General features: G+C 35.6%; 1 protein-coding gene across 1 annotated transcript; it reads left to right on the top strand.

Annotated features, from left to right (window-relative positions):
• The first annotated feature begins 25,557 nt into the window (after positions 1-25,557).
• On the top strand, positions 25,558-121,931 carry LOC138712263 (protein sister of odd and bowel-like). Its single transcript, XM_069843841.1, has 2 exons — positions 25,558-26,706; positions 121,454-121,931. The coding sequence occupies exons 1-2, from the start codon at positions 25,943-25,945 to the stop codon at positions 121,824-121,826; spliced, it is 1,137 nt and encodes a 378-aa protein (XP_069699942.1). The 5' UTR covers positions 25,558-25,942; the 3' UTR covers positions 121,827-121,931.
• Positions 121,932-144,179: the final 22,248 nt, after the last annotated feature.

The raw sequence follows: 144,179 nt of genomic DNA, 5'->3' as shown, positions 1-144,179 counted from the left end.
TAAGAAAGTTGCTAGACTGTTTTTTAAATAATATTTATGCTCGACCATGCCGAAATGCAGTAATTATACACCTGGTAGCAGTCCTTTAATGCATGTCATTAAAGTACACCTACTCATTAAAGTACAGGTGTTCAGCCAATGACAACTCAGCTTACAGGTGTTCAGCCAATGACAAGTCAGCTTTGTACCGTTATAAAACCGCAAGTATCGATTATTCTCGGATATGCAATCGAAAGAGAATTAGCGAAAAGTCACGGAGGCTGGAAATCCAATACTGTCGCAGAAGGTTATGTTCTATTACTATAATAATTAGAGTTAACTGTAAATAATATTCAAATAAATTCAATTTGTCGTCTCGTTTTTCAATCTAAATCAATTTTCACGTTATACCAGAGTAATGTTCATCTTATTCTGTGCCAAGGTCAATGAAATTCGGCCTCGGAAAAAATCAATACTTTTGCGTCTGCGCACATCTCACAATTCAGGTCAGTTCGCACATAACCATAATTTTGAATACTTTCAAGTTAGAAATATGGTCGAGCATAAAAAGTCGTATGAAACTTGCCTATAATGGTAATTAAGACGCTCGTATGAAAATTATGAAACTCGCTTGCGCTCGTTTCATAAACAATCATAATTGCGTCTTAATTACTACCATTATAGGCTCGTTGCATAATGTACTATTATATTTTGCTGTTAGACGTGTAGGTGCAATATTTTTCATCGGGTTCATTTTAGAAAAAAAAAATTGTTCGCATACGTAAGCTTACGTGGAGTCAAACATTGCCAGCATCTTAGGCCTAGCTGCGAAATTACGTAAGTTATGAGACTTGTCATTAGGCAATCATTCATACAATTCCTTGAAGGTTTTACCTGACATTTGAAGAAGGTATTGTGTCTATGAGTCGCCTATGTGTTTGAAATGCGATAAATTGATCGGACTGCAGTTTCAACTAACAGTGAATGTGGATTGGCTTTTCTATTAACAAATTATTCTTGTAGATTCCTGAAAGCTTTCTCACTATTTCAACCTGGACAGCAAATTAAATTGAAATAACATATTTCTTTATCTCATGTAAGAACTATTTTGTTAATATAAACTATTTTTAACAATCCTATTTCAAATTTTACCTATAAGTTTATGTTTGGCAAAATGTTCAAGATCGAAGTGCCGTTTGATATTGCAATGTTTTATACAAATTTCAACTGAACAGTTGAGGCATTGGCCTTTATCTTATTCATAATAACAAAATAGTTTTGTTTCCATGTTTCTAGGAAATTAATACGGAACCTAAATTTATTCGCAATATTCACCACTTTACACACCCCTGGTTAGAACGCTATGGTACCGAGTTCAACCTTTTCTTATTGTATGTCACGCAGACAGGTAGAATATTTTTGGAAGAATAAATGAAAGAGTGGTGTATACACTGCCTCTGCGGGAACATAGCCTATTGCCCATGCCTGGTCTATACAATTTAATTCTCTAAATTTTTAGGGGATAAATCTTAGCCTCTAACTACCCGTTGTTATGCCATTGTTCCGACCTCCCTTTTCCAAAAATGTTTGTCTTGTCTGTCTTTTCCTTGCGTTTGGTACACTTTTTTTTTTTAATTGTGGGTAGTCTGTTTCTTGTTATTTTGTCCATAGGTCGCCCTCGGTAGCGTAGTTGGTATAGCGCTGGCCCTCTATGCTCGAGGTTGCGGGTTCGATCCCGACCGAGGTCGATGGCATTTAAAGTGTTTAAATGCGACAGGCTTATGTCAGTAGATTTACTGGCATGTGAAAGATCTTCTGCGGGACAAAATTCCTGCACACCGGCGACGCTGATATAACCTCTACAGTTGCAAGCGTCGTTAAATAAATCATAATTTTTTTGTCTGTAGGTTTACGTTGAAATTATTTTTGTTCATAATCTTCGATTTGCTGGAACTATTTTTAACGATTATTAATTAAATTATATTAAATTTATTTTATTCCGTTATTAAAATGAAAATATTACATAAAACTTAAAAAGACAAATTGTACACCTAACACATAAAAATAGTAATTTTAAAGTTGTATTACGAAAAAAATTAGCTAAGTTACATTACTGATTCATGCTTCATTTGGACTATAGGCTACAGGAAAGGTCTCTGTTCTCATATACCCATCAATTGAACACAAATGATCATATTTAGGCGTCAAAAAGTGTTCAATATCTTATATGTGTACTATAATTAAATATATGACTAAGAAAATCCACCTGAACCTTGCAGATGTGTGGAAGACTGATGTCTGGAATAGGCCACGATTGTGTTTGTGGAGCAGGCTGTAGCGCCACGCTGTGCTTTGTCTTACTCCGCGGTGCTGATGTGGGAGTGACGGGTCAGTTTGTGGTTAAACTTCACCTGAAAGGTTAGAGTTCATCCTACTGGCTCGACCCGCCTGGCGTGCACGGCTGAGGTCTGTTTCCTCTCCAACCGTGTCACCGCGGCCATCATCACGTTCCGTCCACTTTTACTTCCGTGGAGGCAACGTAAAACCAAACATAGTAATGAAACAAGTTCCATAAAATTTAGAGTTTCAGCTTACGAGCTGTAACTTGTTGGTTCCACTTCGAACAATTAAAAGTCTTGTTAAAGCAATGTTTTATTTCTCCGGTCGCATTGTATATAAACATCATAGCGCACAAGTTTTACGTTGAGTTGAAGTTACGATCATAGTTTCGAATCCCGCCTAGGAATGGATATTTCTCTGTTGTCACGTGCTGGCCTGAGTTTTTCAAAGTGATAATCCGACACTGTAGTAACTCTACGCCAGGGAACCCCCACAGTTTGCTTGCATAGTGTAAGGCGAGGAAATCCTGAATCACAAGACAAGAGCAGACCTAAATCTCATTAGTGGTATAACAAAGTTTAAAAAAAAAAAGATTAATTTGTACCTATATCCAAATGCCTAAAACCAACTTGCTACATCTTCATAATTGTTTTTAGAATAAATTGTAGGCCTATATGCTAGTTCAAATGAATATCAGCCAAAGTTAAAAGCCCCACACACGTTGATATCTGTATCGATACAAATAGCGATACATGCACCCGAGATCTGTATCTAGCATCAATGGCCCCCACTGCCCACTCACATTAAACTGTATCGATACAGACAGAAATACATGCATCCGAGATCTGTATCAAGTATCAAGGCCACCATTCACGTTGAGATCTGTATCGATATAGATAGCGATACATGCCTTCGAGTTCTGTATTTAGTATCAAGATTTTCATTCACTTTGAGATCTGTATCGATACAGATAGCGATACATGCATCCGAGATCTGTATCTAGTATCAAGGCCACCATTCACGTTGAGATCTATATCGATACAGATAGCGATACATGCATCCGAGATCTGTATCTAGTATGAAGGCTCCCATTCACGTTGAGATCTGTATCGATATAGGTCTAGATAGCGATACATGTATCCGAGATTTATATATAAGTATATAGTATCAAAGCCCCCATTCTCGTCGAGATCTGTATCGATATAGGTCTAGATAGCGATACATGTATCCGAGATTTGTATCTAAGTATATAGTATCAAAGCCCCCATTCACGTTGAGATCTGTATCGATATAGGTCTAGATAGCGACACATGTATCCGAGATTTGTATCTAAGTATATAGTATTAAAGCTCCCATTCACGTCGAGATCTGTATCGATATAGGACTAGATAGCGATACATGTATCCGAGATTTGTATCTAAGTATATAGTATCAAAGCCCCCATTCACGTCGAGATCTGTATCGATATAGGTCTAGATAGCGATACATGTATCCGAGATTTGTATCTAAGTATATAGTATCAAAGCCCCCATTCACGTTGAGATCTGTATCGATATAGGTCTAGATAGCGATACATGTATCCGAGATTTGTATCTAAGTATATAGTAACAAAGCCCCCATTCACGTCGAGATCTGTATCGATATAGGTCTAGATAGCGATACATGTATCCGAGATTTGTATCTAAGTATATAGTATCAAAGCCCCCATTCACGTCGAGATCTGTATCGATATTGGTCTAGATAGCGATACATGTATCCGAGATTTGTATCTAAGTATATAGTATCAAAGCCCCCATTCACGTTGAGATCTGTAACGATATAGATCTAGATAGCGATACATCTAGCTTATCCGAGATTTGTATCTAAGTATATTGTATCAAAGCCCCCATTCACGTTGAGATCTGTAACGATATAGATCTAGATAGCGATACATCTAGCTTATCCGAGATTTGTATCTAAGTATATAGTATCAAAGCCCCCATTCACGTCGAGATCTGTATCGAAACAAATAGCGATACATGATCCGAGATCTGTAGCCTATAGGAATGGCCCACATTCACGTTGAGATCTGTATCGACACAAATAGCGTTATATGCACCCGAGATCTATATCGAGTATCGAGTATCAAGGCTATCACACCAAATTCAATTCAACATTTTGCTACTCTTGTTCGAGAGAATAGGAGAATAACAATAAGCGAACTTGGTTTATTATTGAATTTCACTCTGAAAAATATCCATAAAATCCTCCAAAAATATCTGCAGTATCGCAGAACTTCCCCCCTCCCCCCAAGAAGAGCGATTTTATCTCATGGCAATGCTCGAGCTAACATCGCCAGATCAACAACGGACGAGTTTCAAAGGTTTCACTGGGAAATACGTCTACCACACTCCCCTTACAGCCCAGAATTATTTCTGTATGATTTCCACATTTTTGGTGATTTGAAGAAAAGTCTGAAAAGGACTACATTTTATCGTACGAAGCGATACAAAATGCTGTTAAACATTGGTTCACCTCCAGGCCACAGCGATTCTATAAAGCCGGTATCCATTAGGTCTACCTGGTGTCACAGTGGGAGAAGTGTGTCAACAACCGTGGTGAGTATTAAGCGGTAAGTTTAATTTCTTGCTTTTAGCGATGGTCAGGTTTCATTTGAACAATTTAATATTTTAAACACAATGGGTGGTATTCACAGACATTTCGCAGCACGCGCTACGAGCGTACTAAGCTAACCCCGGCTATCCACTGGTTACTAGTACAGAATTCAAATCATATCCTATCGCTAACACTAGTTTATGAATACGAAAAACGCTGATAATCCACCGAAAGCCCTCTCTAAAAATGTCTATGAATACGGCCCAATGCGTCTAAGGAAATAAATACTAGGGCCTATCCTTTCAAGAAACTGAAAGGAATGATAAAATGCCTCTATGACGGTCCAATACGAAGGAGGAAGATATTACGAAGGATTACCTGATATTAGCCTTGAAGTTGGGGAAAATCTGGGGAAAACCCCAAGCAGGTAATCATCTCAAGCGGAAAACGAATCCAGGCCCGAGCGTAGCTCCAGATTATCAGGCAAACATACTATCGCCTGAGCTAGACCGGTGGCCTACATTCATTATCATGAAATAAAGGAGAAACATAACATAAAGTAGAATGGAAAGTCGTACTGGCAATGTGACGGTTCTACTGATCTGATTATAATCGACGGACGCAAAAAATTACACATCCAACAGAGATAGAGCCTACCAGTAGGCCTACTCATGGAGTTGGTTCAACGAATCTATGGATAGGGCACATAGTTTACATATTATGTAGGTCTGCAATATAAGTCACAATTATGAACCTTCATGCATTAGATCCCAGTAGATATGAGCCGTTCAGAGCAGAAGTGGTGTAAGTCAAAATTGGGTAATGGGGTTTAAAGTAAAAATTCTGTAAAATACAACGCAAAGTAGCAATTAGGCCTAATATGTCCTTCGTGCTATCCACTGACTACTAATACTTTAAATAAATTAAATATTAATTGCTACACTGCGCTGTATTTTACAGAATGTTTACTTTAATCTTCATTAGGCCTACCCATTTTTGACTTGCACCACTTCTGCTCTGAACGGCTCATATGTTACGATCTCGTGTCTTTTTTTTTTAGGTCGTTCTAAATTTCTTCGTCCTCTTGGGGCATAAGATAAAACTTGTTTAGGCTATCTAGTACGAGCCCGTAACTTGTGTTTAATAATTTTTCCCCCCTGATAACTGAAACAGTTTTTAAGATATTGTAGACTACTATAATGTCGCGTACAACTGTATTTCATATATTTGTGAACAAACCTACCTAGAAGCGAATAAATTCAAGAAGAAAAATTGTTCCGGGGCCGGGTATCTACCCCTGGACCTTTGGCTTGCACACCAACGCTTTATCGATTCAGCTACCCGGGAATTTCACCCGACACTGTTTTTTTATCCACATAACTCGAGTGGGCTGACAAAACGCAGAGACCCACATCGAGTGCACACAAACTCTGTGTGACTTGAAATTGTGGTTTTATGTTAGATTTGCAAAACATATACGTTACTGTAGGTTCGTTAACAGAATTTTACCTGAGAGCTAGATTTGCATAACATATACGTTACTGTAGGAACATCAACAATTTCAAGTCACACAGAGTTTGTGTGCATTCGATGTGGGTCTCTGGCGTCTTGTCAGCCCACTCGAGTTTTGTGGATAAAAAAGGAAAAATTGAGACGGCGTCGGGTGAAGTTCCAAGGTAGCTCAGTCAGTAGAGCATTGGTGCGCTAAGCCCAAGATCTCGGGTTCGATACCTGGGCCCGGAACATTTTTTCTCTTGAATTTATTCAAGTTTGCTTCACAGGGAAGCTTTACCTGAAAGTTAGATTTGCCTATCTAGAAACATTGGTAGGCTATAAGACTTATATTTATTTATTTTTTAAATTTTGACCCAATAAAATAAAAAAATAACTTTAAAACGGAAATTAAAATTAAAATATTTCACGGAAGATAGGTGATGTTCATAAGTTATTCAGAAATACTCGTAAATAGAAAAAAATACTAAAAAATATTGAAATTTGTGGAAATTATCAGGAAAACGGCATTTCAATGCATAAACTGCAGCTGCCATTTTGTATAGCTAATTACCCGTAACGGTAACAGTTTCGCTAAATCTGAAAATAGTATGAAATTGTAGAAATGACGTACACTAAGCATATAAAATTTCAAGGTTACAGATTTATTCATTGCTGAGAAAAAAAAAATATTTTCACATATTTTTCGGTATTCAGAGTTGTATGTTCCCCACTTTCCCTGGAAATTCTGTCGCTATACTGACCCATTTCCACAGGTCCACTCTTGACTAAGCTAAGATACCTACGCAAGGAAGAAAGACAAGAATGAAAGTGAAAATCAAAGAAAGAACTCTACGGTGTCCTGCTGCGAACATGATGGGAAAGAAGTGATGCACTTCACGTGCAGTAAGCAGTAGGTACAAATGCGTCGGACCTCACTTCTTTCTTGGCGGCACGTCCCATACCCCAACCCCAACCCCAGACTCGCTGCAAATGGCTGAGTCCACACAGCAGTGTGAGTTTCACGAGCAAACATCGGAGTTTTGCACAGGAAACACAAGTTTGGTTTCCAACGGTACATAAAACAAGAGAAGGGCGTAGGCTTGTGTTTGCGGTTAGCGATCGGCAACTGTCGTGTCCTCTTAGAGCCGTTGTTTGAGGTTAGACCCATCTGTTTGACGAGGAGGCCGGCGCGGTGCGACCCGGGCCGTGAGACGCAGGTTGACAAGGGAGCGGACCGTTTCCAAATGCCACTTGTTCGTTCCGAGGTGAAAGGGCGAGGAGTCGGTGATAATGACTCGATTTCACTTTTCTCACGATGCAGCACGCGTGACCCGCCGGGAGCGGGTGAGATCGAACCCTGTTTACAGTTCGATAATTGAGGGAAATCGTGCATCCTCATATTCGCTTATCATTATTACTGCTACTACCAGATTGTCCCGGACTGTACGGCAGCTTCATATAAACCAGGCCAGCTGTTCGGTATCGCGACCGCATCACGTGCATTGTTGTTATGCCAATTAATGTGAGAACACTCGCACGACGCGCCTCGAGCCATCCGCGATTCTCCATCACTCTTCGGGCACCGCTCATCTAACAATATATCCACATTCCCTCTCATTTCTTTAATACTATTACAGGTTGTTACCAGAACTGTTTTCTTATTACATGGAATGAGGACTAATATTGCGATGGCACAAATATTAATTTCTATTTTGTAATGGAAATACAGATATATACGTGTATACCATTCTTCATACCCATGGTCCGGTATTTATGGAGGTCGCGAAAATCATGACATAATAGATATACAAAAGATTTTTTCTAATCTTTACGAATTAAGTGATTCTGATTAATAATATGCGGATAAAGCAATCGCAACCACATTCGCGAATTATTACTATTGCGTCATTTTATAGTGAATTTCATATTCTTAGTATTTTTTTTATTTTTTTCTTCACTTGAACTTATTTTATATATTCAAGTAGCCTACATTACATGGTATTCCAGGTGTTCTGATTACATTAGTGAACTCAAAAGATGGAGAATTCAAGAGTTCACTAACAATTTGAAAGCGTTAATTTGAGGGCTACAAATTTTTCTTCGTTTTTAATGAATCTATTAAATAGTCTCAATTCAACGAATATTGTCTATCGACCATACCGCACCTTTACCAGAATCCAACGAACCTTTAATGTTAATTATTTGGAAACTAATATTCATACTGAGTTAATACTATTCAAAAATAATTGTATTTTGCAAAATTTCCATTAATCTCCGCCAAGAGTACAAATCAATCTCCAGCAATCTCCGCCGACACCAATATTAATAAACACAAATGATAAAATTAATCTCAATAAATACCTGCCCCTATTGATACCGAAATAGTTCTTCTTGATAATGTTCAGGTCAGCATTGCCAATCCTACTAGCTGATATCATGCCAGGTACGAAAATAAAAATTATGCCAGATTACAATAAAATATAGTTACTACAATAGATCCTGAGACATGTGATTATTATAATTAGGACTCATTTATTACTACTTGGGCTCGCATTTCTATGACAAGTCATTTTTTTTTATCTTGACCTCTTTTTAAAAACGTAAGTTAAATTAAACAAATGTCTAGTTTTCCAGAACACGATGATACGGTTTTTATTGGCCATATAGCCTACTTACTTATTTTACACATATTTTAGCATTTAGACACAAGTGACCAAAAATGGTTTAAAAGCAAATTTTTGTTCATATCACAATTATTCGTTTTAACAGTTCTCCATGTGATATTCACATGTTTTGTGTCAATAATGGCATGTTATTTTGTTTGAGTTTGGTTATTTATTTTGGATTTCCGTTCCTTAGAAATACTTTGTGGCTAAATGAAGTTTGAAGGTAACTGGATTCGCCAGCCTTAAGTTGCGAAAACACGAAGGACAAAAGAATGTTAGGAATATGACCAAATTATTGCTGGTTGGTCTCGCCTTCATCCCGTTCACCTCCACAAATACGTGACGCTTAAACGGTTCCAACTACCGCTGTTGTCAGGTTGTAATTCATGAACAGTCGGTGAACCTGTCAACATAGTTGTAATAGAATTTTATTAGTAGTCACGGAGAGCACAGACGTTGGACATTTTTCACCCTCTTTTCCCCTTTCTATTTTATAGGGTAAACAGTCCGCTATGGGCAATACAATGAGTTATTATTAAAAAAAACAATTTTGCAGAATAGTAACATTTTTTTAATTAATTTTTTGACAATATTTAATTTGTTTTGCGTCATATTTCCAAATTTTATATCATATTTGGTACTTTTTTTGGGCATAAGTGCATACATATTTCCAGAGTTTCTATGTCATGGAAATCTGAGACCTAATTATTATTATTATTATTATTATTATTATCATTATTATTATTATTATTATTATTATTATTATTATTATTATTATTATTATTATTATTATTATTTACTATTATTGTTGTTAATGTCGGGATCATCATTAATTTACGAAACTGAAGAATCCGTGTCCGGATGTGGAAAATTAATAAATAAGCCTACTGTTATATTAAATACAGAATACACTGCTTATAAGTGTAAATTCATTCAACAATTCGGCAATGAGCAAATTAAATAATGACAAACTCAAATGTATCTATCATAGTTCAAAGTTTCACCAAGATGTTTTGCAGTGTTGTCAACTAAAGCGTACGGAAAACTATAGTAGGAACTTCAAAAGTGGCTAGATCTCTTATTATGAACAGCGAAGGTTTCATTTTTGTTGCTAGAGGATACTGGTATTTATTTATAAGTACAAGCAAAGTATTTGTCACATGATAAAATTCTCTCGCAAACAGAGATATATAGCCTAAATAATTGCATTTCTTAAAAAAGTTGTTTCATTGCAATTACAACGTAATAGGCCTATGAAATTCAGAATTTTTTTCTGTAGGGTGATCACATTTACGATTTTGCTAAAACTAAGCATTACGCCAAAGTAATTAAGCTAGATGCCAGATTAATTAAAATTAAGCTATGGTTAGCAACGCTGCTGCAGCTGCTGGCGAATTCAGATATCATCATAAAGGGGCGCATAGCTGACGACCGGTTTTATTTTTCTTCCTTTGTTTTTGAGGTTCTTTCTCTAACTCTCTCTCCCTCTCTAAATAAACTTTTTTTTTTCTAAGAAAGGAAATAATTTGTTTTCAGCAAAGCTTGTGTTTAAGTTAGCTCTGTGTAGACTGAAGCGTCTTGAGATAAGAAGCAAAATGTCGTCTCGAATTTTTGGTTAAATGGGAGCATATTCACTAACATCTCTCTCCCACTCAGCACTTAATGTAGACCTACCTCTGCCTTCTGCATACAGATTTCTCTACTACCTGACTATTCGCGGTATTTTGTTTGTACTGAGTCCTACGAACCACTTTATAAATATGGAATATAATGAATAATTCTTACTCTAAACGAAATATAAAATTATTTGAAACACTTGGCAGTTGGCAAGACAGCATAATTTATACTAGTTAGTACTGCATATTGTTTATATTCATATAAAATAATTGAAACATAATGAAGTATTTTCTTTTTTTTTTTGTCACATATTTTCCCGATTTATAGCACATAAAAAAGAAATATTTTCCCGATTTTTATCAAGCACTGCTCTACTTAAAGTGACCGAAGACATTCGTGAAGCAATCGACTCTAATAAAGTAACAATACTAACACTTCTTGACCTTAGCAAAGCTTTCAACTCTGTAAATTTCGACCTGCTCACCCATAAATTGAGAAATCTGCATTTGTCAGAGACTGCTGTGAGTTGGTTCGAATCCTACTTACGGGAAAGACAACAATGTGTTGTATCCGGGAATCGAAGCTCTTCCTGGCTTAACATAACATCAGGTATACCACAGGGTTCGGTACTCGGACCATTGTTGTTCACAATATATGTCAGTGATATTACATCTCATGTAAGGCATTGTAACTATCACTTGTATGCTGACGACCTTCAATGCTACATCTCTTCCCGCTTAGATCGAATAAATGACGCTATAGATAAATTGAACGAAGACATTGACTCGATTGTGACATGGACAAAGAAATTCCATCTTAATATCAATCCTGGAAAGACACAAGCAATCATATTAGGACACAAACGGCAAACCGACGCTGTAAAGCACCTCGACATTTCCCCCGTTAAAGTAAGTACAGTGCATATCCCTTTCAGTTCTTCGGTAAAAAATCTTGGCATTCACATGGATAATAATCTCAACTGGGACATGCAAATCACAGAAACCTGCAGAAAAGTATATTCTATTATTCATGTGCTAAAAAGGATAAATGTTCATCTTCCCTCTTGCTTAAAAAAGTCCCTTGTGCAGACCCTTGTATTTCCCTATTTTGACTATGCTGACATTTTACTGACTGACCTTTCCAGCGACAACAAAATGAAACTTCAACGTGCTCATAATTTGTGTGTACGTTTTGTAAGCAATGTTCGTAAATATGATCATATTACCCCATCCCTGGAAGCAATAGGTTGGCTTAAACTAGATAAGAAAAGAAATTTACATTCACTTCTCTTTCTCTTCGAAATCTTGAACTCTTCTATTCCTTCGTACCTGTCGTCTCGCTTCACTTACCTTTCTTCCCACCACAATCTGAACACACGCTCTCGCCATGAAACAATACTAACAATACCATCCCATCGCACCTCTTCATACTCATCCTCTTTCACAATAGCCCTGCCAAGACTCTGGAACTCGCTACCTGCTAGCATCAGGGACTGTCGAAATAAAATTCAATTCAAACGCAAACTTACTAGGCACTTGGTCAGTAATTGAGACTCGTTCAGACATGGTTTCTTGTAAATAGTTCTTTTAATCTACCACAAAATATCTCAATATCCGGTAATTTCATCACTATAGAATTTTGTTATTGTAGGTTTAATTTGTAATTTAGTAAATACAAAAATATTCTTTGTTCTTAACTTCTATGATAAAATGTCTAGCTTTCATTAATCAGGTATTCTTATTTAATTTTTATTGTAATTGTAATTGTAAATTTAATATTAATTGTAATCTTATTGTTCATGTTATAGTTGTAATCCCCTGGTAGAGGGGCAGAGAAGGCCTGACGGCCTTATCTCTACCAGGTTAAATAAATAAATCTAATCTAATCTAATCTAAATCTATCACCTATAAATCCGAGACCTAGTCGTAACAAATGCTTTTTAATGCTAGGATTGCATAAAAATACATTTTGTTTACTTCATATCCCCAAACTGCATTGTAATTAGTCTATTTAAGAAATAACAAAAGACTATGATTAATGTTCTATGCAAAATTATGTTATTAGGCCCATGCATTATTATTATTGTTATTATTATACGTACATACAATAGTCATTGATGTAATAATAATATTATTTCATTATGTAAAATGTTATTGGTGCAAGGAAAAACAAAATTTAATATTTTAAATTAAAATTTCTAAACTGCTATAAATTACCAACAAGTGTAATAAAATACAGTAAATGTCAGTATTTTACACATCTAGTAAGTGGTATGCGTACCCCCAGGGATATATGTATCATAGATTGAATGCCACTGGTCTACAGTGCATGGGGATGATCCATGCCCCGCCCGATAAACATCTCTATATCGCTCGTTCAAGGATTATCTTGTAATAGATAACTATAATCTTTGTTTTCATTTAAATTGTAGATGTAGACTATTAGATCCTGATTATGCTGATAGGAAAGATAGATGGATTGTAAAAATTGTACATGTGATAAAGAGTTGCTTGATCAACTGTCTTAATCCTGGAACTGGAAATGAGTGGAGTAAAGAAATAAATAAGATCGCTGGATCGAAAGCAATGAAAGACAGCATTATTTAAACAGTAAATGGGATATTACACGTGGACTGAAGTAGGCATAGAGAATTCTAGGAGTCTAGGAGTAGCTACCGCTAGATGGTTCTCTGCATATGATGCTGCATCAATCAAACTGACCAGAAAATAAATTGCTCTCGAAGCAATGGATGTTAGTCAGAGTAACAAAAAATCCAGTCTCGACACAGATAAGGACCAATTTTATCAATTATTGTAAACGTGCTAATAACAAAAGTAAAGTATCGCTGGTGGACAATGCTTCATTTTACTTCTAAAGTCGAAACTGGGTGATGACTTCGATGCTTCCACTGTATTTAATCCAAATGCTCTTTCAACAATGTTGTTGAGTCTTTAGTGATTCAAAGCCTAAGCATCTCTAAGAGTGATCATATAGTTGTAGTGGGTGGGCCAGGTAATAGCAAGGATAAAACAATATAATTAATGCAAGGATCATTTTCCTACCACTAGGTTAGCTTGCATTGCTGTAGGCCTATTAGTCACTGTTACCCACATGACAGTATATAAAGTGAAGAAATACCACTGCGTTGTACCGCAATCTTAGACGTCAAAATCGAGTTCCTACTTGAAAGAGGGTCTCTAGATTCTGAGGATAATAGCTGAAGGAAATTCCTGGAATTTGCGACTCCTCCTCAGGCATCATATAGTATAAGACATTAGTAGAACAAGGAACATGATGTAAATCTACGTTTTCTCAGTATATAATAGGCCATATAGAAGGATTATGTTGATTACAAAAAGTGAATCTGCGTCTATAAACTAGGGCATTTTCTCTATTATTGCATGGAAGAGAGACAGGGTTTATGAAAACAAGAGACAAGAGTGAACTACAATATTGGATTACAGATTATAATCTATCCGTAGGCCTATAGGCCTATAAAGAAATACAGACTAAGACTGAGGGTCATGACATACAAAATGCAGATTTAATACATATAAGAAAAATTAGTAAAAAAATATAGACCTACCATAATGCTAATGGCGTTCAGAGATTCTTAAAACGAGTCTTTATATTACTGTACATAAATTAAATAAATATTGTAAAATCCTGCGCAAGAGATTGACACCGTATGTTACTTCGCGAGAAATGGCTGAAGTGTTTCACATGATGATAATTAGGGCTAGGAGTTTGATGACCTATAAATCATGAAAAATTGTCCTAAAAACATTGCATTTATGACCTAAAAATCTTTAAAAAATGCCATTAAAAATGCCCTAAATCTGATTTCACATAATTGGCTTAGTAGGAAAAGAGGTTTTGTAGTACTTAATATTTAGACTAGTAATTAAATTAAATTTTACATAATTTTTTCTAAGTAGTACACTTTAATTATTTTACCTGATGTAGTTTAAATTTTACATAATTTTTTCTAAGTACAGTAGTACACTTTAATTATTTTACCTGATGTAGTTTCCAAGTATGATCGTTCACCTCTGCTTCGGCATTTGCATGTGAGGTCAGCACTCAGCTGGTCGGTCTTGGCCCTTCATGGGGTGTAGCGCCATGGATTTACTTTACTTTTATTTTCCATGTAGTCTACCACAAGGCCACTCTTATCCGGAATTAGCAGGTATAGATGAGTCTATAATGAAGGGGTGGTTGGACTGATCCATTACATGGGGTGTACTACGTTAAATGGCAATATATGTGTAGAAAAACGATTAAAATATTATACAAAATAATGGGTATTAATGGACAAAATATATAAAGAAAATACCAAAGGAAATAAACATTATTTTACACTAATAATGGGGATTTATGGCCAAAATTAAATGAAAATGCCTAAAAAAATGACCGAATAAAACAAAAGATGCTCTTATGAGTTGAAACAGGCAAAAAATGCAAACAAATGCCATACAAATATGTCTTAAAACACTCAGTTTATCACATAACATATAAATACTAAAGCAGCAATGTTTCTGGCTTACTAGAAAAAAGATGCAATTTCATCAAAATCCTAGCCCTAATGATAATGATGATAATGGTGATGGTCATGATGGTGATATATTATTTTTTCTTTTATGGACAAATAGGCCTATTGTGTATTAGCGACATAATGCATTTCTTCATAGCGAACATTACTTAACAAATAGATTTCTAATGTATTCCTTCGTTATATGCATAATGAATCTGTCTGTACAGTCTATGTGCAGAAGGACTCTCGTTCACCCTCTCCGTACATACACATATAGGCCTATACAAATAAAAACACACACACAAATACATACATACACACACACACAAAGCACACACAAAAACACAGAAAAACACACACAAAAAACACAACACACAGACACAACCCCCCCCCCCCGACACAACACACTCACAAATTACATCTACATAAAAACACAGCCCAAAAAAGAGGTATAATACCTAGACTATAGGTCTATGTAATTCAAATTTTCGAGTATACACCAGCACAGTGTTACTTTAATAATCAAATTTTATTCTGAACAAATGGGAAGAATTAATTTTTTTATGTTCTTACATTTATTTATGGGAAGCTGATCCATTTCCATTATATTATTAGACAAATTTTAATCGTCTCTTGGTATGTCCACAGTCTAGTATATACAGTCACGAAGCTCAATACATAGGAAATATGCATCCATATATAGTTGCTAACCACTAGGAACGCTACTAGCGCCTCATCGCATACAATGTGAAACAGTACTGGCACAGTCTATTGTTCCTAGTACCCTCATCAACTCAAGCTTCGTGACTGTATATACTGTGATATGTCTTAGTCCTACATGATTTGTAGCGCCATTTTTTGTGTTAAATGCTTATAGGCCGTAACACTTCAAAGTCTCAAATGCAAGTAAATAGGGAACTTTTAAAAGAACACGTGGCCACTGTCTGTTCTGAAATGAACTCCATATCATCTTAGAATTACATAAACAAGGTGAGCCAATGAAACTGGCGATTTTAAAACTTTAATTATTGCACTGATTACTTTGAAACGAAACTTTCACTTTACATTTAAAGTATACACAATAGCATTTACCTGTACCTCATGAAATTCTTATTTTCTGAACACTACATCCCGCAGGTGGGGTGCATTTCGTTGCACGTATTCTTCAAATCTAAGGTGTCCACAAAATTTCAGCAACTTCATCTTGAATTTTTTCTTTGGGTTCTGCGATGTTCTGTGGAGGTGGATTTTTGAAGACCATAGCTACTCTTCAAATATCCTCATAAGAAAAAATCGTATGCTGTGAGATCTGGAGATCTCGCAGGCCATGAAATGTCCCCATATCTTGAGACAAAATGGTTTGGAAATAAACATCTGACTGCATCCACGGCGCGTCTAGCCGTGTGACTGGTCGCACCACTCTGTTGAAACCACGTGTCTCTATTGATGAGAGGATTGTTGGCAATTTGTGGAGACAAAGATTCTTGAATCATTCGGACATATCTCTGTGATGTTACAGTAACAGATGTCCCATTACACCGAACAACAAATTTTTACTTTTTGTCTTGCTCCGAAATAAAAATAGGTGAATATTACTAATATGTGTATTCTAAATCTGAATTTAAAATCCAAATTGTCCCATTACGTACCATTTTCTGGGGAACATAAATTGAATTTTTTAATGAAGGAACTTATTGTTTTTTAATTTTTCACTGCTACTGGTAAAATTACAACACACTAGGAATTCAAAATGCCTCATAATATTTGAAAAATGTGTACTGGATACAAAAATGATGTTACATAGTTTACAATAGCTACAATAACAATAAGAATATTTCATGCGTATAATGAGAAAAATCTCGGAATTTGAACTTACATTTAAAAAAAAATTCTGGACGACTTCTGTTTGTAACTATACCCGGGACTGTGTTTTACAAGGAACCAACAATAGTCTGCAAGCATTCTAGATGATGATGTTCCTTTATATCGCCTTTCCATTTCAGATATTTCTTGATGAAATTTTTCCCATGCTCGTCGCTTCAAGGTTAGGAGGAAAGAAATCCAAATGAGAATGTAAAAAGTGTATTTCGAGAGACATATTACACCCCATTTTCTCATATACGCTTGACATGGTTTCCACAACAAGTTCTATGTAGTTGTCTGCCCTAGAATTTCCAAGGAAATTTGAGCAAACATCTTTGAAATCGCTCTATGCTATTTGTTCTGTAAAGGAAAGTTTTTCCTCAAACAAAGAGTCAGCTATAACTTTGTGAATTTGTGGACTGATGAAAAAGCCCTCTTTTCATTTACCTTCACTCAAAAAGGTAAACTTTTCTTTTAAATACTGAAAACCACACTCTTGTTTTTTCATTACGCAGATCTCACTTTGAACTATTCTGAAATTTATTGAATAGAAGGGACTAATACCTGTTTATTTATTAGAAGTACAAAAGAACATGACAACAATAATAAGAAACCGGAAGTAAGTCATAAATTCATAAAATACATTAGCTTTTGTTTTGGTTTAGAACCCCCAACCAGAGCCACATGTTTCCTGGGAGAGCGCATATCGAAAAGTGAAATCATAGTATATCTTAAAAACCGTACGCGATACGACGTAAAGAGATGCATTTTCGGATTCAGCGTACACAGAACCATGCGGGCCACAGTGTTTTAAGTCGGAGCAAAATGCTTGTTGTTCAGTGTTATCGTCCTCAAAGAAATAAAGGACCGATGATTCCAAATGACGCTATTGCACACCAAACTGTGTAATGGTTCCTCATGCATTTCATAATGGTTAGATGGTAATCAGTATCGAAAGTTTTGTTTATTGACGTATCCAGAGAGATGAAAATGAGCTTCATCACTCATCAGCATATTTTGGAAAATTTTTTCGTTAACATTTAGATCTAGAATTGTTGGCAAAAAGTCATGCGGTTTACTTTATCAGCATCTTTTAATGTCTGCCGATGTGCAGCAACGAAATTATACCTAATTATTTTTGTAATAAGCCTTACAGTAATAGCAAAAATACGTTGTTCACCCGTCCAACGATCCACTGTAAACAAATGTAATCGAATGAAGGATAGCTTGTTGCATGTAATTAAAATACCCGACAACAGCTGAAAAGACACGAATCTGAAAATCGTCCGTTTCATTGGCTCACCTTGTACAAGATACGCTAGGTCCATCTGCACTTATCAAACCCCGGATCTAGCGTACCATATATATATATATATATATAGGTTATTTTACGACGCTGTATCAACATCTCAGGTTATTTAGCGTCTGAATGAGATGAAGGTGATAATGCCGGTGAAATGAGTCCGGGGTCCAGCACCGGTAGTTATCCAGATTTGCTCATATAATATACTGTATAGGCTATGTATTAAAGTAACTTATGTGGATAACCAATAATATCTATTAATTATCTTAGGATTAGTTAGGGAAGATGGAAAGGAATCATTTGTGCATATGCACTATTAACAGATACGACGTGTAAGAGTTTATAGGGAAATATTCTAGACTGTGGCCAGAAGGTGCGAGACAGTCGTTTAAAAGAATACCAAATACACATTCATTTCTTATGAAAAGAATAAGACACCCATGTCCCTGCCCGTAATGATATCCGGGTCCGCTGGATTTCAAGCTAGAAAATGGGCGGCCCCATTCCTTTCATTATTTTACAACAGCACCGTTGCTGTAGACTCTAATGAGTACCAACACAATGCCCGTCCTCTTCACTTTCTACGCGATTAATGTATAATACATTATGTAGACAAACGATATGCGTACAGAATGGGTCTACCCTAACCTGTTTCATTTGTTTGTAAACACCACAAATCACGCAGACACGTTCGATGAACCTGGACAATATCTCATCCTGTCCTCTTCCTTCACAACTATTACAAAACCATCTAGCCTTCAGAGCTCTTCCCGCACAGTATCCTATCCTCTTTCATTTACTCGGAGCGCCACAAGTCAGGTAGACTCAAGTAGTGTGCTCAAATAACACCCTAACCTTTTTCATTTCTTTGTAAGCAACACAAGTGATGTAGACCGTGCCTCATTCCGTCCCTCCCTTTTCTTGGCATTGTTATTAGTCCTGTAGACTAAAGATTTTCGCACAAAATACCTTACTTATATTAGGCTTATTTCATTTGCTCTAAGCATTAAAACTCAGGTAGATTCAAAGATGTTAGCTGAAATAACTGTATACAATTTCATCTTCTTTTAACATCGCAGGTCGTGTGCTGGATTGTGGAGTCCAAGTTGAAAGCGATTTTGGTTGGAATCGCATTTGGAATCAAAATCGGTGAAAACATACAGACTCCGATATCTACAGTATATAAAATAATATGACCAGATATCCCGGACCTAGAACGGCTAAAACGAACAATAAGGATAAGATGTAATGGAACAATCGAAGAATGCTACTGAAAATATTAAACAAGACAGACTTATGCATAGTTTGGCAGTGAATAAGGGCCATTTTGAACATCTTCTGTGTGGACTGATATCAACATGCGACACAATTAGAACATTGTTACATTTTTATAATTGTTTATCTATCTTAAAATTCTGGCCTTACATTAATGTTGTAGCTATATTTAATGGCACATATCTGTTTTATAAACCATCTATGTTTCTTTTACGGTCTTACTAATAAACCGTGTATAGTTTTTATACGAGACTTATGCAGAGCTGAGACAGAAAACGTTACTAATAAACCATGCATACGCGATGGACGTTTAAACAGTCTATAACTATACAATGGAAATTGACTGTTACCGTCTTACTAATAAAAACTCTATATACAGACTTTAACTGTCTTATACTTATACAATGTGTAGCTTGTTTATAAGTCGTGTGTAAATTACTTACTAATAATCACTACATACGTCGTGAATAGCAGTATAACTGTTACACAGCTACGTCATAGTTTCGTCATTACTTCATTACGAAAGGTAATAGAATATCTGAGTTTCTCTATTGCATCCGGTAGAGCGCTTTAGTGTACCGTGTTAAGTATCGATAATACAACTGGCTCTACCCGAGACGGTCTTGCTCTACCACACTATATTTTGGTCAAAGAGTACAAGCTGCAGCAATATTACTCTAATTACTCTATGCTCTTTGGTTTGTTCTGTTGTTAAAAGGCAGCCATCATCATAAAATGACAATCGATACGAACAGCTGTTAGAGGGGCGGCCATTTTTCTCTATATACAACGCGTGTATGTAACTACTGCAAAGCAATTTCCATTGTATAGTTACAGACTGTTTATACATCCATCGCTTATGCATGGTTTATTAGTAACTTTTTCTGTCCCAACTCTGCATAAGTCTCGCATAAAAACTATGCACGGTTTAATAGTAAGACCGTTAATGTATAAAGCCATGTTATATTTTGTATGTTTTGAGATCTGAAGAATTAAAAAATGGAACAATTTTGCCATTAAAAACAAACTCTTTGGCACATCTTATGTACATAACAAATATTATTTTCTGAAAACACGTTGAAATTATTCCTTTTTTCACGCCTTATAACTTTTGTATAGAGCTAAAGTTTCTTCATAGAATTAAAAACAGGAAAGCCACAAGAGTGTTTCATGCTTTTTACCCAACTTATATACGTAATAATTGTTCATATCCGACGGGTGTCCTCAGTGGCAATCGTGAATCCACTGCTGATAGGTGGGCCACCCTGCGTCAGCCCTAACAGACCAGACAATCTCCAAGGGAGTACCTGATACACCCCAAACCGAGTTCCAAGCCCTTATAACGTCTATCAGTTTAGGAAACCAGAACTAAATATAAGATTTCATCCCAACATGATTATAACTATTGCAAATGATAAACGAAACAAGAAGGAGGTGAAGAGTATTGAAAGACTGAAAGCAGAAAACGAGGATACCTCGAGGGAAACCCTCTCCATCACAAATATAATCACAACCAGACCGGTAATCAAACCCGAGCCACCTGGATGGAAGATCAGCGTGTTAATGATAAACCACAGACTCATCCGCTTGTTTCCTTGATATTGATAGGCTATTAGTTATATAGTTTAGCGATAATCTCACAAGGTACCTACTGCAATTTCAGTTAGCTTACTATTCACATTGAAGTTCAGTTAGACCTATAACAGTGTTATGAAATGGTATCCATTTTCGTAATTTGTAAATAGTTCAAATTTCATTTACAGCAAACACTACAAATTCTGCACCCTATATCCGCCATGTCGATTATAACAATACAGGGTGTAAGAAATAGCCCTAAACCTGCAGATTGAAAAGGACGATAGTGTAGGCCTACACTTAAAGGAATAGAAAACCTATATTACGTTTCGTAATTAAATGCACAGTTAATTAGAAAATTGAGTTGGAAGTTTCAGCAATCTGGCAGCATCGCCTCTAACACAGTAGTCTCTCTTCTCGTAATAAAGATGTAAGAGGTCAACGAACTTAGGCCTGTCTCTGTACGCGAGGCTTATTCTTTCGCTACGACTTTGCAAGCTGCTCGCATCGGTCAGTGGCTTGAAATTAGTGGTTTTTAAATTAACTTTACACGGAAACTTTCCATGCTACTAAAATACGACTGAGGGATAAATTATTCTTTATCATATTTTTATTGATATAGACAATAAATCACGATTCTACTCGCAATAGTTTCTGAATAAACATTTTGGAAAAAATATTTTTTTCTGGGAAAACTATGAACTTTCCACCAATATGGTATTACACCTTTTTTTGTTACATACATCATGAACTACTCACTCCGAAAATCTGCAGGGTTATTTCACTTCCACCCTGCATATGCCATTGTGAGTTACTCATTTGTAAGGTTAAAATCTTGTAGACTCTTTATGATAGCCTACTACTCTTTGAGTAGCCTACCTTTCCATTACTTGTGATAAGTGTAGGCCTACATCATATAAATATTAATGAAGTGAAATCTGGTCTCTAAAACCAAGGATAAATAAAGAATTAGAGCATCTGAAATGAAATGTAGAGAAAAACTTCGAATATACTTGGTCAGATAATAAGAGAAGCAAAGAAATACCAAATTAATAAAAAAATTACCCCAGTTTTAGATAAATTTCATGAATAAAAAACCATCTTAGAAAGCATGATGAAAGATATTTAGGTAGTCAATACAATATGATATAATATAATATTGTTTTATTTGATGTTCAGTCTAATTGACATATCACAATTTAAAAAAATTAATGACAATTACATATGTAAATGATCATTGGTATTATGAAACTTAAGCAAACGTTTTCGCCCTTCGGGCATCATCAGGCATTTTTATACAATATCTTGTACATTTTATGTCTTGTTGTGGAATCTGTACAAACTAATTAAAACACAATCTATAATATAATGTTGAACCAATTATTTGAGATAAACTTGTGATGATTAACGATCTAAAATATAAAATAAAGGTATAAAATTTAATATATAAATAAAATTGTAGCTGACCTGTCTGTCTTATATTTAAATTATGACATATGTATTTTATATTTTAGATCGTTAATCATCACAAGTTTATCTCAAATAGTTGGTTCAACATTATATTATAGGTTGTGTTTTAATTAGTTTGTACCGGTTCCACAACAGGACATAAAATGTACAAGATATTGTATAAAAATGCCTGATGATGCCCGAAGAGCGAAAACGTTTGCTTAAGTTTCATAATAGCAATGATCGTTTACATATGTAAATGTCATTAATTTTTTAAAATTGTGATATGTCAATTAGACTGAACATCAAATAAAACAATATTATAATAAAAAACTAGTTTGCACATGTCCAACGAATGCCGCGAGGAAATCTTCCAAAAATAACGAAATTAAATCACTCAAGATCAGTGCTCGCCAGCACTCGCTGAAATGGGTAGAGTGCATGGAGGGTAAGGAACTCTGCTCCGTCGTGCACGAGGGATAGAGAGACAGCATACCCGCCAACAGCGACGATTGCGCGCTAGGGCTGTGTCTTGTCCGCGGGTAAGAGATGCTAGCCCGAGCGTGCAGTGTTTTGATGACAGCTGATCTAGATGAATAAGACGGCAAGGAAGACCTCTGAAACGGTTTTAATAAAATTTAGACCAGAACAGAACAACCAGTGGTCTAAATTCGTGTGTAGTGATATGATGATGAAAGATAAAATGTTAACGAAATAGCCTATCCTCATGGTGCAATTCACAGTTTCATTTCGTTGGGAGGCAAGGGATGTAGACAATACCTCATTCGGTTTCCCCCCCTCTTCCTTTCTTGCTTTGTTTCTAGTTATGTAAACCAAAAGTATTGCATTTACTAGGACGCATTAAAGGTCAGAGAGATTCAAAAGTATGCACTCAATTCCTTATCTAGCTTCATGTCTTTGCAACATTCAAGCCGTACTTACATATTCTATTGCATTTCAAACTCAGGATAGAAGAAGAAATGTCAGAGGAAAGTGGAATAAGGAGAGAAGAACGAAAAAGATGCGCTTTATCACCTACGCTTTCAATGTCTACTTGGAGTATTTAGTGAAGAACTGTTTCTAGAACATGGAAGGGGTGATAGTAGGTGTGAGAAGAATAAAGTGCATAACGTCATTGTTCCTGCAATAACTCCTATGTGCAAAATATAAAATTTTTCAGTAGGAAGAAAAAACACATTTATTCAGTCTATGGCAGTGGTACATAGGAGATTGTGAATTTTTACATTTTCGAAAGAAGAAAATATAATTACATATAGGAGATTTTATTATTTGCTGTATCACTATTTAAGTTATTTAATAGAGAAAAAATCTTAAATTCGATAAATATTTCACATAGGAGTTATTGCAGGAACAACGACGTGAAATGGCGTTGTTAGCAGAAGAAAAGACGATGCTAAGAGCTAAATGACAGCTGTGAGCAGTATGGGATGAAGATAAACGCAAACAAGACGAAGACCATAGTTGTTGGAAGAAAAATAAAGAAGGTAAACTTGCGAATAGTAAATGAAGCAGTAGAGCAAGTGGACAGCTTCAAATAACCTGGAGTGTACTATAAGCAGTAACATAACAGCTGCCAGGATGTCAAAATGAGGATAACAATGTCAAAGGAAGTTTCTATTAGCAAAAGAGCATTTTCTGCGGCCTCTGGAAAAGAACTAAGGAAGAGAGTGATGTGAAGTATTTTGTTTGGAGTGTGGCATTGTATGTGGCAGAAACATGGACATTACGACGAAGTGAAGAGAGACGACTAGAAGCATTTGAAATGTGGATATGGAGAAGAATGGAACGTGTGAAATTAACAGGTAAAATAAGAAATAAAGCTGTCTAAAAAAAAAAAAAAAGAATAATGCTGCAACTGATCAGGGAGAGAAAAAAAAATGGCTGGGTCACTGGCTGAGAAGAAACAGAATATAGTTTATAGTGAAGAATGCAGTGTAAGGAATGAAATGGAGAAAAGTTCGGGAGAGTAGACCTAATTAATTGGAAGACAGAAAATAGGAAAGATTGAAGAATACTGGGTTTGGAGTGTAAGACCTGCTTTTGGGCAGAAAATCTGAATGAATCCTTAGCAATTGTCACAAATTACTTTAGTTCTATTTTCCTTTTAAAGTTGGTTGTAATAGTGAGTACGCGCAATATCCTATCATGTTCCTTCCCTCTGTGAGATTTTGTGTTGATCCTGTACACTTTTAAGGACGTACCCTCATAATACCCTATTGTCTTTCATTGCCCTCCGAGCATTGTACAAATATAAACACTTATAACGATGTACTTGCTGAGAATAATACCCCTATCATTTTCTTGTAATAGAACAATACGACATCTCCCCTTTTCTTAATACATTTTTTTCTATACCTGCAGGTAACAATATTCACACTATGTTCCCCCCTAATATCGCATTTACTACACACGTTAAAAGTCAAGCACACTCAAAACTGTGTGCTCAAATAACATGGTATACTAAACAGCTCAAGTCGTACTGATTGCGTTGCATTTCTTAGCAATCGTTAGAATCACCTTATTTTTATTTCTCTGTCATGTCGACTGTAACAGCGAGTCCACGCAATATCCTCTCCTTTGTGAGCTTTATAAGTCTTGTAGGCCTACACTCTTAACGACGTACCCTCACAATACACTACCCCTTTCATTGCCTTGTGAGCATATAAAGTTTTAACGACGTACCCGCGCAGTTTCTTCATCCCGATTGACTGCGGAGTCTCACAATATTCCGGGTATCGTAACTAACTGGTGCAATCGCGCTGTGTAAATACCTGTGTTACAGATTGCCTCAAAGTATCGCGTGGAACATAACTCAGCGCGTGTTAGCGGGGCCCGGAGTGAGCGCGATGTTGTAAATCCAGACGGCTGCCTGCAACAAGGGCACAGGGCGCCGCCGCACTCCTCGCGAGCATCCTATCATCGCTCGCGGTCGGGTCCGTGTAAGCGCTGCGGTTCTGTATTCCTGTCCTGTTTCACCACCGCAATTTCCGAATACGCCGACGTTGCGGTCCGGGTTTGAGTCCGAGAGGGTTCGCTGGAGCTCGAACCCGCGACCCCGGGTGCGGCGCGTTGAAGCGGGGTCCGGGCGCCGCCAGATGGCAGCAGCGGCCGCGCGGCCGAGCGGCCAGTCGTGCAGGCAGGCAGCGAGGTGCTGGCCGCAGAACGAGAACAGTTGCGCATCGCGCCGCGTGCACAAAGCAGCATTGTGATGAGTTAGTTAGCCCGGTTTCCATGCCCGCGCAAGTGTCTCGGCCCCTCAGAATGCAAAGTGGCGGCGCCGAGCAGAGCGACAAGCTGCTGCAGCGCTCCCTGCAGAACGTGGCGCTGTCCCTGCAGAACGCCGTGATGTCTTCCCTGCAGCAGGCGGCGCTCCTGCCGCCCAACTCGGCGGCCGCCGCGGCGCTCAACCTGCAGGCCCTAGAGTCCTACCTCACCCTGCAGAGACTGCAGGCTACGAGCGTCGCGACGTCGAGCACCGCCCCCAGGATCGCGACAGCGACGCCTCCGAAGCCCGCCGAGAACAAGCCCTCCCCCGCCAGCTCCCCGGCGTCGCTGGGGGCCCTGGACGGAGACGACGCCTTGGGGCTGCTGGAAGACGACGACGAGGACCAGGACGCTCCCGCTGCCGCCGCCTCCGTCGCGGCGAAACCGCCCGCACAGCAGTTCCCGGCATTCCCGGGCGACGCCACATACCCCTCCCTGCTGATGAACGCCATGTACCACCAGCAGGCGGCGGCTGCCAGCAGTCTGCTGCTGCAGCAGCAACAGCAGCAAGCGGCGTCCACGTCGGGAGCGACGCCCGTCACCTCCACCACTTCGGTGGCAAGAGCGGCGTCGCGCCCCAAGAAGCAGTTCATCTGCAAGTTCTGCAGCCGGCAGTTCACCAAGTCGTACAACCTGCTGATCCACGAGCGCACGCACACGGACGAGCGGCCCTACTCGTGCGACATCTGCGGCAAGGCGTTCAGGCGGCAGGACCACCTCAGGGACCACAGGTACGTACGTTACACAAATTCAAAATCAGCTGTTGGACGCCATCTTGTAATTACATCAGTGCCCCCTGGCGGGAGAAATCCGGTTGATGAATCTCTTCATTAAGCCAAGGCTGATTTATTTGAATTTAATGCATAGATTTGTAGTTCCGTGAGGAAACTGCAGAGTGTGCTGATCGTTGTATGGCACGCAACATAAAAAGTAATTGAACGCGACAGAGAGTGACCATCCATCACGCATACCTTGGCTCCACACTAGGCTGCTTTGTGTCGAGGTTCTCCCGTTGCCTCTGGTTCGGAGCGCCTTCAACACAGTTCGGTATCCTCTCACATGAAATGACTTTCTCTTTCTTCCTTTGCATTCTCGTTTTGGTCCTTACTTTCGTACTTTAATTTCTTTGTCTTCTTTCGATTTACTTCCCTCTTTTTTGCTTTCTTAATTGCATATTATCTTTATCATTCTTTCTGCTTTATATTTTGCCTATTTCTTTCCTTCCTCTTTGATCTCTCTTTCTCATATTCTTTTATTTTATTTTTATCTCTAGCTTCCTTTTTTCTGTTTCCGTTATTTTAGTTCCTCTTGTCCCTCTTTTTGTCTTTTGTTTTCTATCTATCTCTTCCATCCATTCTTTATTTAATGCTGTCATTATCTTTCTTCAATCTTCAATTATTTTTCGTCCCTTCTTTTCTTTTTTCATATTTATTTTCTCCATTCTATCCTTTCTTCCTTCTTCGTTTTTCTTCATTTATGTTTTCATTTTTCTTCTTCCCTATTTCTTAATCCATTATATTCCTAGTTTCATAATTTGTATTTGTTGTTGTTTTCTTTTTCCATTCTTCCCTTCGTTACATTTTCTCTTTTAGCTATATTTTTATTTTCTTCACTTTTATTCTTGTGTTAATGTTTAGGTGAGGGGTTTGGACTCTTTCCATTGCTGGTTGTCACATTCAAAAATTAAGACACAACCTTTCGAAGGGTGGTTCTCCCTTCGTCTTCAGGTGGAAGGAAGGACAGAAGAGAAAAAACCTACTGTTGGGATCGTTACGTACAGCTATTCTGTATGACTGTTCCTTTGTGTTATCTCTCCACTTTCTTAGCTTTTTCTTTGCTTTCACACTAATTGCTATTCATTCTTCTGTGCTTCTTTCTTCCTTTCTTCTTCCATTTTTTTTGTTCATCAGCCTTTCAAATTCACTTTTCACTTATCTTATTCTCTCTCTTTCTTCCTGTTTTGTTTGTTTATTTATGTATATATATTTTTGTCTTGTTTCATCCCTTTATTTTTTCAATTTCCTTTCTTAGCTTTTCATTCGTTTTACATTTGTCTGTTTATTTTTTCAGAATATCTTTCGGTTTGTTTCATTCCGTCTTTATTCCATTATTTACTTTTTAAAAGTTATCTCCATTTCTTTATCTCGCATTGATTTTGTTTAATATTTTCTCATACCATCCTCTATTCTCATACTGTTTTCCTTAATCATATACTCCATTTTGTCTCTAAATTATACAGCTTTCGATTTTGTTTCCAGTTCCTTTCGTCGATCTTTTGCATTTTCTTCTTTATTTAATGTAGGCCTATTCCCTTTGTAATTTCTACATTTGAATCATTCTTTAGATCTCAAATTGTTTGACACTTATGATTAGAAACCTGAAATCAGAACTAATATGTCAAGAAACTGTAACAGCTCTGTCTTGAATACGGTTCAACAATTTTTTTTTTTTAAATTTAGGCATAGTTGGAGAATCTTGTCCATAACTTACTAAGATGATTGTTTATTTACAATATCGTTGTTTGCGTTATTACAAAACTACAGTTTAATATTGAGGATGATTTAATCTGTTTACTTCCACAGAATATATTCGTTTCAGACAATTACTTATTACATGACCTATATATATATATATATATATATATATATATATATATATATATATATATATATACATAATACTACTTACATTCTGTGTATATTTTTTTTTACTAATGTGCGCCAGAGACCATGAATAATTAGGCCTATACCTAGCTGTAATACTAGGTAGGCCTACAACATAGACTGCTCTTCGTAGGTCTATTAAAATGTTACATACATACATACATACAAAACGTATAAGATTTTTATTAATTTTAATATATTCTATTGCCCCCTCCACTCTGTGTAGTTTTGTGGACAATGAAAATTATATTTCTGCCTCGCACAAAACGTTATCGGTTTCTACACATTATAGAAATAGAAAAGAGAAGATTTGTCTAATTTAAATAATAAAAAAAAAATCTATAGTGGATTTGAGTCATTTTTCAGTAACATGAAAGTAAAACAAAATGAAGTTTCCTTAATGCCTCAGTAATGTTAAAAGAAAATAAATAACATTAAATATATACTTAGAATATATAAATTTGAAAATATAAATGCAAACTATTTTCCTATAAAACATTAATTTATGTCACAGAAGTATATAAAACTTCGATGTGGGGATACTTTTAAAAATAATACCACTTTTTCATATAGTCCAGCTAATTGTTTTTCTTATAGGCTGTAGTGATGATATTTCTTAACATCTCGATTTCCAGTAACATTCATCTCAGAATATGCCAAAGTTCTTGACGTACAATTTCCTCCGTTCACCTTTCAATATATCTCTCTCAAGAGCGAATCTTCCCACCCTTCACCTGGTTGTTCTCGACCCTCGATCCTAACTACACGCTATGCTGATACAAATCACATAGCTTAGCTAGTACTTTATGTAGTTATTTCATTCTCTCCTTTCGTGTGCAAGTTTCTCTCTTTTAGTTGTAATGCTTTTGCCAAGCACTTTGTTGCCAAACATTCTAATACTGTATTATCCGATGCAAAGTACATACCAAGGAGCTTTGTATCTTCCATATATTTTACTTTCTCATTTTTAACCATTTTTTTCAATTTAATCTCACTAGGAACATCGCAATCCTAATAATGAAGTTGGTAGAAGGTATTATCTGAATTTGGTATCTCAAGTTTCCATACTGCTTCAACCCCAATGACACAGCCGTCTGTCTCTTTTGCTTTTAGACTTGTTTCTTTTACTGGTTTATTTTCATAACCTCTTCATTTGCATCAGCTTATCTTGCAGACAATTCAAAACAATAATTATTATCGTATGTATGTATGTATGTATGTATGTATGTATGTAGGCCTATGTATGTATGTATGTATGTATGTATTCATGCATACGTTTTTCTCATTCATGCATAGATTAACTTTCGTGTCAAGTAGTGCTAACCCACATCTTTTCTGCGGCAAGGCTGTTCTGAATGAACAGACATCATGTTTGTTCAGTATTACCGTATTCTGTTACCAGAGGCGAAAACGTTTCCTTTATTGAAGGTTTGTTTCCAACATCGTGCGTTTGTAATATTGGCTACTTTCATTCTCAGTATTTGTAGGCCTACATGTTGTAATGAGTATTGCACCATGAACTGTTTCCAAGTACAGTACCTAATTAATTGAGATTTTAGTACACGACAGTAGACGATTACAGGATCGGATCCTAAGGCGTGGGTTGAGCATGATGTATCGGAAGAAGGGAGACAAGTCTGCAACAAAAATATACATCACATAGGATGCGATCTTCGAGTCTTCAGTTCCAGACTCTTGCACTCTTGATGTCTTGTAGCCTACCATGTTTAACATTATCTCGTGAATTATTTAGTAAAGACTGCAAAGATCGTTAAATGTTTTTGGCTCACTTGGCATTTCAAAATGTTTGTCTCGATTATGATTCAAAGATACTGCGAAGCAATTTGGTGCCATGGTACTAGGCCTATAGAAGTTTGTATATTAGTTTTTAATTTCTTACTTGTCCATTGTTATTGTTTAGTCATCTGTCCGAAGACAGGTTTGAAAACTGCAAAAACGACTTGGAACGGAACAAAAAACCTATTGCAGCAAATATGGCCTACGTCAAAACTGAATGACCGGCATCAAACCTTATTGTTAATGGATCCTCCAACAGACAACGCAGTATTTGTAAAAGCTTGGCTTGCAGCAGGTTTTTTGCATTACCAACTCTCGGCTTCATCCCATACAATGGAGGAATTTGTAAAAATACTAACAACAGAACGAAACAATTTTGAGCAAAAGTGCAGCGGCAGATATTCCCAGAATTGTCAAGAACTAAAACTATTGCACCTTTAAAATATGGACATATCTTATGAACTGTTGATTGTGAATGTCATACATTGCTCCTAGTGTAAGTCTATAGGCCTACATGGGGTCATTGAATAAGTAAGGTCTTGTCTGACAAGAAAAGGAAATGATCAAGTAATACTCATTGGGTGATGTCTAGGAATACAGGATTCGATTCGTATCTGTGGTGTTATGGAGAAGTGTTAACATGTATGGTAAAGTTACTTGGTTCAAAGACTTTGGTCTAGAAACAGTGACAAGTCTAGGTGTGAACGTGTATAATAAATATATGTATATTTTCACATACTGACAACAAACTGGTATTTTTTTAACTTATGAGATGACGACTACATTCTCAAAGAGAGGCTGTACCTATTAGGTTAAGAAAGAGTATTTGTTTACCATTGCACTCTAATTTTATCAAAATAGAAGTACAGTATATATGAGTTTATTTTTCACAAAAAGGGTCGATTAAGATGTTAAGAAATTAACAGAGGATACATTTATTTTACAAATTATGATAAAACTGACCAACAGATGTATTAGTTGTGATATTTGTAATACATTTTAAATAATAATAAAAAAAGATCTCGTAGCATAATATATATATAAAAAAATTGTCATTTAACTTATATCTAAAAAAGCTATTGAATAATTTATTTCACTCTCTACTGTAAATATCAGGCTTTCATGTAATTTATTAAACGAGTATACAATTGTAAAAAAAAAAAAAAACCTCATAAGCGATACCAACAAAGTACCACTTATGAGGCAACTAAGCCGACTAGCTATATATTACACTTCAGATGTATTCAAACAAAATTGTTCTTCCTCTGACACATATCGTAGGCATATATTGATCCCTTTCTTGTACAGTCTGCCTACGAAAATATGTTACAAATTATTGAATTATTTGGAATAACTTTCCAACATAAAGTACGGTAAGTAAATAAGTCATTTAGTACGTAGGATCGTGTGATGTATGGTAACAGTTGGCAACACTGACAAGACGGCAATTGTTGCTGTTTAGAAACTGTTCTTGTGTGACCCTCACTACTATAATAGCCACAGCTTCCTGTAAATTGCATTGCCCAACTAAAGAAGATATTTAAAATCTTACAAAACACCGAAGTTAAAAAAATGTTACATTACTTATGAGACGAACTAATATTTTTAGCGAAGACCTAGCACTGTAGAAGTGTTAGCAGTAATTTAAAAGCTTTAGGGTTCGCTGCTGATCATTTAACGTATCACTGGAACGACTGAGAAGAGAAAGGATTGACCAAACAACCGCGAACCTTTATGCCAGGCCGGCCTCTTGTCTTTGCGAAGTTGACTATACCGACTCACTTTTCGCACAGCTGCATGAGAATGTAGTGACATTTGTTTGCACTGTCCAGTCGGCAGGAACTCAACGTGTCATCTAAATTTGTTCTAAGGGGTCCGGAATTTCCTGCACAGTTTGTTTGTGAGTGTTTGTGCAATGTTTGGTTTTTCTGGTTTCACAGGAGCTGTTTCACATTTATTTTTCCTTCATAGTTCTATGTCACAATATTGTTCACATTCCTTTAACAGACTTGGGTTTGTACGTTTTACAACGCGTTTTTATCGGTTTCATCAGCCACTTTAGCCACGAGACAAAAGGAATCTCGGTACAGTACAATGGAACCTTACTAATTCAGACTAATTCGAAGAAAATCCAGTCTGAATTGTACAAAATTTACTGATTGGGATTATTTCGACGACTGAAAATGAATGGTATTCTGTAGTTGTTTAATTACTAACTTAGTGTTCAATCATTCTATTTTACAAACATATGGAACACAAAATATTAATTAAAAAATTATGAGTTTGAAGATCTTTAGTCCAGCTCAATTACTGCACAGGAAGTGCTAGCTTTGGAATGTTCAGTCTGTGGTTTAAGGGGTTAGGTACAGCTTACAGCAGTAAAAGTTTTGGAAACATTCAAAATTTTTCCTCCATTACTGTATCTTGTACAATAAAGAAAATTGGTATGTGTAAAACACTGTTCTTCTGCTATATGAAAAAAATATTTTTACTAGCCTATTTAAAAAAAATATATTTATTTTTTTATCTTTTTTTCCAAAATTCATAATGGTAGTAGTTCACTGTGATGAAGCATTTCCCTCATAACTCATAACCTTCTTAACTTTTTCATGTTCTCTCTCTTTTATTTTATTGCTGAAACTCATGTTTACAATATCGCTCTTTCAACTACATTCCTAAATAAATAATATTTGTTTTTATTTTGTGTTAGAAGAAAATACTGATATCTGACAATTTTTAAATGAATTTATTTTTTATCAGACAATCTATCAAGGGTAGAGAAATGATCTTGCATCATATTGTATATATGACATGCATAAATACATAAAAAATTTCATCACATAATGTTGAATAGTTTTTGAGTTATGTGAGAAACGCTTCATCACTGCACAGTGAAATGAGTTTTGAAAAAAAAGTATAAATTATGCTTCTTTTTAATCGTAAAAATATTTTTTCTTATTGCAGAAGGACAATGTTTTACACATAATAATTTTCATTATCTGTACAAGATACAGTAATGGGGGAAAAAATATTGAATATTTCCAAAATTTTACTGCTGTATGCTGTATCGAATCCCTTAAAGAAAGAGGTAAGTGTCGTCTGCGTCTGTTTGCGCTGCTGTTCTTTATGTACAAATATGGAATTATAATTTGGAGCGAGTCTTGATTGGAGTCCACCTATATGTAGTAAACAATTTCGCACGACTATCCACAAATAGCATATATACAGGGACTCTTATTTACTGCACATGCGCAGTGTGTTGTAAGCAAAAATACAATAGGGAAACTACAAATTTTATTTCCGTATCTGTACATCATGAGTTCATGATGCCTTTCTAAAAAAGAAAAGTAAATCCCAGGCGCGACAAGCCATGAAGGGACATGGCCCACCAGCCGGCTGCTGACCTCACGTCATATGCCTCAACACAGGTGAACGATCATCTAACCAAAATGGAGATATCGTGTGGTTACCACGATATTCCCCCCAGCCGTTATAACTGGCTCGAGGAATCGAATTTTACTACCTATCGTAGCTCCCTAAATTCACCACGATGCTGGGTGGGCACCGGTCCCATACACTGACCGAAATTTCATGAAAAAATTCCTTTCCCATGAGGAATCGAACCAGCACGCATCCGTAATTAGAGTCCTAGGCACAATGCCTTAGATCACGACGCTGCGGCGCGGGACACATTTCTTCTGAGGCAAGATAAAATTTGTGACAGTTCGGATATAGTCCACAAATTCAATTCACGTATCTAAATGAATCTTATTGGTGGATAATTTGAATTTATTGCAACATTTTTTACTCTTTGCATTCACTTCTGCCTTTTCATTTATTCATTTACAGTGTTCTGCTCAAAGGCAGATCTTTCGCTGCAAACTCAGCATTCTTAGTCTTTCCTATTTTCTGTCTTCCTTTTAGTCTCTGCATATGATTCATATATCTTAATGTCGTTTATCATCTGATATTTTCTTCTGCCCCGAACTTTTCTCCCGTTCACCATTCCTTCCAGTGCATCCTTCACAAAGCGTTTCTTCTCAACCAGCGACCCAGCCAATTCCTTTTCCTCCTTCTGATCAGTTTCAGCATCATTTTTTCTTCATCCACTCTTTCCAACACAGTTTCGCTTCTTACTCTGTTTGTCCATTTCATACGCTCCGTTCTTCTCCATAACTTGTCCATATTTCAAATGTTCTCCAACCAGGATATCAACCGTGAAAGGAATATGCTTACTATTGCGTCATCTATTGGAGCGAAGTAATAGTTAATATTATCGTTATAACGTCAGTTTAAAAACCATGTGCTCTCCTGCATATGTTATTTCCTGTATGGAGGGATTATAAAAGACCAGGAGATTAACAGTGATCTAATTTTGTAACTAGGGTAGTATAAATATGTGTGTATTAGTGTTATTGTTTGTGCTGTGAGAGCTAGCCAATAGAGATACGAGTACCCACGTGTGTGACCTTATGACACCTTATGACATCAACATTCATTCACAGCATTACCCCGCTACGTCTCATTCCCCAGAGACTTTCTCGTGGTTGGAGAACAGTAGTCGCTTCTCTTCAATTCGTCATAATGTCCACGTTTCGGCCCCAAATAATGCTACACTCCACACAAAGCACTTCACTAGTCTCTTCCTTAGTTCTTTCTCCAGAGGTCTGCAGAAGATGGTCCTTTTCCTATTAAAAGCTTTCTTTGCCATTGCTATTCTCCTTTTGACTTCTTTGCAGCATCTCATGTTACTGCTTATAGTAGCTACATCCCAAGAATTTGAAGCTGTCCACTTGCTCTACTGCCTCATTTAGAATTCGAAAGTTTACCTTCTTTACTTTTCTTCCGATAACCATGGTCTTCGTCTTGTTTGCATTTATCTTCATTCCATACTGATCATTCCATGTAGCTTCAGTAGCATATCCCTTAGTAGGCCTATGTGTGGAATATTAACCTCGAAGTCACTTGTGCAATAAAAAATAGCTTCGCGAATTATTGCGAAATCCGAATTAGCGGTGTTTCACTGTGCTTTTGGATGTGAGGATTTTATTTTATTTAACGACGCTGTATCAACTATATTTTATTTAGCGTCGATGGGATTGGTGATAGCGAGATGGTGTTTGGCGAGATGAGACCGAGGACTCGCCACAGATTATCCACAGATTACCTGGCATTCATCTTACGGTTGGAGAAAACCTCGGAAAAAACCCAACCAGGTAAACAGCCCAAGCGGAAATCGAACTCGTGCCCGAGCGCAACTCCATATCGGCAGGCAGGCGCCTTAGCCAACTGAGCTACGCCGGTAGGTGAAGAGATGTAATCTCAAAAACTAGTGTGACGGTTTTTATTGTAAAGAAATAGTAATGATTGTGAATAATATTGTAGAAACTTGTTAGGGTCTAGGCGTATCTATTCATTAACAATTTTTATATACGTAAAGAATAATTTTTTGGTCCTACAGAATTTATCTGTTATGGTAACAGTTGTTGTAGATTCTTCGCCCAATAGTGCATATATCTACTGTGGAATCCCGGCCCCCAAGTCACTCAGTTGAGTGCGCTCCTTGTATAATAGTAGTTGACTTAATATAACATGTCAATATATACTGTATGTCGAACATGGAGTAAGGCCACAAAGGGAAAAACACTAGAGGAGAGAGATTCGATCCGGTGCTGTGGATTGAACTTCAGCGTAGCTCAATGGGTAGAGCGCTTGGTGCGTAGAACCAAGGACTCGGGTTCGATCCCCGGCGACGGAGGGAATTTTTCTCCTCTAATAACAATTGTTAGATTTTTATATCCCAATCAAGGGCCATTCTGTCGGTAAATTGGTCTACACAACTGGCTACATATTGGTGAATGACGAGTAGTCAAGTACCCGCCATTAGACAAAAAAACAAAAACTCGATGCAGGAAAAGAAATATTCGACGTTAAAATCAACCAGGTACCGTAATCAGCCCAAGCGGGAATCGACCCACGCCCAAGCGCAGCCTCTGATTAACAGGCAAATACGCTATCGCCTGAGCTATGTCTGTAACTCGCAAATAGTTGGAATCCCTCCTTATGTGGTCAAGATGACGTAAGGACACTGCTCAACAAAAGGGCAGAGAAAAGCAAGATCCAGAAAGCAGATAAAACTTCCCTTCCAACAACCGAACTCGAATCCGTTGGATTTATAGTTTGAAACTCTACCACCTACGTCAAGGTTTTGGTCTGTTTGTGCTTGATTAATTTCCATAAATTGTTTTTTTATTTACTTTTGCATTGCCTTCAATGTTAGTTTTTGCGTGATGTCGATTATGTTTTCTTCCGAGTCATGGGCCACTTTCGTTTGACTATTGCCATTTCTTTAAAGTCATTATCTGGCCAGCTTAGACCTAAAATTAATCTTCAACCCTGGTAGTCGAGGAAAAGAGATATAGCCAAGGGGAATTCAAGCCCTCCGTAATTTAATACTCCATAGGTGGTCAAAGATACTTCAAGGCTTGCGTTCGCGCAGCCATTTAGCCGCTCTTAATTTTTAACGGCGCCCTCAAACCACAGAGAATGATCATGAACTTCATTCTTTGCCGTGATTTTGACAATTATGATGATGATAAAGTGTCGTTAAATACATTGTCACTTATATTCAGTTCTTCGAAATTCCTTAAATCACTTTAAAACAAGTAGGCTATTCCAATCTTAGCTTTTGCTTTAAACTGGAGGAGTTTACAACCTATTCTGTGAACAATAAGACATTTTTTTTCATACAAAACCTCCCAAAATCATCGGGTTGAAAAGTCTCTTGAAAAGTTGTATATGCCTATGGGTATGTTGGTATTGAAAAGGAAATATTAAATAACACTTAATTGTCAATACGAAACGTAAAGCCACAAAATGTAACTTATAAGAACAGCTTAAATCTGCATCTGAGTAATCCTTTGTCAGGCATCGTCTGTGGTTAAGCGCTAGCGCGGTGATCTCTAATGTATGGGGGCAGGACTCGATTCCCGGGTCATCCTCGTGGAGTAGTGATCCTGCATGTCGGACTGCGAAGCTGCGGGCTCGGGTTCAAACTCTTGTTGGAACAAGTTACCTGGTTAAGTTTTTTCCGGGGTTTTTCCTCAACCCAGTAAGAGCAAATGCTGAGTAACTTTCGGCGCTGGACCCTGGACTCATTTCGTTGGCAGCATCATCTTCATTTCAGTCAGACGCTAGATAACCATAGCAGTCGATCAAAAGTCGTAAGGTAACCGAATTAGAAAAAATCGATCCGTGATGAAATCTGTGGTGGACAAAGATGTTAGATGGTTTTTCTCGGAGTAGTTCCATTTCGTTCTACCATTAAAACAATACTCTCCAACTCACCCTTATTTCATCTCAGATAAAATAGAATGGGGTGAAGTCTTTGGGGGAATGTGGGTCACCGATGTTGATATAGAATTAGGACTTGGGGCTCCGAGCCCTGGGACTTATCAGGTACTCTTCTGTTGATGAGTCTGCCTCTTTCAGGGCTGAGGAAAGAAATCCCGCCTGTCCACATCGGATTCACGAATGTTCTCGGACTTGTACAGACCCAGAAACAAAATTTGGGCTACCTAATTTAGTTTCAGATATAGCGCATTGCGCATGTGCAGCAAACAAGAACGGCTAAATATAATATGCTACTTGTGGACAATATTGTGAAGCTTTTTGGCTACATAGAGAAGGGATTTTGCATTAAATTAAATAGTCTATGTTAAACGCATAGTTATTTCACCGTTGCGATGGCCACATTTCCGTCATATTCTCGTCAACGGATTGAATTGCACAAAAGAATTGGTTGGCCTGAGATCCAATCGTGTAGAATTCCATTCGTGCTCTTTCCTTGTAACACTGATTATCCATAAGAATCCTTGAAATTTACCGTCAGCTCGTAAAGTGTACAATGTCAGTGAAAACGTAAAATAATTGACACGTTTATATGAAGTCAGACACCTGCAGTATCGATCCTTTCCCAACTCATGCACCTACACAGGGACAGAGATAGAACAAAGAATGACACACTCTTCAAGGACTATATGAAAACACCTGAATTTCTTGAACGAGGATTAAATTATGAGCGTTGTTATAACACATACTATTTCCATAAGATCAAGATGTGTTAGAGCAAAGTTGCTTTGTTAATTAAAAAGTAAATGCAGTACCTTTATCCTTTTAAATGATCGTTAATAGCATAATTGTATTAAAATATATAATCCTAATTTACGAATTTAATATTTTCCGAAGTTATTAAAAGGAACTGGCTACGGACTGGAAGGTACCGGGTTCAATTCCCGATGGTGGCCGGAGTTTTTCTAGTTATCAAATTTTCAGAACGTCTCCAGGATCCACTCAGCTTCTTGTAAAATTTAGTACCGAGGCTATGCCGGAGAAAAAATTCCACCGAAATGTGCTGCCGACCACACCACCTCATTCTAATGCCGTGGCGACGAAAGCATCAAGTTCTTCCACCTTAATGCTTCCCATGCATTCATATCGTCGTAAGGGAATTACCTTTACCTACCTATCTCGTGATAAAGAGCTTTAACGGGAAAAAAGTGGAATAAATTTTCAACACACTAAGAAAAATGCTCTCTATAGGTCAAGTGGTTGACTTTCCAGCTACAAATCTAGTCGACACGGGTTCAATTTTCAGAAATGGCATGAAGATTTATATACTGTATTTGTAAACGGAGTATTTCCCTTTATTTGTGTTCGTCCTATGTTAATTTCAATGTGTGACTGTACATTGTGTTGAACATATGCTATTCGTGATCACGACACACAAAAGTACTCAGTCCCAAAATTAAATTGTTCCAGGTAAAATTTACTGGTCAATTTTCGACCAAGTAAAATTAACTCTGCTGGGCATCGTCTTCGACTATTATCTCATTATCACTATAATGTATTGCACCATATTTATTATTGTATGAAAAAAATCATATTCGCCAAAGTTCTCTGCCAGAATAGCAGAGCCCATAATTATAACTCGAGGTGTCAAAAAAAAAAACAATCGAATTTGTTGCATATCTTACCTTGTTTACTGCTGCACGTAGGCAAAGTATTTAAAACATTGAATATTTATTTATTTATTTTTATTATTTACTTTTATTATCTATTTACTTACTTATTGATTCACTCACTCATTTATTTATTTATTTACTTACCTACTTACTTACTCATTTACTCATTCACCCATTTATTTATTTATTTACTTAGTTATTTATTCACTTATTTATTTATTTACTTACTTATTTACTTATTTATTTGCTTACTTATTTATTTACTTATTTACTTACTTTACTTTTATTTATTTATTTACTTATTTACTTACTTACTCATTTACTCATTCACCCATTTATTTATTTATTTACTTAGTTATTTATTCACTTATTTATTTATTTACTTACTTATTTACTTATTTATTTGCTTACTTATTTATTTACTTATTTACTTACTTTACTTTTATTTATTTATTTACTTATTTACTTACTTACTTATTTACTTACTTATTTATTTATGTATTTATAACAAGCAATATTTGACAATCAAAAAGCATAACGAATCCAAGTAAACAGCGTAAGTCAATTATTGCAAGAAGAAGAATAGAGGCAATGTTGTTATTCTCATTAACGAATGCTGATTTATTGGCAATGAAGCCATTAACTCTCTGCTCTCAATGTAGGAGAGTGATGCAGCAAAAAAAAAAAAAAAAAAAAAAAAAAAAAAAAACAGTTTTTCTGTACAGAGTGTAACGAAATAACTATTCCAAATTTTCTGATGTGCTAGAGGACATGGAAATTAACATTTTTTCTTAATAAAGTGATGTCCGGAATTCCTTCGTTTTCAACTGATAGTGATATGAACGAAAAAGTGAAAGAATCTCAACTTGGAAAGTTACTTTATTTACTTTCTGTGGTTAGACAGTAGGCCTAATTTTTTTTGTCTAATACCAGATATTAAGAAAATGGTATTGGCAAACTGTAGGAACGGCTCAAAATTGCGATCGCCATTGTTGACACACAAAGCATAACGCCGTATAGTTGAACGACGAATCCTTCGAAATATTTGTGGTCGGTTATGAAGATCGTCAAAAGCAAGAGTAATTCTAGCAACTAATGCTTCTGCTCTGTCGTAAATAATTTATTTAATATGACCCCAAACACAAAAATCAACTGGAGTCATATCTGGGGAACGTGACGGCCAAGCAACTGGCCCTGCTCTTCCTATCCAACGATTCGGAAAATATACATTTAAATAATTTCGACAATTTAAGCCGAAATGTGCGGGTGCACCGTCGTGTTGAAAAATCATGTTTCTCCTAATATTAATCGTGACATCTTCGAATAGCATCGAAAGCATTTCCGCGGAAAAAATACCATAAACATGTTCATTCAATCGCGCAGGCACAGGCTAAGATATGGCCCCACCAGATAGTTATCAACAAATTCAAACCAAATATTTACAGAAAACTTTCATTGATTGCGGAGATTATCCACAGCTTTAGTATTAGTGTCACTCACAGATGTTATTTTGTGACATAAACAACAAACTAACTTCAGTTATTACTTCCATGGTAACAAGAACAGCTGAAACATAAATGCAGCCATAATGTGAGTGATGAGCTCTGTCTTTTATACAAAGCATTTCCGGACACAACTTTATTAAGAAAAAAATGTTTATTTCCATGTACTCTATCACATCAGAATATTATAAATAGTTATTCTGTTATATCATCTACACACAACCCCAACCCCCCAACTGTTTGGAAAATCACACCTTCCATTGATTAGCCGGGAGGATTGTCAGACAACTTCACCGACCGTATCCCCTCTTCATAACGTAGCGGATCCTTATGCATGCCATGAGAGGTTAGCATGCTGAAATGGCATTTTCTCCACCTTTTGATGGAACAGTTATACCACTGTGACTCGGTCCCCAGAGCCTCGTTTGTTAAAACTGGTTGCACCACGGGAAGGTGAGGATGGGATTTGAGTAGGAGAGGTTATGGAATGCACTTCACTACTCCTTGCCACCCGTATAGACACTGTAAATAATTATTTACGTTTCTTGGGGCGAAAGTGGTTTTACTTATGCATTGTAACTGCTCGGCCTGAATTTTGAAACGAATGCGTGAACACTCTCACCCTTATTAAGATGAAGACATTATGCTCAGTTTAGGGCCCGCCATTCAAACAGTCGACATCATACATGACTTAGTCGATACACTCAACAATCAGTCGCTAGATGAAATAATCATGCACAGAGATTTAGATATGAAAATTAATGTTCCACAAGCTATTTTAGATGAATCAAAGGAAGCAGTTGGGAAACTAATCTCCACCAAATCAGAATATGAACAATTCTATTCTTGGAAAACAATGAACAACGTAAAGCAATTTAACAAAGTTGTTATATTGGCCTAAAATATGATGGATTGGGTAAGTGGTGAAACATAATATCTAGGCCTATTTGTAGTTACGTATTCATGCATTCATAGTATTTTGCCCAAGGGCAGGTCTTTCACTGCAAACTCAGCATTCTTCAGTCTTTCCTATTTTCTGTCTTCCTCTTTGTCTCCTCATATGATCCATATATCTTAATGTCGTCTGTCATCTAATATTCTTCTTCTACCCCGAACTCTTCTTCCGTTCACCATTCCTTCCTGTGCATCCTTCAGAAGGTAGTTTCTTCTCAACCAGTGATCCAACCAATTCCTTTTCCTCTTTCTTATTAGTTTCAGCATCATTATTTTTTCTTCAATTGGTTATTTAACGACGCTGTATCAACTACCTGTACGAGGTTATTTAGCGTCGATGAGATTGGTGATAGCAAGATGATATTTAGCGAGATGAGGCAGAGGATTCGCCATAGATTACCTGGCATTCACCTCACGGTTGGGAAAAACCTAGGAAAAAAACCAACCAGGTAATCAGCCCAAGCGGGGATCGCACCCGCGCCCGAGCGCAACTTCAGGCCGGCAGGCAAGCACCTTAACCGACTGAGCCACGGCGGTGGCTAGCATCATTCTTTCTTCACCCACTCTTTCCAACATAGCTTCGTTTCTTATCCTGTCCATTTACACACCATCCTTCTCCATATCCACATTTCAAATGCTTCTAGTGTTTCTCTTCACTTCGTCGTAATGTCCATGTTTCTGACCAATACAATGCTACACTCCACACAAAGCATTTCACTGGTCTCTTCCTTACTTCTTTGTCCAGAGGTCCTCAGAAGATTCTCTTTTTTCTATTGCCATTGCTGTTCTCCTTTTGACTTCCTGGCAGCAGCTCAAGTTACTGTTTATAGTACACCCCAAATATTTGAAGCTGTACACTTGCTCTACTGCCTCATTTAGAATACGCAAGTTTACTCTGTAAATCATCGCTTTTCTTATTATTGCTTCTATGGTCCGTCCCAGGAATCTGTAGAGTAACTTCGCGCATATGGGGGCGGAGTCTATATGTGCCGGAGTGTATTGCGGGCAGCATCAGCTCGAGTCCGCTAAGGGGTAAGATGCTCGTGGTAAAAGGTAGAGTAAGGTTCAGATAGAAATTAACCCCTCCTGCAAGCGATTGCTCGCTTCGTTCAAGAAATGTCTCTCCCCCGGGGCAGTTATTGGCCCTAGTTCTCACACATAGGCCTACCACTTGCGGAGAGGTCTTGTTTCGTCTTTCTACTCCACAGATTCCTGGGACGGACCATAGGTCTATTTGCAGTTACGTATGCATTTCAATAATTACCACCTGCATTTAAACTAGCTAACTAACTAGAGGGAAGTAAGTTTATTACATATTAATAAATGTGTTATTTTGTATATGAAATACTATAGTTGCATTACTATCGTTGCGGGGTCCTGTCAACAATAAAATCACGAGAACACCCTTCAAAGAACTAGATATAAGATTTGTTCTAACAGAATCGATTCTGAACTGCCTGCTCGTGCGCAGTATCTCAATGTGGGTTCCAACAAGACTTGAACTGATTCTGAACCGATCCTGAACTTCCACTTTCCTGTTCCAATGTGCTTTGGAACTCGTTCGAAAAGAGTGAAATTGGTTCTAGATTAAGAGCATGAACTGGGAATTCTAAACTGCTGACGCATGCGCAGGTGGCTTAACCTGAGGATGAGGTTAAAATGCTTCGAGACTGCGCAGGTTAAAATTAAAAAATAGTCGATCATGAGTGATTTATAACGAATTAAGTTCGGAAGGTGAGTAACATTTTAATATGAGAAGAAATTTCGAAGGCCGTGAAAGAACAGTTCAAGAAACATAAAATCCCGAACTAGTTCTGAGAACGTACTCAACTAGCGCCTGCGTCGAAAGATGTTCAGTATTAGTTAGTAACACGTTCTGAATATTGTTTGTTGGAACAAGCCTTTAGTAGACTCGTCCACACGAATCAGTGTAACCATCTGATACGCAACTAAGTATCTGTTTTACATGCATTGAAATGGTTTGTGATGGTATGTTTTTATATGCTTCCAAGACGATACGTACACAGCAGTACGTCCATCTGACAATTTGTCCACTATCTCACGTCCACAGCTATTTTGGCCAGAGAAATTAGTCCAGCAAACATTTCGTCCACCAAAAAATTTGTCCATTAATATTTCGGTCAAGAATTATTGGGTCCATATTTTTTTCCCAATTTTTCTTTATCCACTAGTTTCTGTGCCAACTAAATATTTTGTCCTCGAATATTTCGTTCATTTTTGGGTAACAAGTAGGCCTACTTCCAATATGCAATTTAAAAAATGATTGCTATGGAAATGTATTTAATTATATTGTAACATAATTTTGTTAATTTCTATGGAAATATGTAGTTCATTGGTTCATATTAAATTTTGAAGTGAAAACATTTGAAATGGCTTAGAGGTCGGGACATGCTCGCCCATAACGATTATACTTACCACTTTCATTCACATTATTATTATTATTATTATTATTATTATTATTATTATTATTATTATTATTATTATTGTTATTATTACTTTTAAACCATTTATGCAAATGGACAATCAGGAATATTGGACACAGTGTACTGGACGAGACAATAAAATGGACAACTTAATAAAGAGAACAAAGATAAATGTAGGACATAATAAAATATTGACCAAACTTTCAGAGGACAAAATAGCACAATGGACATTTAAACTGTGGACGAAATAACACAGTGGACATAAAACACCAGAGGACGAAAAAATATAGGACAGAATATCAAAGGGACGTACGAAACAATGGACGAAATATCCGTGAAAAAAGCGTCTGGGAATCTTTTATATTGGTAGAAATGGAGTAGCGTAAGTAGTTATTACAGTAGCGTAAAGTTCCATTTTGCGCCATTTTTTAAAGAACGTAAACACACGATATTTGACATAGTGTGAAATAAAATCATATAGCCTACAAGGAACAAAAATTCTAGCATTCTCCTGAAAGAGACTGATTACGTGCTGAAGGAAGGATTCAATATATAATAAATTTACATAGATAAATTACAATAAAAATACTAAAATTAATACTCTCTAATAGGCCTACTATTACTTCATTAACAATTACTCAACCAGAATAAAGTCATGAATCTGACGTTGCGTTGTTTCTGACAGTTTAATACTTCAAATATATTCTTGACGCTTCATTTATGGTAGTATGCCGTCAAAGAAGTCGGATGCGGCCTGAAATATATACCTTGAATACCCCTGTTTTAGGTACGCTTTGAGATCTTGCCTTTTGATTCCTGCGGAGGGTTGCTCAGTATTGAGTTACTAAGGAAGGAATGAAATTGCTCTCTCGGAAGAGAAGAATGTACTACAGTATCTATAGCCATAAGCAGGTGGGAGCGTCCCGTACCTGAGAGGAAGGGCGAGCGAGCGATGCCTGCGGACCCCTGGTTCTATTTTAAATTAAATATAAACAAACATCAGTGCAGGAAATTATAACTTCCTTTATATGTCAAGGATAAAGACTTAATTGGAACTTGTTAACATATTTGGCATTTATGCGTGGTATGACAGGCCGTAAGAATATCATGTACAGGGCTGGTTCAGATGCAGACTGCTTGAAGAACAGATAAAATGAGTGCCAAAAAGTTGGCACGTACTTCCTCGTTACAAGTTTTATGCAATGACTATTAGAGGAGAAAATTCGCTCCGGCGCCGGGGATCGAACCCGGATCCTTGGTTCTACGTACTAAGTGTTCTAATCACTGAGCTATGCCGAAGTACCGGATCGAATCCCTCTCCTCTAATGTTTTTCCCTTTGAGCCCTGACTCCAAGTTCGACATATATGTTGGCATAAGCTATATTAAGTCAATTGCCATTATACAAGGAGCGCACTCATTTGAGTGACTTAGTGGCCGGGATTTCACAGTAATATACACTATTGGGCGAAGAATCTACGTAAAGATTAATTTTTGATCCTACAGAATATATCTGTTATGGTAACAATGATTATTAGAGGAGAAAAATTCGCTCCGGTGCCGGGGATCGAACGCGGGTTCTTGGTTGTACGTATCAAGTGCTCTAACCACTGAGCTACTGCCATAAGACATATGTACGTAAGTAAAATTATTTAGTATGCATCCTAATAACTGTTATAGGCCTATGCCCACTTTTGTCTTCTGGAGTGCACTAAAAAGGCATTATTTACACATTTAGAAGTAAGATATGTAACTTAATTACACATTTATGGTTTAGAAAAATGTAATTAATTTTATTATGCACAAATTTACGTAAAACAGCTGTAAGTATACTGTAATCATTTATAATGCCGTGCACCTTTTCGAACTTCCCTGATTTCAACTGCCTCTAAAGTCGAGGTAGGCTGTACCGGAGACACAGTCACAAGTTTTATGCATGAATACGCCTCAAGATGAGATATTGAACGTAAGGTATCCGTTGCTTATAAGCCGCTGCCATTTGCGCTGCATAGTTCTCCGTATTGTGAATTTTCACTTCACTCAAATGTACTCTGGTGAATTTTTCCAATTTCATTTGTTAACCGCTGACTACTGCTTAAGTGACATTGTAGCCTGGTTCATTATGAATTATTTGACACCACTGCAAACGTTCTACCTCTTCGCATTCTTGAGTTACACTGCCTTGACAGCCCCTCTTCCCGTCAATTCTTGTCTAAACTTTCGTCCTCTTGCTATCGCTAAATGACGTTACTCGCTCCAACTCAAGGTCATGTTTGATGATCCTTCGTCTGTCGATCGCCATTTATTTATTGGAATGTGTTGCTAAGTTTAGAAATTATAGGCGCAATAAAATTGCCCTGAAAATATGTCGGTTTGAATTTTCAGCTATATAATTGTCACACATGTAAACACAAAATATATTAATTTTTTTAAATTTAAATAGTTCATCAGAAGCTTTATTATTATCTTTAGATCTTACTCAACAGGGAGGGAATATGTCTGTAAAACCTGATCACGGGAGACAACTGACCCATACCCATCTGTATGTGCCCTAGATACAGAGTGAGCCTTAAGTGCAGTCAACTGATGTGGATAGGAATGATCCTAGGTGAAGGTTAGTACATTGGACCAGCAAATGATCTAAGTGTTGGATAATAATAATAATAATAATAATAATAATAATAATAATAATTTATTTATACTGGCAGAGTTAAGGCCATAGCGCCTTCTCTTACACTCTACCAGGTCACAAAGTATACAAGCAGTGAAAATTTAACAAAAAGTTAAAGAACAGAATATTAACATATTACAAAAAATAATAGCATAACAAAATAGGCACTAAACAACATGAAAATAATATCATAATAGAAAAAAGAAAAGAAAATACAGATCTAAAGATTGGAATATAATAAAAGCGACTCAGTTAGTACAAATAGTTAATAGGGAAAACGTAAGAAAGAATACAACAAATGCAACGTAATAAAATAAAAATAAAGAAGAAAAAGAAAATATGAAAGAAAAAATAGTATGAAAGAAGAAAAAAATACGACGTCATAGTGACCTTTTCAAGTTTATACCCACGAATTCGGATGCAATAGCAAATCAGGATAGTATGCAGCATTAAAGCATGATTATAGATTATTGGATTCATTAAGCTTCATCCACCAGTAGGTGATGAGAATAGTGTATTGAGAAACTTCTCAATATTCATCTCACTTTTGCAATATTTTCAGACGAGTACAAACAAAATGATGTCCCGTAACTTTGAAGTTCTATGCAACCCTGCATTTGTTTAATTCCGGTTCCTTCAAAATTATAGGAGACTTCAACGCATGGTTAGAAGTGAAACTTTCTTCCATATTCCTCTCGGGTGAATCTTCTGAGCCTTTCTTACTTAAACTGGGAAACTAATTTTATTTAACGACCAAGGAACTTTAGCGCCAGTTGGATTAGACCATTCCTTCTTTTGTTTGAAAAGTGGTAACAAAGAAAACATCTAGGATAGGTTAGGTTGTACTGATTAATTTTAATAACATATTACTGTACTTTACGTTTTCTCTATTACGGAAGAGTCGCGGTCTAAGGCATGATACCTGAGCTCGCGTTACAGAATGAGCGTTAGGCTCGATTCCTCAGGGGGGAAAATTTTTGACCAGTGTATGGGATCGGTGACCACCCAGCATAGGGAGCTATGATAGGTAGAGAAATCCGGGTTCGAAAACCAGCTATAACTGGTGGGTGGATCATCGTGCTTACCATATGATAATTACCTCGTTCTGGTTGGATGATCGTTCACTTCTGTTAAGGCATGTGGATGTCTGCCGCGTGAAGGATTAGGCTACTATTACATTTATTCATTTATAAATATTTAAGTTGTAAGTGTTTAAAATACACCTATAACCATTCTATGATACGTTCCCAAACTGCTGGCCTCGTTCTGCAATGTATTTACTACACCTCTCCAGTATATTGATCTCTCTGCATTTTAACTTCAATCTAAAATACAGTAGATTCCAATAAAATTGTTAATCAATTGAAAGAAGGACATTTTTGTAGATTTGTTAAAAAATTAATAATAAATTATTAAAGAAAGTTAAGACCTCTGTATCTATATTTAATGGTTTCCTGTGTTTAACACACGAACAAAGTTTTAGCTATCACAATTTTTCACTGTGGTTTCAATCAACACCACTTGTTTTATCAATCTTATACATTTCCCGACATGCCTCAAAATGTCGATCCCAATAGAAATGCAGTCGCCAGTGAATTTTTTTATCTTAAATTTGCATTCTGTCTTGCTTTCTCATAAATCAAAACCATGTCTACACACAGGTATATTTCGTTGCTAAACTGTTTCTGAACTTTGAGTTTAATCTTATCTAACAAGCGCTGAAATTTATAAGAGATACGAAGTTTGAGGAATCGTGTAGAGTGGCGTAGAAAAGACGAAAAAAAGTCAGTGCGATATTACGAGTTTTCCACACTAAAACATTCGAATTAACACAACATGCATGATGTGAAACTTGAACCCACAATCATAGCAATATTATTTCCTGCGCGCTTAACCAATCCAGGTATTATGTCAGGCACATTACAATATATTGCCTACTTACTTACTTCCTGGCTTTTAAAGAACCCGGAGGTTCATTGCTGCTCTCACATAAGCCCTCCATTGGTCCCTATACTGAGCAAGACTTATTTGAAGGATTCATAACAAGCTGTTTTTACGGTGATGGGTTGTTAGCCCTTCGCCCAACCCCTAAGCTGGAGGACCACCCCTCATTGGCTGTCCGCGACTGCTTATTCAATATATTCACAGCTAACCTCCATATCTGGAAGCCGTCTCCTCGATCCGCAACCTGAGGACGCGCCATGCTGTGGTGATAGGGACTCACAATATATATATATTGCCTACTACATTTGAAATGTGATTATGGGTACTGCGTTTAAGAATCGACTAACAAGAAAGCCTAGATTATTATGTACAAATGAGGCGAGCAAAACGACAACGTTGTAAGGTTAGAACTAAAAATTTAGTAAGCCTATCCTTTAATTTTACGGTAATAATTGTATCGTGAGTCGTAAACAATTTTTTCCTTCAAAGGCTTGCACCGAAGCCTGAGCCTTATTGTGCTTACAACTCTGTTTTATAATGATATATGTCGCCAAAAGGTCGGGCTCTTGTAAGAATACATCATACTGAATCGTAAATTTAACTCGGGCAGTGGTAATGATGATAATGATACATGAATAAATATTTCGATATGAATGTGAGGTGTAACATTGAAAGTTAGGGCCTTCCCTGCTTCATTTGGTTGAGGAAAAACCTCGAGAAAACTCCAATTAGGTAACTTGTCCCAAGCAGGATTTGAAACAAGTCCCGCTCGTTTCACGGTCAGACATGTTAACCGTAACTCCACAGTGGTGAACCACCGTAATCATTAATATTCAATTTGTGTAAAAATTAGTATTTAACACATGGATACACCAAGCCAACGATGTCATCCTGTTCTCTTACGTGCTGTGCTCCAATTTCGTTCCAGCAACAGCACGCGTTCAAACCTTACCTCCCCTGTTGCCTCTCCCTGACATGCAATCTTATACTAGACGTGATAGGGGAGTACAAATTTAACACAGTGCATCACTCGTCTTCATTCAAGTAGTCACAATATGCTCAATTACTTCAATTTTTACTTTTTATTTTAAATAATATATTAAAAGTTTGTTTCAGAAATAATATCAATGTTCGGCAATACAAATAAAGAGATAGGTTTGGAAGTAAATCCCGAAAATACAAAGTATATGATTATGTCTCGTGACCAGAATATTGTACGAAATGGAAATATAAAAAATGGGAAATTCATCCTTTGAAGAAATCGAAAAATTCAAATATGTTGGAGCAACAGTAAAAAAATAAATGACACTAGGGAGGAAATTAAACGCAGAATAAATATGGGAAATGCTTCGATTGCGAAGCTTTTATCATCCAGTCTGCTCTCAAAAAATTTGAAAGTTAGAATTTATAAAACAGTTATATTACCGGTTCTTCTGTATGGTTGTGAAACTTAGACTCTTACTTTGAGAGAGGAACAGAGGTTAAGGGTGTTTGAGAACAAGGTGTTTAGGAAAATATTTGGCGCTAAGAGGGATGAAGTTACAGGAGAACGGAGAAAGTTACACAACGCAGAACTGCATGGATTTTATTCTTCACCTGACATAATTAAGGACATTAAATCCAGACGTTTGAGATGGGCAATGCATATAAAGTGTTAGTTGGGAAGCCGGAGGGAATAAGATCTTTGGGGAGGCCGAGAGGTAGATGGGAGGATAATATTAAAATGGATTTGAGGGAGGTGGGATATGATAGTAGAATAGAGACTGGATTAATCTTGCACAGGATAGGGACCGATGGCGGGCTTTTGTGAGGGCGGCAATGAACCTCCTTTTTCCTTCCTTTCTTTTTTCTTTCTTCCTTTCTTCTTTCTTTTTTATTCCTTCCTTTCTTTGTTTTCCTCCCCTTATTTTTCCTTCCTCACTTAATTTCATTTTTCCTCCTTCCTTCCCCTTTTCCTTCCTTTCCTTTTTCCTTCCCTTCTTTTTCCCTCCTTCCTTTCTTTTTCTTTCCTTCCTTCCTCTCTTTCTCCTTCCTTCCTTCCTTTCATTTTTCTTACTTCCTTTCTTTTTCCATCCTTCCCTTTTTCCTTCCTTTCTTTTTTCCTCCTTCCTTTCTTATTTTTCCTTCCTTCCTCTCTTTCTCCTTCCTTCCTTTCATTTTTCTTACTTCCATTCTTTTTCCTTACTTCCTTTCTTTTTCCTTCTTTCTTTTCTTTTTTCTTCATTTTTTCTTCTTTTCTTTTTCTTTTCTTTTCTTTCTTTGCTTAACCTCACCTTTTGTCCGACATCACTGTGGATGGGGAGGAAGATTCTCCTGATGGTAGTTTCAATAGACATCTCACAAATGCGGACCTCTCTAGTCACGGAATCGGCATGACGCAGGGCTACCGCTGAGACATCGCAGGACAATCACGGACAAACACCCAGTGGACGGAAGATAAATTTCTTCCGTTGCCGGGAATCGAACCCCGGTTAGCTTGGCTGGGAAGCGCACACGCTATACCCACAGCCACAACGGTGGACCAGTGACTCAATTACAACTTGGATTTTGACGCAGTTGGTCGCCAGAACCTAATTTACAGCGCACCCAGTCCGTAGTTCGAGTTCTGCTTGACCCTTTTGCACGCGCTAATGGTCGAATTGGTTTCGGTCGGCGGCTCCATTGGTCACGTGATTAACAGTGACACGCGTGACGCAGTTCGCACGTCATAACCGATTACGTCAAGTCGCGTGACAAACGAGCGGCGTCGGCCCTCGTCCCGACGTGTCGAGGTTTCGGTGCATCCTACACAATTGATGTGAAATGAGCTGAAGGGTTTAGTCTGGAAATGCAGCCGAGTCGTAAACCAATCCTTGAACCCCTCCTAACCTTTGGGATACGAGCGGGGATTTAATTACGTTATAATGCTCTATTAATTTTAAGGCAGTGATTGCAAGAAACACTATTACAAAAGACGTACGTTATTCCTGCGATGAAGATTTTTAGGTTGTGCAATCGTGTACGTAAGTTGAAATTCTTGCAAGCAAGCTGTAAACCGGTAACTACCATTACTTTGTCCGCGAACACGACCGGCGTAACTCTCGGGAAGAGCAGGAAATTAATATTTTTATTAATACATTAACAACGGATTCGTCCACTTAAAAAATCTTGCTGAAAAGCGTATCTACCTCCCTCTACGCAGAACTGGCACTTCTTAAAAAAGTTTTAATATTCATCGGAGTATGGGTCTTTCACTGCAAATCCAGCAGTATCAAATCTTGAGAAGTATCATCTTCATGGTACCGATTATTTTTCGGTGTTTTCATTTTAATTGCTATGTTATTTGTTTAGTTTTGCTGGAGTTAGGTCCAATTTTAGCCGGCCGACTTTCATTAATATCCTAGTTTTTGTTCCAGGTATTAAATTATAATTGCCCTATTATTTCACGTTGCTAAAGCACTTAGTTATCGAGTTAGGTAGATTATACTCATTCTAAAAATGACGTATATTACTAAATAATTAAATTAGCTTCTCTTCAGCTGTTAAATCCATCTGACGCCCAACTGAAGGTGTATTTCTTAACACTCAAAATAAAAGCAATTTTCTTAATTGAATACATAACCTAATATTTGCTCATCTGACTATATGATCAACGGTTGTAACAGATATTGATGTAATAATAACAGCAGTTTCAAGCTTTTAATTCCTGGTTGAAAAAAGAAGGGCCCTGAAAATTACAGGGCCCGGGGGCTGCGGCCCTCCTTTATCCAGGCCTGTTGACGACATGCTATGCATGTTCAGTATATTAGTATTTTCAAGCAGCCCAGGATTAAGGTGCTTCGGTGCCGGCGGCCAGATGGGAGGTAGGGACTCCTTTTCGTACTAATATAGCCTACTTGTTCAGCCTTTAAGCTACCGGTGTTAGCATAAATGTATACAATGATTTATTGAAATTATACGGATCGCTTTAAAAGCGTCGGACAAAGATTGATCGAAGGAAGGTAATATAAATCTCTCACGAAATTCTGGAACCATTCGCAAGAGACATTTTTGGTTTTCACTCGTGTACTGGTCGGCCGGGTAGCTCAGTTGGTAGAACAGCTGGCTACGGACTGGAAGGTCGGGGTTCTATCCCAGGTGGTGACGGGATTTTCTCTTGACCCAACTTCCAGAACGGCCCCGAGCTTCACTCAACCTCCTATCAAATTGAGTATCGAATCTTTCCCGGGATTAAAAAGACGGTCACCTCATTGTAGTGCCGCGGTGGAAAGAATTGGTGGAGCTCTACCTCCTTACCACATGTACCTCATGATATATATTGGAATACTTTACCTTTACCGTGTATTGAGACATAATTTCAATTTATTGTAGCTGCTTTCATGTATCTTAATCAGGGTAGTTTTGTTCAAGAATTATGATGATAGCAACATAACATTTTTAGCTTATTTTTTATGTTTCTATATAGGACAGAAGAGAGACTTTCCAATTTGGTGCCGAGTCAAAAATGCTACTCTTTCATGAAACGTGATTTTTATAAAAGAAAATATCTTGAAGATACTGAAAGCAGCTTTGGCAGTTAAAACATTATGGAAAGTGAGCTTTATTGATAGAATTTAATTTTTGGAAATTGATATTGTGCTACGTGACAATGTTGATGAAACATTTTAATATGTTCAAAAATGTGGTAAGTCACTTGACTTAGTATGTTTATTTGAACATTTTACATTACATATAAAACTGAAAGTAAGCAATGGCTTAATAATAGTCATTTTAATATCACATGACAATGACTTAGCACAGTTTGGAACATTCATACTACTGACTTAGTACACTTCGGAAAGAACGTCGAGATTATAATGGAAATTGTTGTTTATTGTTAGTAAAATAACATGTACAAAAATACAGTCTTAATTCTTCCCTGAAGGAGTAAAAATTCGTACTCAGGGAGTTATCTAAACACATAGCCTACTTAATACAAAGATAATTATTTGATACGAAGTGGGTCAAAGAAAAAAAAATATAGGAATAAATTAACTTAAAAAAATACAATTTCAATTTTAACAATTTAACTCATACAAATACATATTAAATCAATATATAAGTTATTCTTTAAAAATTAAATTTCTAACGCTATTTTTTTAAATTTCTGATATTAAATTTTCCAAATTTGGGCATTTTTCAATTATTTTATTATATAACCTTGGACCAAAGTAGGTACCGTGGCTAAGACCTGTGCTTGTGAAACTCTTTGGTTCTTCTAGTCGTATAAAATTGGATCTTTTAGTTCCATATTTATGATGATACAATTTGAATTTATTGCGATTTTTATGTATGAAGTTTAATAAGGCAATATAATAAATTTGTTTAATTTTCAAAACATTAAAATCAGTGAATAAAAGCTCGAATGAGTAATCAATTGCTATATTAAGGATATTTTAATTATTCTTTTCTGAATAAGTATTAGTGGAGTGAGATTAGAATTACAAGCATTTCCCCATCCTAAAATTCCATACTGGAGAATGGATTGAAATAAAGCTAAATAAATGAGACGTAAAATATTAACTGGTAAATAAGACCGAAGTATAACAAAGATATAAATTGTTTTACATAATCTATTGCATAAATATGTAATAATAAATAACACGGAACATAACACCGTTTCGAAAGTTTGAAGTGTATTCCTGTGTAGATGAATGGGAAATAATAACGTTAACCTATAAAATAAAATAAAATCGTTTATAAATGACTTAGCATCGTTTTAAAAATCACTCTTCAATTTTGTTACCAATTTTTTGTTTATTTTACGATAATCTATTAACTTAGAGGTTATATAGCATAGCTGAAATCGATGATAGGAAGGCCTACTTGACGCAAATCTTAAGATATTAAGCCATATAGGCCTATAATAATTACCCGACAATCGTCTTACAGTTGTGAAGAATCTCAGAAGAAACCTAAGTAATCATACATAATGGAATTCGAACCCACGCCTGATTTAAGCTTCGGATCTGGAGTTCAGCTCGCTGCACCTGAGCTACGCCAGTGACGTGATTATAATCGAAAACAAAGCACAACTTTTGGCAAAGTCATCTGTCTGTGTATAGCATATGTAATAATTTTATTTTTCTCAATGTTTTTACGACTAAGTTTACGCTAATTAAAAACTAATAGTATATGAAAGTTATCTTTAATTTTCTGTTGCGACTGCTTGGTCTAAACTAGTGTTTCTCAAACTAATAGTCCTGACGACCCGCCAAAATACTTCACAATCGTCTGCGGTCCATCAAGTGTACCGGAGAAGATTCTTCACAAATAACAAATAAATTTACTTTTAAGAAAATATTCATTTTTACTATAAACGCAATGACATTTTAAAATATGGAAATTTGATTAAATTCACGATTACAAAAATTACATTCCATTATTCCGTTGTAGTTTAAGTAGTCAACACTAGATGGCTCTAGTCGTATTTGTAAACAAATATTTTTAGTCTTTCTTTACTAAAGCAATTGAATTATGATTTGACACAATTAAATAGTAGTACTGTACGGGTTGTTATCTTTTGAATCAGTTAATTTAAATATCACACGAGTTTTTGATAAATTGGGTAGTAAGAATAAAGCTTAAGTAGACTATTTTCTCAAGGTTTGTACTTATGAATATGAGCACTTCCAGTGACTATAAATACTCCTACCTACTAGAACATATTCATTTTCGTAACAATAAAAATATTCTACCTAACCCGAATATATACTCATCTTATCAGCCTTCTTGATCATTTAAAAGTTAGTAGGGTATATTATACTCGTGTTACCTATCATCACACCGTGATGCTAAGTTTTTTTTTATATATATAGACTTTCAAATACTATCAACATCCTTTAGTGGTTTGCGTTATGATTTTTGAAAATTTTGATAACAGATAAATAAATATATAGAAAATAAATAAACAAATATAAATAAATAGACATGAAAGAAAGAGTGAGTCAGAAAAATGACGTTAATAAAACAGGAAAAAAGAAAATAATACTGAAAAGCCGTCATTACGAGATGTTGGGTGGAGATTGCAATCCATTTCTAGAATTCCAGGTATGTTAATAGTATTTTTTATTATGGAGCAGTTTATATATATATATATATATATATATATATATATATATATATATATATATAAATTTTAAATTTACATTTAATTGCATTTTTCAATTTACATTTTACAAAATAAACTGTAATTGTTAATTATAATTAACAATACAATCTAACCTTATAATTTGATAGCCATTCATATTTTTACAGGCCATGTTTTTTTATGAAGAACAAATACGTGTTTGACCAATTTGCATTCACTTTTGCGAAGCGTTAAAGAAGGCTTCTGAAGTTTTATGAATCCTCATGTTCACGTCTTTATATATATATATATATATATATATATATATATATATATATATATATATATATATATGCATGAGGCACTACATCGTTCATAAAATATTTTATATTTAACTTCAAACTGAATAAAATCAAGAAATACCCAGAACTGAGTTTGCCACAAACCATACTCAGAATAACATGAGAATTAACTTATAAAATGAGAATATACTAGCTCTTATTCTTACCAGACATGAGTATGTATTCTGTACAAGATTGATACTTGAGTATACTCTACTGTGCTTCCATGTTATGAGTTTATGAGTATGTCATAAAAATGAGTAGGTACTCAAATGTTTTTATTCTTACTAACAACAGCATTTACTAAAAAAAAGTCTAATGTATACTATATACTCATTTTTATTTTTATCACTCATTAAAGAGCGGTTCATGTCGTGAATTTATCAACAAAACGGAAAATGAAAATCTCTTGCGATATTACCTATGATAATCTCGAAATCGATTTTTGAAGCATCATACTATTTTCTCTGCCGTACTTCGTGCACTGAAAAACTATATAAACGAATGAGGACTTGGTAGCAGAAGATTGGTGTATCTGAAAAATATATGTGTAGCTGTATATTGTACATTATGCTGGGATGGATATTTTATTGTCGCGATTTCCAGACATTTGTTCCGGTCTATCTTCTTCATATTACAACTGTCTTTTAAGCCATAAAAGTGCATGCAACAGTTATTTCATCACGTCCCATCATATCTCGTCTCGTCTCATTTTAAAATCACACTCTCTAGATGTTCCTTGTGCAGTTGTGTAGCTAATAACGCTATTGTGAATCACTCTTTGGAATGTATGTGCAATAGATACCTCACGTCTGTTACGAATCGCATTACACAGTTTGAGGCCAGAAATTATATAGCTTGTACATGAATATAAACTAGTCTGAGTGTGTGAAATACTTCACAGTTTACGAAAAATAATGTGACATTAAAAATGATTTTTTTATATAGTGTACATATGATTTACCGTATTGCTATAGGAAATTTTTTACAACTGTATGAGTGAATTTCCATTACGAGTGAATTAAGAGGATTAACAAGCATTTCAATAATAATAATAATAATAATAATAATAATAATAATAATCGGTGGTATGGTGACTATAGTGCTTACCTCTTGACCCAATAGAAGTGGGTTCGATCCCAGTTGAGAATAATAGATATTTAGGCGGAAAAAATGCTAAGTGCATCGAGTGTGGAAGTAAAATCGTAGTGGGTTTACCGGAAGTAAATTGTACGTTTACTTGTGAATAAACATGAGTGAAGGAAATGTTCTAGATTCCTTTTCAACTCCATAAACTATTCAGAAAACCTATTTCAGGGATCTAACCGACGTAATATTATGTCGTACACAAATTGAAAAAGTGTATCAATTAAGTCTAGAACAGTTGAAAATTGTCAATAATTTTGTTGAAATAATAATAATAAAATAATAATAATAATAATAATAATAATAATAATAATAATAATAGTCTAATAACAATAATAATGTAACTTTTAAAGTGAATTCGGAGTGCAATATAGAGATAATTTTCTATCTTAATTCCTGCACAGAAGTAATTTTAAAATGATATTCTATCCCCATTTACCACAATAAAAATTACATCCTGTAAAGGTATAACTATTTAGCCTATACGTAGGCTTACACGTTTTCTTGGCTTTGGAAAATGGCATAAGCCGTAAATATAATAGATTGGAATAATTGTATTACAGCCTATGAAGTACAGTGATTTACATGAGAGTTACATTCGAATGATTGACTATATGAAAATAGTACTTACTTACGGCTTTTAAGGAAATGCCTGCGGAATGAGCGCTGGTTTAAGTCCTCATGGAATTTCGGCCAGTGTATGGGACCGGTGCCCACCAGTATCGTGATAAATTTGGGAAACTACTCTAGGTAGCAAAATTCCATTTCGAAAACCAGCTATAACGGCTGGGGGGAATCATCGTGCTGACAAAACGTTACTCCCGTATACTAGTTGGATGATCGTTCACCTCTACTGAGGCATGTGTACAAGAGACCAGCAGAGGACTGGTTGGACTTGGTCCTTCACGTGTATCGCGCCACGGATTAAATTACATACTAGAATAATAGATACTGGACTGTCCAATTGCGTACTTTGATAATGTCTATAGTTAATCGCAATAACATGGTGTCTTAAATCGCAATAACATGGTGTCTTAGCTGCTACCGATATCGTGAACTAAATTCAAGGATATGTGACCAATACGAGTTATATGTTAAGTTATTCAGACATATAAGTGATGGCTACTCACATTACTAATCAGTAAGGTTCGAATAAAGTAGCTGTACCAGGATAGGCTGTATAGCTGTAGAGGATAGGGCCTAGACTTGTTTCAGACTAAGTAAACACTACACCTTCCACTAGCTATAACTCTACCTGTTGAGAAGAGCGCTCCCCACCCCCTAGCTAAAACATCAATGAATGGACAGAACAGCCGATAGGAATTGAATATACGTTATCATTACTGTCGACTGGAGGACCCGAGACAACTAGGTGCTAATGTTTGTACAGCATAGTACTTTAGTATTTATTAATAGTTCACAAAACAGTACATAAACTTAATAATTAAAACTAACATCTACACAAATAGTAATTATACACAATAAATATAGAGTTTAATAACGAATTTTCTATCACGTGACTATTAAATTTATGTTGGCTTAACTTGCACTTAGGTTTGGACTAATGTTCGTAAACAAAACGCACGGACCAAGGAAGCCTATCCTCATACAGCTACTTTATCCGAACCTTACTGATAAGTCACATTCGTCAATGCAGTAAGTCTATTCTATATCGTCCTATTTAGAGACGTCCGGGTTGGACTGATCGGACTTTGCAAAGTCCTATTATGTGTCACTTCGTATCAAGTGGAAGAAAGCTTGAGTTTTAGGTCTATATTTAGACACAAGAATAACACTATGGTTCAATCTCGTTGACTGATTGATTGGCTGGAAGGTCAAGAGGAGGTATGAGATATCACACAAAAAGATAGAGGAAACTATGTCATTGCAAGGGTTCATAGGTCTGATATTAAGTTTTATGTAAGCTCCTAGCCTGAGGGTCATCTCTCTCACTCCATTCATACTGTCTCATTGAAGGACATAGAGAAATTTTGATGAAAAGGCTCAAAGCAGAACGTAGGTAATATTAATAGAGAATAAGGGAAAGAAAAACAAGAGTTGAACATCCGGGAGTATTGATATATTGACGACCTCACTTTCGTCTCTGCTCCATCACAACCACGAAGGCAGTATAGCCAAGTTGGACACCTACTACTGTAGATATGCCTTATTTTATTTCAAGGAGTGCAGTTCGGTGGCTCCTTTGAACACCCACTTACAGATTTATGACTTCCTACACAAACACCTCTGACAATTCCATCCTGTCCCCTCGTCCCAACATTGCACAGTTGCCACAATCCTAGTGACCCTTGAATTGAGACTGACGGGATTCTTGTAATTCGGTAAAGATGCGACAACTCTGCCTCCACGTGGATTTGTCGGGAATCAGTCATTTCTTCTGAACGAGGGTTGTGATTGGTTACTAACAAGAGAAGACAAGAGAAGACAGTAAGGAAGACATTTATTTATGACAACCAATTAGTAGGGGGTAGTAGAAGGTCTGTCGGCAAAGTCCTTGCTATGAAACTGCACTCCATGAAGAAAAATAGAGTATACTATGTCTCTAACGCTTCTGAGTGTATGTCAAGCAGAAGTAAGAAAAAGTCACAATTTGAAAATTCAAGAGAAATATGAGAGGGTAATCAGGTCGGTGGCCCTTTTCTTTTGAGGCTCAACCCGACATCTATCTTTTTTTTTAGGAGGGGGAGGAAACATCCCATGCACTACGACCTGAGGTCTATTGTACCCCCTCCCCAAATATGGGATGAGTTGCGTGCCCACCGATCCTCTACGCGCACCGATCTAACCACTTGACTCCCTTAACGACAGGTCCCTACAGCCTACAGAATCCATGTACCACTCCTGCTTCGGCAACACCCCCAAGCCTTCCTTAACGGTCCGAGGCAGAAGTCCTCCCCCGAGAAGGTCTGCCCCGGGTTACGTTGCAGAAGCTATCCATCATCGCATGAATACAATGCACGGGGGCCGGTCGAGAGAGCCAGCAGCTTCGGAGGGCCGCCTGTACAGCGATCTGAAAACCAGAAGAAGTAAGGGGATGATGAATGAAAGGATGATAGGGGAGGAAAGGAAGTGGCGAAGATGAGTGGGGTTCCAATCGCCTGATAAAGTTACCTGATATCCATCGATAGGAGTGAGGGAAAAACCCCGGAAAAACCTCACTCCGGCAATTCGTCCCGAACGGAGATCGAACCCGAGCCCGCTGGGTTCGGAGTTAGACTCGCTAACCCCTCAGCCACAACGGTGGACGACATCTGTCTTAACCAAAAGAAACATCAAGCAGGATGAATATATTGTAGAAGACAGAGTCAATTGACTCAGTTCAATCTTCTATAATATAAACTAATTCTGTTATAACGCATTTAATATATCCATAACGTTTGGGAGTTAGGTTGCAATTATTTGTTGATCTACTAATACCATTAAAAGGTCATTAGTTCTCATTTTAGCCTCTGGAATACTTAGAAGTATTTCAGATAACTACACTGTTGGTATGCGACGTGTTAAAATATTCGACTCCCGTCGTGAAGGTTAAAGTGTTCCTCAAAGCGGAGATCTCTGTTAAGAAATGTCTGCCAGCATTTTACTTGTAAATTGTATCTTACGTATAATAGTATTCCTAGAAGCACTATACTATTCAGAAGCAAAGCTATATTTTATTAAAATTTAACTAAAAGAAAAACAATTTTTTCATGAATTCAATAATAAAAAACTGAGCTTTATCATCATCGTCATCATCATCATCATCATCATCATCACCGTCATTATCATCATCACTAAAATTATTACCATTATTATTTTATACTTATCCCAAGCTACTTAGAACAACTCAATGGTGTTATAGGCTATTGTTAAATGTACTATATCACTGTGAAGTCTAGAATTACCTGTAGCCTAAATATCAATGCAAGATAGGATATCTTCTGGTCATCCAAGTCACTATATTGCCTATTTTTGACACTATTCCATTCGTCTTACTAACGGCTTCTTTGTGACATAAAATCAGCTCCTGGAATCATACTGCACTTTTAGTGATATCAGAATATAGTATTAATAAAGTCAAAATTATACACGAAATGCAATAGGCTAATCTTAAAACATTAGTTAGTGGAATTGTGCTGTGGTGCATATCATTGCTTCTATTGTCGAGACGATGTTTATGAAAGTATACTTGGGTATATTAATAAAGCTGCTTATACACTATCAAATTTTTCTTTCGATTCAAAAACTCTGTCAGTGATTAATCAATATTGAAAAGATTTTTCAAATACTGTTTCATATTGCTAAAGATTTAACAAGATTTTAAAACATGTGCTTCAAGTTCTTTGTAACTTATGTAGTCCTACATACAACATATTAACTACAATAGGCTATAGATATGTAAATACTTTGGAGAATAATTACGCTATACAAAACAATATTTATATTAAACTTAATTTAACTGTATGTTACCCTAAAACAAAACATAGACTGTTACGATTGCATATTTCTTTAAAACAAAATATTTGCGGTTATTATTCGCCAGGTTATAGGTAAGAATCTTCTTCAGTCAAAAAAATAAATGTATTAGTACTTCGCTAATATGTTTTCGCGGGATATCAGCCGAGTTAAGATTTTGGAATGCTCCAAGCTTTCGACTGCTATCTCTGCAGCCATCTTCAGGGAAGTGATGTCCGAACAGAAAGTCGAAAGGTTATATAGATGTGGCTGTCTCAGGTGAAACGGGATTGGTTGGCGGATCGGCCAATCCGGGGCCGGGAATTGTCATCGCTCGTAAGCTCCGCCCCTCCCGGGATTACTGCGTGAAGTTTGGCGGGCGGCGAGCCCTGTTCCGCCGGTTGGAATCGGTTGCCGTCCTCGGTCCGTGATCTTCATGACCTTGATTGTAAGAGGGCCTGAGTTGGTCTAAGGCCGGTGTCCATGCCTGACTGAGCTGGAGTCCACTGTCTCTGTTAAAGTTGTTTTTCTCCAGCTTGATCTCTATGGCCTCCTTGATTGTACGATCCCAGTAGTGGCTTGATTTGTTAATGACCTTGGTGTGGTCAAACAGTATTTTATGCTCCTTTTCTATGCTGTGTTGCGCCACTGCAGATTTTTCCGGGTAATACAGCCTCAGGTTCCTCTTATGTTCTTTGATTCTGTCTTCTATTGTGCGGCCAGTCTGCCCTATGTATACTTCGCCACACTCGCATGGAATCTTGTAAATCCCTGGAGTCCTTAAGCCCTGACTGTCTTTAACCTGACGTAGATGACTCCGGATTTTGCTCTGTGGTTTATGGATGGTTTTGATATTAACCTTCTGGAGGATTCTGCTTATTTTGTGTGACACGCTCCCGCAGAATGGAATGAAAGCTTTCTTTGTCGGTTCTTGCTTGCTGTCTAAGTCTATTGTGTTACATCTCGAGGTAACTTGTTTGAGGGCTTTGCTGATGTCTCTCCGGCTGTAGTTGTTTTGTTGTAGTGTTCTACGAAGATGGTCCATTTCTGCAGGCAAGTTGTTGATATCGGAAATGACTATGGCGCGATGTAGTAGACTAGTCAGGACGGACTTCTTCTGCGAAGGGTGGTGGAGGCTGAGTGCATTCAGGTACAGATCTGTGTGCGTCGGCTTTCTATACACGCCATGTCCGAGAGTACCATCTGCTTTCCTGTGTATGTGGATATCCAGGAACGGCAGTGAGCCCTCTGACTCCACCTCCATGGTGAACTGGATATTCGCGTGGATGCTGTTGAGATGTTGTAGCGAACCAACGCCGAGAAAGCCTCAAATCATACGTATTAGTACTTAACCTTGCAATTTTCGCATACGCATTATTTTTCTTTACTTTGATGTGGTAGGCCTATTTCATAGAATCCACTAGTTTAATTAACTCGCTAACAACTTCTCTCGGCCAGGACGCCACGTATTGGCGCCACTGGTCATTTCCTTCAAGTTTTTGGTCGACTAGAGCAAGATCTCATTCACTGTTAAGATAATCATAGACTTTTAAAGTAGGCTACTGTAAATAAAACTTGTAAAGTACTGACAAGCCTTGAACAGTCTTGTGAAGTGTTGAATTTGACGATAACTCGATCGTATACAAGTAACTTAAGTCATAGTTGTTGTAACACTAAAACTATTGTTTCATGACGATTAGGTCTATACTTAGTAGTCTGATAAATAATTTAGACTTACATTAGTGGATTAGTTCAGCCTTGAATACTACCAGTTCAATAGCCGACTCTGACGAATACGACTGGTGGAATAAACAAGGTTAGAGTTTTTCGTGGAGGTCTCCAGTTTTTCTCTCTTCATTCTATCATAACTCTCCATAATCATCATTCTCATTATCATCTCCGGCCAGAAAGTATGACACCTTCCTTGTGTGTGGACTGGTATTGGTCCGTTCGTCTGCAATAACACGTCTGTCCTCGTGGTATATCCAAATATCGATAGATGACAATGATAACGGTACTAAACGACAGAGATATGAGGGACGGAAATCTGGTGGGCATTGACATCTGAGAAAACTAAGGGACGGAAGTCCGTCAACAATGAATGGTGTTACGTGAATAGTACAGTAGATAAGAGAAGAATATGTGATGCGTCTGATGGAGGATCTAGATCGCCAGATGCATACAATTGAAGGTCTTTGTAAAAAAAAGAATCATAGTCCAAAAAATGCAAAATTGAGATAGTAAGCATGTGGTGAGTGTATTGTAGCGACCATCTACTGAATTATTGTTAGGAGGAAAAAAACAACCTTAGTCCAGAGACCTTTTTGTGAAAAGAACCATTGTCCAGCCCGGACGATAGTAACATTTACAAATAATTCAATTCATGTCATCTTGAAATATTTATCCATAGACCCTACAATTTCAAGCTACAGTAGATTGGCAGTACTGCTTTTACGTACACGGCAAAAGTCACCTCAGAGAAAAATACATTAGCACAGGAATTCTTGTATTAGTTATGGAGCCATATTTAGGTGTAGAAGTAACCCCATGGAAGAAACTTAAGCAACGAAAGGAGAAGAAGTAGGATATAATAAATAAAAAGATTAAAGGAGAGGCACACTTCAGACATAACAGAGTATTTTTCCTTAAAATAACCATTGTCCACAGTTACCTGCATTTACACATGTATTTCTATGTGGCAATTTCATTTATAAGTGTACTTCAGCTTTACCAAGCTTCTACAATACCATAGAAATGGAAGTGAATTTCATACTTGAAGTGTCAACAACACCCATGTCAGATAGTTTTTTGTTTCTCCTGAAAATGTATGTTTTTGGACTATGGTTGTTTAAAAAAAATCCTTCATTTGTAATACAACTCATTTCACGGGAATTATTTCATAGAATCCACTACTCCAGTACTTAGGGATCGCTTCTAACCGGTCCGTCATAATGAAAAAAAAAATCTTTAAAGTGGAATTATAATAAATCGCAACCTATTTTGTTACTTTTTAAAATGAAAAGCAATTCAATTTTAAAAGATATATTGTCATGTGTATTTTGTGAGATAAACCCACACTAATACTTAATTAATCTGAACAAAATTCGTCCAATAATTAAGAAGAAGACAGAAGAAATATCGTAAACGAAATTGTATCTGTATTAGGCCCGGCTTCTTCAATCTTTCTTAAAATAACTTAGGCCTATAACAGTGTGTTATTTCATTTTAACTGTAAACTTAACAGTTGAAGCATTTTTTCAACTACTGTTAGTGTTAACAGGTTGTTTCCACACCTGTGGAGTAACGGTTAGCGCGTCCGGCCGCAAAACCAGGTGGCCGGGTTCGATTCCCAGTCGTGGCAAGTTACCTAGTTGAGGTTTTTCCGGGGTTTTTCCTCAACTCAATATGAGCAAATGCTGGATAACTTTCGGTGCTGGACCCCGGACTCATTTCACCAGCATTATCACCTTCATCTCATTCAGACGCTAAACAACCCAAGATGTTGTTGATAGAGCGTTGTAAAATAATCTACTAAAATAAATTAACAGGCTGTTAAAACCCATGTTAATTTTACTGCTAAATTTCATGCAGTTAAATCATTTAACTCTCTATTAGCATAGAGGTATTCAATATGGCTATTGCGTTATGTGCTGAACTTTTATATCTTGATTATTTAGAAAATGATATTCATGAATAGCTTACATAAACAAAGCGGATAAGTCAGTGATTTAACAGAACAGAATTTTATTCAAAGATATATGCTATTTTCTGCCAAGCCTCACTTTTCGCTTTCAATATAGACCCGTTTGTTTGCTTTTTTTTCCCCTCAATAATTGGTTTATACTGCGAAATTATTTCCAAGTGAAGGCTTCTCTCGAATGAAGAGAAATTAGTCCCACGATTTCTTTTTGCTCCAGTGTTTTCCATTTCACAACAGCAATAACAATAAACCGCCCCACGCTACTGTGATACAGACGACGGAAAGAAGCATAAATCAAACCTGAGAGACTAGAAAGACTTCTATTCTCTCTGAATCAAACAACAGAAACAAGCGAGAATCGCAATTGTCTGAGTTCAGAAAACAGAACTGAACCTATACTTGGTTATAGGGTATAATTAAACTCTAGTATCTCTGGTCCTAACAGAGAGTTAACAAACATAATGTTAAAATGTAAAATATAAAGTTGAAGACACGCAATATTTTTAAAAGCAATTTATACTTTTAACTTACTGTTAATTAAAGCTATGTTAGTTGCATTTTAACAAAGGTTGAAGGAACCGGGCCTTAGAGTACTAAAAAGTATTCCATGAAATTCTGGAAATAATAATATTTTTGCATCATCATAATAATATTACTTCGTATAATAAGTAGGCTAATGAACCCTCAATGGATAGCATACGCATATGATTCAGATGTCGACGTTTAGTAGACCATTATTCGTCTTAGTTGTTTCATTTTAATTGTTCACTTCTTATTTTATTGCATTCATCTCATACAGCCGTCAGGTCACTTTTAGACTCCCTACCAGTGAAGCTATAATCTCCTTTCCATATCGAATCCATTTGTCCATGCATTTCTATAACATAATGGTTAATTGCTAAGACCCAGTTACACTATCTAAGGACGTATTTCCATATGCGAAAATAATTTAAATCTCTCCTTGATACGGAACATGTCACGGGTTTCATTTTTCCTTTTTCTCTAACGATCAACAACCACACAGTACCTTAGTCTGCTTCACACTTAAGAACGAATTAATCGTGACACTCCTTTTCAATTATCACACAGAGCTTAAGATAGAGAAAATTAAAATAAATCAGGATTAAAACAAATCTGCAGTATGCCACATTATTTAATTTGCATATAGATCACATAATACAAAATGGAAGACAATAATACGTACAGGAATTAGGATAAACGATAGCACAAATTTAAATATAATGGCTGTTCTTCGCTGATGACCAGTTGCAATGCAAAATACCGAAGACGATTTACAAAAATCAGTATTTCTTTAGAATAAAATTTGCGCTATTTTTCAGTGTGCCAAGGTTGTAATTTATGTCTTTCGTTTGTGAATAAAAGAGGAGTAGGCTATTTTCCCTGAACCAAAAAATGGTACTATAAAAAATCTCTGCGAATAAAAGACGATTATTTTCCTAAGAGACGAGTATTTCTCCTAGAACAAAAATAGGACCTGCAACACAAATTAAAAGGAAATTAGTATTTTACCGAGGACCAAATAATTTTCTTTCAGGCATCATCGATATTTTCGATTTAAGCCGCCATATCAATTGCCCACTACGTCACACTCGTCTCCAACCCATGCGTTGTTTGATATCGGTAGGCCTATTTGTGCTAAAATGGGTTAAGTACATATTACCATTATTAACTGAAGCTGTCCCAAAATCTGTATAGAAGACTGTATGAAAATGTCATTAAAAGAACTAAAACTGTGATTTTCCATGGATAGGCCTACTATTCCGTGGAAAGAAAAACAGTAATTGGTTCCAGGTTATAGACTATAACAAGTGAAATTTCAATATCTCTGAGCTGTGATATTGCTTACTATCAATATCAATATATAGGGGCTTACATAATGAATTAAAGCATAAATTCGAGTTAATATGTGTTGTTACTAACGCTGAATTTTTCTTGGCAATAAAGCCATTAACTATTTTGCCCTCCAATGTAGGACAAGTATAGCAAAAGTAGGTATAAGCGCTTTAATGTAGGCACCATATTTTTATGTTAAGGCGGTTATATCACCTATACTCAATTCTCAAACTGTTCAGAGGACTACATCTGCCATTGGATAGCAGGTCCATATGACCTAGCCGGGAGTACTGTCAGACAACTCCACCGACCATATCCCCTCTTTACCACTTAGGAGACGCTTACGCATGCTAAGACACTTCAGTATACTGAAATGGCATTTCCTCCATTTTTTATGGAACAGTTATACCGCTGTGACTCGGTCCTTAGAGCCTCGTTTGTTAAAACAGGTTGCACCGCGGGAAGGTGAGGATGGGATTTGAGTAGGAGAGGTTATGGAATGCACTTCACTACTCCTTACAACCCAGAATTAATCTGTAGAACTACACAAAGACACTAAGGAAGAAAACAAGGAAAGACATCCACATGAGATATTATGAAGTTATGGGAGCTCTAGTTTTACTTTATGGATCAGAAACCTGGATACTGATAGGCCTACACAAGACACAAGCAACTGAAATGAAATTTCTAAGACTAATGAAAGGATGATATAAACTGGATACAGTGAAACAAAATCATGACATAGGATTTGAGGCAGTTTCTATGATTGCTTGTAACGTCTGCACAGGAAGTGAAGTAATGGAATTGAGATAAATAAATAGCCTATAAAGTGTTGAAATATTTAACTCCGTCTAATTAACGAACTGCAATAAGCTATGAATAAAAGTCAGTAGTAGTAGTAGTAGTAGTAGTAGTAGTAGTAGTAGTAGTAGTAGTAGTAGTAGTAGTAGTAGTAGTAGTAGTAAATAATAATAACAGTAATAATAATAATAATAATAATAATAATAATAATAATAGGCCTAATAATCCATTAAAAGAGAATTTAGCATTAAGAGGATAAATGAAGGGTTCAAAGCCATAGTGGGTCAAGCGCCATTTATTAAAAACGGAGAAAGCAAGAGTGAAAGTTAAGTGACTGCCATAGTTTAATGAAGATTGACATATCATTTAGTTCTAATATGTATACTTTATATAACTTGCTATACGTTTCCATTGATTTATGGTAATAACTGCATTTTAACCCTTGTTTTCTACGGTTTTAGTAAATGGCGCTTGGCTCACTATGGTTCTGAACCCTTCAAATAACTGTTTCTGAACCACAAACAATAAATTAGCATTTAATTGGTATACTATATTTAAGCACATAAGAAAATTCCATAAATATTATTCATTCATTGATAGTGTTCTGCCCAAGGGCAAGTTCTTTCACTGCAAACCCAGCATTCTACAATCTTTCCTATTTTCTGTTTTCGTCTTAGTCTCCGCGTATGATCCATATATCTTAATGTCGTTTATCATCTGATATCTTCTTCTGCCCCGAATTTTTCTACTGTTCACTACATCCTTTAATAGGTAGTTTCTTCTTAGCCAGTGACCTAGACAATTTCCTTCTCTCCTCCTGATCAGTTTCAGTATTAGGCCTATTCCTTCATCCACTCTTTGTAACATGGTTTCGTTTCTTATTTTGTCTGCTCATTGCACAGGCCACATTCTTCTCCATATCCACATTTAAAATGCTTCTAGTCGTTTTCTTCATTTTATCGTAATGTCAATGTTTCTGCCCCATACAATTCCACATTTCTCATGAAGCACTTCACTAGTCTCTTCCTTAGTTTTTTTTTCAAAGGTCGCAGAAAATGCTTCTATTTCCATTAAAAGCTTCCTCTGAACTCCCTGGCAGCAGCCCATTTTACTACTATTATAGTACATCCCAAGTATTTGAAGCTGTTCACCTTGTTCAACTGCCTCATGAATTCTCACGTTTACCGTCTTTATTTTTATACTAATAACCATGGTATTCATCTCGTTTACATTTATGTTCATCCCATACTAGTCACAGCTGTCATTTAGGTTCAGTAGCACTTTCGTTAGTATCATCTCCTCTTCTGCAACAACGCCAAGGAAGTTCAAATCATTCCCGCATTCCTTCCTTCTTTTCGGGTGGGAAATAATCTGAAATCATTACTGATGGACGAAAAAGAAAGGATTTGGAAGAAGGAAAATGTAGTCCACAATCTCATAATTTTCTTGAGAAACTGAAGAAAATTCTTCAGAATATCGGCCACGGTATTTATACGCTTCAGGTTTGAATTCCGGACCTTCTCTATACGACGTCAACGAGCTATATACATACTTTGGCTACCCTGTTCGTAACGCTAACGTAAACACTATCTTGTGAGGACTTACCTGGGTTCATTTGAAAGCTCAGCACGTCCTACAACATCTGTACAAATTATAACAGACGTGAGCATAAACGCTCCTTGTGTGTAAGCATTAACTTCAGAATTATTGACATATATAGCATCCTGCGCCTTACAAGCTTTTATGAAATAACCGTGGAATTCACAACAGCATTAGACACATCCACAGCACGTGTTCCAGCGTTAGCTGGCGTCAGGCCAAGAGAATATCAGAACTACATATTGTGTGTATCTTGCTCCTACCTTGATACTCCATCTCCTTTCCTTTTTCCGCGCTTCACTACTCAAACAACAGACGGCAGATTCGGAATCTGAAATGTCGACATCTTGCACGTATCTTGCTGAGTGACGTCAAAGAATGGCATCCTATATGCATATCTGTAAACACCAGAGACATATTGGTTGTCAATTACTGCTATAATCGTAGGAATACAGTTAGCCTACAGACCGCTAAAATTGTGTTTCCTGCTGGGTCTTTACTTTAGAAATGCATTCATACATTTATAAATATGACGAGACATCGACTAATAAATTATTGTTATTTCATTTCCCTGTGTAGTAGGCTATCTAATGCTCTTTTTATAGGAATTTTGTATGGCTTTATTTGCGGAACATTCATTTCAGAATGCTATGAATTGAGTCGCCTAGAATCAAACTGCACTTTATCCAAAAGTCTGATTTGTCAGAAAAGACGAAAAACTAGTGCAGATAACTTGAAACGGCGATTTTACTACTAAGGTTAAGGCAGATAAATTCGAGTTTGACTCCAAACGAGCAGTTTATCACATTCCCTGCATAATTCTGCACTGAAATATACCTTAATATCATATTTCATAATTTGGAGTAAGTGTAGTTTGATTCTAGGCGACTCAACTTGTGTTCGAGAACATATTTCACTGCAGTATGGAGTAATAATGATGATGATAATAATGATGATGATGATGATGATGATAATAATAATAATAATAATAATAATAATAATAATAATAATAATAATAATAATAATAATAAATTTTCCTTCCATAGTATTTTTAATTGTTTGTAAAAGAACTACTGTAGCACAGACATTAGACCATAATATATCGGGAAAACTTACATTTAAAATACAGCAAACAGAATGCAACTAGCTCAGCACAAAAATAGAAATGATAAAAAGGAGTGAGTACGTTTGACCTTACCGCAATTGTAATTTGCAGCGCCGGACTGTAAACTTAGAAATACAGCGCTGAACACCGCGGTTATTTCTGATATATTGTTTTCATTTATTTTCACAAACTTCGTGAAACAATAAATCATAAAGTATAACAAAACAAAAACGGAAAAGTAAGTCAAAAATGCTTATTTGATTAGCTAACTGATCGAAGTCAGGAATAAAATTATATATGGTTAATTTTAACTGTGAAGTGAAATACTGCCTGTAATACGGGTTCTTTTCTTATCTCACAATATTTATTTTTTGTAAAAAAGAAAATTGTTCACATAGATGTATGTGAAACCACACTTGGCCATGAATTTGGCTGCAGAAGATCTCAGATTAACGTAGGCCTATATTTTAATTTGTTTATCAATTTGAAAGTACAATAGGCCACATTTACATCTTCCTAATCTTCACACTGGATTTTCAAACACATGTCGTCCAAGGGATGTACAACGTCCTCTTGTAATTCAGACCTTACTTTCATTATATCTGCGCAAAAAGAATGGTACAACTAGAAATCAGCTTCTAATTTAAACAAATGAAGGAATTCCTTGTTATGAAAATCTATTTGTAATTAGTTCGAGACGTCATTGTAATAGGGGCCTTTGTAATTCTATGTTTGATATATTGCTGAATGATTGTAAGCAAGAAAAATGAAATGTGTTCTTTTCTGATAAATTTTGCTTCCATACAGCTATAAGTAAATACGTATGAACTTCTTACATTTTTCTTGTACTCGTGAAGCTGTCGATTTAACTTGTTGAGGTATTCTGAAATGTCGGTAAGGGATGCCAAATCTAGCAGCCAATTTTGATCCTCCAACTCGAGAATTTTTGTGCCCTATAGGCTAACAGATTATTTATTTATTATCATGTTGAAGTCCTAGACGAGAGTAATAGCTATATTTCAGACATAGGCGACAATTACTTAAAATATGTTGTTATATAAACACATATGGCCGGTTTCACCAAGCTTCTTTAAATCAGCACAAACGACCTGTCAACAAATGGATCGTTTAATTTTAACGGAATCTTTAAAAGTTGACTATTTCACCAAGCCTCGTATCTTTAAAATTAACAGGCGTTTACTAACGAGGGGATTTTGTACTTGTATCTTGCATGTTTTGTTTTTCATACGACCATGGCTTCGAAATCGCGAATTTCATTGGTTACATATGATCATGGCTGACTTTGTTTGGCATGAGGAAACAATCATAGGCAAACGGGTAAGAGGCAGTAATTTTAATAACATCTTCCTAAATACAGTATGTTGTCATACCGCAATTAAAAAAAAAAAAGACAGCTGCTTCCAAATGTAAATAATAGGAATATAGAGCAGTTAAATTGTAGCTTCTAAAGGAAATCTGAGAAAATTTAGAGGACTACAAGGTCGACAGCTTAAAAATTGATGCCACAATTAATTATATACAAAGCATTCTAAGCAGTTATAGATATTAGGCCTAAATTTAGGACGGGAAATCGCCTCTTCCATAAATTGCATACTACTTTTCCACTGTATTTCATACAGATTTATTAGTACCCTGTAACAATTTTGCCATACTTGTGTGGCAGGATTCAGGAGAGATGTTATTAAATTGGATTTTAAGGGGTATCCATTGTCTCCTAAAAGAAAATCTCTTTGCACCCTTTTCATTTAAAAGGCACCCTCCTTTGGAATGTTGTGCTATCCGTGTAGACCGTAACATTATCTTAAACCGAGAAGAATCTGTTGGAGAGGCGTTAAGTGGGTGATTCCTATCTGTCGTATTCTAACCTATTACAATTTCAATAAACTAGCGCTGAGGTAGTTCTGAGGTAGAAGTGAAAATCGTTGAACTTATAAGGGATTTTTTTGTGGTAATGCAGTTGATCGTATATGCAAGGCATAACAAAAAATTAAACTAATCAAACATAACCTGTCACAGATTCGTATGTGCAAGGTGTAGGCTATAAGCAAAGTACGAAGGAAACTACCTCAGCGCTAGTTTAGCCACAATTTTTCTATGCGGAGCGTTACATAGGCCTATGAAATTGTTTGAATATTGAAAGAAAAATAGGATCTTCCATTGCAGAATCTTTTGGCTATATTACTGCCAGGATATACGATTGGAACATGTACACAATCTATGTTGTCTATGACAACATAAAATTTAGCTATAAGCTTATTAGGCCTATAGAAATAATGACTATTGTAATGTTGGTAGTACGTCTGATAATTTATTCACATATCTAGACAATACAGCTTTTGATACCCGGTTCATATCATCAATTACTATTTCAAAACTTCCCGCAACATTATTTTAAAACGAGAAGAATCTGTTGAAGAGGCGTTAAGTGGGTGATTTCTGTCGTATTCTAACCTATACAGTATACTGGTATTCAATTTCTTCTAGAACATTCTTACTACTTATTTCCTTAATGTGTAGCTTTCGTGGAATTCTTTATCACTTAAATCTTCAAAATGATTATTCCGAGTGTTATTACAACATATAAGTTCGTCGTTATGTTGAAGTTCTAAATAAAGAACTTCATCGTCGAATAATTACGTCCGCCATGTTGTTGACTTCTTAACGCATTGTTACTGTTTTAACGCGACGAATAGGTCCTAATAAATTAACGATGAATTTAAAGATGCGTTAGCAATAATGATACTTGGTGAAACACAAAAACTGACTAACGTGTCATTAAATTATTTAACGAGACGTTATAATGATAACGAAGGTTGGTGAAACCGGCCAATACTGTATTATCTGTTCCTTTCCAGTGACAAACAAAATTGTCAAGGCTAAACCACCTTAATAATAATAATCCAGGCACGACAGCCCATGAAGGACCATGACCGACCAGGCCGGCTGCTGGCCTCACGTTCACAAGCCGAAGCGGAGGTGGACGATCATCCCCTCAGCCGTTATATCTGGCTTTCGTAACAGGATTTCGCTACCTATCGTAGCTCCCAAAGCTAAATCACCTGTAAAATATGACAAATTTCGGTATTCTTCCCCTCATATAACTTATGTAGGAGTTTTCGGAACTGTCGATGTATTTACAACTTCGACTTCATTTGGTTTGTAACAGTTTTCATATTTGGTTTGCTCCATAATGCCTCTTGGTGAATGATGCAATGCACCAGACCATTCCAACTCAGCATTTGAGGACTAGGGCGCCCGGACGCTGCCCTATGTCTGCCCAGGGCGGACCCCCATTCCTCTCTCTCGATGCAGCTGTGGTGGTGTACGAATGCATACTATCATCAACTCTTCTTGTCTGTTCGATGATGTTCTGCAGGCATTGCTGGATTATGCATTCCATCAGTCTTTCATTCATCCATATGGTGTATACTATCGTTTGTGCTTAACTGTTTTGAATAAGAATGAAGAGAAGTGGGAGGGCTTGTATCTTGTCTAATCTGACAACAATGTTCAATGTTTAATATGCCATAACAATGTACGGCAAAAACGTATAACATTAAGCGTCACTTTGAAGTTAAATATTCTGATACCCACGTTCATATTATCGGCGAAGAGAGGAAGGCATTAATAACAAAACTAAAGTAAGAAATGCAGTCTTCTTACGACGAGGTAATTATCATTTCAACTAATTAAGTACTCTAAGGACAATATAATTAAATTAATGGTTAGGTTATAGTAAGTTTATTTTGAACAGTTGCCAACAACGTATGGGAATTATTATAAAAACGTTTGTTAAACTGTTAAAGGATTTTCTGTCCGTTGAACTATGTGTGTATTTTTTGTATAGAGACAATGCCATTAAAAATTCATTTTTCCCTTTCTTTCGCAGCACATTGAGCCAAGTTCCGAAAGAGCTGTCCATGCAAGCTATATTGTTGGCCTAAATATCGCCAAAATTAGCCGGCCTTTTACGGAAGGTATGTTGATTTCAACTTCAGAGATATTGTGTCCTTTCCTGGTGACGTTATTTGAGTCAATTAGGTTCTCTCCAGAAACAATCTGCCGCCGCGTGCAGGAACTTTGTGAACATTTTTATGACGCCCTTTTCTGTAAATGTTGAGCAGGCTCCAGTCAAATTCCAAAGAGAATTTATAAGGCTTCAGTGACACACAATTTTGAAAGATAGATATTACAATATTCCAGACGGACTCGTTGCGTTTCATAAAAAATTAGAACAAAAAGAGTTTCCGCTTATCCACGCATTGACCTGCAAGTTAATTGTTATGTTTGGCTGTGCATACCTTTGCGAACACATATTCTCAGTCATGAACCTGAATAAGAGTAAAACTAGGTCATGTTTGTCCGATGTTGGATTGGAAGCAGTGTTACGCATTCATTCTGCTCAAATAATTTTCCCTGATATAGCTGAAAGGGAAAGAAATCAAAGAAATGTCATTTGTCTTTCTAGCTACATTAAAAAAGGACAATTTTATTTTGTTGTATTATTTTGTAATGGTCAATTGCTGTATTTATTGAATTCTTCCTATGTGTCATAAAATGTACCATCCATATGTATGTACTGGCTCAGTCTACCCCTTGCACGCGTGCAACCCTTCAGGGGATCTGTATTCCGTCTCTTTCCCACTCACTTGCTCTCACTCTCTCTGGGGCTCGGCACAGCTCCTCCGAACCCAGGGCAGCCACGCGGTATCCCGGGGGCTGCCTACTTGGAATGCACGAAAGTTTATATTTATTAGACTATCAATGTTTAATTCTGAAGTTATACAGGTAAAAAATTTATAAGTTTTAACATGATTGCAATAGACTAATAATTTACAAAGCTTTTAGAAAGATTCATATTCTGGTTGAAATACAGTTTCCGTGAATTTTTCAACGGTCTTGATAATGACATTATTCTTTGGCTAGTCCCTCAGTGATACTAATAGTTATTTTTGTGTAGCCTACACTGCGCGCAATGAACTGCAAGTCCTTTGTAAGTGGGGAGTATAGCCTCAACTACTCCCCTTCACTTGAATCTTTTTCCAGGGATTGGCTCGCGAGTCTCGAAATGCCGACGTTTGCATTAGACAATATATCATTTGTTTATTCATTGCATTTTGCTGAATTATTATAAAATCCATAGTCGGTCAGTCTAATTCACATGCATGTTGAAATTATTCAACATTATCATGCCATTAAGCGCTGGCCTCCCCATGACCCTTCAGTCTGTGTAATTCCCAGTTTCGCCGTCCCATTCATCGCAGCCGCTGCAGAATACAAAGTGTGAAACTCATCATTATGTAAGCTGACTCTTCCCTCCGCCCTATCGACTCATCCCGTCTTCCCAGGCGTCTTGTTCTCAAACATCGTCGGCTTTCGCTCCTCCCTCAGAGTTCCACGCCCAGGGGAGATAACACGACGAATTATAGTTTCACGTGTCTTAATTCTCATGTTTTTAAAAGCTGGACGAGAGGCCGAATCTATCTCGAGTTATTATAAGACAGTATGGACGCCGGTGCGCATTAGCACAACGAAATATTAAGTGGACGTGCAATAAATGCACAGGAGACCGAAACACACGGACGCACGTTATTTTTAGTGCTTGGATCAACAAGATAATAGTGGGCAGGTCACAACAGGTTTTACACCATCGCTAGAAGGCAGGCAGTAGGTGGAAGGATTCCGCAGGTAGAACGAGGAAAATCGCGGTCCCTTAGGTCGCTCTTGCGTTGAGCAATGCCGGTTCTACAATATTTAAATTGTACTGACTGATATTAATAATAAGAGTCTGTCTGTATGCAAAAACAAATACTGAATTATGACGTAAATAATCGTCATATTTCACAACAGAAAGAAGTATCATCAAGAAGTGACCTCGCTGATCCTTACTGACTTACATAGTACACGCCAAAATAAATGACTGAATTCCTTAAGTAGAGCTTTCCACCCTTTTCTGGACGTCACCGATGTATCGAATGGTAGTGTAAAAGGACTCGTGTGTTTTCTCCTCCTCTGTCGTGAGCACACGATCGAAGAAGTGTTATTAATGTCGGACATTCTCTCGATGAGGATTCTAGGTAGCGTTTCGGTGAATTCAATCAAGACGTCAAGAGCGAAACTTGATGTCAACAAATTTAATGCACGTGTTTAGATGTCACATCATTGGCCGTCTACCACAGTAAGGCCTACACCTCTCGGCGTAAAAGAATATAATTGCAGGGTAGTAATGGTACAGACCTACATGCAAATATTTTTAGACGTAATCGGGTAAAGTATACTGAAGTAGGCCTGCACTATGTAAGAAATTTCTCAATCTTCGATGTTAATTTTTAGATATAAAAAAAAAACTTATTTGTATCGGTAGATTCGTTAATACTTTCTAGCGATTTGTTTTCCTTTCGAACGCCTGGACAGTGACGCAGAGGTCCAGGCTTGTGGGATTGTCTATCATCCAGGCTTACCATAAAGGTTTCTGTACTGCAGCTAACAGTAATCAAATAATTTAACGTGTACCCAAACACAAACACGTTTTGTGATACTTTTTTTTTATTTAGCTAGCTAGCTAGTAGGCAGAGTGAGTAAAAATTAAAATAAAAAAAATGTTTCTAGCCACTATCGTAAGAGCCAGGCTCGTGTACGGTCTTAGCCAACAATATAACATAACATTTACAAGGACAGTTTACTAAATACAGTAAGTAATTTAATTCAAACCAATAAAGAACACACAAGAGCAAAAAAAAAAAAAAAAAAGAAGAAGAAGAAGAAGAAGAAGAAAAAGAGAGAAAAACACATTTAATATAAATTGACAATCAACAGAAGCCAGTGATATTCAATAAAAACATGAATATAGTCGTCAGAAATAAAAAATACACACATTTTTTAATATTATATGTCTTGAATAATTTTATAAATTTATTTTTTAAAAGGTTCAATTTTAAAATATTTAAAATTTGTAAAATGGTTTATAATTTTATTATAAAGTCTTGGATCGAAACTAGCACCATGTTTAAGTGCTACGCTTGTATAACATTTAGGCTCAATTAATGGGAAAGTAGACTTTTGTCTTCGAGTACGATATTCATGTCGATTAGATTTATGTTTTATTTGGTTTCTGTGGTAGTAAGTTAGTAAACTATATTTATACATTTTTTCAATAGTTAACACTTTAAAATAGGTATAAATTAAATTTGTTGGGTAATCCATATATTTGGTTAGACAAATTTTTATTAATCTTCTGTGTAATAAAATTAATGGATTAACCCTTTCTAACCCAAATTAAATTTACAAGCAATCCATGTTGAAACAAATAGCTGTATTAGGACCAATTCAGTGACCAAGTTACGGGAGTGGCAACATTTGAAACAAAACTATATTGATGAAAATGTATTGAAATAGAAGTTATCCAGCATAATTTACCTTCATATGTAACACACAAGTATATAAATACTATAAAGTTAATTATTGTCATATGGTATCTATAGGTAAGAAAGGGTTAGGTAGCCTACAGATGATGCTACTCCACCCCAAATTATTATACCATATTGCATTAATGATTGTACTAAAGCTAAAAATATTATTCTCAATGCCTCTTTAGTGATAAAATTTCGAAGTGTTATGAATTTATATATTTATTATAAATTTTTACATTAACACATGGGATTACATTAATTTATTTTCAAATTTCAAACAGTTTACATTTTTATTCTCATAAGGGTGGTAGACTTCAATAAAAAACATTGAAAGTAATATTATATAAATTATCGAAATAGAAAAGCTCCATAAATGATGTGATATTTACTTATAAACTTACTATAACGATAGAATTAAAAATTCACATTTAAGTTATTAAAATAAGAGAAACGTACAAAATAAAATAATATCTCAATTGTCGATAAAAGTTAATATGGTCTTAACTAGGGTAGAAATTGTTTTGGAGAAGTTGTATCGCATTACGAAAGAAAACGTCTCTTTGCGGCCCACGATCTTCGATCCGATGACGAAGAGATCCTGTATCCCTGAGTCTTTGATACACATCATACACAGCAACAAGTATTCGCTTATTTGAAACCCCACGATTTGTAAATAGAAGCCAATAGAGCTGCTTTCCCACGTTTGTAGATTCTCTTGCTGTTCCGTACATTAGGCCTAAATGAATATCGGCTAATTCAGCATCAGTGAATTTTTCCATACTGGTGAAAGAGCTACTTGCAAGGTTAACTACCCTCACCTGACCAAGAAAGAGTGTTTAAGCTGGAGTACATATGATCGAAGAACGTGCATATATTTATATCGACAGGCGTTTCATAGTACGACCATGCACAAAGCATCAGACCGTAAAATACGTAACACACTTATGGAAAAACCATTACAGCAAGAGAAAAAGTAAATAGGGAGTTGTTTTACATATCGAAATATTTGCACCCATACCATAACACCCTATAGATTGAATTGTGACATAAGATTTAAAAAATGCAAGGAATGTAGATTTAATTATTTAAAAAATAGCTTCAATTATGTAAGGCTACCAGGCAGCACAAAAAGATAGGGTAAAGGTTGGTAATATTGTGATACAAACAATATTAGGATAATTCTTTTTGAGAATTTTTTTACAATTTTACTGAATGAGAGGAAGATCGGTTTTTTGCGTCAACATATTAAGGGAATGTTCATGAACAAGTTTCTTCACAAAACCGGTCCTTCTCTCGCTTAGTAGAATTGTAAAAAAATTCTCAAAAATTGCTATCATAATATTATTAGTGTCACAATATTACCGACCATTACCCTATGTTAAAAATCTACTTTTTAAAAAGTTCAATATTTACTAGCCTCGAAAGTGAAATATACAAAGAACTATCTTACGTTTAATAAGCTTATAGGCACAAAAACAAATAAGTTATATAATATAGGCCTAATAATTATAGTATATTTATAAATATCAGTTTTTTTTTTGTTCTCTTCTTACTCTTTTCATCGTCCTCTGAAGTAATGGCGATCGATATAAACAAAATATTACACGTGGGGAACATAATTGAATATATTTGAAAAGCGTGTAATTTCAATACTTGTTAAATGTTTCTTTGTTAAACAATGTTGAGTAATGCAATTCGTTTTAAATATTGAAGTATCAGTCACTTCATCTGTGCATGCTATTCCTAGGGAACAAATATATTCCACTCAGAAGGAAAATTCTAGGAATAATAACGACTTTTGTTTCGTCCGTTCAGCACACAATGATTCTCAGAAACGTCAAGTTCTAAAGACATGATAAATCAGCAATAAAGTAACCGTTGATGTGGGTCTCAGTTTCAGTGTTTTTAGTTGTAAGCCTAATTTATCATAGTTACCATCTTCAATATCACCATCTCCTTCACATTATTCATATTGAACCATTAAGCCTTCGGCTCATTCCAGAATTTTGAATGAACATTGGCCTATATTGACCGTCAGAATGACGACACGACTTAGAATGATTCTGTCATTATAATCACTTGGGGTGCTATTCATAGACATTTCGCTAGCCCGGGCTACGAGCGTGCTAAACAGGATTCATTTCATATCGCTAACACTGGTTTATGAATACGAAAAACGTTAGTTCGCTGATCATCCACCGAAAGCCCGCGCTAAGAATGTCTATGAATACAGCCCTTGACGTCTTGAGCAAAGCTGTTTAGTTACTAAGCGTCAGGGTTGGGAAGTTACGCGTAAAAAATAAATTTCTACACGACGCGTAAAATACGTAATTTATCTCATTGATAGTGTAGCGATTTTTTTCAACTCCTCTAATTTCTACAAATCTGGCTTTCAGGTAGTAGCTCTCTGTCAAGCAGGTTTGAATAATTTCTGTTCACATCATGATAAATTCAAAATTATTAACTTATTTTTAAATTGGTAAATGTAACTTACTGAAGGGTCTGTACTAATACATCTCGTATGCTTAGTGTTTTGAGTGTGATTTAGAATTGTACAGCGTAAACTGAGGAACTTCTATCCTTTGAAACGATAAACCGATACAACACAGTGTCTCCGCGTGTTGTTTAGCTGTTCTCCGCTCCAATACAGAGCCCAGAGTTTAGTAGTCATCAAAGGCTGCCGAAGGTTTTCATAATTTTGTCATTGTGTTTCCCATGGTTCACACCACATCTTTCATCTTCATACTTTTTTGCCGGACTCCTTACATCACTGTGGTAATGGACAGCGTCTATGTATGTAATGTTGACTTTGTTTATTTTCCTTTATGCGCCACCGAAACAGTTGTCCTGTTAAGAAATACCTATTTTGAAAGTTATTATGTTATTATTTTTTTAATTTCTAAACCTAATTCCCTCTAAAGTTAAAAAAAAAAAAATTACATCTTTGGTAGGTTTACATGAGGTTAGATGCATATACTGTACTATACGGAGTATTTTAAGAATCAAATTACTCATATTACCTTTTGTAACCGGAGAGAGATCATAAACTATAATCCTAGATTTTATATATATACCCAGATTGCTCGACCTTACAGGCTTTGATGGTAACAACTTTTGTCAGGTTTACTATGCCGCCATCTAATTGTTACATAAGGAGTCACGTCATAACTCCCATTTGCATTGCATTAGCGACTGTACTGCCATCTCATGTTCGTTTACGGCGGACAGGTGGCGATCCTGGCGGTTGTTCTGTTCAAAGTGCAACCGATTTGAACATAAGAATTTGCTATCTGTTATATATATGATATAGGCTATAACGCATCTTCTGAGGTCGATAAATAATTCGATTATGATTTTTAACTAGTAATATTTGTTACTAATTATTGGAAAATCAGGAAAACTATCTTGCATGCAATTATATTAGTAGACCTATGTCTGTTACAAAGGAAATTTCACTAGTAGATCCAAAATAACTCTTCAAAATTCGGCAAGACTGCATTAGCGACAACTAAATATTTGTGTAATTATACATAGACCCAAATTGTATTTTATTTAACAACGCTTTTAACTAGAGAAGTTATTCCTGTTCGAAATTGAACATAGCCAAAAATGATCGCCAAATTTTGCCTCGATCCCTCTGTTAGGGATCTCCTAACAATGCACTGTATAGTAATGACGAATAAAAACGCTACAGCTTAGGCACTTATATAATATTTAGAGCTTCCATCATCAGGGTCGTAACACCCAAGAACTGACGGGTCGACTACTCTGTTATATTTATTACGTCTGGCTAGCCCAAAGAACTGGACCTAGTTTGAATATCAACAACATAATGTATGTACGTTTCCTTAATTGTAAGTGCATACAGTTCCTTCGTATCGTTGCTGAACAACTGGATCCATATAATGAAACAGTACAAGATTTTTCCATTTACATACATTCGTACCTGTTATTGTTCTTACTCGTAAGTTATTTTTCCTGTGACAATTTTTTTCCGATTGCAAGAAAATCAAAGGTGGGCCACTATTTGCTGATCATTGGTGTATAGTAACAACGACCGATGTTGCTTACGAACTGTGATTCAATTTCCATAATAAATCAATGTGCGAGAAACGGATTCCTCGAAACTGGTCTCTGCTTACGACTCCCGAACATCTCTATTTATCTTAGCAACTGCACCTATGTGGCTTACAGTGACAAGAAAAGTTCTCTCATATGACTGCACCTCTGCGTGTAGGTCCCGGTGTACAAGGGACATGAAAGATGAGATCCATGTTTTTCTCATTCCCTGCTCGAAATAGAAGTGACTGGTTGACACAGGGGTGGCAAAACATTTCAGTAAATAAGTCCTATTTCAGTTTTTTGTTGTCTGAGAAAAACATTAAGCAAAACAATATCAATGCCAGCAAAGGTAACGGATCCAACAGATAAATTCTCCTTTTCTTGTCTTCTTTGTTGAAGCAATCGATACGTACGATCAAAAACGTTGGGTATTTCTCAATTTATAACGCCGTGCAAAAAAGAAAAAAAACTATTCCGCAGCTTAGCTTATAAATTATCACAGCCGCTTATGACTAAGGAGCGGATTTCTATGTAATTAAATATTATTTTTGCGTGTGATAAAACACAATTAACAAAGTTAAAAATTCCGAACATGAAGTTTCAAGTTTAAAACCCGAATTTTATTTCACATAAAAACACATATTTTCACAAAAAAATTATGTAAATATATATTTTCAGGAAATCTATTATAAACACATAAATCTTGGAGTTTTTTTATTAAATAATTTTTTACAAGAACTTTCAAACTTTTTAAAACTAAATCAATTATGTCACTCAGAAGTATGTTATCTTTTTAAGAATTCTTGGTTGCTTCGAGTTTCTAAGCACTGTATAGTGTATCCGTGATCCATTTTTGTAATAGTATCGCCTCAAATTCTGAGAACTGCTAGGCAGCATATCAGTGTTATTATTAGTAAATAAATTAACATGGACAAGTAGGAGAGATCTTGCAACATATAATTACGAATGTTTATTGTTGCTGAAGATGATTTCATTCCACGCTTTGTTTGTGAAACACAATAGGTAAGAGCTCGGGTATGAACATTATTTAATTTAAACAAATCTCTCGCCTCTCCCTCATGTCTATCAAGTAAGGCAATACGTCTTGTTGTGATTCCCTGCTATCGGGCTTGGTCAATCGATATCCTTCAAGATATACTGAAAGATGGTTGTTTAAAAAACGATTTGGCTTTCCTATTAGCAAATCTAAGCTGTTTGTGAGATACCTTAAAAAAACTCGAAACATCCAAAAACCTGTTGTCTGAAACAGAGAGGTGCGTGCCGTGAAAATTAAACTAGACTCACTACCAGGTTCAAAAGTACAAGTACTAAGGGACAAATTCCAGAATGTGTTTGGGAAAAACAGTAGATATAAAAAAATGTGTAAAGTTGCCCTGTAGGTGAAATTGACGGTGTATGTGTTTGGGACATTTCTCTTTTTAAATATGCACGTCTGACGTCCTGTGATGTGGAAAGATCGTTTTCACAATGTAAGTCGTTGTTCAGAGATAATCGGCATGCATTTGTGATGGAGAATTTGGAGATGACCTTTGTTGTTCACTGCAGTTCTCGGCCAACTACTAGCACTCAAGTGTGGTGGGTGAGTACCTAGTAACATTTTTTTTTCAAGCTGAGTAAGGTATTTTTGTCATATTTAAAAAAATATATATTTTTTTTTATTTTTAGCAAATATTTTCGTACGTTTTAGCACATAAAAATAAATATATTTAAAGTTTTTAGCACATAAAAATCCGCTCCCTACTTATGACAGTTTGTGGAATACCTACGATTTCTAATATTTTCCGCTGATGATTGCTCTGTTCTCGATTGTCTTGCTTCTCGTCTCCAGAAATCTATAGAGCCTAATACAGTGGAAATTGGTTAATTCGAAGTCAAAGAGACAATTAAAAATCGAATTGTCCAACATTTCGAATTGGACATGTTTCTAAAGTTTTCTTACTTGCTACGCCAAATTAATTTTGAAATATACCGAAGTTTTTCTTGAGAAACGGTGCAAACCAACCAACTAAATTTATGGATTCTCCTTCGGCATCGTACTCGGAACCTCTTGTATAAAAATCAATGCAATACAGTGAGAACAAAATTATTTATTCAAGATTTTGTATAACATTGTTAAAATACAGAACATTCATAGTTTTTTATTTTTTTTTAAAGCTCGATGCTTGTTTGTTTTCTGGAATTCATTCTTTGATTCATGCAAAATTCTTCGGGTTTATTGAGCGATTGGAAAATTATTTCACTCACATTTTTTTGTCCTTCAACATAGAATCTTAATTCCTGGAGGTGGTTCATGGCTTGGGCTATTGCAGGTAATTGTTTCTCGGGATGTTCTGGCTCTTCTCCATCTGAAGACGGTTCGAATCGCTATATTGCGGGCTGATTTTCATAATTTTGAAACTGAGTTTCGTTGGATTTCATTTCGAATTTTAAAAAAATTCGGGGTAGACTGTATCGGAGAAACAGCCACAAGTTTTATGAGTGAATGCGTCTTTTTTTCGAGATGGGGCGTTGAATGTATGCTACCCGTTGCTTATACGTCCGCTACCATTTGCACTGCATATGCCTCGAGATTGTGAATTTCCTCTTGTCACTCAACTTCACTAGCGAATTTTTGCAATTTAACTTCTCGATTGCTAACTATTGGCCAATTGAGATTGTAGCTTGGTTCGTTACGAATCGTTTGACATCATTCTAGCGCTTCACATTCTCAAGTTACACTGCCTCGGCTGCTGCGCTCCCGCTAATTTATGCCTCAATTTTCCCCTTCTCGCATATCGCTAGATGAGTCACTCACTCCAATTCAATTTTACGTTGAATACATTGATCCTTCGTCTGTTGAGCGGCATTTACTTCACTGGAATATGTCGTGTAGTATAGAAATTATAGGCGCCACAAACTGGCCTGAACATGTGTCGGTCGACTTTGGCACCCAGTACTGGACCGTACTGACAGACGAAGTCACGTCAAAAAATCGAATTACAGACTATTTTTTAACATTGCGTTGTAGGCTATAGGAATGTCAAAGGACCGCACAGAAAATACAAATTATTCACCATTTCGAATTAGACAAGTTCGACTGTAATACAATCTGAGAGGGATGATTTTTCTCTGAATCAACACTAAACATCTACACATTGCGGGCCTCCCTGGATGTGCCAACCGCCGAAACATCACAGGACCATCACAAGACAACGGAAAACCATCCAGTTCCGTAAACGGAAGATAAATTTCTTCCATTGCCTACACCCGGAACCGCACCACGGCCCGCTTGAATGGACAGAGCGAACGCTAAATCAGAGCCACTTCAGCGAAGATATTGGACTCAGAGTTCTTTATTTCACATTCGCGTGAACGAACTACGAACTATAGAAAATATGGTAATGCTCAGGGCCGGGTATTTATGGAGAGCGCGAAAATCACGACATAATGGATATACAACAGATTTTTGTTAATCTTTACGAATTAAGTCATTCTGATTAATAATATGCGGATAAACAATCGTGACAAATAGCGAAATAGAGTTCTAATGGCGAAATATGGACACATTCGCGAATTATTACTATTGCGTCGTTTTATAGCGAATTTCATATTCTGAGTTTTTTTTCAGATTTTTTTTCGGTTGAATTTATTATATATCCAAGTAGCCTCCATTACATGATATTCCAGGTGTTCTGGTTACGTTAGTGAACTAAAAAGTCGGAAAATTCAACATTTCACTAAGAATTGGAAAGTGTTAATTTGAGGGCCGCAAGTTTTTTTTTTTTTTCGTTTTTAATGAATGCGTGTTAAATACAGTCTCAATCTAACAAATATTGTCTATTGGTCATACCGCACCTTTACCAGAATCCAACGAACCTTTAATGTTAATTATTTGGAAAGTAATATTCATACTGAGTTAATGCTCCAATTCCTAAATAATTGCATTTTATAAAATTTCCATTAATGTCCGCCAAGAGTACAAATCAATCTCCAACAATCTCCCCCGACACCAATATTGAAAAACACAAATGATAAAATTAATCTCCATGAATACCTGCCCCTAGTAATGCTTCAAAAATATATTTCAAAACTTCAGACATACTTTTAGCATATCTGATACGAATAAAATGGTTTTATAGAGTGCCATTTGTCTGCTTATCTTTCTACTTGCGGCGATTTCTCGTACACCATTAGATGTATTTTGTTCATATTCTCTAAATATAAGTCATTTTATCCTGGAAAGATGCATGTATAGAATAATGCCAATGAAATATTAGCCGCGTCTGTATCTCAGTGACAGCGCGCTGGTCTTTCATCCAGGCCGCCAGGATTCGATCCCTGCTCAGGTCGTGATAGAATTTGTGGTGAGCAAAGCAGACATTGTAGAGCATTTTTCTCGGAGTACTCTCGTTTCACTCACGCTTGAGCCTGAATTCAGCAGCAGTAATTTAATTTACTTTCAGATATGCTCCTCTGTGATGTTGAGCGGAGTTTTCTCGTCACCATTTAAGTTCACAGAAAATAAAAGATCCTTCCCTTTTGAAAACTTTATAATTTGTGTGATTTGCTACTGCAATTACCGTATGTATGACATTCCATAATTGTGTAATATTTCTTTCATTACATGTTCAGTGAAATGTTACCTGACATCTCTAGATTGAATATTAAATAAATAATAGTTTTAATGATGCAGATTACTCCAATAAATACCGCTTTCATCAACAGGGGTTAAAACTTGACCTCGTGTTACAGATTTTTAAATCTAGATTTCAATAAAATTCTGTTTCACCAATAGGAATCAGTTGTAACACCGAGTTGAATTAACTTCTACTTTTAGTTGGATTAAAAGTTTAACTCGGGGCAAAAAAATGGATGTTTTACATAATGGTTTTGAATTGTTCTATTTACTGTACGAGTGTTAAATGGCGTTCCTAACATAGAGCTCTGATAAATTATTTTCAAAATCTACCTGAGTAACAATTTACAAGAAGATACAGAATATCAAAAGCCGTGGTCAATAAGATTGACGATGAAATTCAAGAGGGGTTAGAATACAAAACTGAGAGAAATAGACCTCTCTCTCCTGTAATGATTGGAGACAATGTTAGGGTTTCAAAAGCTACTATTGGCAGAATTGCCTGTAAGATACTGTATCTGCAGCTATAGCATCAATGAGACAAAGATACGTAAAAATTTCCTCAGTTCAAGAACATTCAAGTCGACCTCGTTGGCGAGTTGGTATAGCGCTGGCCTTCTGTGCCCAAGGTTGCGGGTTCGATCCCGGGCCAGGTCGATGGCATTTAAGTGTGCTTAAATGCGACAGGCTCATGTCAGTAGATTTACTGGCATGTAAAAGAACTCCTGCGGGACAAAATTCCGGCACATCCGGCGACGCTGATATAACCTCTGCAGTTGCGAGCGTCGTTAAATAAAACATGGCCTAAGAACATTCATGTATTATTCATGACTTCTATGAAATGTACCATTTTCCTAGCGTTCTGAGTACACTAGTTTGCACATATGTTAAGAGGACAATCCCCAGGAGACAACAGAGCTAAAATATATCGTTGATCCATCAGTTTTCTTGCATATTACATTTTATTGATATTTTTTGGCTAATTCGATTAGTAAGGATATTTGTAGCGCTGAAAAATCTATGTTTCTGATTCTCTTCCTAATCTCTTCTATTTTCTCGGTCACTGTTGTTATAGAGTTTTAGAAGGAAGCAAAATAATCGCACAATAAAGTGCTCACAGAAAAACAAATTCATGGTCACTGAATACTAGAGTGGTAGGTCTACTTTTCCTCTTTCCCGCGAGGGTTAACGTGGTATCTGCAATTAATAAAATCAGGACTAATGTATATTTAACTCCTGTTGAACAAAGGATGACATGTTAAAGAAATCAGAAAATTTTAAAATAGTTATTACGCTTATATTTCTATAGATTTTAAGATAATGAATGTTTACTTTTTTTTTTTCTAATATTTTTTCGATCATAAACATCCGGGATCCAGTAATAGGAGAGTATACGATATGTCAACGACGTGACACTTATTTCTATATGGTTTTACTCTGTGCTTGTTTCCTGCGAACACATTTCAGCTCCACAGCGTACTATTCATGGTGGGAATAATTCTGTCTTGAATTCTTCCTTAGTTGTCTTCATCCACTCTTCCATTTCGTGTAATATAAATTTCTTACTGGAAACAATATTGTGTACTGCAAGGTTACCCGCGGTTTGGCAATGCGGCGCTTTGTGCATGGCTTGGGATGTAGTTCGATGAGTAACTCATACCGGCTTCGCGGTGCCTGGGGACCGGTTCCGAACTGTGACGTACGCCTGTCTGAAGGAGTCAGGTGGAGGGGAGTCGGGATTACCCTTAGCAACGGCCAAGTCTGAGGATAATTCAAATATGCAAGTCAGTCCGTTTGAATGACTTAAGACCTATAATGCTTTCTATCTATTAATGCAGTTACTTATTTACTGCAATATTATTATTATTATTATTATTATTATTATTATTATTATTATTATTATTAACAGTGTTTATTATTAACGGTCTTTATTATTAATTGTCGTGTTTATTATTAATTGTCGTGTTTATTATTAATTGTCGTGTTTATTATTAATTGTCGTGTTTATTAATGATTGCCTTGATTGAGTGTAATTAGTTACCACTGCTTGTTTCATTCCTTTAAACTTATGTATTGTGCGTAAGCACTGTATAATTACTTAATTATTATTTCTTTACCTTCATTTGAAACTATAAAGCTTATACACAAACGGCGAGACGATATGATGACTATTTCGCTCATGCAATCAGTGACTAATCTCGTGCAAGAATTCTTTTAGTTTTAACCAATCACGGTCATACTGTATATCACCGTAATATTGTCGAAATAATCTGATCGCACTTAATTCGTAATTGTCTGTATATATTGTCGCATCTGATTCGCAATTGTTCCTGGTTGGTACAGGGAATATTTAGAAGTTAGTGACAACTCATCCTCACTGAAATCCTACGTACAAATTAACGAGGAACATCATAACCTCACTATAAACAAACACTGACACAACCAAACAACAGTCTCTTCATCAAATATTTTTACTTTTAAAGGATGATAGTTTCATAATTGTATTTTCAATTAGAAGACAAAGTGTGTATTAAGATCAATATTATAAAGTTTCAAATTTTATATAGAATTAACAGAGGTTAAATGACAACTTTCATTGTGTTTAGATCACTTTCAGTTTAATAAAATTAATACTTCACCATTCCGTTGTTCACTTATTCACTTATATTTGAGATTCTTAACACTAGATTACAAGTAGTACTAAAGCATAATCAGTGAGCTCTATACTAATATAACAGATAAATTCTGAATTACTAAAATATTAATCTTTACGTAGATTTTCGTCCAACAGTGCATACATACTCAACTGAGTGCGCTCCTTGTAATAATAATAATAATAATAATAATAATAATAATAATAATAATAATATTTATTAATATACACTTGAGCTACATTAGGCATTGCAGCCCGAAAGAGCAGAAGCTCGTGCTCGGGAGCAGTTCAGATCAGTTATACAAAATATATCACAAAATTACGAGAGTTCATTGAGCACAATCACATTAATAAATGGTAAAATACATACAGCATGTAATAACAGGGTCTATATACAAATAGAAAATACAGAAGTACATGAATATTAGAGTAACAATTTTAACTCAATTAGCTTAAACAATTAAATAATTAATCTGATTTGTTTCTTAAATCTATGTGTGTTAAGTGTACTTAGCTCAGGGTAAGCTCTAATTAATGTATTACATATTTTGGGTCCAAAATTTCTGCTGTGTTTTAATCCAGCAGTTGTGTGGCATTTGGGAGTATTTAGAAAGAAACTGTAGTTTTGTCTCGTCTGGTATTCATGAGGATCATATTTAAATTTATTGTGGTTTTTATGGAAGTAACTCAGCAATTTTTGTTTATAAATTTGTTCTAGATTTGATACGCCAAATTCCTGAAAAATTAATTTTGTTGGGTAATCAAAAGGTTTATATAGACAAATTTTGATAATTCTTTTTTGGAGCAGATTTAAAGGACGGAGAGTCGATTTTGCCATTCCTCCCCAACCTAAAATACCATACTGAATTATTGATTGAAACAGAGCTAAGTACACAGTACGCAGAACATAAACAGGTAAATAAGAGCGTAGAATGGAAAATTTGTGGATTGTTTTACGCAATCTGTTACACAGAAAGGAGATATGCTTGTCCCATTTTAAATGTTGGTCAATAATAATGCCTAAATATTTAACTTGTGAGGATATACTCAAAGCGTTACATGAGCAAGTAGGTAGGTTACAATCATGTATAGTTATACTTATATTATTATTTATTTCTAGTTGCTCAAGGCCATGTGATGTTAATGAAAATGGTATTAATTTTGTTTTAGAAACGTTCAAAGAAAGTAAGTGAGCATCCAGCCATTCTTTAATAATATTAATACCACTGTTAGAATTTTGATAAGTTTCATTCCAACTCGAACCGCTAAATATAACCACAGTATCATCAGCATAAGAATATAGAGTACCAGAATATTTCTCAATGTCAATTTTAAGTAAATCGTTGATATATAACGATATAATCGTATAATGACAGTTGACTTAATATATATCAACATAATATATGTCGAACATGAGTAGGGCCACAAAGGGAAAAACACTAGAGCTGGATTCGATACGGTGCTGTGGATTGAACTTCGACGTAGCTCAATGGTCAGAGCGCTTGGTATGTAGAAAAAAGGACCCGGGTTCGATCCCCGGCGCCGGAGCGAATTTTTCTCCTTTAATAATCATTGTTACCATAACAGATAAATTCTGTAGGACTAAAAAATTAATCTTTACGTAGATACAAATAAAGAGTTTTGACAAAGACCAAAAACAGAACTGAAAATTAGACAAAGAAAATGGAGATTATTGGCCATACTCTTCGCAAAAATAACTCTATTCAGAAAAAAGCTCTAAAATGGAACCCCTAAGGCGGGAAGGAAGAACAAAAACAACCTGGAGAAGAAGTGTAGAGGATGAACTGAGAAGTGCAGGAACAACAGCAGAACACAGAACACAGTGGCGAGCTTTCTTCTTTGAGGCTCTTCACTCCAGAGGGAGATAGAGGCAGGAATAAAGTTTAGTCCAGTTTAAGTTACTTTATATGGACTACTGTACTTCGAAAATTATTGATATTAAACACTCCATTTATTGTGTCAAGTGTCAAGATGGGCTTTTCTGCAGTTGTTTTTCTGTTAACGCCCATGCATAATTAATAATTCATAAACTTGTAAACAAGAGAATTACGGGAAAAAAAATCTTTGCATATAATATCTAATACTGCCGTAAACTGATCTTGGTAATCTGCAAATAAATCACATGGATTAAACACTGGCTACCATTAGTAGCAGTAAATTAATAATAAATGGGTGCTGTCACCTTATCTGCTCTCAAGTGTTGCGTCATTTGCCCCATTACGTACACAGAGAATCGAAGCAGGGTCCGTTAAATTTGCAGTCTATATGTACACACCAATTATAGCCTACTTGCTTTTTAAGTTACTCTGTGTAATATACGACTACATTACAACCGGTTGGGAAGCAGACAACAGCTTCCCGTAGAGTTATCACTCAGCTTACTTGTAAATGTCAGTGGGGTATGAGTAGATCTTGGGGGGGGGGGAGGTTGTTGTTATTTATACTTGCTATGATAAAGATACGACGATGGTTCTTTCATGATAAAACTCGTATTTAGATCTACAGCAATAGACTAGGCCCTAATTAATTGTTAAGACTGCATATTTTTATTTCGTTTTAAAATTTATCATACTCGTCCTTATCTCCTACGCCAAATACCATCTACTAAATGACCTAGTAATTGACACAGCATCATTAAATAACCAAGTAAAAATTTGCATGACTTCTAAATGTCGATTTCAATACATAGAAATGTAATAGAACTATTATAAACTACAATATAATATTTATTACTCAGTCAATAACAAATCAAAGTAAAATAATGACTTAGTTTATATTCAAGTTTATATACATGAATTACAAAATTGCGAACGTTTTCGCCTATTCAGGCATCCTCAGGCAGTTATACAATATCTCAAAGTCATATACGTAGCTATTGGTGGTGAGTACTATTTAAAATTAATGATGTATAGGTCATCTCCATTATTAAAATGTAATATTACAGGTAATAAACTTAAATAATGTTAAAAAATGTTAAAAACCATGTAGTAATTAAACTTCATAATATGTGGAACACTTGTTCAGTCCAATGAGTGGTGAATGTATCTGAAATATATAAAAATACGAATAGAATAATTCCCATTTCTATTCGTATTTTTATATATTTCAGATACATTCACCACTCATTGGACTGAACAAGTGTTCCACATATTATGAAGTTTAATTACTACATGGTTTTTAACATTTTTTAACATTATTTAAGTTTATTACCTGTAATATTACATTTTAATAATGGAGATGTCCTATACATCATTAATTTTAAATAGTACTCACCACCAATAGCTACGTATATGACTTTGAGATATTGTATAACTGCCTGAGGATGCCTGAATAGGCGAAAACGTTCGCAATTTTGTAATTCATGTATATAAACTTAATGACTATAAACTAAGTCATTATTTTACTTTGATTTGTCATTGACTGAGTAATAAATATTATATTGTATTCATTTATAGAAATTGACAATCTGAATATTCCATCATGCTTTCTAAGTTATTATAAACTAGCCGTACTCGTGCGCTCCGCTGCACCTGTTAGAAATAAATATAAAGTAATTACATAATTAAAATAGGATATTTGATCCAGGGAACATTCGTCTTTGTTAGAAGGATAAATCGTTTAATATGTTACTTAATTGAAATTGTATTTAAATAATTAAATTGCGATCATTTTGGTCCAGAGACCACTCATTTGGTGCAATGACAATTCCTTTAACATGTTTCTTATTTGTTATTACATGCAACTATAGTTTAATGAAGATTGACATATCATTTAGTTTTAATGTGTAAACTTTATATTACTTGCTATATGGTTCCATTGAATTATGGTAATAACTTAATTTTAACCCTTGTTTTCTACGTCTTCAGTAAATGGCGCTTGGCCCACTATGGTTCTGAACCCTTCAAATAACTTAAATAGTGATACAGCTATAAACAGTGATATGTAATTATATTTCTTTCTTTCGAAAATGTAAGAATTCGCGATCTCCTATGTACCATTGCCATGGAAGGAATAAATGTGTTTTTTCTTCCTACTCAAAAATTTTGTATTTTGCACATGGGAATTACTGCAGGAACAACAACGCTACAATCTGAGACGGCGGTGAAAACGTATTGTATTGTTATTTTAAAAGTCTATCAGACCTACCAAATTTTGCATAGAATAAAACTTATCGGAAATCATTTTTAAAGAAACTTTTGTTATGTAGCATTTTTCACAAAAAAGCAATAATAAGCGAGATATTTCGATTTAATTCAGGCCCCCTTAAATGAAGTATTTTGAATGCCATATAGCCTAAAATCTAAATGACAACGAACTTAATTTATATTTCAATTTTCATCGAAATCCGTTCAGCCATTATCGAGTGAAAAGGTAACAAACATCCAGACAGACAGACATACAAACAAAAATAAAAAAAAAGCGATTTTCGGTCTCAGGATGAATAATTATACATGTTAACACCAATTATTTTTGGAAAAGCGAAAATTACCAGAAAATTTTCGGTTACATATTTATTATTAGTATACATTATATTATATTATATTATATTATATTATATTATATTATATTATATTATATTATATAAAAAGTGCGTTGATAACGGATGTACTCCGATAAGAAAGTTTTTAATTTGTTGTGGGGGCTCTTGAATCTCAGAAGCAACAACTTTTACAACAGCGCAACATAATCTGCTTGGCTCATTACCCAATTTTTTTTGCATTGCATTTATTACATATATAGTCTATTTTATGTATTTTAACACGATTCGATTGAGCATGGTTAAAATATGAATTATAAAATAATGGATTGCTAAGCTAACGTACTATTACTGCATACTAAATCAATACACTCTCGTTGTTCGTTAATTCTCTGAGATTAAAATGAGTGTGTACATAAATATTATTTTAAGAAATACAGAAAACGAATGTACAAAATAGCCTATCAAATTTTCTGTGCATAAGAAGCTATTTTAATCTTACCTGTCCTCGATTTACTAAGAAGTTATTGTAATAACATTATAGCAGTATGTCCATCTAGAGAAACTACACTTTCCAATGGTGAAATAATAATTAATTATACAAATCGGTTAATTTAGCTTCCGATATTACTTCATACAAACACAGAAACATTGTCTGTAGGCTAAGTTTAATAACTTTCGATTGTTGCTGTCCAAGGCCCCTTTTTCGATTGTTGCTGTCCAAGGTCCCTTATAGACAAGTCATTTGTTATTTCATTGCACCGTCTTAGATGGCGTTATTTTAATTTTAAACTCATTTATCTCATTAAATATCAGTCCTATCAAAATTTTCTAAAGAATGAAACTTATCGGAAATTATTTTTAAAGAAACTTTTGTTATGTAATATTTTTCATAAAAATCAATAATAAGCGAGATATTTCGATTTATTTAATTTAGGCCCCCTTATAACCCCCCTTTTAAATAAAGTATTTTGAATGCTATATAGCCTAAAATCTAAGTTACAACGAACTTAATTTATATTCAAATTTTCATATAAATCGGTTCAGCCATTATCGTGTGAAAAGGTAACAAACATACAGACAGACATACAAACAAAAATGTCAAAAATGCGATTTTCGGTTTCAGGGTGGTTAATTATATATGTTAGGATCAATTATTTTTGGAAAATCGAAAATTACCAGAAAAATTTCGGCTACAGATTTATTATTAGTATAGATGTTTACAGCCATTCCTTCATACTCTTCACAATTCACTTTTTCCAATCCTCTTTTTCCCATATCTAAATTTTCCCAATTTGAATTTTTCCAAAAACATTTTTATAACTACCCATTTTTCCCAAAACTAATTTTTCTCAATAGCCAAAGCAATTTTTCCCATAGCCTCATTTCCTTTCTTCTAATGTTTTCTTCTTTATTTGTTGTAACTATAGTTACAAGTTCTATTTTGGACGACAAAATGGATGGGCTCGAAATTCTTATGTCATAGAAAGGTGAGAAGAATAGTATATTACGATGCAAGGTTGGGAAGTACTTTATACAAAATCGAGAAAAAGTTTGAAAAGGAGCAGAGCGTGTTTTTCAATTTCCTAGATTTTGTAATGCACTTCACAAACGTGTACAACATTTTTTGCACGATCATGTTTTTAAAATTGCAAATGCAATATATTTCGCATTGAAAATTTAGAGTAATATTATTCCAAAGCCTTTGCAGAACAGCACTGTAATGGTAACTAAGTAACAATAAGTGCACTGTAATGTGTCTATTTCAGTATAGTTTTATGTTATGAAGAATGGTTTCCTTAGCAACAAGTTTCTGTGTGGGAATCCTAACTTTCAAAGCCTAACAACAATAGCTGTAAATACAAGAAAAACACGATCGTGCAAAAATTAATATCACCATTACTCAAGGCTCAGGAAATTCGATTAATATTTTGAAGGAATGAGATCATGCCCATCCTCCAAACTAGGAAAGTGTACAAGCAGAATCATTTGTTAATAATTTGAAGAGAAAGGCAGCTACTCATACGAAGATCTCATCAGCACAAATTCTTCGTACAGAGTTGGAAAGAGTGCCACCGGGTGCATTTAGTCAGCTTTCAGAAAGAGAGAACTTAAAAGATTTTGGAAGCGTGAACATAAGAGAGGACTGCTATTGCACAGACAGAATTAGGTTAGGTGGTACGCAAAAAACCCGAAAAGAAGTGGTTTCGCATTCATGCTAGTATTCAAAATATTGTTAATGAGTTTAACTTTCTGAAAGTAACTGATCAGTTATATACTGTAATTTTAACAACATTCTGAAAGAATGTTTATCAGCTATTGTCGTGTGCCACAAAGGAAATATTATTATTTATGATCTTCTGTGATAGTGTTGCTGCAATATATAACGCTGAAGTCATGGTTCCTGCATGATGAGCTTCATGCAATGTTTATAGGTCTGTAATATTTATTTTATTATGTCTAGCGTGAAATGAACGTTTTGTTATGAAATGAATTCCCCACGCCATTTAATCGAGGCGTCACGCGCCGTTGGCTGGCCTCACGCCACACTCACACTACAATGCATTCGGACTCAAATAAATTAGCACTTTGCCGTGATTACGTGAGAGAACACTGAGACTCAAATGAAATCGCTACAACAGGTGCTAATTGTTGGAATGTGGATTGCTGCAGAGCTATGTGCTAAATACCTCACAACAAACAAAGCAATCCTTAATGGTATGCTAGCTGTGGGTCATGATAAATATGCCACCTACACAACCGGTTTCACTACATTTAGCAGTACTTTTACACAACTTTTTCTATTGGTCCTATCAGTTTGTACAGAACATTTCAATTTTAAGCATCTGGTTGCACTCAGCAGGTTTCAAAGTCATAGCCTACAGTTGTTTTAGGGACGAAATACCTTTTCGAATATAAGTGTGGCAGTTTAACATAGTGGAGATTATTAATCTGACTATATATTCCTGGTTTACGACGACCGAAGACCCGAGTTAAAATCCTGGAGATGGCGGAGTTAAATTTGTGGTGAACAAAGCAAAAATTGTGAGGGACTTTTTCGGGATTCTCCCGTTTATTCCTCTTCATTCCATCAGCACTCTCCACATTTTCCCTTTCATTAACATCTCCGTTTCGGAAAATGGGCTCTTATATGTATTCATTTATTCGGCGCCGTATAAGTGTTCACGGTGGCAGGAGTTTCTCGTGGTTTGTCAAAAGTTTGGTTGGTAGATGATTGTGATCTATTATTATTTATTTACTTAATCTAGCAGGCTTAAGGCCAGCAAGCCTTCTCTTCCGCCAGTCAAACTCCAATTAAATGCAATAGGCTTACAGTAATAATTACATTAATATCTAGACTGTACAACAATAACATGAGAGTGAGTAGAAATAGTGAATAATAAGAGTAAAAGTAAATAATCAAAATTAGATAAGTAGTGTTAGCGAAAGAATAATAAACATTGATAGAAAATAGTATTAGTAACAATATGGTGATGTTAATAATAATAATAATAATAATAATAATAATAATAATAATAATAATAATAATAATAATAATAAGAAGAAGAAGAAGAAGAAGAAGAAGAAAAAGAAGAATAACAATAATAATTCATTTATTTAATCTCGCAGAGCTAAGGCTACCAGGCCTTCTCTTCCGCCCAACCAGACTCTAATTGAATACAATAGGCTAACAGTAATAATTACATTAATATCTAGACCGTACAACAATAACATGAGAGTGAGTAGAAATAGTGAATAATAAGAGTAGAGGTAAATAATCAAAATTAGATAAGTAGTGTAAGTGAAATAATAATAAACATTGATAGTAAATAGTAAAAGTATTCATTCATCCAAGAGTTCCCATCTAGTGGGCGACAAGCCGAAGCTGTAGTTATTTTAGCCGCCATTAGGCATTGCCCTTGGTGCATCATGGGGAATGAACTACATAGCATCGTATGATGATTAAGGGAGCAATGGTAAAACGCCAGTAGGATAGTTGGGCTAGCTACCATAGAAAGCAGATTCTCGTTTAATGCTACGTTATACGGCGAATATTTAAACTACATTATATGTTCATATATTTTAGTATTTATTACAATTTTACTTCTAATTAATACTAATAATAATAATAATAATAATAATAATAATAATAATAATAATAATAATAGTAACAGGTAGGTGTAAAGACCAACTTTTGGAGGATCTCATAATACAGCTGAGGGTAGGTCTGGATAGCTAGATAGAGTTTTTTTTTATTTTACTTTTAACGATAAATGCGAAATGTGACTGGTGCACCAGAAGTATACACAGATTTTATAAAAGAAAAATATAACTGATGACAATAAATTCATCACGAATTTTTGCAAAAAGTGACTTTTCCTGCGAAAAAAATAATTTTAGCGATAACAAAAAAGAACATTTAAAAATAATTTAAAGAAATGTACCTTAGTTTTGGAGATGTTCGCTGCAGAATAATAAGGAAACAAATTATTTTGTAGGCCTACATCTATTACTCTTTTTAATGACCTACAGGATCATTGATGGCCGAGTTTCTACAAAGCTAAGTTAAGTAACAATTATTATTATTATTATTATTATTATTATTATTATTATTATTATTATTATTATTATTAACAACTTTATTTTGCTATGATTGTTGCCATGTATAAGACAATTGCTGATTAAGATTTTGTGTGAGTGTATGACATTACGTGATGGCCGAGTTTCTACAAAGCTAAGTTAAGTAACAATTATTATTATTATTATTATTATTATTATTATTATTATTATTATTATTATTATTATTAACAACTTTATTTTGCTATGATTGTTGCCATGTATAAGACAATTGCTGATTAAGATTTTGTGTGAGTGCATGACATTACGTGATGAAAAAATAACTACGAAATTATTGTCATATGTTAAACCATAAGTACGATATTTTGTTAATTTTCACGAAAAAATTTTAACATTTCCAGCAAAAAATCTGGTCTTGCCCGAAAGACCACGTAGACCAAACTCCTTGCATTACCGGTAACGAATCATGGACGACTGGGGAATCCTCTGCTGGAAAGAAGTGAAAATACGTCTCGATACAGAATCTCGATGTTTCAGAAAACCATCTGTGTAATGATGCCGCTGACGTAATGTTTGTACTGTAAGGTACACAAATTGGAAACGAGTATAAAGCATGAATTTAGCCGATACCAACTAAGAAGCGTGAATTACTTAGTTTTCAAATGCTCGATAACAGAAACTGTTTAGTCAACTATCCGAAGATAGATCTGAACCTCACAAGTGATACCAACAAGGCACCTCTTGTGAGGCACCTAGAGCAGAAGATAATGGGGTAGGATGACCAGTTTCTTTTCCCCTCTATTGCATACATCGCCGATAGCTACATATTACACTAATCAGACTTCACATGTATAGAAACAATTGTTCTTCGTCTGATACATATCGTCGAGTGAGATGTAGGGTAAAGTTGCCTAATTCCGTGATACTCCTAATTCCGTGACACGTTTTTTTCACTGACTGTCACGGGGTAGGGGATTTTGCTAGGAAGTTCACCGATATCCCAAAAGTAGGCGAAAGATGCAGTCTTTCGAGAAAGATGTCAGGCGCTATGGTCGAATGGCAAAGTTTTGACTGACATTCAATTTTTAAAAAGTATCACGGGATTACGGGTATCACGGAAATAGGCAACTTTACGCTACTGTCTGATAATAGATGTACATATCAGCCAGGTATTACAGTAGGGCCGGGTATTTATGGACATCGCGAAAATCACGACATAATAGATATACAATAGATTTTTAATAATCTTTACGAATTAAGTCATTATGATTAATAATACGCGTATAAAACAATTACGACAAATCGTTAAATAGAGTTCTAATAGCGAAATATGAACACATTCGTAAATTATTATTACTATTGTGTCCTTTTATAGCGAATTTCATATTCTGAGTTTTTTTTTCAGATTGTTTTTTCACTTGAATTTGTTATTTATCCAAGTAGGCTATATTACATGGTATTCCAGGTGTGAACTCAAAAGACGGAGAATTCAACATTTCACTAATAATTTGAAAGTGTTAATTTGAGGGCTGCAAGTTTTTTTTTTCCATTTTTAATAAATGTGTGTTAAGTACAGTCTCAATCCAACAAATATTGTCTATTGGTCATACCGCACCTTTACCAGAATCCAACGAAACTTTAATGTTAATTATTTGAAAAGTAGGCTAATATTCATAATGAGTTAATACTCCAGTTCCAAAATAATTAGGCCTATATTTTCCAAAATTTCGATTAATGTCTGCCAAAAGTACAAATCAATCTGTAACAATCTGGCCGACACCAATATTAAAAAATACAAATGATAAAATTAATCTCCATAAATACCTGCCCTTGCCTATTAGAGACGTTAAAAAGCCCTTAGGTTGTCTCCCACCTCATAAGACAATCGACACTGAGTAGCAGGAAGGATGATAGTCCTATATACTGAATGATAGTTCCACATACTGACTGTTTTTGCTCCCAACGAAACACTCTCGTATTCATTTCCGAATAGTGACATCCAGGGCAGTAGTGCGGGCAGAAGGATTAGATCAACGAGAAAAATCCATAACCTCAAAGGTAATCGAACCCGTGACCTTCCGGATTGTAGTGCAACGTCTAAAGCGCACCATTACTACAAAACAAGCGGATGAAATTCTACATTTCTAATGAAGAAACTTCAAATCAAGTATCAACAGTAGGTTAATTTACATGGGGCTATGGGACAAATAAAACAAGATGCTGCTTTATTCTCGATCAACGACACGCACGTAAGAAATAATTCATAATATGAGGTTACTGATTAATATTTGTTATAGGCCAAAATTACGTGCATGTAGGTCAAAGTAAATCGAGTGATATTCGACAAAACCTCTAAGATTTAAAGACACCTAAAATTGACTAGAATTAACTATTCTTAATTATTCTGATGCGATCCTCTATCTAAGCATTGTGCTGAAACAATTAAAAAAGTCCGCGGTTAGATATCCGGATGGAGGAGATATTTGTCTCCATTCCACAGGGTTGGGTGTTTGTATTTGAAGGGTTCAGAACCATAGTGGGCCAAACGCCATTTACTAAAACCGTAGAAAACAAGGGTTAAAATGAAGTTATTGCCATAATTCAATGAAAACATATAGCAAGTAATATAAAGTATACACATTAAAACTAAATTATATGTCAATCTTCATTAAACTATGGTATTCACTTAACTTTTAACCCTTGCTTTCTCCGCTTTTAATAAATGGCGCTTGGTCACTATGACTCTGAACCCTTCATTTGTCTGTGACTCATAGTTAGGAAAGCCCATCTAGTGTAGGTCTAAAGAAAGTTCAAAACATATAGTTCTAGATGATGCTGTGTCACTTCAGGAGGAAGATAAAGAAGAAGGAATAACGTCTTATTGAAATAATGTACAGACTTTTTTTAAGAAGTCGCATAACGGTTGTCATGTAGTGAGAAAGTGTTGCAGTTTTCACTTCACTTTTGTACCCTTTGACTTTTGCACTGAACTTCTGTTCTCTCTCGAACGTGCAGTTTGTCTCGCCCATTGCAACCGCCTACATTTTAACATTCCTAACGAGACGGTGAAGCTCATTATTACGTAACTTTCACCAGTCTCCTGCCAATTCATCCCCGTTTGTTCAAAATATCTTCCTAACCACCTCATTTTCCAACACCATTAACCTCTGCTCCTTTCTCAGTGTGAGTCTCAGTTTGACAACCATATAACGCAACAGCAGGATGGCTGTTTTAATACATCCTAACCTTCACTTTTCTGAAAAGACGAGATGAAGCTTCTCAGATGATTAGTTCTTTCCTTTATTCTCCTCTCACATAAGCCAGCCACCGAATACTTTCCTGAGCAACCATACGGCCTACAAGTGTAAAATTCACTGCAAAATATTTTCGGAAGGGAAATCCAAACTAAAAGGAAGGACGTAACACAAGACATTTCTTTTTTTACTGTTCGCTTAAAAACACACAGCTCATTAAGAGAAAAGGAAATGATGGTAGACTATGGTTAAGGAATGGGAATCTGGAACATGCATGAATTCTGTTGTCCGTCGAACGTGAGTTATTTTAGCGAGAAATGTGTTATAATCTCATTATGTATTTGAAAATGTAATGCTTTTTTCTCTCTCCTGATTAAAATGCAAACAAAATATAAAATAAATGGAAAAGTCACGTGATTCAAGAATGCTATTTCATTCCTGAGACGTCACAGCACACATTACTACAATCGCATTTGTTCGAGTTAGACGGGGAGCAACTTTTCTCTGTTTCGTATTTGTATTCATGTCAGTTGCTTATTCCTTGCAGAAATTTGCTACCATTTACTCCTACTTAATGTAGATGTAGTAGATAGCAGAAGAGAAGTGGTGGTGAAGGGTTAACTAGGATTGGAAAGAAGTCGGTTAGTGGCTCTTTAAATCGACAATATTCCAGCATTTGCTAGGAAATAATTGGGAAACTACGAAAAACCTAAGTTAGGATAGCCGATCGCTGGCATGGAGTCCCGGATCTTTCGAATATAAGGCGGGATTGATAACCGTTATTCCACCGTGCTCTGTCTAACATGAACATAATGTAGAAAATAAAATTGCAATGAAACCGATGTTTCAAATCTGCAGACATTTGCTTCGATACCTGCCGGTATTCGCAAACGGAGTTTTAAATTAATTGAAGCTGAAGTTGTATAGTGAAACTAATTTTTCAAAGGAAGAGGGAAGAAGAGCAACGTTTCATTTATCTATAGAGTGTTTCCATGACCACATGTGATTTACCTTCAGCCCATATTTGATCTATTGTTCTTGAAATATAACTCAAGTATGTTCCGTTCCTGGCAGATATTTCAACACAACCCACTGTCACCATTCCAGCTGCTGCGAAATTGAAACTCTTGGACATGTATTGGGGTTTTGTCGAAAGACCAAGCTAATGCCAAAAAACCGTCAGAATAGGTTGAGGATTATGATCGCTGATTTTCTTAGGCCTGTATTACACTACCAAATTTCTGTGTCACAGAAGTTTGATAAAATATATATGAAGGGTACACAGGGAAAACAATGAATGATGTGTTGTTCTCACTAAAACTTTAAAAAAGGATTATTACCATGGATACATTCATCCTTTCCTTCATTTTTAAAAGAACAGCAATAAATGTTGCAGTATTATACTGAATTTTATTATTATCTCACCCTTAACAGAAACGTGACATTCATTGTTTTTCCCCTGTACCCTTCATACGATAAAATCTTTTAAGTGTAATATAGCATCTTTTATCACAGCTAGCTGTAACATAGTTCTATGACAAAAGTTATGGTCTTCATCATATTATCTTCGATAAAATCTGTGACTAAGAAGAAATAAAACGGCGGACATTAAGTACACATGGCCTGTGAATGCCACAAAACTTTTATATCATATTATGAGTCAAATGAAATGTTTCATCATCCATTCTTAAATACTTAGTATAGGATTTCACACTGAAGTTCTCTAAATAGAGTTTGATAATATTCTTTTGTGTCTTTTCTCCCTACCCCAATCTCTAAACCAATACGCTTTTTCTTTGATTTATTCTTTAGTATTAATGCACTAACCATTACTGCATTTACAATAGTAACATGCATAGAACTATTGTTGATCCATTAGCCTATTAGAACTGTGATGAAAGTTATGATAAAAGCTTTGATATAAGCTTAGTGTAATATATTCAAAATCTTACATTTGATCAAAAATTTTATCATATTCTATGATACAGAAATTTTATAGTGCAATATAGGCTTTAGACAACAAAGATGCGAGTCTTTGAGGAGGAGGTTCATTGCTTCTCTATAGATGATTAAAAAAGCGGAACAATGATACCAAGTGCAATCTAGGATTGATACTAGATCATCATGCGGTTCGAGAGAGATGCAATGCAGCCCCATACTTCTGGTAATGATTTATAAACCTTGCATTCCATACTTCAATCAGAAATATATGTGATCAATCTAATGGAATGTTCAAGGCTTTCTTTTTGGCGCACGGGGCTCTCTGTCAAAATATACCTGTGGCATATTACAATTTTTAGATTTAAATTATTTCATTATTCAGAAGATCTTAATCAGCATTTTAAAGAAGTCACTACAAATTCTATAATTTCATCTATTTTTAAAATCCTTTTGAATAAGCCAATATTTAAGTATTTATTATTATCATATTAATTATCTTTGTGTTCACTAAATTAATTGCACTGAAATTTGTAAAATCTTTGTTATCATTGTTCTGAATCCTTTTGATCACCCTCATTAGAAGGAGAATTATTTTTTAATAAATCTTTTATCATCATAGCTATTATAGAAGTGCTTAGAAATGTGAACAGAATGAAGTCGAGTCTTTATCTAATATAAGAGAGGGCACAATATTGGCAACTAAGAAACATTAATGTTTTTGGTAAGAATAAAACACACGGCCGTTTGACTTCCACGCATAATAAAAGGTGTGAAATCATTATTTCCCCGAGGGAAAATTCTTGACGTAAGGCTTGGTTCTTGAATTCTCAATTCCAAGGTTCAACCTAAAAGTAAATCCCGAAAAGACAAAGTATATGATTATGTCTCGTGACCAGAATATTGTACGAAATGGAAATATAAAAATTGGAGATTTATCCTTCGAAGAGGTGGAAAAATTCAAATATCTTGGAGCAACAGTAACAAATATAAATGACACTCGGGAGGAAATTAAACGCAGAATAAATATGGGAAATGCGTGTTATTATTCGGTTGAGAAGCTCTTATCATCCAGTCTGCTGTCCAAAAATCTGAAAGTTAGAATTTATAGTTATATTACCGGTTGTTCTGTATGGTTGTGAAACTTGGACTCTCACTCTGAGAGAGGAACATAGGTTCAGGGTGTTTGAGAATAAGGTGCTTAGGAAAATATTTGGGGCTAAGCGGGATGAAGTTACAGGAGAATGGAGAAAGTTACACAACACAGAACTGCACGCATTGTATTCTTCACCTGACATAATTAGGAACATTAAATCCAGACGTTTGAGATGGGCAGGGCATGTAGCACGTATGGGCGAATCCAGAAATGCATATAGAGTGTTAGTTGGGAGACCGGAGGGAAAAAGACCTTTAGGGAGGCCGAGACGTAGATGGGAGGATAATATTAAAATGGATTTGAGGGAGGTGGGGTATGATGATAGAGACTGGATTAATCTTGCACAGGATAGGGACCGCTGGCGGGCTTATGTGAGGGCGGCAATGAACCTTCGGGTTCCTTAAAAGCCATTTGTAAGTAAGTAAGTAAGGTTCAACCTAATCTTCTCAAACTCCCATTTTATCTGCACATCGTCCTCAACCGTGAGTATTTCGGTAACTTTTAGTTCATGGACTTGTACAAAACACGCTCATCACAATCGCTTGAACTTTAATATTTCCGATTACGTTCACGGAAATGTCAAACCAATTACCGTATATCTCTTCCATATGACGTCACCATTCAACTGTAATCTGATGTGTGCATTTAGTTCACAGTCTTAAAAGGATTTCTCACTTTCCAGCTTTTTTCTGCCTAAAGCAGAGTGCGATTTTGTATGCAAAAGTAAGAGGATATATTATAGTAAAACCTGGGTTGTACTGTACATAACTGAAGAGGAGTGATTTCAATTATGCACAAACCGGTACATGTATTTTAATCGATGGAAAGTGGCAAGAATCTCAATATTTAATATAAATACACTACTTATATTTACTTTGCAATTTTTTCTTCAGTGACGAACTCAGACTTCAAGTTATCTTAATTATTAGTTTTTATACTATACATGTTTATTACAAACCTCTTGCAGTTATAGTTTTCTGCTTTGTTGCGATTTGCATCAACTTATTTTTATAAATCTGACTTTGTCTTCTAGCGAGTTGCTCTTCCTTTTACACTCACAGATGATTGCTAGAAGACCACCAGCGTAGCTCAGTCGGCTAAGGCGCTTGCCTGCTGATGCGAAGTTGCGTTCGGGCGTGAGTTTGATTCCCGGTAGGACTTATTACCTCGTTGTTTTTTCCCCGAGGTTTTCCCCAATTGTAAGGCAAATGCCAGGTAATCTGTGGCGAATCCTGGGCCTCATCTCACCATATACCAGCTCGCTATCACAGATCCCATCGACGCTACTTACTTACTTTTAAGGAACCCGGAGGTTCATTACCGCCCTCACATAAGCCCACCATCGGTCCCTATCGGTTCCTTAAAAGCCATTTGTAAGTAAATAATAATAATAATAATAATAATAATAATAATAATAATAATAATAGACTCAACGGTAATAATCGTCATCATTATCATCATAAATAATTACATTTCTAAAGAATGAAAATATTACTAATAGTATGCAAATGTGAGTATGCAAATATTTAACTGAAAAATTTACCTACTCATGTGCACAATTAGGCTTAACTACTTGTCAAATCATCGACTAAAGCTTAATTTGTAAAGATACCACATATTATTTGTTCCAGAATGTATTTTGCATACACAAATCCGGGTTCTAGTAATAGTAGGCTACTTCCACAAATCATTTTGTAAGCATTAACTTCTTGTCAGTATTTTAAATATTTGCATTTTTACTACTGTCCCCGAGCGTTTGAACTATATTTTCAATGGATAAAAACCGTTTACACACTAACATACATAATGAGAAAAAAAAAAGAAGCTGCGAATAATTTCTTTCATCCTGCAGGCGTTCTAGGCTATTTACAGCGGTATGCACCACAGAAAAGGTGAAAAAAACTGAAAGGAAATTACCTTGTTTTGCACCGCGTGAACTGGAAACAACATGCCTCCAAATATTGCTATATCGAAAATGAAAAAACGCATTAGAATTTCGCAATTGATACAGTGATTTCTACCTTACTACTATTCGCACCCCCATGATAATCGGATAAAGAGAACTATTTAAAGCAATTTTTATTTCAATGTCCTTTGTGAAAAAAAATATAAGGGAGGAATTAATTTTATTTTTTTAGAAATTTCAAGTATTAGAATCACAGATTATTATTATTATTATTATTATTATTATTATTATTATTATTTAGCTCATCGATGCTCACTTTATTATATTCAATAGGTAATGTGATATGTGATAGAGAGTTATCCTATATTATTATACAAAAATAGGACAGAAATTAATAAAATTACATTAGTTACAAAACTCAACAGACATCTTTCTTCAAGACCTGAATCGGTTAATAAAATCTTGTAGAACAAAAGTATTTAATAAAATAGTCCCTTCCAGCGCGCTGTACGACAATGAAATTAGAATTGTCAAACAATGGAAACGAAGGGACATGAAGTAAAAAGAGCAGGATACAAGTTTTTTTGGATCAAAACAGACATAATGAAATATTATAAGATCTGAAAGTGGAACCAATCAAAACTATGTGCTTTAATTAATGAAAGATTACAAACCGAAAGGCTGCAGAGATAGAAATACTTTAAAAAAATGTAAAAAAAAATTAGCCACCTTGGTAGCTTAGTTGGAAGAGAAATTATTTACGATGTCTGCGGACCAGGTTTGAATCCATGGAACAGCAGAGAAGCCAAAGTTTCTGAGGATTTTCCCAGAGTATTCCCGTTTCCCTCAATCATTCCACCGTTACCTCTCCATTTCAATATTCATTATCATCATTTCAATAGTATCATCAAATACGTTGTCGCATGATATAGTATTGTAAGCCTGAGCATAAAGAGGAAGGAAAAAGGAAATGGGATACTTCCACCCATGACCTTTTCGCTTCACCACTTTAGAAACTAACACACAATAAGTCAGTGTGCATCAGTGGTGGATTTTAGGCAACCGGGAGAGCCGAAAGCTATAATGTCTGCCTCATACCAATCCGTCACTCAGCAATGCTTGCCTTTATCTGTATTCGTATCTCTCCCAAACAACTGTCTCTGTCGGGGAAGGTGGAATGGGGAGTTAAGAAGTAATCTGCAGCGACTCGATTGAGTTATTAGTGCCCAGGCCTGTTCTTGTGCAACTCAATCGGAACCTTAAAGAAACCCTCAGGCGATAAATATTTATTGTCAAAATTGCAATATTGTCAGTATTACTGAACGTTTGTTGAAACAGAGTGAGGTATTTTTAATGCTGAAAATATTATTTTATGGGGTGGTTTGAAGAAAAATAAAATATGCTTAATTCTCACTATATGTATTGATCGTCTGAGGGCCATTATTGATAATACGGAGACTCTGCGTTTCCCTTTGCTGACTCTAAAGGCAAGTGTTGTGCACCTATGATCTGTGGAAACGTAGAGACTGCTGACAACTCACCATATGTAAACAGGGACTCGACAACAAATTTTGATACCCATGAAGCTTTGTTAAGTTTTATTGAATACCATTACATAGAACTTCGCGTGTTATGAGATGTGTCTTCAAAAGAGCCCACACTCTGTTTTCCTTTGGTAATATTTTATCGCTAATATTAAAATAATAACTGTACAACCATTCTTTTGATCTGGCACTGCTGAATTCCAACCAGAAACGAATATATTGTCAATAAAAATCGATGTATGAGGCCATCAATATTTATTGACTGCATTGACAATATTATATTGATCGTCTTAGGGCCGGTTAAGGTGTGCAAGCTGAGTCGACAAATGACATTACACAGCAGGGGTGAGACACGATTTCTACAAGACTGCGATTGTCCGGACTTCAAAAATCATTCCAGCCATAGCGGCGTTAAGGGACACTACAACTACTGAGTTTGAAATTTTACAATTTTAACGCGGTTTCTTTCATTTTTTTAAGTTTGTTAGATGCATTAAGAATAAGATATGTGCAAATTTTAAGCTCAATTGGTGGGCTTGTTTCGAAGTTAATTTTATTTTAATTATGCAAATTAATGATATATCAAATGTTCCAGGTGCATTACATCACAATACAGCAAGATGATATTCTTTATATGGACCCTGACTCACGAAAAATATTTTAACATTCGGAAATTCATTATATCTAGGTTATTTTAAGCAGAATAATTTTTTGAAAATCAGATATTTATTCATTTATATTTTTAATTGACATAATATTATTTTAACTCTTAATTTGCAAGACACTTGAGATTTCTTAACGTTACACCTCAGATAATATATGCATGGATACGTACGAATATTTTCATTGAATTTGATGAAAACCGCATGCACGTGGAGCTTTTTGAACATCTAAAAAGTAATTTCAAGAAAAAGGCAAAATTGTGACTGACGTATGGAGCAGGCCTATATACTGTAAAAATCGCTCCTTGATCTCAAAGAAGACATAGAAGCAAAAGAAAAAAACTCTTGCTTTCAATTTCCTAAGTGTCCAAAAAACATTTTCGTACAAAAGAAAACAAAAATTGATATTTTGACAATTAAAAAAACTCAGTTCTAGTGTCTCTTAAGGCACAATAAGCCCTCTAGAGGATGCACTGCTAGCTTTCGGGTCCCTTCTCTTTACCAAAGTAAAAAGGTTCAATTAAATATGATTATTATTAGTATTATTAGTATTTATTATTATTATTATTATTACTATTATATTTTTGCTGTCATTTTGTTCCTACCTTCTGTCATATAAGTAAAGTACACGCTCAAAAAACTGCGAATAAAAATTTTCAAATATTCAAATGTCAATTGAAATAAGTTTATATTTTGAAATTTTTGTTTGTCCATGATATAACTTTAGCGTAAGTTAAATTATCTCTCAACTGTTGTGCATAGACATTTAACATATCTAAAAAGTTGACACTAAATTGGTTTGTTTCTATTCTGCACTGCAATTCTTTTTTTACCAAAACGTTCCTTCGTAAATAAATGGCGAGTAATAGGTCAAACTTCTAAAAAGCTAGCATTAAAGTAGAGAGTAACAACATATTTGCAGATAAATGTCTCCCATTCATCTTGCTGCCGAAACCATAATAGCTTATTATTTCACACTATTCAATTTTTTAGGCATTTCTTCAATCAAAAGCGTGTTTAGTCCGATAAAAACAATTCTGCAATTAAAACAGAGAAATAAAATTATGAGTGTTCTCCTCTGCAGCTCAACTGGTAGCATTTTTATATACAGTGCTAGCAGATCCGGGAGCAGTCCAGACAAGGAAGAAGTGAAGATTTATTCCCCACTCATAAGAAATCTAAGCTTGTGTCTCATGTATTACGTTATGCTGTGTTGTCTTCTTCATATTGATTACTAGAGCAACCATAAAGTATTAAAAAGATTATGAATTTTTAAGCGTATGATTCTTATATTAACTTTGATCGTGACTTTTCTGCTTGTTGTCAGAGAGACAGCATTGCAGGTTGTGGTTCTTAAAATATTTGTTATGAACCCAGTTTAGCATCTCGCATTTACTTTCATTGCCTTGATACCATCATGTCCTTGAACCGTTTTAAGTGAGAGGACATTACTCCTAGCTAACTCTTCTAGAGTTTTATAATATTGTTGTAAAATTTCTGTCATTTTATAATTACCCAAGATCAGCAATGCTGATCTGCTGTCGTCAAAGATACTAATAGAGTTGCTACATACATTTGCGTTCAAAGGAATGTATTGTACATAAATCTATTTCCGTAACTTTCGTTTGAGAGACTATGGCAAATTTTGCTCAGTAGTATATTTCGGCAAGCTTCTGATGATTCGAGAAAATCTCAGCTCCTATCCCATACATCACATTACAGGATCTTTTCTTTCCTTGCGAATGCCTAGTCATGGGTCGAAGTTCTCTCAAGTGTGAGGAAGGAATGATCAAAGAATTTTAAAATTTTTATTTTACTTAACGATGCTTTCAATTGAAAAAAAATATATTCGCAGTCATTGAGATTATATGGGACAATTTATGTTGCACTCTTATATTACTACGAATAGGCTGTCGGAAAAGATTTATAAAGCGATCGTGGACTGTTTTAAGTGGGCCTGATATTCGAGCGTTTGCTTCATAAGACAGAAAAAGAAAAGATGAAAACCTGGCCTCGGGGAAAGAAACCCAAACCATTGAAACACTAATCCTGCACGATCTCCTGCGGTTAGCCCGTGCGGAAGTGCAATGACAGGGACAGAACATATAATTTAAGTCTTCAACAGTCATTTTCCAATAAAGGGACTAAATTATTTTCAAAATATTTACTTTTCATAAAATATAACAAATTCTGCGTGTTTCAGAGTAAACTTGTAATAAATCATAAACAAATGATATCACATGAATATTATTTGATATTTTCCAATGTCAAGCACATTACAACGATGTCACTTACTGCTCTTGATAGATGGAGATAGGCTACCTATTTTTCGCAGACCACGGATTCGCGAAATACGGTTGCTGATAAAAGCAAACTTTTATGTTTCAAGGCCTTCCATTACGTATAAACCCATGAAATAAAGCGACATGTTGTGTATACGCGAAATTTTTACTTTAGCACGAATTTATTCGAATATAGGCCTAGTATGCTTTAAGAGAAATCTTGATTTGTTACAAAATTTTAATTTTAAGTGCCCAAATAAGTTATTGATATTCATGTAAAAATTTTCAATTTAATAGTCGAACCTAACTTCAATACAGAATTTTGAATCTAATATACAAACCGGATTTCGAATTACTATTTTTAAATGCTTGCGGTACCTCTTACTTTTATTATTCACACGCAGGATCGGAGACTGCTACACAAATTTCTCTACAAAATAATATTATGTACCTTACTTACTTACTTACAAATGGCTTTTAAGCAACCCGGAGGTTCATTGCCGCCCTCACATAAGCCCGCAATCGGTCCCTATCCTATGCAAGATTAATTCATTCTCTATCATCATATCCCACCTCCCTCAAATCCATTTTGATATTATCCTCCCATCTATGTCTCGGTCTCCCCAAAGGTCTTTTTCCTTCCGGCCTCCCAACTAATACTCTATATGCATTTCTGGATTCGCCAATACGTGCTACATTCCTTGCCCATCTCAAACGTCTGGATTAAATGTACCTAATTATGTCAGGTGAAGAATACAATGCGTGCAGTTCTGAGTTGTGTAACTTTCTCCATTCTTCTGTAACTTCATCCCTTTTAGCCCCAAATATTTTCCTAAGAACCTTATTCTCAAACACCCTTGATCTCTGTTCCTCTCTCAAAGTGAGAGTCCAAGTTTCACAACCATACAGAACAACCGGTAATATAACTGTTTTATAAATTCTAACTTTCAGATTTTTTGACAGCAGACTAGATGACAAAACTTCTCAACAGAATAATAACACGCATTTCCCAAATTTATTCTGCGTTTAATTTCCTCCCGAGTGTCAATATGAGGGTAGCTGCGAATGTATTGAATAAGCAGTCGTGGACAGCCTATAAGGTGTGGTCCTCCAGCTTGGGGGTTGGGTGAAGGGCTAACAACCCACCACCGTAAAAAACAGCTTGTTACGAAACCTTACACTATTATGTACCTAAGTGTTGAAAAGTGTAGAAAACTGTAAGTACGGTTGCTAAGAGATTTAAAATTGGGGTTGATAATATAATGGCTACGATAATAGAAAAAAAGTTTAAATTCTTAGGTGGCTAAAGAATTTTTCTCTGTTCCATTACTCTTTCATCGTAAAGAGAAGAGAGATTTATTGACAAAATTCCTTACAATTTCTTCAATCCACTAAATTAAAAATTATATTAAATTAATAACACACGAAAATAAAACAAACAATGGTCGGGATCGTATGAATGTGTAAACTAACACAAAACCAATAAAAACTAAATAGATTAAGCCTATTTGAAATTAGTTATAGCCTACATTTAAGTCTGTTAAAATAAAACACCTTCTAATGCAGAAGGCAGTGTTGTTGAGTAAGAAATAGGTGTCTGAAGATCAACCAGGAGTCAGCAGTCATAACTATCACAGTTCACTGAAATTAACTTAGATTCATTGAAATAATAATCACAGATATTTATAACATTCATATATATGCATTCATAATACACCTAAAAGAAAATTACATACTACAGCTTATACCACAATGCAAGTAGAGCCTATATTCGCATGAAGTAGAAATGAGACGCATAATATGACCGGTAGTGTACGTAATTTATAACTTATTTTAAGGCCAAACACAAGGGTGACTTAAAAATGATAAACCTATCATTTTTGTCTAAAAGTTATCGAGTGACGGCATAATTCTGCAAATAAATAATTGACTCCGAAACAGTAATTTCAACAGGGATGATATATATAAGCCTACATTTTCACATGTTATTTAATGTTATGCAAAAAATATTAAACTCATAAATTCGATTTCGTAAAAATTGTCATTTGTGTTGTTTTTCAAATAGAGGCCCATATATTCTTTTATTAAAATAATGGTACGGTCTATACCATGTATATAACTTCCGGTTGAAACTAATTTTAAATTCTGAATATGGACAGCAACAAATAGTGCAGATGAACTGGTTATATTTTTATTTAATTATTGTTATTTACATTAATCTAATCACATTCATTTTTATGATAATGCTGATGACAATAATAATAATAATAATAATAATAATAATAATAACAATAGTAACAAACTCTTGAAAACAGGATCAGTCAAAGTCACGAGTGTCTGCAAATAATATAATCATTATTCATAAACACTAACAAGTAAAATAATGTTATTTTTACTTCGGCTGTTGTTTTTCATTTACTTGTTGAGAAAAGCTTTTCGTGTTTCTTTGTTTTTAATATAATAATAATAATAATAATAATAATAATAATAATAATAATAATATAACTTATATACATATTATAATCTATACTAATAATAAATCTGTAGCCGAAATTTTTCTGGTAATTTTCGATTTTCCAAAAGTAATTGGTCCTAACATACATAATTAACCACCCTGAAACCGAAAATCGCTTTTTTTTTTTTTTTAATTTTTGTTTGTATGTCTGTCTGTATGTTTGTTAACTTTTCACGCGATAATGGCTGAACGGATTTCGATGAAAATTGGAATATAAATTAAGTTCGTTGTAACTTAGATTTTAGGCTATATGGCATTCAAAATACATTATTTAAAAGGGGGGTTATAAGGGGGCCTGAATTAAATAAATCGAAATATCTCGCTTATTATTGATTTTTGTTAAAAAAGTTACATAACAAAAGTTTCTTTAAAAATAATTTGCGATAAGTTTTATTCCTTGAAAAATTTTGACAGGACTGATATTTAATGAGATAAATGAGTTTTAGAATTAAAATAACTGCCATCTAAGGCCGTGTAATGAATTAAAAAACAAATGACTAAGTCTATAAGGGGCTTTGGACAGCAACAATCGAAAGCTATGAAAGACAGCCTACAGATAATGTTTCTGCGTTTCTATGAAGTAATATCGGAAGCTAAATTAACCGATTTGTATAATTAATTATTAATTCACCATTGGAAAGTGTAGTTTCTCTAGATGGACATAATGCTATAATGTTATTACAGTAACTTCTGAGTGGATCGAGGACAGGTAAGATTAAAATAGATTCTTATGCACAGAAAACTTGATAGGCTATTCTGTATATTCGTTTCCTGTATTTCCTAAACTAATTTTTATGACCAAATGAGTGGTCTCTGGATCAAAATGATCGCATTTTAATTTTTTAATTTAATTTAAATTAAGTAACATAATAAACGATTTATCCTTCTATCAAACACGAATGTTACCTGGATCAAACGTCCTATTTTAATTATATAATTACTTTATATTTATTTCTAACGGGTGCAGCGGAGCGCACGGGTACGGCTAGTAATAATAATAATAATAATAATAATAATAATAATAATAATAATAATAATAATAATAGTCTAATAATATTAGTAATAAAGACAAAAATATTGATATATCTTCACATCATTGTCCTCTTCAAGCAACTGTAGTTAAAATAAGTAGTAAAAGAAAAGGTAGAAATATGAGATAGAGTAGCAATTTAATGACAAATTCTCGGATGACTTTAGGAGAGATCCATGAATCCAGTGTCAACATTTGTAAGATGTGGGCTCGTAGTGATTGCGTTGGTAGAAGGACTGATACCTAGCTGTGGATGTGATTAATTGTAGATAAACTAATAATAGTGTTGTTTCATGTTAATAGAGCCTACCTAAGTAGTACTTATTCTATTTAACGTTTTACTTCGTTCCTGTTTATTTTCAATACTTTAATATTGTTTCATATTAATACCCTGTTTCTTAAAATTCAGAGTTTGGCTTTTATTAAAAACCATAAGATTTTTATTATGTTAAACTAGCTATGTTATTTAAGCTATGTTTAATTACCTATGGTGAGAAAATTTCCTCTCTTTAAGGGATTAGGTACAGCTTACAACAGAAAAATTTTAGGAAATATTCAACATGTTTTTCCTCCATTAATGTATCTTGTACAATAATGAAAATTAGTATGTGTAAAACACTGTCCTTCTGCTATATGAAAAAAATATTTTTAAGATTTAAAAAATTATATATATATATATCTTTTTTTTTTTTTTTTTCAAAATTCAAAACGGTGACAGCTCACTGTGCAGTGATGAAGCGTTTCCCCCATAACTCATACATTTTTTAACTTTTTCATATTCTCTTTCTTTTATTTTACTGCTGAAACTCATATTTACAATATCATACTCTTTCAACTATATTCCTTAATAAATAAATTCTTTTTTATTTTGTGTTAGAAGAATATACTGATATTTGACCATTTTGTAAATGAATTTATTTTTTATCAGACAATCTATCAAAGGTAGAGAAGTGATCTTGCATCATATTGTAGATATGACATGCATAAATACACACAAAGTTTTCATCACAGAATGTTGGATACTTTTTGAGTTATGAAGGAAACGCTTCATCACTTCACAGTGAATTTTGAAAAAAAATATACAAATAATTTTTTTTATCGTAACAATATTTTTATCTTATAGCAGAAGGACAGTGTTTTACACATATCAATTTTCATTATTATACAAGATACAGTAGTGGAGAAAAAATGTTGAATATTTTTCCAAAATTTCACTCCTTTAAGCTGTATTTAACACCTTGAACGTTTATATTTTTTCTTTACTCTCATTTTTGGGTCTTTTATGATAAACTTAGGTATCTCATTTTCCTACCTTCTCCTGTAAATTTACTGTTTGTAACTATGAAGTTAGAAAATCACTACTACTACTACTACTACTACTACTAATAATAATAATAATAATAATAATAATAATAATAATAATATTAATAATAATAATAATAATAATAATAATAATAATAATATAATTTAAGTTTAATGTGAGATTCATCTTAGGCATAATTCTGTTCCAGGATAAAGAATTACATTTAATCACGTTGAGAAACACACACACATTATTATCTTTAAAATTGTAACCACTGTGTAGCTGCTAACAAAGCAGAAAAGAAATGATAAATTCTCTACATTCTTCAAAATTTGCACTGGTTCGGATTAAGCATGGTCAGAATTTTAGCCTGTGATCGATCCCCTTGTAAGGCAAGACACGAAATTTCTCACCCCACGTACACAAAACACTCTTAATCCTGGATAACAGCAATCTCGTACTAAATGATCGGTTGGCGGCCATTCTTTGCCTTGACTTGGTTGTTTATTTAGTTTGCCACGATGAGGACGCCAAGGGTTACGTAATGCCGCGCGCGAATCCTTGAGCGGGCGGGTCCTCGCCCACAGCGCCCGGGGCGGGCGATGGGATGTTTAAATAAAACTCGTTGCGTTACAAATCACCGTGGCCCGCCCCGCAGCACTAGGAATGCGGGGCTATGCTGGGTTTGGAGTGTAGAATGACGGTGAGCAAGTATGCCCACTTGAAGGCAAAACGGTCCGTCATTTATAGAAATGGAATTAAGGGTAAGTAGGATGAAAATGGTAGTATATCATGACGGTGTGATGTATGATGCATGTCCATGTTGTATTATAATCATAATCATCATCATCATCATCGTCCAAGGATCTAGGCCTAGTGGCCTGTTCCGGCCTCATTGTCCATCCAGTAAGTTATTCGTTTAATAGGGTGATCTCGGCTCCGTTTTCCTGTTGGATGGTATTTCAAAATTAAGTTGATAACCTCTCTTTAGATATTCTTTTGACGTGTAGTCTTCATTTATTCTTGTAATGGTAGATTTTGTCAAGAACTGGTTTAACTTTAAGTTCCGATAATAAGTTATGTCTGTATTTGTTTTGAGATCCTGCCATGTGCATTTGCTGTCCGTCTCATGAATATAATTTCTGCTGCAGTGTGCAATGATGCGGGATTCATTTTTTTTTTCCATAGCCCAGGTGTCGCAATCATACAATTGTGTAGTAATGCCAGTGTTATATATTTTTCATCTTGTTTGTTTGTTTCTGGACTTCGAAGAGTTTTAAAACCTTATATATTACTCCGATTATTTTAAGAAATTCTTTATAACCTAGCTAGGTTGATGAAAGAACAGTTCTGGCAGCTCATGTGGGAATACGGAAGAGAAAATTCTATAATCTAACTAGCCCAGCCTGTTGCTGTGTTTTGTTTATGTTACCTTGCACACATTCCAGTTTGTCGCATTTCCTCGTGACAGAAGCGAGTGCTTCAGTCATCTTGTCGATTACAGACAAAGCAAACTATTATGTTCTCATTGGTTATTAATGGAGAAAAATTCGCTCTGACACCGGGAATCAAACTCGGGACTCCCAGTCCTACGCACTGGGCGATCTAACCACTGAGCTAGCCGAGGCTCAACCCATAGTACCGGATCGAATCTTCCTTCTTTGGTACTTACCCTTAGTGGCCTGAATCCATGTTCGACATTATATCGATACATTATATCGACGGTGTTTAGGTAAAAGGGTTTAACCCCACATTTTATAAATGTGAGGTGTTTGCTGTAATTAGTGTAATTATTAAAATTTAATTACAAAACGTGAAAATATGATCCAAAAATGTATAGGCCTATAGAGAGAAAAAGACCTTTGGGAAGACCGAATCGTCGATGAGAGAATAATATAAAAATAATTTGAGGGAGGTGGCATATGATAGTAGTGACTGGATTAATCTTGCTCTGAATAGGGACCGATGGCGGTCTTATGTGAGGACGGCAATGAACCTCCGGGTTCCTTAAAAGCCATTTATAAGTAAGTTGTAACGTGAAGATATGTTTTTGACGATTATGTTTACATTCCTTCATATAAAGTAACTAATAATAATGTGTTAATATTTAATTATAGCTGTTTCTGAACAATTTTTCTTCTGTGGGATAAGCCCTTTTCCTGAACACCATCGATATATTATATATTAAGTCATTACACAGGGTGCGCACTCATTTGCGCGCCCAGTGCGTAGAATTGGGATCTCGAGTTCGAGCCTCAGCGCCGGAGCGAATTTTTCTCCATTAAAAACCGATGGTAACCATAACAGTTAATTCTGTAGGACGAAAAGAAAATCTTAAGTAGTGTGTTCTCGTTATTGTTGTTATTTCTTCAGGATTTTAATTTTGCTTACAATATGTTTATAGACTACAAGTTGGTTACAAAGTATGGAACCTGCTTGTATCTTTCCTATTTTTAATTTTATTAAGAAACTCGACATACAAAAGTATGTGTTTATCCAATGCCTACCCACTTCACTTACATGATCCGGGGTCCGCATATTGCGAATAGATGGCAGGCCTGTGACTCATTATCAAGTCGCTCATCACTTCGGCGGGACACGCTACGAATGATAAAGTAATAGACGGCGATAAACTAATATTTTGAATATGTTTTAAGAAACTGTGTTTTTCATTTATAACTGAATATTTTCGTACTGGAACCATGTACCTATTTTTTCCAATTTTGGATTCTTCAGGTCTCAAAACGTATAGAGTTGTAAAGCTGCGGTAGACTACCACAGAATACGAAATGACAGTGTAGAATACTGTAGTTTTCCTAGTAGTATTCTCAGAATACAATGCAACTTTAGACACACCAAGACTCTGCCAGTTGCATAAACAGCAGGCGATGCCATCTATCAATGTCGGTATAAGAAGCAGATTCTATAACATAGGGTTGGTAGTCAACCGGTCAGCATTCGTGACTACACATCATGATATCTGGAGTTCGATTCTCATCCTGAGCATGAAAATTTGTCCTTAACGAGACTATTCAATACTTTCACTAATAAAAATCTAGAAGCTGAGTGAGCATACACGTCTAAAGGATTTTTGTAGGAAGGAGCATCTCAGTGTTCCAATAAAAGTTCTGAGAATGCATTACATACATATATACATAGGGCCCACAGTGTTCTACACAAGGGCAGGTTTTTCGCTGCAAACCCAGCTCCTCCAATCTTTATTATTTCTGCTTCCTCTTAGTCTCCACATACGATCCTTATATCTTAATATTTTCTGTCATCTGATATCTTCTGCCTCGAACTCCTCCCGTTCACCATTCCTTCCAGTGCATTCTTCAGTAGACAGGCAGTGGCCCAACCAATTTCATTTTCTCTTCCGATCAGTTTCAGCATCATCCTTTTTTCACCCACTCATTTCAACACAGCCCCATTTCTTATTCTACCTCTCCATTTCATACGTTCCATTCTTCTCCATATCCACATTTGAAATGCTTCTCTTCACTGCGTCGTAATGTCCATGTACAATGCTATACTTCACACAAAACACTTCACTAGTCGTTTCCTTAGTTCTTTTTCTAGAGGTCCGCTCTTTTTTCTATTAAAAGCTTCCTTTGCCATTGCTATCCTCCTTTTGACTTCTTGGCAGCAGCTCATGTTACTGCTTAGAGTACACCCCAAGTATTTGAAGCTGTCCACTTGCTCTACTGCCTCATTTAGTTCAGAATGTATTCTAGATACGAAATATCGTCGTTGTTCCTGCAATAACTCCTATTTGCAAAATATAAAATTTTTCAATAGAAAGAAAAAAACACATTTATTCATCCTATGGCAGCTGTATATAGGAGAATGTGAATACTTACATTTTCGAAACGAAGAAATGTAATTACATATAGATTTTGTTATTTGCTGTATCACTATTTAAGTTATTTAATAGAGCAAAAATCTGAAAATCTATAAATATGTAACATAGGAGTTATTGCAGAAACAACGACGATATTAGAATTGTACGTTACAAAAAAAAAAAAAACATCACTAAGAAGTAAGCCAACTGCAAATTTTGCGGATTCTGCTCTCGTGAAATCCATAAATCAAACAATGAATGATTCTAAACATAGATCTAATATTTACTAAAGATTATTATTTTTTGGTCCTACAGAATATATGTTATGGTAACAATTAATATTAGAGGAGAAAAATTCGCTCCAGCGCCGGGGATCGATCCGGTGTTGTGGACTGGACTTCAGCGTAGCTCAATGGTGAGAGCGCTTGGTACGTAGAACCAAGGACCTGGGTTCGATCCCCGGCGCCGGAGCGAATTTTTCTCCTCTAATATTAATGTTACCATAACAGATATATTCTGTAGGACCAAAAAATAATAATCTTTAGTAAATTCTTCTAGCAACAGTGCATATTTCTGTACAGATTACTGTGCACATTACTGTGGAATCCCGGCCACCAAGTCACTCAAGTGAGTGCGCTCCTTGTATAATGGCAGTTGACTTAATAAAAATGTCAACATACATGTCAAACTTGGAGTCAGGACACAAAGGGAAAAACACTGGAGGAGGGGAGTTCGAACCGGTGCTGTGGATTGAACTTCGGCGTAGTTCAATGGTGAGAGCGCTTGGTACTTAGAATCAAGGACCCGGGTTCGATCCCCGACGCCGGAGCGAATTTTTCTCCTCTAATATTAATAGGTCTAATGATTTAGTTGCCTAGAGTATGGTAAGATGGGTTGAAATTATTAAACTCCAAGAAACAAATTAGCGTACATAATGTTTTGTTTCTGCAACTTCATTAATTTTAGCTTTCTGTACAATGATTTAGAATGTTGCAGAATATTTTCGTAATTTGCGCAATTATAGTTTTTCATCAGTGCATTTTTGCGACAATTATTTATTTTCCATCTTAAATCGTTACATAACGATTTGTTTTGTGTGCATGCAGGTACATCCACTCCAAGGAGAAGCCCTTCAAGTGCGGCGAGTGCGGGAAAGGTTTCTGCCAGTCGCGGACGCTGGCCGTGCACAAGATCCTGCACATGGAGGAGTCGCCGCACAAGTGCCCCGTGTGCAGCCGCAGCTTCAACCAGCGCTCCAACCTCAAGACGCACCTGCTCACGCACACAGACATCAAGCCCTACAACTGCTCGGCCTGCGGCAAGGTGTTCCGCCGCAATTGCGACTTACGCCGCCACAGCCTCACGCACAATCTGGGGGCGGCGTCGACGTCCTCCGGCGCGGGCAGCTCAGGCCTGGCAACCTCGCAGGCGTCGCCCAGCTTCAGCATCGAATCCATCATGAGCGCGAGCAACAAGTGATGACGGACGCTCTCTCAACTGAACTGTTTTCTTCCTGATATTATTTTTTATTATTATTGTGTGTGTGTTTTTATACGTTTCCAATAAATGCTCCATGTTTACGAGTTTGACTGAGTCCCCTGTGTGGTCCGTCGTGGGCGGGCGGCGGACGGGTGAGCGATAATGAAGCCTCACGCCTGGGCGACTCCCAACGCCTCATTTCAACACCTCTTATTATGCTCTAGATTCCAGGGGGGAGGCACTCAAAGGAACTGCACGCAAGGTATTGTATCTCAAGTGCGGGATTAAGCCTAAATACGCGCTAACATTCAGTAGGCCTCAACATCTCTTTCAAGGTAGAATAATTCTTCGGAAATGTAAAGAATAGAATTTATAAACCAGTAATACCACTTGTTGCGCTTTTTATCTCTCGCCAGATTTGAAACAAGACGTGAGCAAGATATTCACACCTGATAGAGATGAACTGGCAGTTCAATACAGAAATGACACGACGAGATGTCTCGTGCTTTTAGGCACACACAAAGTACTGTTAGAATTCGGACATGTACAATGCTCACACCTGGTATCAAGTAAGACGCAAAGAATAGCAAGCAATATAGGTCTAGTTCGTGCACAATATTAACAGGTTTGAGGTAGGTGAAATCTCTTTAATAGTCCTTTTAAACTGCAGAATCTTTTCGATGAGGCAATAGAATGGAAATCTTGGAATAATTTGGTAGGTTAAATCTAGAGGCAGTGTGCCCTTTTTATTATCTTATGCCAAGCGGAACCTTCACTGTCCGCAGCTGCGACCCCGGATTTCGTCATATGGGCCGCAAAAGAATATCTTGGACAGTCACCCATCTTTACCACTGATTCCATTATAGGCCTATACAAAAAATACAAACCATTATTTAAAAACGCTCTTCACAAAATGTTAAGATTTCCTGGGTCAAACCATATCACCGCCTTTTGTCTTGTACACTTTCAATTTTTTCCTAAACTTTCATACAAGAAAATATTCACTTGAAGAACGACGAAGAATTTTGACGTCTGGAGGAGCATAATTAGGCCTATAGTTATTTGAATTTGTCGGTCAGAGTTAGTGGGTAGACAAAAACAGGACTAAAGTGATATAACTGTGCAAACTGAATGGGGCAATGCAATATGCATTAAAAATGAAAGCATCTATTATACATATTGTAATTAAGTGCATGGTTAGTTAGAAAATTAGACTGAAATCTGAGTATTTTGGCAACAGTGCATCGCCGGTTCACCTATCAATACACAGAAATTCAGGTCTGAATAGCAGCATTCCGTCTTTTAGTTACTGCAGTAGAGTTGCCAGATATCCTAATAGCAGGAAATAACGATACGTATTAATTTTTTCATTTAATTTGCAAGAAAACCGAACATTTTATTGAAAACTTTAAAGAGATAAACCACTCCTTATCAGTTTATCTAAGAGTAAAAATGAGAATAGTACGGATAGTACTTATCGAGTGAAACAGTGTTAACATTCAGAGGAAGATTATTTTTTTTTCCTGAGAAAAGTACAGTTGAACTTTCTTACAACGAAAACCGATATAACGATAAACCTTTTTGCAATGATAATTTTTTTCGGTTCCGGCGTATTTCATATATTTTAAATGTTTTATTTATCATTACAACGATAGTCAAATTTGGAGATATCCCGATGAAACGATAAAAACACAATTTTTGTTTCTAATTTAGTTGGTTTCATGTTCAATATTCCATTTTTGACTTGATATCACATTTTCTTCTTTCGTTATTTCGTCTACCTTCTTTTATACTTTTGTTGACCGGTTTCGACATCCTGTGCAAGGAATGTGTTACAATAGAACTATATCTGCTTCAAGAGCACGTGATCCTTAATAGGATTTGTCTTTATGGTTTCTGCCACTGCCAATTGGCGCCTTTCACATTCGAATGTTACTTGTTAATAATGGCAGGTGTAACACGAAAACAAATCATGTCACTAAATTAGCTGCATTTAGTGATTTAGGTACGGTAGCGAAGTAGATTGATTTGGCTAAAAAGTATGGGCTTGCGCAGTCAACACTCGCGACATTCTTAAAGAAACTAGAGAAAAAAGAAGACAACGACGAAGTGATAAAATTAATCCCGAACATAAGCGTTTAAAATCTCCGGCAACAGAACAGGTTGATATTGCTGCCTGGAAATGGTTTAATGTTGCTGTATACCACCAGAACATGACTGTGTTCGAAGCAATAAGAAACAAGTTTATTGCTGAAAACCTTAAAAAAAAAAAAAAAAAAAACAGGACACAATTACTGTTTCTTTTAAACATGTCTGAATGATAAATGAATTTTTACTTCAATTAGGGTAGATAGGCCCTATTCTAACGTTGAGAAAAGGTTATTTCATAGTATGTAATGTTGTTTTATATTTGCACTATATTCTGCTTCAGAACTTGGGAAAAGTTTTATAACCCCTCAATACAACAATAACCATAATATGACAATATAATTTTCCTAGTCCCCAGAAAATCGCTATATCGAGTTTCGACTGTATTTATTCGGAACTAATATGGTAACAGAATTTTTTGATGCACTCCATCCAAGTAATAAGCTGTTAAAATCTGCAGAGTTATATTACTTCCACCTTGTGTACATAAACTTCTCAATACAGCGCTTTTTTGTTAACATTTATCGCACTCTGTACGTCACAAATTCTTGTCTTTATAACTGTCTGCTGGAATATTTCGTGTTTTCATTCCCTTTCAGTTTTTTGTGTCCATCTCGTTCTAGATCTTTTCCGTTTTTTAGGGCGCATCCACTAAGATAGTTGCTTAGGCAATGTGTTTGGGTCCGTACGCATCTGTTTCCTTCAAATAGTATCTGCAGTAGTTTTTTTTTTTTTTTTTTTTTTTGCATTTACACTTTCTCTTATTTCATCGTTTTTTTATTTTATATAATACAGTTAATTTACAGCACTATATCCAGAAGTTCATTTCTCCAGGATTTACTTCTTCATTCTTTCATTAAATGTCCAAATTTCTGTTCCATATATTGTGTGGCTTTTAATCATCGTCTTAAAAATCTGATATATTTTTCAAATTTAATGTAATATTATTATTTCATACGATCTTAAGTAATTCCCTTGTAAGGGTTTATCCTTTGTTAATTCAATCAGTTATGTCATCAAGATCAGTACCACCCGTACTAAAAATTACTCCCAAATATTTACGAGTATAAGTTCGTATGTTTTATAATTCCTGTTTCTGTGACCAAATCTACTCCAGTTTCTCCAATAACCTTACAGTAACTTTTGCCCAGACTTTTTAAGATCCTACTTCTTATATATTTCAATCAATTTAAGTGAATAGATATAAGCAACTTAAGCACATGTTGCTGTAGAACAGCCGTGGCGAAAATGCTATCGTGCGCCGAGCCACTGTCTAAGCTGCAACGTGCATAGCTTCTATGGAGGGAGGCGGACACCCGAAGGGGAAGTGAAGCAACTGTCTGACTTATTAACGGATTTTCATTTTCCTTACGTCAAGCACTTAAATAAAATTGTATACAGTACAAGGCTACAAACTAATGTTTAGTACGTGTAACGAAGAAAGAAATGAACAAGAAAACATTGGACACATTATCACAACCTAAAATTAATTGTCTTCAGAATGTCTCTGCGACAGAGTCAAAATCAGGAATTATGTCACTTACTGCCAGTCGTAGTTGATCACGAAGGTATTTGTCTGTCAGTCGTGATCTAAATTTGGTTTTTAATATTTTCATTGTTGAAAATAATTTTTCACAAACGTAAGTTGTAGCGAACATGGCTTCAATAGAGCAAGCGAAAGAACGAAGCTTCAAATATTTATTTTTTCGCAAAGATTTGAAAAGTTCAACATTTGTCAAGTCCTTACATCTAGCTTTCATTTAACATCACATTGTAAATCTGTGAGTTTAAATTGAAGATCTAACGGCATTATTCGTACATCTGCTGAAAAAGGATCGACGTACAGAGATGATAATAATAATAATAATAATAATAATAATAATAATAATAATAATAACAACACTTAACCTTTTAATGTTTCATCAGTAACATGTAGTAACTTATAATGCCGTTTTATGTTATACAACCGTTTTCCTAGTAGTAACTTGTGAACAAATCATACTTTTAATATTCTCATTACAGTATATTGTCAGCAAAAAAATGCATCTTCCCATCCTACTTGAAACTTTCGTTTTTATAGAGGTAGATGGTTTCGAGAGAGACATTGCGACGATACGCCACTCGCAGGTCAGAGACAAATACAAATGGAACGGAGTTTGACTTCAGTGAGTGAGAGGGTGGGGGTTGTAGGTAGGAAGCAAGGGAAATGCACTACGAGCCACAATGTGCTCGTGAGTCGCATTTTCGACACGGCTGCTGTAGACTATACGAGATCTCCAAATGTCAATTTCAATCACATGATAACCACAAAAAATTATTGCTCATACTGACTTATTGTTAGATTCGGTAGGAAATTTCCATAAGGGATTGGCTGAGTTCAATTGCATTGTGTTTGTCCTGTGTTATCTTATTGTTACCTCATACCTTGACCTTAGCTATCTCACATAGCATGATATGCGTAAAAAAACTCCTAATACAGCTGCAGGTGTTAGCGCTCAGGAAATAAACGAGAACCTCTGAAGTATGTTAATCCTAATCACTTCGTTCGAAATGGAGCCATTGCATCTAACTTTTTAACCGATATATTTAACCCTGCTAAACAGAGGCAGTCTTCGAATTAATAAGTGACGTATCATTTCGCCTAGTTTTTTATCGTAGGCCCTACATTTCCAAAATATAGCTTAATATTCTATATTAATCACTTTTTTAATTTTCTGATGCAGCCAAGTTTATTGAGTAATGAATTATATTCATCCTATTCACAAGTTGAGACAGTTATGCTAGCGATAAAAGACACCTTAATAGGATCATTTAACTTAAATGAAGAATCACAAGAAACTTTTCATTTCTATCCTCGGTCTAATAACATGGCGTCAGAATCCCTTTTCCTTCAGTCTTAATCTACTTGGGAAATATTGGGAGGGATGGAGGTTTTAAAATAAATGCTAGCATATTTACTCGGTATCCTAATATCTTTCAGGAGGTGGGATATCGTTCCATTGACTAGTTGTAGATAAGAGGAACGAATTGATTTATAAAACACAGGTTTTCTTTTGCATCGTTACAGTTTTCTTTGCTTAAAAAATATTTCATTTGGTTTAAAATTCGCTCTTTTTTTTATTATGTGTCTATTGAAAAATGTCATTTCCCTATTCTCTGAGACACTGCTTCCAACCCTGTTCAGTTCCTTTACGAAATATTTCAAGCCTTTCTAGTAGTTTTTAGAACCTTCGCAACGATGTCATTTACGGTTATTCTATTTCTTCTATTTGACACCAGACATGCTGCACTTCTAAAGGGTACATATCAACATTTGTTAATGAATCAGTCTTGGTCGAAGAATTGGCTGTTAATTATTCCTGATTCCCTTACTCAGGGACAGGGCTCTTTTGAGCTGTCACTATATTTGGGAACGATGGCATAACATATTCACATCTGATAGGGATCATCTGCCAATTCAATATATGAACGACACACTAAGATAAGGTGGGTGCTCCTGTTATGGCCATATTGTGAGTTAGTTAACCAAAAAATTCGCTAAATTGCAGCAGCATCCAGTGAAAGGGCATCCTGGTATGTCACTTGATCGTTTTCCATCCAGTCAGGTTGAGCAATATGGCGTCAGTTGCCTGTTTTGCGGTTTTCATGTGTCCTCTTCTTATTTTTCTCTTGAAAGTCTCTTTTGTTTTATGCATGTTTTTCAAAGACTTGTTTCATAAAAACCATCGTACTCCATTCAGCATTTAATGTTCTGTTGATTGGTGTTGTAGTTGATGGCGTATCTTTTACGAGCTGTTCATAATCAAACGATTTTCGTGAAAGCTTACCTGCTCCTGATATGGCCATATCAAATGCACCATGGCCGTATCAAATGCACCATGGCCATATCAAGTTCATTTCACTTTTATTTTTTCACCTGACTAATTTACATGCCTTATAGCTGGGATTACGCAAAAAATTTGTATTTTAAGAAAAAGAACTTAATTTTTTATGGAAAAACATGTTTTGACTACACTTTTGAATTATAAAAAAGTTTATTAAGTGTCAATTTTATTCATTTTACACCAAAATTATTTAATTTTAACAGAACTGCGCTATCAAACTGAAAACAATCGGGATTTGTAGAACATAGAACAAGGGTGGCCATATCATGCGCACATGTTCCTGATATGGCCACTAGGTAGACTTTTGGAATTTGGGACTTTTTGGAAAATTAAAGCTATTTTTATGGAGAAAGGAACTTGTTTTAAGAAAGTCCATTAGACTGAGAACGAGTAAGAAAAAAGTGGTTTACATTTTTTTCAAAATGGCGGCTAGAAAAATTCTCAAACCTTAGCATGGCCATATCAGGGACACTATCTTATTTCAAGTTATAGAGCCCATGCAAAACACTGTTAAATTTCAGATTATGAGAAACAATGTTTAGAATATTCACACTCAGTGACAATGGAGCTACGGAGAGTAGAAGACAACATTTTCGTGCCGATTACGATGTTCGAGGTAAGTACGAGTTTCATTTAATTTAATCTGTTCTGTGACGATTCAGCTGATGTCGCAAATTTCTCCAACATTGTTCCGTTATTAGAACAAACTTTGGCAGTGGTCTGAAAGACTTTTTGTAATTGCTTGTAGATCTCTTCAATTAAATAATGGAAAAGGCCGAGGAATATTCCAACAATTTACGAGTAACAGATTAGACTTAGAAGCGAACTAGATTATCCTGAGGAACAGGACAGTAATTTCATAAGCTTCATTTTATCAAAAGTTTCAACGATCTTATTGGAGTTTTCAGAATATTTTAAACGATACAATGAGCCCACATCTTACTATTATTATGATTCGAGATCAAAAATCGTTGCAGTTTCATACTGCTTGCAGAAATATCTGTCCGCAAAGTAGGATACTTTAACTGGAAAATGGCCAGTAATTTTGCCTGATGCCCTCTTAAAGGAGAGGAAATCTTTACGTTTTATAAATCTACTATATCAGGAAAGCACCCTTGCGAAAGGAAGCAAATGAATTTTCTATCCGATTTTTAAATGACTCAGAAATGTAGGTCTATTCAGAGAGGTAAATATAGGCCTATACCACGTTCTAGAAGTTAAATATCGAATTGTGTAATATTCACTCTTTGTTTTCGCACACGTGAGAGGAATTAACCTCAAGTTATGATTTGTTTGTGTACGTACGTCATGTGGGCACGTTGGGCTAAGACCATAAAGCATCTGTTTCTTTAGAGTGTATTTACAGAACACCGAACAATGAATAACTCATTTTTTATTTTATAACAGTATTATGTTATAGGCTATAAGTACATTTACTCAAATGGAACACTCTACCGGGTGATTCTACGACTTTGTTACAAACTTTTAGGGATAGTAGACGTGATCAGTATAAAAATTTTCATTTAGGAACCTATGTCCGGAAAAGTCATCAGGGCAACATCATAACATACACTGAAGAAAGCAAAATGATTTATTGTACCATGGCCCTATAATGTTACTTAGACCGGTTAGCACACAAAACGTGGGTTCTGTAATTATCAAACGAAATGTTACTGGACACGAGTTCCTATATGACAGTTGTCCATACTGATCTCTTCTAACATCACTAAAAGTTTGTAACAAATTCACCTAATCATTCTGTATATAGCTATTAATTATCATTGAAGAAAACAAATTGCGAGAATAAAAATAAACAAATATACAGAAAACGAAAAAGACAAATTTGTTAAGGGCATAAAATAAAAGAAAATTGTAGCAAGAATGTACAAAAAATATAGCCTAACCTATACACATATTACGTATTAAATTCTGTCAATATTTATATCTCTTAAATATTCATTGTTATGTGTCAGATTTGAGGGGATGAATGCATGATAACTACATAAAGTATTAATGACGATAACTGAAGAAACATTATCCACGGAATAAGAGGGAAGTCGAGATAATTTTACTCGCAAGAAGTCTGATCATAGTTTTTTTACAGATATATCGGAGATCGAACTCTGATCTCTTTGCCGAGAAGGCATCAGATGAGTCAGGCTGAAACTGTAGCCGAAATTGATTGTGAATGTAATATTCCTGTCTGTCAGAGATAAGCTGACTAGAACGAGAGACCGAGACAAGCTTCTTGCATGCACACGTACTGGTTAAGGAATATTTTAGGGCTATAAAATGGGAGGATAAGATGCTTGAAATATGCACAGCGCATTGAAAGGACTGCATATAGAAAGCTTTAATAGTTGATGTTAAAGTGTAAGTAAATCATATTCAAGTAGTTAATACCGTTTATGCGCGGACACGATGTGCATACCATTTATTATATAACATCCCAGTCTTGTCATTCTGCCATAATGTAGTCGTCCTCAATGCGCACGCGACAGCAGTTTCTCATTTCTTTTCAGCTGCTACAAGTCCATATAGCAGTGACTAAGTTTCTTTCAAAGAAAATTCTTGATCTTTAAGTATAAAAATGCCCGCCCATATTATCTGTAGCTTATATGTTGTGAAGGTAAAGATTCCTTGTATAAGCCACGAAGGATTATGTAGGGTAAGTGAAGGTATTAAAGTCAACAATTAAAAAAATGGGTTAGGCCTACAACTGACCAGAAATACGGACAATAATATTGATCTTTTAGATATTAATCATTTAGGCCAGGGTTCACATCCTGGTTGGTACCGTACAAGTTACCTGGATGAGGTATCTTCCGAGATTTTCTCTCAACTCATTAAGAGCAAATACTGGGTAACTTTCAGCACTGGGCCCTGGAGCCCATACCGCTGGCATTATCACCATCTCATTCAGACGCTAAATAACCATAGCAGTACCGGTAGATAAAGTGTTGTAAAATAACCAATAAAAAAGCTTCTGTCTGTATGATGTGAAAATGTTAAAGCCAATTAGTTACCCTCCAATGACTTAATTTGACGTGAAAACAAGTTTGTATGAGACAGAAAACCATTCTGTTGGGCAACAATCAAGTGTCGTAGCCATGAACATACTGTAATCCAATTGCTGTTTTTAGACCATAAAACAATAAATATATTGCTTGCTATGATCACTTAGTATTCGTGTTATTTTTCATTGGTATATTTTTAACTTCTTAAGGTAATAATGCGCATGGGTCTAGTGGTATCATCTTCGAGTACAAGTCTCGAGGACTACAAAACGGTTCCCGGGAAAGAAGTGAAAATTTATCTACCTTTTATAATTAAATTGAGTAAGTCTCTCTCTTTTTTGGGTGTCTTGTACTGTATTACCTTAAATTGTAAGCGCATTATTAGAGAACTCCGATAATAATCCGTGGCGCTACAGCCCATGAAAGGCCTAGACCAGTGATGTCAAAGCAAGCGAATTTTTCTGACCTTGACGTCGTGCGCGGGCATCAAGCGCTAGGTATGCTAGGAGGAATAAGCAGCCTGTTGGATTAAGAAAACAGTGGTGCAAAAACTTCAAACGGAACGTGAAATTTTATTTCGTTATTATTATATGGCTTCTTTCTGTTTGTTATTTTCTATATTGTCTGTAAAACAAAAGTACCAACACCTATTTCTTAGCCTAATATTGCAGTTGTGTTTTAAACGTTAATAGGCCTAACATAATAAAGAGTAAAGACGGAATATTCACACAAATTCCATAATAACTGCAACTATACTGTACTAAGTGAATTAAACACCATTCATGAAGAAAGTATTATCCCAAAGAAAGACCTGAATATGACATGATAAGTTGAAATTGATATTGATGGTATCTTTAGCCTTACAAAAGTAATCAAAACAATATTATAGTACAAAGCAAAGTTGCCTAGGTATATGTTTTAACTGTAACTAATATTGCATAATAAAACTCTTATCGCATTATGCTTTTAGGTGATATTGGTGCGCAACTTTCTGTTATCAGAACATTAAATTATCTCGAAATCTGCTGAGCTATAGAGCTGACGTTTTACCAACACATAGGCACATGTCTTTTGTTTGTGATGTAACAGTATTTGCTTTGTTAATTCATTTCCTTACAAACATTTTCCATGCGAATATTTTCAAACATTTTAATACACTATCTTCAGTAATACGTATTTACGATATATTAGATTTACGAAAACATTGTTTTAGTACCTGTAAGGCTACTAAACAAACATATCTGAAAATTTCACTTTTCTGTAAAAAAAAGTTGAGAAAATATTCCTTTTGAATAAAAAAGCAAACTTGTGAAAAATGAGCATTAAAATTAAAACTTACATTCTTATAATGCCCTTATACTTCTCAGACAAATCTAAAAATTAACATGGATACAGTTTTAATAAGTTCTCTTCCCTTTATCCATTGAATCAGTGCTGGCCATCCCTGTATATAGCTCGACCAAGCGGCATAAGTTATAGGCTACTACCTCTTTCGTCTGTCTCTTTCCTTTCCGCTGTAAAGCGCTCAGGCTCTCCTGGGCTCTAAACCGCGCGCTTGCTCCTATGGGCATCAGTTGACATCACTGGCCTAGACCGACCAGCCGGCTGCTGGTCTCATGCCCACATGCCGGTGCAGAGGGGGACGCTCATCCAACCAGAATGGAGGTATCGTGTGGTTAGCACGATGATCCCCCCAGCCGTTACAGCTGGCTTTTGCTACCTATCGTAGCTCCCCAAGTGCATCACGATGCTGGGTGGGTGCCGGTCCCATACACTGGCCGAAATTTCATGAGAAAATTTCTTCCCCCATGAGGACTCGAACCAGCGCGCATTCCGTAACGCGAGTCCTAGGCAGGATGCCTTAGACCACGACGCCACGGCGCGTGACAGAGAACTCCGATAGTCTACTTAAAAAAAAAAAATCTTGCAATAGTTAGGGAAGGATGCTCGAAAAGAATCTAATTCCTGAAGTGACAAGAAAATGATAATGATGATGATGATTATGATGATGATCATTATTATTATTATTATTATTATTATTATTATTTAGTTAAGACAATGTTCCATGATGAAATTCAGAAAACTGGATAATCGCGTGAGAAAGTCTCGGACGTTGCGACACATAGGCTCTTTTATTGTATTTTGATCCTCGTCGGATCCCAATAAATAAGAACAGATAAAGCCAGCAGACAAAACTGCATCGTGGTAAAGTTTGTTCAACAAGATGAACGCGAGCCAAACGATGGTTACAGTTTCATGAAGGTTGTGATGACAGCTCAACGTGGGCAGTCGTTATTACATTACTCTCATCATCTACACGCTGGGAACTATAGGCTATTCTTATAATTCCTGCCTAGTAATATAGCACGGTTTTCACTACAGTTCGTCATAGGGTAAACTGTATAGTGATTGACCACTTAAGCTAATGAATAATAAAACAATGAAATAGCGGAAAACAGTGGTAACTTATTGAGAGAATTTTAAAGGCATTGGGTCAAGTGAAGATTCAGAAACAAATCAAAATCAATAAACAAAAGAAAAAATAAAATTTTAATGCAAAGATAAATTAAATAAACACAACAAGTCCACTTTTACAGTTATTGACCGTCTACTGCACAGTTATTGACCACACGCTTATTAGTGATTGACCGTCTACTGCACAGTTATTGAATACTCATTTATTAGTGATTGAACAACACATTTTCACAATTTTCACTTTTTTCTTGTCTGTTTCGTTTCTCTTCTTCTGATCTTTTTCATTAAGAACTATTCGCCACCGGCGTAGCTCTGTCGGCAAAGGTGTTTGCCTGCCGATCCGAAGTTTCGTTCGGGCGCGGGTTCAATTCCCGCTTAGGCTGATTACCTGGTTGGGTTTTCCGAGGTTTTGCCCAACCGTAAGGCAAATTTCAGGTAATCTATGACGAATCCTCGGCCTCATCTCGCCAAATACCATCTCGCTATCATCAATCCCATCGACGCTAAATAACCTCGTAGTTGATACAGTGTCGTTAAATAACCAAGTTAAAAAAAATAAGAAAAGAACTCTTCCCGCTGCCTTTTCTTTCATTTCTTATTCGCTTCCTTTCTTCTCTTGCCTCTTCTTCCGTTTTTCTCTTTTGTGCCTTATCAGAAGCAAGTGTGTGTCATTTCTCTGATGTTATTACAAATGGCTTCACCCAGCACTGGACGAGGACCAAAGAACACTTTTCCTTCAACGGGATATTTGTTTCTGGACGCTAAGGTTGCTTTTAGGACACCAAACTTCTTGGCAGCTTCATTTAAATCAAATCCACTGCGGGCAGGTTCTGTAGCGTTTCGTAAAGCTTCCCCTGTATAATGCACTTTACCTGGCTTAGGCATTATAATATAGTATCAGTTCTGTAAAAATCCCCATCATTTAACCGATAACATATATAGAATTGAAGCACATTGGTCATTATTCTAACAAATAATTTATGAACGACCAATCCCTGTAGTTTGCGGACATACACTTTATAGTGATTGACCGCGGGGCATTTTTATGTCATATAAAAACTTTTACAAAATAATATTCTGTGGACGGAAACCTTATACCTTTTCTCACACTGTGAGTGTAAAAACGAGCACCAGAATTTATGTATCCTTTGCAGAATAAATAAATTATTGCGTGCATTATTCTTAGCAATTTCTCTAGTTACTTACACTTGTTTAAGTTCAGTTGCATTTCCAATCGATTTCAGTCCTCTCAGACAACAGACACTAACTCAGTGGGATGAACAGCGACAACTAATCACAAATAAGGGTTGTTACTAGAGGTATATGCAGCAAAAAGTGAAATCACGATCGTGGTTTATTCACAATATACTTGAAAAAAGGAACCGGTCAATCACCGTATACTGGTCAATAACTACCTAGTTTACCCTATATCAAATATGGACGTAAGAGACTCTAGAACAAAGGTTCTTAACCATTATATGCAGAGATTGTATTGCCACTTTAGAAATCAGACTTAACATTTTGTAGCACTTATAATGCTAGGATTTAGCATTTTGTAGCATTTCTAATATTATAATTTAGCATTATGTAGCAGTTTTAATGTTAGAATTTAGCATTTTGTAGCGCTTTTAATGTTATAATTTAGCATTTTGTAGCATTTTTAATGTACAGCTTATTGCGAGTGAATATTGAACCTAAAGAGATCGCATAGGCAGCCATTATTCTACCACTAACACCAGACAGATTAGTTGAAAACTCAAGATAACAGTACAGATAGCAATATAGAGGGTATAAGGTAGATCAAATTTCTATGTTATTCATAGGCCTACTGTAAAAGCTAACATAGAGGGGTGATCAAACTACTTGAAAAAATGTAAGAACTTGTAGGCTATGTGACGAGACTTTTAGGTGGGACCTACAGTAGATTACTTTTTTTTTTTTTTTACAAAACATAAAAATGACTTATAAAATATAATTTCGCTCTTGTTTCACAGAAACGCATAAATTTTGAATTTTGTACCAATTTCGCATTTCATCGAGAATTTAAAGACTACCCTAATATATTTAACATGCTTTTAAACACATAATTTCTTATTTTGACAGTATTTGGGCACATTACACATTTATCGTGATTACGAAAATCTACCATCTCTAATTATATGTAATAATAATAATAATAATAATAATAATAATAATAATAATAAGAGAAATCAGTGACGTCATTCCCTAATCGCAAACTGCCAACTCACGAAGGGGTCTCTACTACGGACCCGGCGATAAAGGCGATACATTTTCCCATTGCTTCTCTAGAATAATAAGACGAAACAGACTGTCTATTCAGCTATGATAAAATCTGTATTGGAGGAATTCCTGCTGCTCCCTCTGTCTCCTCCGTAATCTGAATACTGAGTAAACGCTAGCATAGTCAACTGGTGACGGTTGGAAATGCGCCTACCTGAAGAATAAAGCGCAATAAATTTAAATTTCTAGGAGCTCCCTTCTAATACTAATCAATGACGTGTATGGAATTGTCACTAAAATTTCGCAACTCTTTATTGACTTCTTTACAAAGACAGATAAATACATTGTTTCCTGTAGGCCTAACTTCAAATTTTAAAGCGTTATAATTATTATAATATTTGAGGCACAATAAAAACAATACATCATTGTGTTGGGTAAATAATGAGATTTTTCATTTGTTACTTTTTACCTTTCCATACTTACCATTTTGTTGATTAAATCATTAATGATTTTATTACAGAACCAATAAAATGCATAGGCTATACAATTGCCGCACATAAGGCATATGCGTTTTTAGGATATGGGTTACGTGCTCTTCCTCACTCTACTCCCCTCGAGTTCTTTCTTCATTTATTTATTTCACTATTTATTCTTTTCTTTCCTCATTTTTCCTTTATTTCTTCATTTCTGTATTTCTTCTTTTCCTTTTTGGTGTTTCCTTTCTTTCTCCATTTCTTCATTCCTCTTTTTCATTCATGTTTACTTTCTTTCTCTATTTCCTGCTTCCCCTGCTTCTTTCCTTTTTTCATTTCTCTTTCCTTGTTCCATTCCTTGAATTCTCTATTTCCTTTCTTTTTTCATTTCCTCCTTCTTTCTCCCTATCTTGATTGCTGTATGTCTTCTTTTCTTTTTTATCTCTCCTTCCTTGCTACACTTTTTGATTTCTCTATTTTTCTTTCTTTTTTATGTTTTCTTTCTTTCACTATTTATTGATTGCTATATTTCATCTTTTTTCTTTTCATTTTTTCTTTCTTTCTACATTTCCTGATTTCTCTATTTATTTTTTTCTTTCTGATATTTCTCTTCCTCCCTCCTTTCTTTACTTCTCTATTTATTATTTTCTTATTTGGTGCCTCTATTCTTTCTCCATTCCTTAATTGCCCTATTTCTTCTTTCTTCTATTCTATTCATTTTTGCTTTCTTTCTACATTTCGTGATTTCTCTTTTTTTCAGTTTTCCTTTCCTCTTACATTTTTTGATTTCTTTATTTATTCTTTGTTTTATTATCGTTCTTTTTTCTTATTCATGTGGCAGTTTGAAAGACAAAGTGTTTCGCACGAATCCGCACACACTACATTGGTGCAGGCATTTTCAGCGTGTGCATTTCTAGCTTTTAAACAAGCTGCAACAGTGACGCGGAATATCATTTAAGCTGTCCCTGCATGCGATTATGACATTCTACGTCATTGTTGCATCTCGTTTAAAGGTGAGAGGTGTCTGCGCTGAACACTCCTGCATTAGAGGAACTCGAAGCTAATATTGAGCATGAAATAAGAAAATTTTCAGTTGATGAGCTTAGACGAGAGAGTGACAACATATTCCCGCGATATCAAACTTGTGTACGAGCGGAAGGACAAAACTTTTAACATCTACTGTAAAATAAACTTCATAATCCATTTCTGCTTCCGCCGTTGTGGGCAGCATTTTATCGACTGATGCTCGACCTGTCGCCCGGAAGTCAGATCCCTACTGCGGCAGTCATATACTGTATATTAAGGACCGTGTAGTACTGCTACAAGAATTTTGAAGCCATGATTCTATCATTAAATGCTAGAATACAGCTGGTCCAATTCTATTATGAAAGCAACAGCAGTCTTTCTCAAGGTCTGAGAAAATTTATAACACTTACGAATTTAAGAGAAGGCCCATGTTCCACTCGTACTTATGTGAATTTAATCAGGAGGTTTAAAAAATGGTTTTGTTGCTAATAAGGAGATATCTGGAATACCAAAGGCAATAATCAATAACGTCAATGCTGCTAGATGCTTCAGGCAAACAATGAAATAAGTAGAAATTATTATTATTATTACTACTACTACTACTACTACTACTACTACTACTACTACTATTGGGGAGGCCGAGACGTAGATGGTAGGATAATATTAAAGTGGATTTGGGGGAGGTGGGATATGATGATAGAGACTGGATTAATATTGCTCAGGATAGGGACCAATGGCGGGCTTATATGAAGGCGGCAATGAACCTCCGGGTTCCTTAAAAGCCAGTAAGTAAGTAATTATTATTATTATTATTATTATTATTATTATTATTATTATTATCATTATTATTATTAATCATAAATATTACAGATATAAAATAATATTTACGATGTCATGTCACAGAAGACAGAGGAGTAGTGTATAGCGAAACATAGTACCTAATACTTTTAGATAAATGAAGCAGAAACAGATAATAACTCTAGATCTTGTACGAAGAAGAGATGAAGATCAAAAGGGAAATAGTGATAATATGTATTGAAAAGAAGGTGAAATGCAGAGTTCGTAGACTATGAGATAGGACAACTTTTGAATAAAAAAAAAAAGAGAGAGAGAATAAAATAATTAGTAACCTTGAATAAATGAATCTGACATCAAGAACGAACATAATAGGCATGTCAGCAAGACTAGAGTTAATAAGAACGAATTATTGTTTCTGATTAATGCTTTACATATGTTTTTATTTGTATATCTAACGCCATTGTGTTATTATCCGCGATAAAAACTTTAGGGAGGCGGTAGTGGGCTGTTTTAAGATTCTCTCCGAACATTTTCCTAGAAAGCCTCTGCCAGGATTGGCGGCCTCGGGGATCGAATCACGGAACTCCCGAATACGAAGCAAGTAAATTACCCCGCGGCCGAATGTTGTTAAGTGGGCCGGTCTATTGGCTGACTACGTACTTGGGAGTTCCCCAAGGCCGGCTACCCTCACTTGGTTTTTAGTAGTTTTCCTCATCAGCATGAAGGCATTTTACATTTCGAATATTAGCCTATCTTAGAATACCTCAATTAAATTACAATAAACACGTGTTTCATATTATTTAACGATTCAAGTATTAGCATTTAAAGCTACAAAATACAAGGAATCTGAGTTTGAATCTTTTTTCGTACGGACTGTATTCCTTGTAACTAGTGACAAGAAATCTGAAATTCAGTAAGTGAATTTTATTTTACTGTCATATCCATGTATCATCGGGTCTTGTTAACTTGACCTTTCTGATATCTCTTGCGAAATGCTTCCCTGCGCTACGGTAATGGTTGATTCTTAGAGAGTTGTACACAGGTCGGACATTTACGACTGGCATCACGTAAGTTCCTTTACGACATTGATAAAATGAAGTGGTCTGATAAGAAGAGAAAGGTGAAATAAAATGGATAGTGAAGATATAATGACATTTATCTTGAGATAAACCCGAGATTCTAAGGAAAAACCCTACTCGTCCTCTTCCTCCATGCCTGTACACCACAAGTAGATCTCATTCCAGTGGACGCCAAGTTCGTGGAATAAAGCTTTGATCTATCTCTGAAGTATCGGAGATTCCACACAACTGGTACTTATGCTTTTGAAATATGTCAGTGGGCTTAGATATGTGTTAAGACATAGGCCTACTGGCCATATTCAGAAACGCTTAAGAAATAAAAGGCGAACTACTAGTAGTTCATAACTGTTCAACTGAAACCAAGGCTTTACCCTTTGCTACATTAGTGGTTGTTGCCTATTGTAAATGAAAGTACTCTTTTTTGTTAAGGGGTTAGGTACAGCTTACAGCAGTAAAATTTTTGGAAATATTCAACATTTTTTTTTCCTCCATTATTATACCTTGTATAAATGAAAATTGGTATGAGTAAAACACTGTCCTTCTGCTATATGACAAAAATATTTTTACGATTAAAAAAAATTATTTATATATATTTTTCTTCAAAATTCAAAATGTGCAGTTCATTGTACAGTGATGAAGTATTTCCCTCATAACTCATAAACATGTTAACTTTTTCATGTTTTCTCGCTTTTATTTTATTGCTGAAACTCATATTTACAATATCATGCTCTTTAAACTACATTCCTTAATAAATAATACTTTTTTATTTTGTGCTAGAAGAAAATACTGATATTTGGCCATTTTGTAAAATGAATTTATTTTTTATCAATCTATCAAAGATAGAGAAGTGATCTTGCTCCATATTGTAGATATGACATGCATTAATACACACAAGAAATTTCATCACATAATGTTGGATAGTTTTTGAGTTATGTGGGAAAAGCTTCATCACTGCACAGTGAAGTTAATTTTGAAAGAAAAAAGGTAAATGAGTAGCTTAATATCAAAGGCGGACATCTGACCTTCAGATGAAATTTAGATAATGTGGATTCTTATACATTTTTTCATGCTTTTTTCAGTTATGGTAAAACTACTGTATATACAAACTCTAACACTACATTTATAAAAATAAATCGTGTTAAAATACTACAAAGAAACACTGTGAAACAAAAAAGTGCCTCTAGATCAAAACTATGGAGATGATAGATGTCCGTCTTTGATATTAAACTACTCAGATAATTTTTTTAAATCGTAAAAATATTTTTTTTCATATAGCAGAAGGACACTGTTTTACACATATTAATTTTCATTATTGTAAACGATACAGTAGGCCTACTGGAGGAAAAAAATGTTGGATATTTCCAAAATTTTACTGCTGTAAGCTGTACCTAACCCCTTAATTAAATAAAAATTTCTTTATCAGTAAAACTTACTGTATGTTCATTTGTTCGTACCTACGTTATATTAACAGCAAGTGCATGTAAGTCATATGTCGTGTAAGTGGGATAAGAAGACAAAAACTCAGCCTATGTATGGTTACTGCAAAAACGTGCTCTACAGTGCGGTAAATTTGACCATTAAATAAAAAAATACAGTGAATAAACCCTGATATCAGCCCTATTTGTGACTAAAAATAATAAGAGTACTTAAGAAATGGAGCAAAAATAATGAAGTTCAAAAATATGTTCATTGCAACTGATATGGTTTAAATCCTTTTTCTTATGGTGAAGTTTATCCCTGTTTACGGTATGGAAGTTAATTTTAGAAGAAATAGGGAGGGAATACGTTACGCGATATATACTTACAGCATAAGATCTTCCCTAAAAACTCTTGCCTTCTCAAGCAAAAATTGAAATGATATCTCTGCATAAATGCAATGAAAATAGAACGAGGGGATTTTGACCAAAACCCTCAGACACGTCAAGCCTTGCACTTAGGAATAAATTCTTTTAAGGACATAAACTATTTTTTCCGAATATTGTTGTGCGCGTTGTAATGCTGTCCATAATATTTTAAAATTACACCCCATAGTTTTTTAATATCAACTGAAAAAGCATAATTTTTGTATCGCTATGCAATACTTAATTTGTTTCATACAGGAGCACAATGGTTGTGATTACTATGGGTTGATACATTTTGTTGATGAAGGCGACATAAAATACGAGTAAGATGTTTTGTAACAGAAAATGTAAGAATTGATCTTTATTCTATTCACAGTTGACTGAGAAATAGTTGGCCGATATGGAGGTGTTAAGTTATGTTAAAAAAATCTTGTTTTATGTTAATTCCATCAATAAATCTGCTTTTATAACACAAGTACTAAGAAAATATAACAATAAGAGTTGGTTATTACAGACTTAACAACCTTTTATTAACCACCGACTTATTTGAAATGAAGTCGGCGAGAGAGATGGCGAGATGAGGGAGAGGATTCGTCATAAATTGACTGACTTCCATCTTACGGTTGGGAAAAACCTTCGAAAAAAAAAAACAAACAAACAAATAAACCAGGTAATCAACTCAAGCGGGAATCGAACTCATGTCCAAGTGCAGGTCCGAATTAGTGGCAAACGCGCCTGCTGCCTGATCTACGCCGGTGGCCGAGCACTTTTAATAGTAGTATAATAAAATGATTCGTGTACTACTGTCTCATATACAGCATAACTGGACTGTGCATCTCTAAGCATTCGCATCACTGAGATATCGGTAATGTTGCATAAACTGTGAAGCAAGTCACTTCCTTAAGCACTTCCGTGCAGAGCGAAATGACACAGGCTGAATATGGCGACATATATATCCCAGTACTAAACTAAATATATCCTAGGTCGTGTACTAGTTGTTCACGATTTTCGTATTAAACGCGGAAATGAGTCTCTTGCGTCGTTGCCGGACTTAATGGTAAGTTTACCCGCTAGAGAAAATCAAAACTCGAGTGGGATTTAATTGATTATTACACAATTAGAAGAAAGTATATAAAGATGAGAAGAAATAAAATACTCTAATACAATAAAATATTAATTGACTTACTTATTGTCTCATGTATAATTGTACTATCTCATTATTACAAATAATCAACTAGATGGCAGTAGTGTGTTATGATTAGCTAGCTGTTCTCTTGTAATTAGTTGTGCCAACCTAGTGGTTTTGACACTACTTCTCTATCAATTATGCATTTGAAAGAAAAAAAAAAGTTGTGCCAACTATAAGTTACAACCTTCATTGAACTCTCTGGACTATTACTAGTCAAGAAGACTTTGTTGATTCAGTTTCATTTTTGTTAAAACAGAAGCATTTGTAAAATTAATTTATTTTTTTATCAGACAATCTATTAAAGATAGAGAAGTGATCTTGGACCATATTGTAGATATGACATGCATTAATGCACACAAGAAATTTCAACACAGAATATTGGATAGTTTTTAGTTATATATTAAACAATCTATGATACGTGACTATCTATAATCTCATACAGCAGAAGCTATAACATAACTTAAATAATAGGCCTATAAAAAGATAAATGATAGAAAAGTTTTAATTGAAGATGATGAAATAAACATGAATCATTTTAAAAGGTGCAATTATTGAAAGTATAATGTTGGCAAACAAAGAAACAAATGCTAGGGAGATGATAAAAACAAATAAATGCTAGGGAAATGATACAAACCAAATGTTATGGAAGTGATAAAAATTTAGACGTCTCAACTGCTTCAGTCTGGATGATTATTTTTCGTTATGATAATACAGTGAAACCTCTTCTTACGGACACCCCAAGATACGGACACTCCTCATATACGGACAGATTTTTATGTCCCAACTGAAATAATATAGAAATAATGATAAATTCAACTCTCGTTTACGGACACTCTCAGACACGGACACGGACAGCTGTTTCACAGTTCTAAAGCTTGCTTTACCTCCTGACTGCGGACAGAACTTGGATTTCAAGACCTAATGTGTTATAAAAATGGAAAATTTAGTTCATATATTCCTTAACATGAAAGAAGACAATAAGGGTCTCGTAGGCTACCATTATCCCAGCTGGCTACCCCTTGTTAGCTGTAAGTGGGTGGATAAACAAAGTCATTAAATTTAACATATCTGATGGGTCCAAGGTTTCCGCGATCGTGAAATAGTATTCGATAGCTACATGATAGGGTTAGTAAGATTATTCTCTCCACTTCAATCAGTTCTGTTTCGAGAGACATGGCACCTGAACGTAAAGATTAAGTTGAAAACTGTAACTTAAATTACAGTACTGCATTACTGTAGACTTAAAATAAAATTGCATGGCACAGTACTCTATTTTCCTTTTTCGGTCTTATCTACTGTAGATCAAAGTTGCAAAGAATTTACTGTAGTATACTGTATTTAGAATTAAACTACAGTAATACATTTCATTTAAAGTGTGAAGGGATACATAACGCACATTATAAATTTACTGTTAGATTGAGGAGCCACCCTCCCAATAAAGGACACCTCCCAGATGCGGACAAATTGTTACGTCCCTTCGATGTCCGCAAATGAGAGGTTTCACTGTATGTCATTCACTAATGTCTTAGAACCGCATTCTTGCTTGTACATGATTCACTTCTTGATGCCATTTTATCGAGTCAGCTAGGGCATCCAGGTCTAATGGAGTCCGCGTGATCAGGAACGCCCTCCGTCTCCCTGTAAACATTCTGCGGCCTCCCCAGATCGATGCCATCTGTTCTTAAATCGCGTACTATGTCATGCTGCATCCTATATTGGCCTGAAGATCGCATTACCATAGATATCGTCATTCACCATGGTACCATCTGTCGATTCTGCTACACAGCTCCTAGGTCTGATGCACTCTGCTGTGAAAGCCCATTCGTCTCCCTGGGATCTATGCAGTTTCCTCAGACAGATGCCTCTGTGTACAAATAACGGTACTACATATGCTGAATCTCAGGTCGAACGGAAACTATTGAAAGATGATAGATTAAGATGAATTTGATGAAACGAAATGAGTCCGAGGTCCAACAGTGAAAATTAATCACTTAACCAGCAATTCTGCTTCCTTCACACTTTAACCAGCAATTCTGCCTCAGAAAACTCCATTCAGGTGACTTTTCTCAACCAGGATTCGAACCCCAGATCTCTCGTTTCACGAATCGTTACTCAACATCGATGGTATATTACTATAGGTTTGCTTAAATTTGAATCGTATCTTAAGATAGTGAATTAATTG

Source organism: Periplaneta americana, chromosome 13 (genome assembly GCF_040183065.1).
Source record: "Periplaneta americana isolate PAMFEO1 chromosome 13, P.americana_PAMFEO1_priV1, whole genome shotgun sequence".
NCBI lineage: Eukaryota > Metazoa > Arthropoda > Insecta > Blattodea > Blattidae > Periplaneta > Periplaneta americana.
Note: the sequence above shows the minus strand (reverse complement) of the source record. Positions and strands in the feature narration are given on the sequence as shown.

Excerpts from the sequence above, each read along its gene's own strand:
- LOC138712263 (XM_069843841.1), top strand. The coding sequence starts at position 25,943 with ATGCCCGCGCAAGTGTCTCGGCCCCTCAGAATGCAAAGTGGCGGCGCC. Across the intron at positions 26,707-121,453 it reads GACCACCTCAGGGACCACAG|GTACATCCACTCCAAGGAGA; the intron begins GTACGTACGTTA and ends GTGTGCATGCAG.